Below are 144,179 nucleotides of genomic sequence, written 5' to 3'. Positions count from 1 at the left end.
CTCCGACCAGACAGCTGGAAATCTCAGGGAAAAATACCCTTGAAACAAAAGATAATTATCTGAGAATGGTTCTGGATAAACCCCTTACCTAAGGGGAACATGTAAAATATGTGATTCAGAGGGCAAAGGCTGCCAAGGCTTCCCTATACCCAGTGCTTAATCGAGTCAGTCTCATTCCGCTGGCGACTAAGATTCTCATACACAGACTCTACGTCTTGCCAATTCCGACATACCCGGTATTAGGGGATGGGGGTTGTTGTGCTCCAAATTTCAGAAATTCAGAAAAAACTGGAGGCCGCCCAAAACGTAGCACTGCGGACGGTTTTCGGAGCGCCGTGGTTTGTGAGAAACGTCACACTTCGCTACGACGCGGACATAAAAACCGTGTCGGAAGTGGGCGTAGCACAGGCGCGCGGACTGTTCAGGAGAGCGGCCGTGTTCGAGCACAGCCATCTCAGGAACATCTGCTGAGGGGACTCTACATCACAAGGTGTGAAGAAAAGATCTCACGCAATGTTAGATGAACCACCGTGTAAAGGCGGGACGAGGGTTTGTGTGAGATAAACCAGGCCAGGACCCTCTACATCGGGTGAACCAACAGGGAACTCCCAGAAATTATTGTGGGGCTTTAAAAAAAAAGTTTGTTAAAGTGAGATGTCCGTATAGTTTCATACTGCGCGTAATGTTGTTACAGTTCATAAATGTATGGATGTACATGTTTTTTTGCGTGCGCGCAAGCGTGAACGTTAAGAGTGATTTTACCGTGCTTATGAAAATTTATTATGTAGGTAGGCTGAAACATGATAGGTTTGTCATATTGTTCTTAACAAAGTTTGTTATATCTTTCTTGCAATATAGAACATGCCTTCTTTTTAAGTTTGTTTCAGCTCAGTTTCAGGTGAACCAGCACAATGACAGTGGCCATGCGATCCTCCCCAAACCCTTCCTGGACTTACTTGTATCTGGAAGCTTCCTCCAAACACTAGGGTCCCCACATAAGGCAAATTCCTGTTAGATCAAAAGTCTCTAGCACCAAAAGGACTTCATAGGACGGACTGAAGGGGAATATTACCGGGAGTGCAAAGCACATACACACTAGTCTCCCCTTATCAGCCCAGTCAATCATTTCTCATTGGTCTAAAGGACTGGAACTTAAATACCAAATCTGCCCATAAATAAAATAAAATCTATCTTACCGGCACTACACAAATAATAACCTGCCGGATAAAATAGAAAGATACAGCAGCAAGGGCCATTTGTCCGGGTTTTGCAATTAGTAGGGAGAAAACAAACTCCCATTATCCTTGTGTTCCGTTCCATCTAAATATAATCTGATAATTTCCAAAATTATTTGAAAAATTACTACTAACAAATAAGAGTAAAATTATTCTTAACATTGAAAGATTATATTAAAATAATTTAATATCTAATTCAAATAATAAATCTAAAACTATGGGGGGAGTTATCAAAAGTGAAAGCATATTTAAAAATAAATCAGATCAGATTACTTGACATAATTAGTATAAAAATTCAAATGGAATTCAAATTGTATTATTTCATCCCCCATTCAAAACAAAGTAATCGTGTCTTTTCAGTCATCAAATAACTGTACTACTGATTCATTTCAAACAAAACATATCACACCTTAAATGGTTTTATTGATTAATCAATGTTTCTTTTACTTTCTGTTAATATTCAAGTTAAAACTTAGTTTTAACCATAATTAAAATTTAAAATTATAAACATTCTGCAGGTTTAGAAAAATTGCTTCCAGTATTTTTAAAGATCTATTATTATCACTTTTAAAAATCTAATTAATGAATCTTTCAACAACTGCTTTAAAACTTTTATGTTATTTCCCTCCTTAAGAAAGGTTCTGTACTAAATTTATACAAGTAATAACAGTTTTGTTATTGTCCATATTTTCTAAAGTATTTGAAAAGCTATGAATGATAGTAGTTGTTTAAAAATTTATTGTAAAGCACTCTTTCAGTATGGTTTTATCTACTGTCACAACAATTTCCTAATTTTAAGAAATAATTTTAAATATCTGCGACATCAAAAAGATTCCATTATCAATTTTGCTAAAGCATTCAATTTAGATCCTCTTTTCTTACTAATGAAAAAACTGGTAGCTGTATTATCATAGAAGCTACTTACAGTTGGTTAAGTTATACCTAGCAACCTATTGTCAAAGTTTCTTTTTTGTTTTTATAAGAATACACATCCAAAATGTAAATCTTCATTGTAAGATCTAGAAGATGACATCTCAGAGGGAGGTGTAGTTGGTCCTTGCTTTTCATTCTACTTTGATCTACTTCAAAATCTTGAACTATTTGTTGTTACACTCTTCTAGATCACATAACTGTATCTTTATCTGAAAACAGTTATAAGGATCTCTTGATGCTGTTACTAGTTCAAATGTTTATTCATTGGATGAATAGCAACCATTGGATTTGAAATACAGATAAAACCATTGCATTGTGCTTCTCAGGTAAACATAACATTGCTAATAGTGTGGAGAGAGTTCTTGTTATATGATAATGATATTATCTCTGTTCATGGTGTCAAATTTCTGGGAATCTTATTAGGTGTTAAATTTTCTTGGGTTAATCATATTGATTTCATTTTCAATAAAATCAAATGATACTTTTAAATTTTAATAAAATGCTAATTTTACCATCATTATATAATATTTATTTTACCTACTATATTCCTATCAGAAGTATGTTGTTATCTCTTTGGACCAAAAAGTCAGAAGTTTCAAAACTTGAAAAATGGTTGTCAGATTACTGTTTGATGGCCATAGATATGAATTATTAACAGAAAAAGATATTATTGATTATGTTTCTGTTTTCATTAATAAATACTGAACCATTTAAAAACTCTTTCCTTACTAATCTATTTAAAATATAATTTAAACATTTTCTTATACAAAAAAAAAATATTATTTTAATGAATTTTTAATACTATTACTTTTAAACTGAATTTTTTGCATTGTCGTCAACATATTGTATACATAAATATGTACTCTTATTTCATTCGTGCCTTTTGAATTAATTACTTTTTATTTTTACTAACTCTGCATGTTTACCCTAAAATATTTTTTCATTTTAAAAAATATGGATTTTAGTCACATTCATTTTTTATTTAATTAATTGTGCATTTAATGATGTTGCTCTGATACAAGGTTTTACAACAGTTTCCCTTGATACAGACAAATGGACAGCTCTTTTATTCGTGGAGTAGCATACTTACATGTTCCTGGCATTGTTTATATAATGCTTATTATGTACCAATCGCATTAAGTATTTAGTTATTTAATTTATGTTGCCATGGGTGTTATGAAATAGTTCAGATAACTACCATGTACTTATTGTCTGAATTACACACAGACTTAAAAAATTACTTATTTTTAAGAAAGTAATGCCTGAATAATATCTGTGGCACTTTAGGAAAATGTTTTGAAGGACAAAAGAGATTTTTTTTTTAAATTATTTATATTTATCAAAACATCATGGTGAAATACACTGTTTCAAAGTGGATCTTGCTGCTTTTGAAATCAGAAACAAGTGATGAAAAGGTATAAGATGAAATCAGAATCCATTCATCCAATTAAACATTATGTTAGAAAAGACAGAACACCATTCAATTGAATAAAAACTGTCTTAACCGAATATTGAAAATATGAAGAAAAACATTTATGTTCCAAATATTAGTTTTGCAGCAAAAAAGACAAAAACTCTTGTTGGATGTTTCTTGATTTTTATTAAGTTATACAAATATATGTTTCTTTTTATAATTATTAATGCATATCAGAAGATGCTTCAGGGTGCGGTAATGGATTAAGTCGTAATGTTTTCCCTACCTCTAGAGGCATCAAATGTAAAGTAACATCACAATTTACTTACAAGGAATTTGAAAGTAAAATTTATAAATAATAGATGACTAACTGAATAGTTACTAAAATATTTAGAAGTCAATAAAATTTAGAGAATGGAGATGGACCATGGTTTCAATCAGTATGCACAATTTGACGCTTCTGCCAAAATTTCAAATAGAAAGAGATGCCAAAGCTATGTATACCAGAAATCATTAGAAAATAGTGCAACATGTTGATTTTTTCCATGATTTGGTTCGTGATGGCTGTCAATGAAAATTATTATCACATAAAATAAAGTATCACAAAAATAATCTTAGATTTGCGTAAGTAAAAATTTATCAGCGAGTTTTTAAAATACCATAATGCTATTTATTAACAACAGATATTCATAAATAACTTTTAAAGAACAGTTTATCCTTTAATGGAAAATCCAAATTAAAATATTAAACAAAACATTTTAAAAACTGAAGTCACTTTTGTGACCTTCTTCAATGAACTTGTTGCTGTCGCTCATTTCTATGCAGTCTGATACTATTGCTAGCAATGTTTTTGAACTGAAAAGACACTTATTTAGAATGTTATTCAAAACTGTATTGAACTTTAATTACACAATTATGCGTTAATACATTTTAAAATGATTAAACACGTGAAGTTTGTGTTAAGACAGTGTTTTTTTTTTTTTTTTGAGGGGCACAAGTAAAGTGTAGTTGCTGTACAATTTGTGTGATTTTGCAATTATAATATAGTTTGAAAATGTTGGCAATGTTACTATAGGTGGGAGATAGAGGAAAATTCCTTCATTATGCAATTTGCTCATTAATGAACTCTATAATCTTGAAATTTTTAATCATAACCTGTTAACTTCAATTTTTTTATAACAGTTATCAAGAAAGCTTTGTAATAATCTTCATACTTACACATTAAATTTCTGTAGCTTTTATTTACATATGAGACAGTTCCAACGTAATAATTTTTTTCTAATCTTCTATCTTTTTTATGATGCATGGAACTTTTTCTTTTGTCACATGAAAACCTTTGCCGTTTGGTTTTCTATTTCTAACCATTTTTCTATACATCTATTATCCTGTTTCTCATTACATTTTCTTTCAGAGTAAATTTCACAGATTAGCATCTAAGTAAATTTTTTTCAGTAAGGTTATCTTCCAATAATAGAAAATTTGTTTTTCGTTAGTTTAAACATACAAAATAAAAGCAATACAACTGTGATCATATCCAAATTGGTACAAATCCAAACTAGTTGTCCTCACTGAACATTTAAAAAAATTGTAAAAATAGCATGATATCTAAGCATTTCTGCAAAGGCCCAGCCTACTTTGATAAGGTCAGTTTAAAAATTCTCGATTATACAAGTCGATCATTTCTTGAAATAACAAACACGATGAAACCAACTTTCCATGAAATATCTTTTATGGTTCAGGTAGTAATATTTTGGATTCTTTACACAAACAGAAGCATCATATTGTGGATATTGATTGAAACCATGCTCTCCTTCCTTTCGTTAAATTTTATTGCTTTCTAAATAGTTTACTAACTATTCAGGTAATCTATTATTTACAAATTTTATTTTCAGATTCCTTGAATATAAGTTGTGATATTTTAAATTTGACATCTCTACAGGTTGGGAAAAAATTACTCCATCCATTACCCACACAATCTGAAGCATCTTCTGATACACAATAATTACAAAAGGGAGAAAAACTGTGTGTGTGTGTGTGTGTGTGTATGTATATATACTCTGCTTATAAATATTTATTTTTTCCTTTTATTTAATTTGTAACAGTCTTATTTTTCTCACTAGCAGTTCTGTTTTCTTTTTTAAATAGTTTATTGTAGGTTTATAGTCAGTGTCAAATTAAAAGTAGGCAAAAAGGTCTGTAGATGTTTGTATCCTCTACTACACATGAAGATGAAGCGCCTAAACCTCGAACTTACTTCTTGAAGTAGGAGGGAATAGGCCATAATTCTCTTGCACATGACAATAACATAATTTTTAATGTATTAAATAAAGCAGCATCAATTAATAGTGATTAAATAATTGTTGCTGATGATTTCTATCTACTGTACACAAATTTAAATTTATATAATTTCCCATTATTTATGTGTAACTAAATTTTTTCTATTAAATATAATTTCTAATATTTATTCTGATATTTATTTCTGATCGTAGCCATGCTATTGGGTGTAGGGAATGGGTATAGACTCTGTACCCATTTAACATGTTAATCTTCAATTTGCCATTTATCATGAAATATCCATACCATTACGTAAATTAAAAAGTGTGAAATTACTGAATTAGATATATTAAACAATTACAATTATTTTAAAAACGGAGATGAATGCTACTTAATAATAGAAGTTAAAAGTAAAATAAATAAATATAATTCATACATAAGTTTAGAATATTTATTTATACCGCTGTAAACTTCATATTTCAAAAGATTCTTTAAAATCAAAAGTAATTACTTTGGTTTTAAAGAATCTTTTTATTTATTTATCTTTTTATTTTTATTTATAATCTTTTTTTGTTTATTTTATATATTTACAAATATATTCAATAAACCGATACGCAATCAATGTTCATCATTAATTCATTACAATATACTGAATTATTTGTGTACTCAATTTCTTTACAATTTGTTGCGCCTACAATAAACAATTTACCTTATTTATGACACACCTATAAAACTAATCATAAATGTTTTATAACATATATTAACAAGGTTTTTAATTAGGATTGTATGCTTACCTGCATAAAACCAGTTTTATAAATAGAAAATAATTTTAGTGGATTAGTGACCATAAATTATAATTATAATAATAACATTAATAAAAAACTTGTAAACATTATATCAGATTTTTTTTTACAATCATATGGTTAATTAATGAATAACAATTTATCATTATAGTATATTCTTAATTATAGTTAATCATATATTTTTATATCATTATACTTAATTATTTTATTTTTGAAAAAGATAGATTTTTTCAAATTGATCCAAGTTTTGAAAATAAAGTAGTAAACAAAAATAATAGAGGAAAAAATATAAATCGATCTTTAAATTTTAAATAAAGTTGAAAAATATATAAATAAAACCTTCAAAAAATTTCTCTAAAATCTAAAAACTAATTATCTTTAAATTCCGAATTTTTCAAGTCGTGGGCAAATTGAGGTTTATTAAAATATTTGTATTCATTTGTTGTTTTTGATTTGGTATTGACTTCGTCGAAATTTAAAGAATTTAAAAAGGAAAAACTTTAATCAGGTTGTTTAAAAGTGTGTTTTTATAAAAAATGTTTTATTTAAATTTTTTTGTTCTTATTACTTCCTGCAGGAAGTAATAACATCGGCTTGTACAGGAGCACATCGGTTCTATCCGACTTCATTTACTTTTTATTTTAATTTAAATATATTGATTTATTAATAATTACACTGGGAAAAAATTTTTTCTGTCTCAGGAAAAAAATATGTGATTCTGATAGTATTTTTGCTCCAGAATTCAAATATGATATCGATTTTCCCCATCACACAAGGTTTCCGAGAGACAGGCAATTATAATTTCAAACATTTTAATACGTTCTTAACTACACAATATTCAAACATTTGACTCGCCTAGAAAGTAAGAAATGACGATTTTCTGCTATATTTCGCCTGTAGAGCCAAAAATAATCGGCCAGCATATTAGGATTCCATTTGCCTTGATACCTCTTTTCCATAGCTGAAATCTCCTCATGAAAGTGTTGCCCGTGCTCATCGCTCACTGCGCCAAGATTTTCCGGGAAATCTAGGTGCGAGTCCAGGAAGTGTACTTTTACGGACATATTACAACCCGAATTTTTAGAAGATGTTATAAGATCGTTGACAATATCCCGGTAATTTTCCGCCTTTTGATTTCCCAAAAAACTCTGAGTAACATTTTTGAATGATTGCCAAGCTGCTTTCTTCAGTGGATGCAATAGTTCCCCAAACGTTTCGTCATGCATTAGTGATCGTATTTGTGGACCCACAAATATTCCTTCTTTAATTTTTGCATCACTAATTTTAGGAAACTTCTGTGTTTTCAGTACATGAAATCAGGAGTATTGTTCATGGTCTTGACGAAATTCTTCATTAATCCCAGTTTGATATGTAACGAGGTAGACATTTCTAGGATTACACAACGGGTCATGTCTCATATTTTTCTGTTCAGGAATGAGTGATTCGCGTTTAGGCCGTTCTTTTCTAACGAAATGGTTTTTTCTCTCCCTACTATCCCATTCACACAAAAAACAACACTACCTTGTGTAACCAAGTTGTAGACCAAGAATAAGTACCTTCAAATCACCAAAAATATTCCATTCATTTCTTTTGAAGAAGATTCCATCCTTTTAGCCGGGAAGCAAGCATTTCAGACTGTTTTTTGGATAACTTTAAATCTCGTATTAGATTAAGATTTTCTTGAATCAGTAAATGAGACTCGCATGAACTGCTTTGTTCGGAAGTTGTTATCACCAGAATCTGTTTCCTTTTCTTCCTTACTTCCATCAGACTCTGAGCTCTTTTCGTCTAATGTCACATGTTCTGGAGGCTTTGGTTGGGCAATTCTTCGCAGTGTGGATCTGATCTCATTGCGGATTGTAAGTTAAGGTACTGCGGGTTTAAAATCATAAATATTAAACTTTTTAACTTCATTGAAAATTATAGTTATTTTTCCAATTTCAATTAAAATCTCTTTTTTCAAGTAACATCATATGATTTAAACGCTCGAGTATTTTAGGTAATTTTTTTTCTGAACATCAAAAAACTTGAATCGAGTTTAATTTAACGGGCTAAACTTTTATTTTCAATAAAGTTTACTTTTACTTATACGTTTAATTTATTTTTATGTCATGCAATTCACAATCATATGATCCTTTTTTACGGTAATTTAGTGATAAAATACAGTTTCTTGTTAGTATTCGAACTACATTAAGTAAACTTATTTATATCCAATTGTCTATTCGTTTCTGTTATTTTATAAAATATTTAGTGTTTAACGGTAAAAATAAATTATAATTTTACCTTATTTTCTATTCATTTTCATACTCGGTATATTATTTTTATTTATTTTAAATTAAAAAGTTCCGGATTACATCACTGTCGCATCGTTTTCAGATGACACGGCAATCCTAGCTGATGATGAAGATCCGAATCAAGCTTCTGCTGAACTACAAACAGATTTAGACGAGATCGGCGCGTGGAAATTGAAATTGAAAATGAGGGTCCACCTGAATGGCGTCTACATCTCTTGCACGGATCGCATACGTTACCTTGGCCTACACTTGGATCGTCGCTTGATGTGGAAGGGCCCGTTGTAGAAAAAAGGAAACAGCTTAACATCAAGTTACGGGAACTAAATTGGTTGCTGGGTAGAAACTCACAGTTATCGTTATCTAATAAACTGTTGATCTACAGAATTATCCTTAAATCTATCTAGACGTATGGGGTCCAGCTATGTAACAGCAGTATTGAAATAATTTAAAGGTCCCAAAATAAGTTGGTCAGAGGCATAACGGAGGCGCCGTGGTTTGTTAGAGTTAGGGAAATTCATGACTATCTAGGCTTACCTTCTGTTTACGAAGAGATCTAAAAATTTAGGTCATGATACGAACAGAGGTTAGATAAACATGTAAATTATCTGGCGGTAAATTTATTGGACATCAAAGTTCCTACTTTCCTTCTCACGCAGAATAAATGTGTTACTGTTTACGTGTCACTTTGATAGTCTACAAATTACAGTATTTCTATTACCGACGAATATTTGTTTTATTTATAATGTTGTTTTGATATATTGGTATTGATGATGTGTTTATTTCTATTTTTATTCTTTTACGTCTGTGATTTATTTCTAGTTCTGTGTTAAGTACTGAACTTTAATTGGACCACTTCGACCAGCACCTTTTCTATATATGATATGTTGAACCTTTGTATGCATTAAGGCATACAAAGGGGTTTCATCGAGCTCCTCTTCACTTGATCATCATTAATCGTATTTACTTATGGTTCCTCATGAGGTACCGATTGTAAATGCTAACAGATAGACAAAAGAAAATTAAAAGCTTACTTTTTAAATAACAGCTTTTTTCAAAATACCTAGTGGGTTGAAATATTTGTTTGGGTTTCATTTCTTATAATTAAGAAATGAAGTCGTTTATTATCTCAGTCAGTTATTTCAAATGACTTTATTCTTTTAAACAAAACATCAAAATAAATATAAAACGCTTTCCGAAGTCATTTAATAAAGAAAAAATCACTTTAGATTACCTACATCTGCTTAAGTTTTTATTTTTCATGAGATTTGGACTTATCGGATTTATAGATTCTAATTGTAATGATTAAATCTCATGTTATTACAATTTTTCATTAGATTTTTCTCAGGGTTTTGCTTAACTTGTATTCTTTTTAACTTTTAATTTATTCCAGTTCTTCTGTTTTGTAATTAATATCTTCCATTCTACTCTCTAATTCGATATGCACGTGCATTTATCTTCCCTCATTACATGAGCAAGTAGTTTATTCGTCCTCTTTTTTCGTAGATGACATTAGTATTTTTTTCTACGATAAAATAAACGAAACATAAATATAAATCTCATTACTAACTTTTTCATGATCTTATCTTATTTGGGGGATAATGTATAACTGTTTTTGAGTCTTCTATTTCAACCATACGCTATTCATTTTCTTTATTATAATTATTACTATTACACCCCTCACAACAAATTTAGTTACATTTCAATTAAACAGTTGTCTTTTGTTCTTCTTCATCCTTATACAAATATTGAACTAACCTTATACTCGTCAGTTCAATGAAATACGAATAATACGAGAATTAATAAAATTAATAACTTTCTTTTAATTTAAATTCTCTCAAACGGGCGTTCTTTTAATTCATTTATACGATTGTTTACTTCTTGTTTCTAACTTTTTTTTGTTCATTTTATTTCTCTCATTTTTGACCGATAGGAAATTTATTCTTACATCTTCCATCATTTTTGACATTTTTATCTCGCACAAGATAAAACAAAAATGTAAAAATCTTTTTTTATATACTATTGTTTATTTCTCTTTGTCAAATTAAAATATAAAAATAAATATAGTTATTGTTTGTTATCGCATTAGTTAACATGCTATCTCTTCAAAGGCATTAAGATGCAGAATAACAAATTTTTATGTAATTAAATTCGTTAATGATTATTCGCAAAACCCATACAAAATATTAGAATAGAGTATTAAGTTACATTTTTAAGATGTCAATAAATAAACTAATTGAAAATAATGGCGCATTTTGCATAAAAGTTTACATTGAATTTGACTAACCTAGTATGAAAAATGATGCTAAAGCTGACGACGTAATTAATCAAACTTTTTATCGTAAAAAATAAGGATATATAGTATAAATTTATTAGATTTGTTTAAAAATAAAATGAATGAGAAAAGAAGGTTATATCTTTTAAGTCTTACTAGGAAAAAACTTTTGTTCGAACAAGAGGATTTAAAGTAGGGGTACGAAAATTTAGGCAAGAAGAGCAATCCATCACGGAAGAGTTGTCACTCTCCCGATAATGAAAAGCGACCGCTCTACTGTAATGAATATTAATTTGTGATCTTTTCCAAGGCTGTCGCTTTTAGATTCCCGGAATTTCTCCTATTTCTAACGACTTCGCTTCATATAACTCCTCGTCTTCTATTTCACATACAACCTGTCTTTTGTAATATATACCCGCGGGTAGTGATGGATGGTCTTCCGATTAGGTACGTGTTACTGTTCAGAAATATTTAGGTGTCATGCTTGATGAGAGGCTTCAATTCAGGGAGCACCTTCAGTTTATCGCAAGGAAGGCTATAGATGCCTTCTTGATTGTTCGTAAAGTCATCCATCCCGATTGGGGGGTTGAACTTTCGTACCGTGCGTATTCTTTACAAAGATGTCTGCGAGGCTATAATGTTGAACGCTGCGCCCGTCTGGGCTCATCGTTTACAATTCCAATGTTATAGGGGCATTTTATTGGGAGCCCAGCGTCTTCGATTGATAGCTGTTGTCGGAGGCTATAGAACTGTCTCGAGAGAGGCAGTCTCTATGATCCCCGGCATAAAACCCGTGGATATTCTAGCTACGGAACGTAGCAAGCGGTATGTTTCTAAGAAAGTTGGCCTTCTTACTTCTGGGCGTATGCGAGAGATTGATGACCAAGGTTTTGACTCTTGGCAAAGTAGGTGGAACGGGGTTCTTCTACTGGTCGATACACGCACGGTATATTTCTAAATGTTAGGGAGCTGCGAACAATCAGGTGGGTTTCAATCGGTACAAAACTCAGTAGGGTCGATGACACTGCGGACCATGTCCTTTATGTTTGTCCCCGGTACGTGGTTGAACGTACCAGAGTTGTTAGGGAGCTCGAGAAAGTGAATTCCTTTCTTGATCTGCGAGTCAACTGGAAGACTCGCACAGAATGGACTATTGTAGCTGGCTTCTCCCGATTCCTCGGCCTGAGCAGAACGACGGAAGGGGTATAGTAGAGTAGCACCCCCTGGTGGCTAGGGTCCGCCTGGGCAGTTGATTGGCAGGAGGGTATAGGTAGCCATGCAGCCGTGAGGTGTAGCGCCATCTCGACAATTGTAGTAAGTAAAGTAAATGTCACGATGGAGCTGAGTGGGAGTAGAAGGTCTGTCCGTCTCTCCCTTATAGACGTGACCGGAATCCAATTGTAACGAAGTCAGGATATGAACTAAATTGAGTTCACTAACGGAAATAGGAATAAATTACGTTGTTGCGAACAACATTTTTGGTGGTATGTTATTTATTCATTTGCCTCGAATATTACGAGACATTTATATAATTGACTATAAAATGTAGAACTAGGCGCGGAGTTCGTGCTTTCGCGAACTCTGTTAACTAGTTAGAGGGCTACGAGGAAGGACAATCAAGATTGTCTGAAAGAAGCCTACACGACGAAGGCGAAGGCTGAGTCATTAACTCACTGATGCAAATGTCTACCGAGGCATTTACATCGGTAGCATCCCAACGAGGCTTGGTTTATTATTATTGAGATGTAAATAATTAGCGAAAGATGACTCCCGTCGTCTTTCGCTAAAGCATCATCATGGTTATGACCGGCGTGGGGGGGGGGGGGGGGGGTAGCGACCGCAATCGCCCAAGGCCGGTGTCTTCTCCTACGGAGGTCGGGATGTCCCCGCACGTTTGTAAGGTGTTTTTTCAACTATCTCTCCTTCATATACTTATAAATATGTGAATTGTATAGTGCTGCAAAAGTAAAGATTTAGTACTTGTTTCCTTATATTCGGTATTTTCCAGCTGGGTACCTGTTAAAGTGAATATTCGTTACTAAGATACTCGATACAGTATGGCAGTAGTAGTAGTATTATAGTAGTTGTTGCTGCCCGTATCATACGTACAAGTACTACGTTATACAAAGAACGTTCGCTATTACTAACTTACTACATCGTTACAGTATTTTAAAAAAAGGACTTGACAGTTTTTACACTTCAGAAATAATTAAATTAAAATGAAACAGTACTGGACTCATTCACCCCAACGATTTTTTTTTAATGTCTTTTTATTTATAATTTTTACTTAAATTTTATTCTGTACAAAAATATATATTTTTAAAAATATTAATTGACCTCGCTCACCTTTGTGTGTGTGTGTGTGTGCGCGCGCGCGTACGTGATTATTGATAATTTTTCAGTCATGAATCTAGTAAAATTTTCATAAAAAATTTGTTTATAATTACTGCAACAGATATTACGAAAAATTTTAAATACACAACTGAACTGCATACATTTCACGAGTGGAATGTACGCATGAAATAGGTGTATCAACGTTAAGTACACAAGTGAACTCGTACGATCGCAATACAAAAATAAAATTTTATTTAACAATCTTTTTTTAATTTTAGATATTATATTTTTATCTTCCGTTGACGTTTAAAAATAACATTTTTTCATTCTTTTCGGTTTTAATGATGCACATATTTCGGATAATATTTGTCTTGATTTGGAGAAAACTCTTTCCGTTGGCACTGATGTAGCCGTAACAGACAAATATTTTTTTGCTAATTAAAATTTCCGGGTATAAAATCGCCGGTGTACGCCACCAACGTGTAGTAGATCTTCTTTCCTATTGAGTAGCCTTTCTTTAATATATTGCCTCATCGATGTGTGATACTGGCAGCAACTGTGGATACAGAGGAATTTTTCGTTGTTCTACATGTCGAAGTGAATCCAGATGGAATCTTCATCTGTTCCAACTGAATGATTTGGCTTTTCTCTCTGATTTTCCAGCATCATTCGTGTCGGTGACATTTTTTCGAAGTCAGCTTTTTATAGAAACTTTGGCTTTTTCATATTGAAGGACACATCAGTAAACGCTTGCCTTTTAAATCTAAATTCCAAAAGAACCGCTTTCGATAAGATGTGCCGCGAACAATTTTTAAATCTGTTATTGAATTCTAAAATTAATTTTTCAAGTAATTTTTTAACAGTTCATTATTTAAAACATTACCCTACCAAAAATAATCATTTTTTTTAATACGCTGTCAATGGCTACCAAAACGTTTGATATTATGACTTCGTTTTCAGACAACATTTCTCTGTTAATAATATGAAAAATTTTTAAATCTTTACAATTGCTGGAATTATACGCCATTCATCCATCTTCTGAGTAAATTTCATAATGAAAAACTTAATTTTAGTGGTTTAAATGTCAAATTTCAATTATTAATATATTTTTTAATAATATTTTAAGTAATATTTTAGCTTAATATCTATTGATATTCTAATTTTTTTAAATTTTATATTATAACTTCTCGAACGTCAAGTAATGTAGTTTTCTGTAGGGTTGAATGAAATTAAACATTCTTATTAGACTCGCTCAATGGACACCGGGATCAAGAAGGCGGTGTCCTGTGACTACTTCATGAGAAATTCCAGGCGTTAAATTTTTAAGTGTGGGGACTACTGTGTCCGACCTGTCCCCGCACTTTAGTAAGATGTTGTTTGAACTTCCTCATAAATAAGTTATTTGTGTAGTGCTCTAACTAAAACTAACGATAAATTTAGTACTAGTATGTATACTTAAAAAAGTTTTTTTCTTTACTTATTCTAACAAAAATTAAATTACAATGAAACAGGATACTCGACTCCATTCACTACACAGATTTTTTATTTTTTATTTATAATTTTACTTAATTTATATTCTGCAGAAAAATATTAAAAAAAAGATATTGACCTCACTCCCACCTTTTGTGCGTGAATTAATTGTTACTTATTGAATCATGAATCCAGTAAAATTTTCATAAACAATTTCTTTATATCTACAAATATTACGAAAAATTTTAAATATACACAACTGAACTCGTACATCACCATCGTAATACAAAAATAAAATTTTCATTAATAAAAGTTTTATAACTTCTATTTATCTTTTTTTAATTTTAATTATGATATATTTATCTTTCGTTGTTAATTAATCTTCCGTTGACGTTTAAAAATAACATTTTATCAATTCTTTTCGGTTTATTTAATAAAGATGCCACGTCTGGATAATATTTGTCCTGATTAGGAGAAAATTATTTCCGTTGGCACTGATGTTATCCGTAACAGACAAATATGTTTTTGCTAATTTTAACAATTTCTGGGTGTAAAACCGCCCGTGTACGCCACCAACCAACTTAGTGGATCTTCCTTCCTATGTGTGACACTATACTGGCAGCAGCTGTTGGACGCAGGAATTTTTTGTTGTCTTCATATCGAAGTCTATCCATTCCAGCCCCATTTGTATCAGTGACACTTTCTAAATCGGCTTTTAATTGGGTCTTTGGCATACTCATATGAAGATGCATCACTAAACGCTTGTCTTTTAAATCTAGGATCCAAAAGAGGCCGCTTTCGACAAGATGATTTGCCGCGAACAATTTTTAAATCTTTTATTGAATTCTGAAAATTCATTTTTCATTTGCGTATTTTTAATACGCTATCAGTGGTTGCCAAAACTTTGATATTGTGACTTCATTTTCAGTCGACATTTCTTCTGTTAATAATTTGAAAGGCTTAAAATCTTTATAATTTCTGAAATTATACACCATTCATCCACCTTCTGACAGATTTTTTCGACGGGATTGTGTAATAAACCAAGTGCTGATGTAAAATCCTTTCTAGTATGTAGCGCTCATTAAATTCAAAACAGCCTAAAAGAGCTGACTAATTCCCCGTGTCTCCCTGTACTAGTAGACAACGCAACCAGTATAAAACGCAACCCATCAATCACTCATCCATGAAATTTCAAAAGTCAAGCTTACTCCCTTACTCGTTACTGAATTGGACTCGTCCAACATCTGAACATCGCGGCGACGCAGTAGAACACTACCGATAGTAACAGCAATGCAATCATAACGTTCAGTGTATTGCTAGAGACAAGATGGTGTTTTCGCTAGATGAACGTGTTTTCATTGTCGAGTCGTACTTCAGTACGAAATCAGCGGTTGCAGTGCAAGATTTGTTTCGCCATAAATACCCGGATAAACCAGCTCCTAACAAAACATCAGTATTAAGGTTAGTTGCAAAATTTAGAGAGACCGGTTCTGTTAATAACAAGGAACACAAAAGATCTGCGTCAGTGTTGAATACAGATATAGTCGCTGAAATCAAAGACCGATTACACGCCTCGCCAAATAAACCGATCAGACGTTTGTCCGCTGAAATTAATTTGTCTAAATCAACTATTCATCGGGCGACCAAACAATTAACAATTACGACCTTATCGCATTCAAACGGTTCATCGACTTCTTGAGCCCGACAAAGAAAAACGGCTACAATATTGTCATCGGTTCCGTCGATTTCTGCGCGAGGGAATTAATGTTACGGATTCGTTATGTTTCACAGATGAAGCACGATTTCATTTGGATGGCTACGTAAACAGCCAAAACAGTAGAATTTGGAGCGCTGAAAATCCCCACGTTTTTCACGAAAAACAATTACACCAGCAGAAGTTGGGCGTGTGGTGCGCGATATCGCGGAAGAAAATAATCGGTCCTACTTTTTTCGAGTGCACCATTAATGCAGAACGATATCAGGATATTTTATTTCAATTCATCGCACTCTTGGAAGAGGAAGACAGACACTGCTGGCTACAACATGACGGTGCGAAATCACACTACGCAGGTTCAACTTCTGATTTCGTTGAGGAATTCTTTGGTAATCGTGTTATCGGTCGAGGCTTGTGGCCACCAAGATCTCCAGATTTGACTGCGGCGGATTTTTTTCTACGGGGTTACCTCAAAGAAAAAGCCTACAGCAACAAACCACGAACACTTGAATAATTGAAAGTCAATATTGAACAAGCTGTATTAAATATCCAGCCACAAACTTTGGAAAAAAGTTGCAAGAAACGCTGTAAAAAGAATTGAAGCTTGTATTCAAGAAGATGGCGGCCACTTCCAACATTTACTCTAAATGTAAGGTAATGGATGGTAATAATAAAAATTACATTTACACATGCCTTTTTATTACTTCAATACCTACCAATATGAGGTTGGGTTGCGTTTTATATGGAACACCCTGTATATAGTGAGCCGACACTGCTTGGTATAAGAAGTTGTAGCAGAAGACATCCATCCATCAGTCTTTAATGATGTAGAGGATGCAATTTTCGACTCTTTCTTCAATTTTTCTGTGGCCACTACATATTGTGCATCAAGTAGAGTGTTGCTTAAAATAAATCGTGAAGGAATTTTGTAATTCGGTTCAAGATATTCTCATATCTCGTTAAAACCGGAATCTTCAACTATAGAAAACGTTACAGATCTTTAATTATCATCTTTAAAATCAAATCAATTTTTTCCCTCGGGAAACATTCATTCATTGACTTCCTAACAATAAGTTTGTTTTCTAATTAGGCTACTATTACAATCAGATTGAGAAGAGCGGTTGTTCCAGCTATCAGTATCGCTTACTTCGGTTCCATCTTGTTGTTTCCCTTGATCGCTATTACTATTGCTGCTAGACTGATGAAGATTTGACATTGACGATGTAGATGTTAGTGTAGTAGTTGATATTATTTCTGATGGGAATATGCTACTGCATGTAGAAGGATGTTTTTTTAATTTGTTTTTGAACCACCTCTTACAGAACATGAAGAGAAGCACAACGCACACGTCTTATTTTCCGATTTTTCACCAAAAGGTTCCAGAGTCAACTCCTTTTCTTTTCCATAATGACAGAATGAAAACGACGAAAATAAAATTTAATTTAATCAAATAAAACTGAATATAAATGAAACGGTAGACGTCAGAACAAATCAAATAAATAAAATAATGAATCTACTGTAATGTAATAAATAACATCTACGTAAAGCAACGTCTGTGGTACATTTAAAAAACGAATTACGAATTAGATAAACGAAAATGCAAACGCTTACATTTATTTACTTTAAAATAAAAATGGTATTTTTGAAAAGGTCTATAAAATTATCATTTATTAATAGAATATATTAAAATATCAATTATCATTATTCCAATTAGAATGTATTAATTTAAAACAGTTTTTTATTCCGAAAAAAAGGTTATGCAGATTTTTCAATACAATGTACTGTCGTTAAACCACGTACTGCCGTTTCTCTAGCGAAGAATATCACAACTAAATTTTACTTAAACAAGTAACTTAATTATTTGAACATATATGGTTTAAATGTCAAATTTCAATTATTAATATATTTTTTAATAGCGGTTTAAATAATATTTTAACTAAATATCTGTTGATATTCTAATTTTTTAAAATCATGTTTTACTCGAATGTCAAGTAATATAGTTTTCTGTAGCGTTGAATGAAATTAAACATTCTTACTAAACTTGCTAAATGGACACCGCGATCTAGAAGGCGGTGTCCTCGCACGCCTGTGACAATTCCGTGAGAAACTCCAAGCGTTCAATTTTCACAGTCCCCACAATTCAGTAAGGTGTTTGAGAACTACCTCCTAAACATATGAATTGTGTGTAGTGCTCTTTGTGATGCAGGTTCCAGCCGTGTTGTTTAAACATTATAATACAGCTGTAGAAATGATTATAATTTAAATGAAAAGTGATAAAAATCAAATGTAGTTTAGTTCTAATGCTAAAGTGAGAAATTTATTTATTACTTTAGCTATCTATATTTATTTATTTGCATATACTTATTAAATAAAGAATATTAATTTTTATCAATAATAAAATTAAACAGAAAAAGTCTTCTTCTTTTCTGTTTAGATAATGGTTTTTTTTTTTAATTTTAATAAAAAAAGCCTACATAAACATATTAAACTAATTTTAAATCAATACAATGTCTAAATAACAAGCTGACTAAGTTAAAGATTTTAGGTGTAGTTTAATAGATTGCAGTATATGTATATATATATATATATATATATATTTTTTTTTTTTTTAATAAGTCATTCACAAAAATTGCTTGGTAACTAATACGACTTATTTTTTGTATCCAGTATAATTTCTTTCATGAAGTTAGAGGTATAAACAAAATCAATAAATCTGATAAATTTTATTTATCAGTATAAATAAAATCAACAAAATGAAATTCTGTAACCGACAGAAAAGTTGACGATTTGACCTTTTACACTAAGCACAAATTATAACTATTATTTCTATATACAGATTTGTAATGAAATTCAAAAATAAAAATTAAATAATTAAGAATCAAGGTCTGTTTTCTTTATAAATAGTGATATAAAGTTGGGAGTAATGTTCAATCCTTATCACAGTATTAATCGATAATAAATATCCTATGCTTTAAACAAGAGATAATTTTGTTTATTGGTAAAGTAACGTACTAAAAATAAACAGTTACTTTTAGTTTTCGCTTTTAGTAATATAACAAACATAAATACAATAACTCCTTTATGAATGAAATATCCGTACATCCAATCTTTAATTATTAGATGGCGTGTTTTAGCAAACAATAATGTAAATAAATGACGTAGTGTTTTATGAATGCAATTAAATGAAGTAATTTTTTATGGTATGCTACAATGGGAAGATTTTGATAAAAAAGTAACGCCAATTTTAACTAATTCAAACCCAACAGTAGCTGGGATTTTAGAGCTAGATAAATATATAAATGAACCGCTCGTCTCAAGAACACATAATCCTCTCTCTTGGTGGAAAGCAAGGCGGTTAATTTATTCAAAATAATGTAAACTAGACTTTGCATTCCTGCAATCTCTGTTCCTTGCGAACGACGTTTTTCAAAAGCGGGACAGTTAATAACAGAAAGGCGAAATAGACTTACATCAAAGAATTTCGAAAAAATTATATTTCTACATGTAAATATGTAAAATACTGTAAAGTTTATTTGAAAGGTATTAACTAATTATTTATTTTGTTTAATTTTTTATTATTATTTTTTTGCGATAATAGAACCAAAACTTTTTAAAACGAAATGTTTGTGTGTGTCTGTGTAAGTAACTGTCCGCGTATTAGTAAAAACAACAAAGAAAATATGAAATTATAACATCTATGTGATAAAAAACAAAGATGGAATCAATGGCTCGCTCAAAAATAAGGTACGGTACAAGCTATATTATTTTAAATTATTCATTCTGTCATTTATAACTTTAGAGAAATTAGTTTAAGATAAATTTTCTAGTTATAAATTCTTTTACCCACCCTTTTACGCGTTTACCCCACGCGTTTACGCAAATCAGCTGATTTAGAAGTAGAGAGTTCTAGGGTTCAAGTGCTAGTAAAGACAGTTACTTTTTGAATACTAGAACGTGGATAACGGTATTCTTTGGTGGTTGGGTTTCAATTAACCACACATTACAGAACTGGTCGACCTAAGACTGTACAAGACAACACTTCATTTACACTCATACATATCACTCTCTGAAGTAATTCCTGACGGTGCTTCTGGAGGTTAAAAAGAAAAAAAGATATAAATACGTTTAATGAGTTGAAATTAAAAAAATAAAAATAAAATATTTGGCTCATTTCGCTGTAGTTGGTGACAAAACATAAAAAATGTGTTATGAGGGCTTACAGATAAAATTTAATTGTTTAAGATTAACTCGGTTAAATAGCACAGCTAATGAAAATATTTTATAATCGGAATAAATTTGCGAATGTTCAATAAACATTAGTGATAGTGGTGTAATAACTTATGCGTCATGTATGGATATAAAGACAACAAACGCAAGCTAGAATTTGGTATGGTAACCTCCACTAGAAGCTATGCATAAGAAAGACTGCTATGGATCGAATCAAATCGTAATTGAGACAGATTTGGTTTTGGATTTCGACTTCTGCAAACTGATTCTCGAATCTTTCGTTCAGTATAAAGAATCGAATTGAAGAAACGACTCGCTCACGATTCTTCTTATTACTATTGTGTATTACTGCAAAATTAAAGATAAGTTTAGTACTCGTACAGTATATTCGGTATTTTCCAGTTGGACTACATCGTTTACGCCATTTTACAAAAAAATTAAATTACAATGGTACAAATGATACTCGACTCATTATTCAGTCTGACGTTTAAAATAACATTTTTTTCCGTTTTAATTATGAACATTTTCGGACGATAATATTTGCCCTAACTTGGAGGAAATTCTTTTTTCCGAATCAGTACAGATTAGAATTTTTAATTTAAATTAATTTTTATGCTGAAAAGATCCTGTGTAGATTTTTCAATACAATATACTGTCAAACTGTGTACTGTCATTTCTCCAGCAAAGAATATCAATACTAAATTTTTATTTAAACCAGTAAATTACTTATTTTTACATATGTAAGTATATTTTGTAATGAAGAACTTAAGTGGTTTAAATGTCAAATTTCAATTAATATATTTTTACTAGCAATTTAAGTAATATTTTAGCTAAATATTTGTTGATATACTAATGGTTTTTAATTATTTTAATAATTGTTGATATGTTCAATTTACCTCGTAGAATTTCTGTATTTTACAAAATCGAAATTCGATATTGTAGTCTACCTAAAAATATAACTATGTAAATATTATAGCCAAGTTACAAAAAAATATAAAATAAATTTTATCTAGGCGAATAAAAAAATTAAAGTTTACATATTAGTTTTAAATATTAAAAGTATTTTGATCACTTTTTAATTTTTTTATCAGATCATTTCATTACCGCCAAATAACTTGGCAGTTTGAATTACACTGTAATGTAGCACAAAAAAAAGAGAAAAAACAAGTATAATAAATTTATAATATAACGATAAAACAAAATAATCTTAATTGTTTCCACGCGTATATATAATGGGCAGTGTCCATGATTTCTCCTTTTTACTGATAACCTGTAAAGTTTTAATCATAGGACTACAACCGTTAAACAAGTATACTACGAAAAACAAATTAAATTAGATTAAAAAGATTATAATTAAATTTAAAAAAAATCTATTGTTGTTATTTGTACTTTAAAATTAAGGAATTTTGCCGTTTCCGGGTCATTTTAATTATATTATTAAAGTCATTTTAAGGTCATTTTAATATTAATTATATAATTAAAGTAATATATCATAAAGTGCGTGAATTTTTCTCAAAATTACAGTGATTAGTTAATCAATAGTCTCGAATTTATTTAAAAAATACACTTAACACACAAGCGCACTACTGTGTATCTTAACCTCTACCCAAATCACAAACGTGAAGGATCACTATCGAGGCCACTTTTTTTTTGTAAATTTTAATTAAAATTTAGAAACTTCAAAGTGTGACGTAGCATGTGTACGTAGGTTTCAAGTATAAAAAATCTTTCCATTAGTTTCATTGTTTGCTAATAGAGTTAATTCTTTTTTCCAAAAATGTAATTGAAAAAGGTTTTTCATTTCGAATGCTGTAATTTTGTACTGATTTTCTTATTTCGTTGTCAATCGTTCACGTATTTTTATTGTACCAAAATTGTCCCGTAAACGTTTTATAGGTTAGCCTTTATTAATATTCTTTTAAAAATTAAGTTTCCGAAGTGTCTTAAAAACGGACACATTTACGGTTTCCATCGTTTATTTCGAGAAGAAATCTTAAAACTAAAAATACATTCACGAATATTATGGGCTTTTTTAAAAAATAGAATTAATAGTGTTCAAAAATATAAACCGTGTTAGAAACATGATTATTTAGCCAAAAAAACAAATCTCAATCAAATACCAATATGAATTAGCATTAGCATAGAATGTAATCAAACTGGAAGAATATTTATAGTTATTACAAATCATCTTTCCGATTACAAATTTGAATAATTCACGTTTAATAACACTCAGATACATGAAAGTAGCATCAATGGAAAGGAAAACTCAGAACGTTTTGTATTCATTTAGTAAATGTAATACACATCACATTAAATGGTAAATGGTATCACATTTGCTCAATGTGAGGGAGCTCACATTGAGCACGATGTCACGCGACAAACATCGAGTCCAATTCCTGCCATACATTGGACGACCCGCTAATGCAAAGACCTCTGTGAGCGAACACGAAGCTTCTGGATGTTGGTTTGGTGGTAAAGATTTCCGATATATATGCTTTGTGGACAAATCCGCAGAGAAAAAAGTCACAGGATGTAAGGTCATGGATACGTGGAGGCCAAAGCAAACGTTCATTACCGCCACGGCCGGTACGCTCAATCCATCTCTTTTGTAATTGCCTAATCAGTTCACCTCTGGTGCCCCATCCTAATAAAAAGTTAACCTTGGATATCTGTTCAGGTTCTGCGGACTCGTACGAAACTCTAGCTCACACGTTCCACAGTTATCTCGCTTACTGGTGAACGGCCGGTTGACTTTCGATTACAGATGCAACCCCTTTCTTTTAAAATCAAAATACCAGTTACGGATACTGGACCCACTGGGTGCATCTTCAACAAATTTCCTTCTAAAGTTACGTTGCACAGTAATAACAGAATCCTTTTTTTTTTACCTTCGGGACCACCGTTAGGTATTGCTTCAGAGGATGACAAGAATGATTTGTAGCGTGTGTGAAAAATGCTATGCCTGACCGGGATTCGAACCCAGGACCTCTTGTGAGGGTCTATTTTTCAGTTACTTTGCAGATGTAGATAAAATTAAACAGAAATTCCAGAATAATTAAATAAAATTTAGCAGAAATTAAACTTGAAAATCCAAAAATAATATGATTTTAAATTATAATTTTCTATTAATATTAATTAAATAATCAGATGTTTCACCAAATCTATTACATATACACATATGTAATAATGCCTATTAAATTCCATATAACATTTTTAAAAGTACATAAAACTTTATTTCACTAATAACTAATGATTTTTTTACACATATCTTTTTTATTGTTATTATTCAATAATTTTTATTGTAAAACTATTTTTACAATCACGGGTTAATAATTCTTAATAAATCAATATATTTAAATTAAAAAAAGAAAAGGAGATGAAGTCTGATTTGAACCGAAGTGCCTTCCTTAGTAAGATCCAAATATTTCATTAATTAAAATTTTATCTGGCTATAACTCTGGAACCGATTAAATAAGTACCACTTTTGGTATAGCGTTGAAGATCTCTCAATGAGGACTTATCACTGAAGTTAAGAAAAAGACCAAAATCGAAATTTTTCGCGATCACAATAATTCGTACAAGGAAGTAAAAATGGTGATCGATAACAGCTTGAACTTTCTTGATTACCGGCAATTAAACGGGTTAGATAATAAAGAAAAATATTTATTTTGGGTTGATAACATTTGTGAAAAGAAAATTCATAAATTGTATTATTGAAGAAGCGAATAGAATCGTTTAACATCACCATATGTACTGGGTTGTAAAATCTTCTAGATTGATATAAAATATAATTTTCTGATTACACACTAAAATTAAAATTTTTCTAATATATTTATACTTAGGTTAAAGCACCTGATGAATTGGGAATATATATAATGGTATCTTGGAAGGAATGCGACACAAAGTATAAGTGATTAGCCGATATTTAAGTAACAGGCTAGAAAATCGCAGATACAGAAAAATGATGATATAGCTCGGTAAAAATCTGTTATTGAAGAGAAACAAGATTTTGATTTTTCTAAGTTGATGATTTTAGACGTGGAAACTTATGTTAATAGAAAAATTGATTTGAAAGTTATTTACTTGTATATAAAACAGTACAAAAAGATTAATAATTAAATATATAATTTTATATCGCTCCTGCTTCACCCATCTTCACATATCTACTTCACAAATAACAAACTTCTTCTACCTCCATAGTCTTTTCTCTTCTGATTTTTATATTCAGTGGTCCATCTACTTTATTTCTACTACATTGCATTACTTTTATTTTGTTCTTGTTTATTATTATGTGGTAGTTCTTGCGTAGAACTTCATTCATATCATTCATTGTTTCTTCGAACTCCTTTTTATTCTTAGCTACAATTACTACATCGGCAAATCATAGCATCTTTATCTTTTCACTTTGCACTGTTACTCCAGATCTGAATTGTTCTTTAACATCATTAACTCCCAGTTCTATGTAAAAATTAAAAAGTAATGGGGATAGGGAACAAACCTTGTTGGACATCCTTTTTTATCACTGCTTCTTTATGTTCTTCAATTATTACTGTTGCAGTTTGGTTCCTGTAAATGCTTGCAATTCTTCTATCTCTATACTTGAACCCTAAACTTTTTAAAATGCTGAACATTTTATTCCAGTCTACATTATCAAATGCCTTTTTTAATTCTATAGATGCCAAGTATGTTGGTTTGTTTTGCTTTAATCTTCCTTCTATTGATAGTCTAAGCACTAAAATTGCTTCCCTTGTCTCTATACTTTTCCTGAAACTAGATTGGTCTTCTCCTAACACTTCTTCCACTCTCCTCTCAATTCTTCTGCACAGAATTCTAGTTAAGAATTTTGATGCATGAGTAGTTTTTGAAGCTAATTGTTCTGTATTCTTCACATTTTTCTGCCCTTGCTTTCTTTGGTATCATGACAATAACACTCTTTTTGAAGTCTGACAGAACTTTGCCTTTTTCATAAATATTTCACACCAGTTTCTATAATCTATCTATCACTTCCTCGCCGGCACTGCCCAGAAATTCTGCAGGTATCCCATCTATCCCAAGAGGCTTTCTGTCATTCAAATCCATTAATCTTCTACTAAATTCAGACCTCAGTATTGTATCTCCCTTTTCATCCTTTTCAACTTCCTCTTCCTCCTCTATAACACCAATTTCTAATTCATTTCCTCCGTATAACTCTTCAATATATTCCACCTACCTATCGACATTTTCTTTCATATTATAAATCAGTTTATCATCTTTATTTAACACATCTTTAGATTTTAACTTATGTACCACAAAATTCTCCTTAACTTTCCTATATGCTCTGTCATTTTACCAATGATCATTTCTCTTTCCACTTCTGAACACTTTTCATTAATCCACTGTTCTTTCACTACTTTGCACTTATTTATAATATTTATGAATTGTTGATAGTTCCTTTTACCATCTTCATCACTAGCATTCTTATACTTTCTCTTTTCATCCATCAGTTGCAATATATCCTCTGATATCCAAGATTTTCTACCAGCTCCCTTTGTTCCGCCTAAGTTCACTTCTGCTGATTTAAGAATCTCCTTTTTAATATTCTCCCATTCTTCTTCTATATTTTCTATCTTATCTTTTATGCTCAGATATCTTGGATGTCCTCTTCAAAAATCTTCTTTACCTCCTGTTCTTCAAACTTCTCTAAATTTCACCGATTCATCTGACACCTTTTCTTTAGATTTTTAAACCCCAATTAACATTATCACAAAATTATGGTCTCTATCAATGTCTGCACCAGCATATACTTTGCAGTCTACAAGTTGATTTCTAAATTTTTGCTCAACCATGATAATAATTTATCTGATACCTTGCAGTATCACGCGGCTTTTTCCATGTGTATATTCTTCTATTATGATTTTTAAACTGGATGTTGGCAATTACTAAATTATACTTCGTGCAAAATTCAATAAGTCGGTCCCCTCTTTCATTCCTTTTGCCCAGCCCGTATTCACCCACTATATTTCCTTCCTTGCCTTTTCCAATGCTTGCATTCCAATCTCCAACTATTATTAAATTTTCATCTCCTTTTACGTGTTTAATTGCTTCACCAATTTCTTCGCATACACACTCTACCTCATCATCATCATCATGGGCACTTGTAGGCATATAAATGTTAAAATTCATTGTCGGCTTAGGTTTTGATTTTATCCTTATTACAATGATTCTATCGGTAAGCTTTTTGAAATACTCTCTTCCCTACCTTCTTGTTCATTATGAAACCTACTCCTTTCTTTTTCCTGTTTAGCCTCTGGTAATTACCTTTCAAATAATACTTCAGAGGATGATATGTATGGGTGTAAATGAATTGTAGTCTTGTACAGTCTCAGTTCGACCATTTCTGAGATGTGTGGTTAATTGAAACCCAACCATCAAAGAACACCAGTATCCACTATCTAGTATTCAAATCCGTGAAAAATAACTGACTTTACTAGAACTTGAATGCTGGAACTCTCGACTTCCAAATCAGCTGATTTGGGAAGATGTGTTCACTACTAGACCAATCCAATGGGTTATGAAACCTACTCTTGCCTGCCCCTTATTTGATGCTGAGTTAATTATTCTAAAATCACCAGACCAAAAGTCGTTTTCCTCTTCCCACCGAACCTCGCTAATCCCTCTTTAAATTTTTTAACCTACCAACCATTTTTTAGACTTCTAACATTCCACACTCCAACTCATAGAATCTTATTTTTTAGTTTTCTGGTGACCCCTTCCTTAGTAGCCCTACCTGGAGATCCAAACAGGGGACTAGTTAACTCTGGAATATTTTACCAAGGAAGGCACCTCCATCTTTGTTACATGAAAATTCAGGGAGCTACATTTTCTTTGAAAAAAAAACTATCGTAGTTTTCAATTGCTTTCAGCTGCTCAGTACTCAGAGTGATGGTATGACTGTTTAAGACCTCCTGATATACACCCTTAACAACTACTGAAAGGGCTGTTGCCCTCTTTCAGGAATCATCCCTTGGTCTGGCTCTCAACAGACACCTCTCCGTATGGTTGCACCTTCAGTCCAGCTACTCTGTATCACTGAGGACTCAAGCCCCCTCACTATCAGCAAGGTCTCATGATTCATAGAGGGAGCGGAAAGTTATATAAATATACTTAGTTACACAACATAATTTTTTTGATTCAACTGATTTATATTGAATTAGTGCATTAATTGATCCCCAATAACCAAATTAAATCGATAACATTGATGTTCTAATCAGAGATCACACTCTGTGATTTACATTGTGGAAGTAGTATTTCTGTCTTTCATCCAAAAGTTGGGTTTCCATTCTGATCATGAATGACATTTTTCACATGCTACAAAATCCATTATCCATAATAGGAACTGTTATTGAGAGAGGGGACTTGTTACTATTTTATGAATAAAATAATACTATTAACTATACCTTTGCCGAGACTTAAATTTGACTCCAAAGCACTCTCGTATTTAAAATATTATTATCAAATAAAAAATACATAGACTGGTGGTCTTGGAATTATTGACCAACCTTGGAATTACTTGATTAATGACTGTTCATTTACCATACATCAAATGTTACTGAAATCCTTAAATAAATTGTTGTTAAAACTGATATTTTGATGTTTTAATCTCTGAAACAAATCCTTCCCTATCAAGTCCACCAACCCCAGGAAAATGGGATAAAAAAGTCATTAAAAATTTTATATAAAAAATTTTATACTACTGTATTAGTGGATAATTTTGTATTAACAGATAATTATGATGGCAACAGAATTCTTCTTTAGGTTATATTTTTAATTATCATACCAAGAGTATAGTTTCATGATTTGGTACAAATATAAATTTTATATTTATTTTCGTTTAATTCAGTGACTCACAATTATTGTGAAGACTTATTTCTTAATGAAAAGTTTTGTTAAAATATTATAGTCTCATGTCAAAACAGGCTGTGATTAAAAATATTTATCAGTATGTACACACAGCTATGAATGCTACATACAACTTATTACACTTACAAAAATCAAACTTAGCAAGATTTAAACTCAGAAATGTTTACTATTACCTTTAGAAAAAAAAAAATTAATGAAATGTATTACATTAATGTTTGCAAACATAACCCAGCAATTCTAAGGCAACACATAAAAAAATCATTCCTGAAATTAGTATAATCATTCTCAGGTATAAAAAACATCCCAAATCAGATTACTGGGAAAAAGAGATGTGAAGTGGTGGTGCCAAATCTCAAGAAAATAGAAATATTTTTTGATATGCTTTTTACATTGTAGCAAAAAAAAATTGTATTAAATATTTAAAAAAAATACAATTAAACGTCTACTGAGAATATTATTAAATTATTATATTATTAAATTGACCATTTAATTAAGTCACAGAAAGAAATAACAAAAAGTAAAATTTTTCATATACCAGTTTATTTATACCTAATATTTAATATATAACCTGATATACCTTCTCAGTTCAGCCAAGGAACATGGGTAAAAATTTGTTTGCCACTGATCAAGTAGTTTTTTACCTCCTTATACAAAGTAAAAGAAGTATTGTGATCGTGAAAAGTTTTGGTTTTCAGATTTCGACAGAAATATCTATTTTGACCAACTCAGAATCCATTTTGACTAATTTAAGCAAGACATCTCGCATAACTCAAAAATGATTAGCTGTAGGATGTTGAAATATTGAATTTAGGACTGTTATAACATCTTGTTGTGAACCTCCCCTTTTGATTGTAATGAACTGAACCAAAAGTGTTCTGAAAAGCCCAAAATCTAAAACATTTGGATTTTGGACTGCAGTAATAAGACCTCACTGAGAGCTTTTCAAAGAAATATCAAAAGTGGTATTTATTTTCCTATTGGTTCCAGAGTTATAGCCACATGAAATCTTAATTAATGAAATATTAGGATCTTAGAAGGGGAAGCTACATCAGTTCAAATCAGACTTATCTCCTTTTTTTAAACTTTTTTTTTTAATTTAAATATATTGATTTATTAACCTCTGACTGCAAAAAAATATTTACAATAAATAATAATAAAAAAACTAAGAAAAAATATCAGACATTATTAATGAAAAAAAGTTTTATGTACTTTTCATTTTAAAAAATTGTGTATATGTCATTTAATAGGCATACAAGGAAGTCATGTGGTGTCCACATCCAATTTTTTTAAAACCCTATTAATTAAATTTTCTATACAAAAACTTTAAAAATATGTTGAGCTAGAAATACAGCCATTATCAGATCAAATATATCTGATTCAGTCAAGATTCAAGAAGAGTATTTTAGTTCTACTCATCTTAATCTAAAAGGCATTCTTACTTACTTGTATTTATTTGATTGCATCAGCTCAGTTCTTCATTGTTTGTAAGATATATTACTCGATATAAAATATGTACCCAGATGAAAAGAAACTACATATTTATTTAGTAATGAAACGTCTCATGTTTAGGAAAAAATGCCTAATACAATCAAATGCTGAATATTTTTTTAAGGGTTTTCCCAAGATTTTCCACATAGTTTTTCATGTGGTTCCTGTATGTAGTGTATCCAGTTAGGAAATTTCTGCAGTCTTAATAAAGAGAACTAGTAAAAATCTTTATTGAATCATTCAATGAGAAATCTGGTAAAATTATTTGTTTGAGGGCTAAGTTCTTCAAGCCGCATTAAAATATGAATGGTGTAATAATTAATTTACGTCACAACAAAATGAAAGCAGATAAAAATTAGGGTTTTAAAAAACACAATAATGAAATCTTTAATAAAAAATGAATCAATTTATTCTTATTAAAATATAGGAAAAACATTTAACACCATTATCAATTGACTATATAAATTACACATATAATAACAATGTAGTAATTAAACAACTTGATATAATAAAGTATGAAGTAATAAATAATCTAATAGTAACAATAAATTTAAACTATGAAATAGTTTAAATAAATATGAATATAAAATGAAATAAATATTACATATAAAATATTTTATATAATATACTAAATATATTAACACTTACAAAATATGAAATAAATTGTGGCGAAAACCAGTAAAAAAGATATATCTTTACTAGATGTGATGCCAGACAGTAAAAAAGAAAAAAAAAACATTTAAGACCAATTTCAAAGAGCTTTTAAAAGCAGTAATCTTTTAAAAGGCCACAAATGCATCTGCCTAAAAAAATAAAAATACAAATAGAATCACTTTATGAAATCATTTATAGAATCAGTTCTAGAAATTAATTGTAGGAGATTCAAAACCGGCTAATAAAAAATATAAACAGAATAATTAATGAACATTTAAAATGTTAAATGGCTTAAAGAAATTAATCGATTAATTTAATATATTATTCAACCCTGCATACACTAAGACATAATTTACATAAATAATTTTTCATACATTAAACAATTTCATACATTTTACTTATCGCATAATAATTGGATAACTAAACAATAATGTTTTAATCAAGCGTATCTGAAAGAGGATATTTGTTCTCTCAGCTAATTTAAAATAAATTTTAAACTTTAAACATATTTTTTTAAATATTCTAAATTAATCTAACAATGTTCACTATGAAAAATTTACAAATTAAATAATACAAATTATCGTTTACCTTTAGTGACTAAAGGTACATCAAAAATACATCAAATACATTATTTGATGTATTTTGATTAATGAGGGTAATAAAATTAAACATATAAAAGTTTTTTTTTTAAATGTATCAATAAGCAATAAGTAATAAGTTTTAACAAGAAATATTACTAATAATTACTACCTCAACATTTAGAAATATTATTCATTTGTATTTGCAGCATACATAAGATATTTTTAAAAGCTCAATGCGAATTAATTTAATTTTGTTTCCATTTTTATTTTTGTAACATTTCTATAAAGTAATGTATAATTTTTATAATAAAATCCTATAATTTTATTCAGAAGGAGAAAAAAGGAAAATCAGAACAGACTGAATTGAAATAATATTTGCACGGTCCTCTACAGGCCCGTTCGGGGAAAAATCCTATATTATTTCAATTATTAAATCACTGTGTGTGATTTAATAGAATGTAATTTGACTAAAGTAGAATTATACGTTAATTATTTTAGTTATCAAATAACACCGTCTCCCTTTTCACAGGTCACTTATGACATGTTATTCATAATTTCATTTAAAATTGGATTGCGAGATGAAGATATTACAAAAAAAATTTTTAACTTCCATAGTCTAAAATATTTACATTACTGAAATTGGATGGGAATTAATTAATATAAAATTGTAATTGAAACTAAAAGAAACAAAAGTACATTTTATACAATCAAAAAAAAAAACGATAGAGCTTCCAACAAAGTTCTAAAGAAAGTTATTATATGTATATTCTATATTTATAACGAACAATTCTTTGCTAAAATTAAAGAAAGAATATCGAAATGAGATAAGGAAAACAGTTACGTACTATTATGCATGATCTGAATTAAATATTATTTTATTTATTGTTAATTTGACCACCCGGTGACAACAAGGAAATTGTTTGTTTATTTTCTGTACTTTAATTGTTGTAATTTACAAGAATAAGTAGATATTAAAAATTTTAATAGTTTTAATGAATGTTATCTAAAAAGTGCCGATGACATTCAGTCATCGGGTAATGAAGTAATCATTGGAATATTAAAAATTCACATAAATTTCTATTATCACAATATTTTTCTTATATATTTACTACAACATATATTAGTAAAATTAATATTTACAATCAATTAAAAAAATAATGAATAATACTTCATATATATATATATATATATATATATTATATATAAGTGGTCAATTTACAACAGTTCAATATAATTTGACAGCATTATCATACACGTACACAAATATATGTAATTTATTACGATTTACTATTTATAATACAATGAAGATAATGTTTTAATCCACGTCTATTGATTATTTATTTCACTAAATTAAGAATAGTTATCTAAATTTAAATCGTTCCAAAATAAATTATTACCAATATTATTATTTTCTAATACTTTAATATCGTCACTAGATTTAATAAATACATAATTAATATTATTTTTATGATTTTTATTAATCGGTTCCCATTTTATAGCCGGATTTATAATCGGTGTACTGTTATGAATGAAACCTGACCACACATTTACCATAGTATTTACCATGTTGCTATCATTTGTATTTTCTGTACACGAAAAATAACTATTTAATACATACGCCACATCGTCACCGTGACTGACACCGACATTTGTTTCTATATCGCTAAATAATACGGATAAACTATGTTTACCTCTATATCCAAAATTATATAAATATACGGGTGAGTTTGTTATTTTTGACTGCATTTTTGTCGCTTTGTCGATAGAATTTACAAATAATCTATCGCTGATCATTTCTATCAATTTATTGACTCCGCTCGATGTCGATATAGATGTATCGTTTAAATAAAACGTTCTAATTTTTTTACTTATTTCAGTTTTATTTTTATTATCGCTAATTAAATTGTAATTTAATAAATACGGCGCTTTATCCAACCATGTTTGATCGAGTTCATTCATTAAATTATTATTAAATATAAATTCGGATGCCGGATATAATCCTTCTTCGGTAGTAAATCCGACTAACCACGGTAAATCGTGGATTTTACGATCTTTCATCAAATTATAAGGATGATCTCCAAGAAAACGTTCAGGATTATCCGCTTCGATCGTCGGACCGAACGGTGATATCGGATAATACAACCAACCCATAAATAACGACTTAATTTTTGATAAAATTAAATGTCCTGGTCGATCGCGTAAACAATCGATTAAAATCTGTGTGTTATTTGCTGTACAATTTAACGATGACGCTAATTTTAAAGTTTTTTCTTTCGGATTGTCCATTTGAGCCCACGGACAAAACGCTGTACCGCTGATCGATATACCTCGTTTAAAAAGATTACGGGACATTTCTGAAAAATAATGGTAATGAACGCTAGCGCCTCCTGCTGACAAACCGCTGATAGTCACTTCAGACGGATCACCGCCGAACATTTTAATATTTTTTTGTATCCACTTTAATGCCATTACTTGGTCTTTTAATCCGTTATTACCTGGTACTATATTATCGCCTGTACTTAAAAATCCCAACGGACCGACTCTATACGATATAGTCACTAAAACGAAATTATTTTTATCTAATAAATATTTTGGGTTAAAATTGTCTTTTGTACCGAACATAAAAGCACCGCCGTGTATAAATACAATAACTTCCATTAAATTATTACCGTTTTCTGAAATATTCGGCGAATAAACATTAAGATGTAAGCAGTCTTCGTTACCGATTATTGGATAATTATTTTTTGCGAGTAAGTAGTGATTAAACTGAAGACAAGGTTCTTTAGTTTCATTAGCGTAGATAATACCAGACCTTGACGAATTAAATTCTAACGGCGGCTCAAATCGAAGATTTCCTACAGGCGGTCTCGCAAATGGAATACCGTAAAATGCATTTAATATTCGTCCGTTTAGCGTTTTAAAAAATGTACCTTGAATTAAACCGTTTTCAGTTTTTACAATCGGCGGAGATTGTTCGCCGAGTATATAAGAAAAATTGATAATAATATTTATAACAAATATGTTTTTAAAAATAAAAATCATTTTTGAACGGATAGTCTTTTTTTAACTCGCACACAGTTTTAAATTCAATGAAGACACAATAAACACAATTAAAACTGTTTCAATAACAAGAGAAGATAGTTTTAAACGATTTAACAAAACAAACAAAACACTATCCTTTGTATCTTGTAATAGTATTACGACTGCTAAGCCTAGAAAATACTTATCATTATATACCCAAATTTCTAAAGCAAAAAAATTATAATTTTGATTTTACTTTTCGTGTCCATATTATGTACAAAAAATTATCATTATTTTTTTTAATAATCAAATTTATTAAAAAATGCTGATTAAAAAACAATTAAATTTTTAATTGACTATTTTACAAAATTATTTTTAAAAAAAGTGCGTTTTATAAATTCCAATTAGTTTATACTGATAAATATTCAAAGATTATTTTTTTTAGATTTATAGGATGAAAGTTCATTACGGTCTACAGTAACCTTATTTAACACAAAAAATATTTCACGAATTAAAATTAATGATTTAATATTTTGTCATACAAAAAAAAATAAATGTGAAACCTTTTCTTTAGTTGCATCCATTATTTTTGTATCCACTATGCAAATTATAAAAATATTGTTCTGTAATGAAATACTGGGAAACGTTTCACAAAACACTTTTAAATGCATGTAGATATTACTATACAAACAAATTATTTAACCGTAAATTACTCTGAGAACATAAAAAAATCTTGCCAACCAGTGTAACCACAAAAAAAACTTCTCATGTTCAGATTAATTTGCATGCTGCTCTACACTACCATGTCTAATCAGTACCGTGGACGTTAGTAGTTACACACTTCCCACCTTTAAACCTGCTTTCTTCAATCTAGTACATTAAATAGTTTCTTTTTTATTTATTTATCAACATACACATCCCTTCAGTGAACCCACCCACAGAACCAGGCAGCAAGAAATCTTGTAAAACTTTAATTACAGAATAGTTTGAAAAAATAACCGTTGCATGTGTTGACTACATCAAGTACAAATTAATCAAAATCATTCCTTTATAAAAAATAAAAATAAAAACCGACTTCAACAAGTAATAGGACTAAAAAGTTAAAAATAAATATACTTATATTTATTAAATAAGGTAAAAGTATTTACATCAAATAACTAAGTCGGTGTCAGCTAACACACATTAAACACTATGTCAAGTATAATAAATAATTCTAATATGTAAGTGATAAAAATTCTGTTAGAATTAGTATGTAGTAATACATATCCATTAATATATTACTTTCTATTAGAATTAGTATACAGCAATACATATCCATAATATATTACGTAGTGCAAAGGTGATCATCTAACATATAAATCAATAATAAAGCTCATATGAAAATGCATCTAGCTGTCGTATTAAAAGAATAAAGCTTCTCACTTTAAATATCTATTCTGCTTTTATTATTAAAGATAAGGCTTTCAACACATCTAGCCACTGACAATAGTGTACCTCATTGACAACATTGACTCCTACTATTGAAGTAGGGAATTCTTACACCAATAGACTGTATTGGAATCTTTCATAAAGGATTTAGCATACTTTAAATAGATTTACAAGTTTTGTCTTAATTTCATTTTCAATTCTTCTGCTTCTCACCATACTATCTTTCTTCAGCAGATCTTTACTTTTTAATAAACCAACTCATTATAATTTACAGTTAGCTCGGTTCTCTTAAAGTTTCTATGTGCTATTTTTTTGTATTTAAGGCACCTTAAAAATCCAACTGGGAAAAGCATCTAATCTATTCCTCTTTACAGGTACAGTGTATACCTGTCGATAAAATATTCAAACAAGTACCAACAGCTAACAAATACATTAGGAAGTGTAAACTCCATTATAGTTTGTCTCTTTTACGGCATTATAAAGACTGAGGTACTAATCTCTAGAGTTTACTATCACTAGTTCTTATAGCCATCTCTATTCTAAAATGCACAACAAGCGCATTGTGAGAGGCAAACAGAAAAACCAGATGATCAATTTCTATTCTACTCTCACATTAACATTAGATAATACCAAATCAAGTATCGTATATTTCACTGATTATGGTGCAAATGCCAGAAGACAATCTGATATGATACTCGTGAGTAATACCTGAAAATGGCGTAATCTTTCTCAAAAGTAACAAGCATATTATGCAAGTCTTATAGGTGGAGCATGAGAAGTTATTTTGCATTGTCTTTTTCACTAAGTTGAATGTACTGCTACTTTGAAGCATTCCAAATCTACAAAAGTATAGTTACATTCAGCCATTCGGATGACATCTTCAGTCTCTTTAACACTGAGGCTGAAATAAAAGTATAGTTACATTCAGCCATTCGGATGACATCTACAGTCTCTTTAACACTGAGGCTGACTGCATAGTAAATGTTATTAGTTTCAGAGAAAACAACTCTGATAGATGACCTCTTGTACTTTACTTTCATGTACCACAGTCAGAAAAGGATTACAATGAACAATAAAGTTACAAATTTAACAAGTAAGCTATAAGAAAATTTACTTGGACAGCTACATATTAACATTCTTGTTTCTGTTGTGAAATATTGCATTACGTGCACACCTTCAAACTTAGTATGGTAAAGTCTGGAGACATACAAAAGAAAGATATTTCTTAAATAAATGAATATTTCCTAACTAGTATACAAATCAACATCATGTTACCTGTCTCAAGGCCTTCCTCTATGTCTATGTTCATCCTTTTGAACAGTGAAAGCTCCTTATTCATGGTGCAATAGTTTGCAATGTCTTTTACATATTCGCCACTAACATTTTCCGTATTCGCATTCATTACATTATGTAGTGACATTAAAAAATAAAAATATTATCACACACTAAATGAAATAATAATTTAATACAGTACAAATATATGCTGCGATAGTGTACGTATTGTACTGCACAGTACAGTATTTGCACTTTCCATTTTTGCTACCATTTTAGTACTGTCTATTGTATTTTGCAGTATTTGTATTATGCACAAGTGCATAAGTCCATAATATTATGCACACATTTTCCACTTAATAAGTGGGCCTGTTACTCATGAAAAAGCTGAGAGACTGTATGATCATTTTAATCAAAGGCCAAGCCAAAATGACGCTGTTACCCCATACCAAGCTTCAGAAGCCTGGTTAAATAAATATAAAGTCAGACAATCTTTACGCAACATAAAAATTGTAGGGGAAGCTGCATCAGCAGATAAAGTAGTTGTAGAAACTTTATCTGGCATCAAGTCTTCATCTAATGAAGACTACTGGCACTTTATGTCATTACTGACAAAGACCAATGAGACCAGAGTTGACTAAAATAGTCAACCTTGGTCTCTTCTGGAAAAAGCTGCTTCAAACAGATATGCTGGAAGGTACTGGTGACATCGAGACCCCAGTAAATATCGCCGAAAGTATGAAAGAAATAGCTCGTTCAATAGGGAAAATTGGGTTCAATGAAGTAGATGACACAGATATTGAAAATCTCATAAACACATGAGAAGAACATAATGAACAAGATCTGGAATATGGCGCAGGTAGAGTATGATGGTGAGCAGGTACAAGATACGATCTCTGGAAAACAGTTAAATGTCAAAATGTTTAAGGCATTAAACTATTCTATGATCTTACCCGGTTTTTTTAAGATGGTGATCCATCTTTGAATAGAAGCTTAATCTTTAAGCGTAAAATTGAAGATGCCACGCAAAAATACACAAAACTTCAAACGGATTTAAAAACATGAGCGAGACAAGGAAAACTTACCAATTTTTTAAATGCAATCCAAAATACTGTAGGTTAGTTTTGTAAGTTTCCTTTTCAGTAATTTTAGTTTTAGTGTACATAGTACTGTTTTCTTAACTTTATGGCGATTACAGAGTACAATTTGATCATGTAATACTGTTTTCTAATGCAGTACATACTGTAGTTTGTTTTTAAATTAAACAGTTCGGTAAGTGCTTACGAGTAAATTAGGAAATATTCTGTATTTTGTTAAATATTTTTTTGTAGGGTACCTATGTACTGTACTAAACCTGTGATTATAATTAAAGTTGCCGTATGTAATTCATCAATAACATCGTCCCTTGTAAGTACGTATGATTTTTTTTTCATTTTACATAGAACCTAACCATTCTTCTGTAATTGAGTATTACTTCCGTTCTATATTCATTGTTTTCTGTATTTGCGGAATTTTTACAGTCTCTAACCCCCGCAAATAAGGAGATTTACTCCATAAGGAGATTTCATTTAAGGGATTTAAGGAGATTTATTTCATTCTACAACCGACCTCTGGAGTTCCTGATAACTTCCATTTCCTTTAATATTATCTATAATTTTAGCTGTTATCCTTCCTCTCTTCTTTTGACTGATTTTTCTATATCTGTTTCTTCAACCCTTCCCTCCTCCCATGATATGCGTAAGTTGATCTAGAAAAGTAGAATGCCTAAATTGCTGGAACAGTACTGTCATCCCTCTCAGTTTATTATCCTATCTGTTCATTTAATTCCCTCCAATCTCTTAAGATTCGAGACACTTCAAATGTCTCCATATTTCTTGTCTCTTTTCCTTTGTCTATATTTCACATCTGCACAGAAGTACATCCAAACATAGTCTTTCATAAAACACTTTTGTAAGTTTAATTCCATCAATGAATAAATACCAGGACCGGATTTATCACAAGTGCCGCCCCTGGTTAATAGCAAAATACCGCCTTTTTCCAAATTTTTTTAAAACCATGTGCATTTTTTTGATAATTGGTATAAATGAAATATAAGCATTTACACCTTTATTGAAATGTTTTATTTAATATATAATAATATATTTACAAATTGAATCTGAAATATAATAATTTTCCACATGTATAGTAACTTGCTTAGAAACACTTACTTTTTTGTAGCAAAATCTGTTATAATCTGCTCACAGTCTAGTTTTAAAAGAATATCAGCTTCGATGGTCATTATAGCTAAGCTATTTAAGCGATCTTCAGTCATTGCGGAGCGTAGGTTGTCTTAATTCTTTTTAAGCAAGAAAAAGACCTTTCAGTACTGCAGTTTGTAACTGCAGTACAAATAAGCATGCGGTATGCAATTTTCACATTCGGAAACACGGTGCACATGTCATTTTCCGGAAGAAATTTGAGTAACTCAAGAACGGATTTGTTTTGCAAATTTCGAGAAAAGCAATGTGCGTGAAAATGTATAAACTCATCACCTAGAGATGGCTCAAGATCTGACGAATAACATTCTCTCAATATCTCGGACGTCTTGCGAATATTAGAGTTATCGCTAAAATGTTTGAAATTCGTAATAATGGCGAATTTGATGTTAATGACTTCGTAAGCTGACATCCTTTTGCACAATTCGTTGTATAAATTATCCAAGATGACATTGAAAATATTAACTCTAAAATGGTCCCTGGTAGTCAATTCCACTTCTCCATCATTCGTTTCGTCAGGACGTACAATTCTTCTTCTCCTTCTTCTCAACACAGTTTGGTACTCCTGGATTTCAGACATTTCTAAGGCTAGTTCTTCATAGTGATCAAATTCATTGCGACAATCTGTGAAAATTTTTATAAGCCCTTTGTGTAAATCAATAGCCTCAACCAGACTGATGTTTACTTGCAATTTTTGACTGTCACTATTAAACCTAGAGAGTAGGAAATACCACAAAATTTGCAAGAATGCTGTTTCGATATGTTCCATTTGGCTGCGGATTCCTTTTGCTTGCTGTCTAGTGATTGCGTTTTCAGTTTCATCCTCTTCGATACTCACTAGTATTTCGATAAAGTTATTTATCGAAAAGTTAATTTCAGAAGTTAATTTTTCGAAGTTTATTTCTGAAAAGTTATGTTGTAAAGCAGTGACAGCATCCTCACGAACATTTAACGCAAATCAAGTACTGTGCTTTTTTATTATTTAAAATAAATTGACAAATTTTAACTACAAACAAATTTAACTCGAATTACTGTTTGACGCGCGTCAAACGCGCGCTACGCGCTCGGTGCGTCTGTTTTTTGCACTAAAAAATAAAATTCATTACTAAATTTAAGAAATTAGAAAAACTAAAAATTACAAAAATTTTTGGTCCGCCGACCGATCCAAATGTTGTAAAGTTATTAAAACTAATATTTATTTTCAAGCTTGACCCTTCCTAATTAGGTTCAGGTATAAAAGATTCCGAGCTTTACCTTTTCGATACGCTAATTAATATCGTCCAATCACGAATTTTGAGTGAATCTTTTTATTATTAAATTAAATTATTTAATTTAATTTAAATATTATTATTTTATGAAATAATTATTTATTTCTATTATTTTATTAAATTTATTATCTTTTTTTTTTCTTTTTCCTGTTTAGCCTCCGGTAACTACCGTTTTAGATAATTCTTCAGAGGATGAATGAGGATGATATGTATGAGTGTAAATGAAGTGTAGTCTCGTACATTCTCAGTTCGACCATTCCTGAGATGTGTGGTTAATTGAAACCCAACCACCAAAGAACACCGGTATCCACGATCTAGTATTCAAATCCATGTAAAAATATCTGGCTTTACTAGGACTTGAACGCTGTAATTCTCGACTTCCAAATCAGCTGATTTGGGAAGACGCGTTAACCACTAGACCAACCCGGTGGGTTAAATTTATTATCTTTACATGTAATAAATCAAACGAATTACGTAAACAGTTTTGAAGGAAGTTTGTTTACTTATAGTATGTTAGGTATACTGGTAACACGCAACGTAAAATTAAAATTAACAGCATCTTAATAAATAATTAATATTAATGTTACGTAAGTTGAATCTGTTATTTTAATATTAGTTCTACTTATAGCATATACTTTGATAATAAAATAATAATTATATTAAAAAATAGTATTGAAAATGTTATTTGTGGTGCATTGGACTTTACTTTAATTAATTAAACATTTTTCCTAAAAAAAGCTTAAAAAACATTATCAAAAATAAAGCAGTCTTTAAGGGAATCTATTAAATAATCTGTAGTATAAAAAACAATAAAAAATCTTACAAGCATGACTTAAATACTAAATTTAAATTACTTGCTAAATTTTAGTAAAAAAAAATTAATTAAACCAAATTAAAAAAAGGCCGTACTAAAAATTAAAAAAAAGCTGAAAAACAAAATTACTTTTCTTGCATTGGTTATTTATTTGGTTATTTATTCGTATATGGTGAAAAAAAATAATACATGAAAATAAACATAAAAAACTTTACAAAATTCAAAAAAGCAATATTTTTAAACTTTAATTGGCCTCCCACCCCAATATTGCCCATAAAATTTTTTTTTTTGAATCACTTGGTGTATTACTATGCTCAGGTAGACATAGTTCTATAAAAATCGTTTTATCCACTCAAAAGTTATTAAGCTTCAAATACATCAACACACGTACATACGTACGTACCATTCGTACCTTATTCCTCACTTTTTTAGTTTTTATTTGGGGTCCCTGAATCATGAAACGTCGAGAAATGCAAAAAATCAATTCCTCATTTTTTTATTGATTACCATACTTTCCTTCTTGCAGCATAGCTTTAGAGCTATGACGCCAAGAAAGTAAAAGAAAACTTTTTCAGTTCTTTAAATTTAAACTTATTGATATCAGTGCCAGTTTAAAAACTTACACCGACCACATACGTTTTTCACTGAGAACAAGAAGTTAAAACTTAACGATTTAAACATATCTAATTTTTTATTTCTTTAAGAAGTTAATTTTATTTATTTATTTTTTAAATTATTTAAAATATGGTACACTTAGAAAAATACACTGCCCAAATAAAAACAAGCCGTTTATAAGAAATGTTAAGATGAAAAATTTGCTTTTGGATTATCTTCTGGAGTTGTCAAACATATCAATCAACTGACTAAGTTGACCTTTTTGTGGATGAATATCAATTTTTTAGTATTACACAGTGTATATACATTCTAGATCCTAAATTATGTTTTATATATATATATATAGTTAGTTAACTAGACATCAAAATTAAAAGTGGTTATTAACCATTAGCAAAAGCTGCATACAGTTTAAATCCACCCAACTTCTTTAAACCACTCACTATATTTGTCTATGGGAAGTGGTTTATTGATGGGAACCTTTAACCCCTGGAATTTATCTAATTTAATATTCTTCAATTCCTAAGATGCTACTCTATGTTATGTCCAAGTGTTGCAGAACTGTCAGGAGTTTGTAAGGATTATCAGCTTACTTAGAATCTATTATAGTGTTCTCAATATGCAGTAAATCATTGTTTTAAGTTTTTGAATATTTTTAATACTGTAGACACACAATACAAACACAGCAAAGTAGCACATGATTTATAATTAAACTGAAACTTTAAAATTATAATTATTTTGGTAGCTCAATGACAGAGCAGTTGCATAATATATATTAGAAGTTTACAGATCTGGTTCTTGGATCAGATTTCGCATTTTTTTCATTTCCCATTCATCTAATTACATCAAAATTAGTAAAGAAAATAAGTTAGAATAAAAAAAAACACAATTTCTTGAACCTCTCTTTATATTGTCAAACTAAATCTACTATAGATTAGAATTTTTTATAATAATTATAACATCTGAAAGTGTAGTTTCTGTCTTGGATTTCTTATGGCAGATGGTTGGTAATGATGCATCACTCCAGAAATCAGCAAACTGTACTGTTATGTGTAACTACTATATTATATTAAATGATATACACTAGCACATAATAATTATAATTATAATCATATTTATTATTATAACAATTATCATAGATCTATTGAGCCACGCAAGAGGGAATGTCATATAAGTAGTTATTAAGTTTCATTTACTGTGTTATTAATTATTAGTTATGTTTAAATTACTTGATAATTTAAAATTAATAAATTATATAACTTATAGGCCATATTGTTTTAAACATTCAGTTGCATCTCTAAACACGTTTTGAAGTATTTAATGAAATGAAAAATACTCAAAACAATGGATTAAATTTATTAAGTTGACTTTATCTATATATTATTAGTACATACTGTAGAGGAATGTTAATAAAAAAATCAGTAATTACTTTTACTAGCCTTTTTCTTAATAAATACTGAAGTATTTGTGAATGAAAAACAATGAATTACTGCTTCACTTAACTTCATTGGTATTTCCTGAAATTACACTCGCTTACTGATACTAATTAATAAATACTGAAATTTAGGGGAATAAAAAATTTCTTTTACTGAAATTTATCAGTTATTAATAGCTCATTATTCAGTAGAAACCATACTAAACATTTACTAATTATTAAATAACTGTATTTATGAGCATTTGTAATTTAAAAAACTATAGGGAGTGCAGAACAATCAGTGATGACTGGAACTAGAAACGTTTGCATTGCGAGAAAAAATCTATACTGATGAATTTCTTTTTACCTGAAATAGATGAGGCTAGAGGAAATGTCTGAATATTTTTCTTAGATATTTGTCAGATCCAAGTTTCTAAATGGTGAGGATTTTGGTGTATACAAAAGTAGAGTTATAGAAACGTTTGGTTATGTTCTTGAGAAGATCTTTTTTAAAGCTGAGAACAGATTAATTTTCTATGAAATGTAGCTGAAATTGCTAAAGCCAAAGAAAATGGAATAACTATTGTAAATTGATTCAAAACTCCAACTGTAACTGGTGGTCTTGATTGCACAAACTTGGAGGTAAAAAATCTAATTGGTGACAGTTACATAAACAATAATAGTTACACCAGGACTAATGTTCAGGCAACAAGTGATGTAAATGATAAAATAATAAGCATTGAAGCTGGTTGGTTTGGAAGCATTCATGACAGCTGGTTTTGGAAATGGAGCATAATTTATAATGAATTCCTAAATTTAATCCCTGTCTTTAGGCTGACAGTGGCTATGGTGTTGCTCCTTGGCTGGTAATGATGCCATTTCCACACGCAGCACAATCCAGAGAAGAGGCAATTTTCAATAAAATATACTCTTCAGAGAGAGTAATAATTGAAAGGGTGTTTGGCCATATTTTTTATTTATGTCATTCCGTGACTTTTTGTTTTCAACAGTATTACTTGATAAAGATTTGTTCAACAATTGTATTAACTTTCAATGCATGGATAAATGCCGCTCGCCTGCATTCTGTTTTTCCTACATCAAATTGTGTTTCATTAAAATGTTATCAGATAAAATTGTGTTTCACTATCACTAAACCCAATTTTGTCAGACGATTTTTAACAAGATATATGTGACTTGATATAAGTATACAAGTTATGAAATGTAAGACAACACACAATGATATTTGCAACAGTGCTAACACAACAGCTTATGTATAAATGTAAAATATTATTCAAAAATATATAAAAAATTATATAAAACTTTTAAATTATCAAAAAATTTGTTCCAGCTGTCTGCTACATATTAAAAAAAAATCAGTAACAAGCATTCGAAATGCAGCTTCACCTGCACTATGTGGTTACTTCATTGCCTGTTAAGGTCAGGAGATGTTAAGTCGATCAAAAAACTATCAGTGTACTGTAATTTCTTCAAAGCAATGGTTCAGTCAATGCAGGACCCACTAATTGACTTTTAGACTTAGCTCGTGTAATTCATAATCAGAATTACAGACATAAATTACAATGTTACCAGATCTCAAAACTCCAACAATGTTGAATCTCTGAAATGTTGTTCAATGTTCAATGTTGAATCTCTGATTCAATAGCGGTAGCATAAAACAGCAAAAATGTAAAAATCAGTGTGTTTTTAGCCTTTAAAATTCTAAAAACTTCAGAATGATTTTTAGATATTTATCTGAAGAGTATTTGAAAGCCCAAATTGAGTGAATATCTTGTTCGATATAGTCAGAAATGGGGAAAATGTGTATTGTTCAAAGTTTTTTTACCTTTCTTCACCCCTTTCTAGTTCGAATTAAAAAATCTAGAATCTGGTGTTTAGATATTCACATGAAGATTACACACCAAAACTCAAGTTGATATCTTCATTAGTTATTGAGAAATTAAAAAAATAGTAAATTCATTGTTACTCCATTTTAACCCCTTAAACTTGGAATTTAAAAAATCCTTTCTTAGCCCCTGTTTACACCATAAGAAGCATGTGTATAAAAATTTTCATCAATTATCAATTATCTTCAGTAGTTTTTGCTGGGCATTGATTATTAATTAGTCATGACATGTTCTTTTACATAAATAGATTATTAGAAAATTATCAGTTATTACTTAACAATTATATATGCAATTAGAGATAAATACTGAACTATTTTAATAATTACTGATCAGTAAATGCACAATTTTATTCAGAAAAATATAAATTATTACTGTTACTGTTCTTGTCACTTTACTGATCTTGTTATTATTTCAGTAATTACTGATTTTTATTCACTTCCTGCATACTGCACAATTTATTTTGTTATATAAATGTAATGATTTAAGATGGTTTTTTGATTTACTTGTGATAACAATAACATGGCACAGTAATAATATATGATAATTTACAACAGATAATAGTCACATACTTATAAGAAATCACTTTCATGTTGCTATTGGAGTGTTTACAAAATAATTAGTTTATTATCAACTGGCTTGCAGTCAACTAGTTTACTGATTAATAATCAATGTTTTAAAACGCTCACAGCTGTTCAAAAAATTCTCATTATTAAACAAATGAAAATGTCTTGAAACCGATTGAAATCTAATATGTCTTAAAATAATCAGACAAGATCCAGCCTTTTTTTGGTAAAAAATAGTTTATAAGCATTTATTTGATTCTATTGTGCGAAATAAATTTATAGAATAAAAATTTAGGTCCATAATATTTACAAAAATGGTTGATTGGTAATTCTTTTTTGATATTTTGTACTAGCATCTTCCTTTTCTTTTAGGAAAGACTTTTTTAACGTTCTCACTCTGGGTACATTTTAAGGAAAACTTTCAAGGAATAAAAAAAACATACTTTTTGTAAACAATTTATGAATAAGAAGTGAATATTTTTACCTTTATTAATTTCTTAACATAAAACTGAATACTTATTCAATAAAACATTCAAAGTATTTACATTGTAATACAATTCTAATTACTTTAGTTGATTGATGTTACTACTTTTCAATCTGGTATACATATTTATTGATTTAAATTGTTAAAGTATAAAAGTAATGAATAAAAACCAATCAAGATTAAAAAGGATACGACATAATCTTGCAGTCTTGTTGGCCGTCTATGTTCCCTTTCTGATCATCTCAAAATAGCTGTACTTTGGGTTGCTCTAGAGGTTTTTGCACATTCTTAGGTGGCTCTGGGTGGAGCTCCTCTGGGGGACCTCTTCTTGGTTTGTCATATGTGCTAAGTGATGGAGCAAATGTCACTGTTTTCTTTAGTTTTAAATCAATAAACACGAATAGTAATTGATCAGTGTGTCTCTTCAGGATATATCCATCCCGATTGAGCCTAACAATGTAGTGAAGTTTTCCAAGCCTCTGAACTATAGTTCCGAGTCTCCACATTGGTTTGCCAGTGGAGGGGTACCACCTTGCTTGTACTAGATCTTCTGCGCTTAGTTGATGTGCTCTGGGAGTGATGTTGGAAAGTGATGGTGTATGAGGTGGTGGTTTCAGAAGGTCTAATTTAAAATGTAATCTTCGTTTTAGGCATAATTCTGATTGAGATTTACCAGATGAGAGAGGTGTAGATCTATATTGCATTAAGATTTCTAGAATTTTTCTTTGAATGGGAAGTTGAGATGAAGTCATTGCCTGTAATTTTTGCTTGAAAGTTTGTACATTGCGTTAAGCGAGCCCGAATGCATTGTACAGGTTGGTAGTAGAATGACTCTAAACTTATAGTGTATGCCATGTTCGAAACAGAATTTTGTAAATGTTTCACTTTTGAAGATTGTTGCATTGTCGGAGACCAGTATCCTTGGTAAGCCATGAGTTGAGAATATATCTTGAAGGTACTGAATGGCTAAATCTGTTGTTGGTGCATTCTTGGAGTAATGGACTTTGCATCAACCAAGATAAAGAAGTGATGATCTTGAAACGGTCGAGCATAATGCACGTGAACCCATTATCGTTTTCAGAATTTTCACAGTTCACTGTCAGTGGAAGGTCTGGATTGAATGGGGTTAGTACCCAATAGCTTGCGATTTCGTTTTTCAGTTGTATAAATGCCGCTTCACATTTTGAGGACCAGTGAAATTTGTGATTCTGAAAAAGTAATCTCAATGGATAAGTAAGTGTCAAGGTGTTTGGTATAAACTTTGCATAATAGGTAACATCCATTCCTCTTGACTTGCTGGTCTAGGTACGTTTATAATGGCTGTGACCTTAGTTGGGTCTTTGTACATTTTGTCTTGTTCAGTTACATAGCTTAAGCATTGAACTTTAGTTTTGAAAAATTCACACTTTTCTTTGTCGAGGTGTAATCAAACTCTTGTAATATATCGAGGCAAGTCATCAAGTTTTTGTAGCATTCTTCTCTTGATTTTGTATGAACTATTATATAGTCAAAGTATGTTGTAACCCTTCTGAGTCCCCCAAGACTTTGTCTATGATGAGATGAAAGTCATTTGGTGCCGTTTTGATTCCAAATGAGAGGTGATTGAAGGCGTAACTTCCTTTGTGAGTAATAATCGTTTGAATTTTAGCACTCTCCTCATTGACTGGTATGTGAAGATATGTTTTAACTAGATCTGGGGAGCAATAATATAAAGAATTGTTGAGTGTTGTAAGAAGGTCGTTGATTTTTGGTGTAGGGTTGTGCACATTTTGTAGTTGGAGGTTCACCCCCTACTTTCTAATCAACACAGACGTATGGTATATCGTGCTTGGGGATCACGACTAGCAGAGATGCCCAGTCACTTTCTTGGACTTTTGAGATAATGCCTTGGTTTTTGATTGTTTCTTGTTCTACCTTTATTTTAAGAACACGAGGAACTTCCCTAGCTGTAAAAGCTATGGGTTTCATTTTTTCTTAGGGATAAATTGCTATGTTTTTATATCTGCCAACTTATTTTTCAAACAGATCGTTGTATTTATTAAAGATTTCATATTCTTTGATGGTTGGTAATACTGTGAATATATTGGACTGGTATTAACCTTTTTGGCGATGATATCTTGTAAATGAATGTCCATGTGCCTTATCCAGGAATAGCCCAAGAGTGGAGTAAAATTGTCTGGAACTACATACAGCCTTTCAGTTGATTTTCTATCCTTATATTGAACTTCTACCTCGCCTACTGACAGTGATGTAAATATGCCAGCACTATATGAGCAAAATCGTATGTTGGTTTTCTTAAGTTCAGTATTCAAGTTTAGTTTTGTCAAAATTCGATTTGTTTAACAGTGTTTGTCCAACTCCAGAATCACTTGCTGGATTTGTTGTTTATTTTTACTTGAATGCAGTATTTTTCTGTACTTAATCTCATATATTATGAAGTGATCTTGGAGGAAGGTATCTCCTTCTGCATCTACTGTTTCTATACCTTTTCTTTTCAAACATCAGTCTTTTTAGGTACACTTTTTCAACGTGACTGCCTTGCATTTTACAGTACTCACATTTTAATCTATGTGGGTCAACCCTACATTGGGACAAAGTATGATTATTCCTGTTACATTTTAAGCAGAGTTCTTCGATTCCTAAGTATTTTAAATTAAGTCGAGGCCTTGGTGTGAATTTTGGTGGAGGAGTTTGATGTTCCTTATAATGAAAACTTAAATTTGTAATGTCTCCAGGTTTTGAGGTAAAATTGCTTGTACTCCTACTTTGTGGTTTAGAAAATCTGTGTGCATTGGTTGAGGAATTTTCTACTGGGACATCAAATTGTTGATTAGCCAGCAATGATGCTTTCAAGGTTTGAGCATTTGAAACTACATTTTGAAAAGTTTTTGAGTTATCTAGCAACAATTGATGACATATGTCTTGGTTGGAACGTTCTCTGATAAATTGTGAATCCAAAAAAAAGTCTGCTACAGACTTTTAACATTCGCATTGGAATTCACATGCTGAAAAGTAATTTAATTTATGTAATCAGTAATACTTTTATCTATTTTTTTAAGTTGAGATTAAAAATATTATGTGTCGGAGTAAAGCAGAATCCAAATTTTTTTTAGCAATTATAATCTAAATACACTACCAAGAGAATCGACTGGGAACCAGATTTTTTATTAAGGATTTTGACTTTTTTCTTAATTATAATTTTAACATTGAATAATATTTAAGGTGAAAATGTAATTTTATCAAGGCAGTTAATCAAATACAATTTTTTTACCGAACATTTTGATCTTTTTCACTATTATACTCAAAATATTGGATAATTAAGTTATTAATATTTAAAAGCCACATAGCGTATTTAAAATAAAAATTTGTCAAAGGCAAAGCCGAGAAACTTATTCAACTCTTTGCTAACATAATAGCACACTGCAATGTAAAGTTGAGTGTAAGATAATAACATCATAGATTACAATAATTAACAATTTTTAAATTAATACAGACAAAAATTTAAGTTCACCATTTTAATTTTAAATCAAGAATACAATTGATTTTAAAATATTTAATTCTCACATATATAAATGTATTTCTTACGTATGTAATTCATTAAAAATATTGAAAATTAACAATTCAGCCAGAGGTCAAACATTAAACCCACCGGGTTGGTGTAGTGGTTAACGCGCCTTCCCAAATCAGCTGATTTGGAAGTCGAGAGTTACAGCGTTCAAGTCCTAGTAAAGCCAGATATTTTTACATGGATTTGAATACTAGCTCGTGGATACCGGTGTTCTTTGGTGGTTGGGTTTCAATTAACCACACATCTCAGGAATGGTCGAACTGAGAGTGTACAAGTCTACGCTTTATTTACACTCATAAATGTCATCCTCATTCAGCCAGTGAAATATTATCAGAAATGTAATTACCGAAGGCTAAACAGGAAAAAGAAAAAGTTCGTACTTTACAGACAGAACTTTTTCAGTTTAGGGAGACTTAAGAAAGTCTACAGCTGGTTTTCGTAATTTATGATTATAGAGGCGCTGTTCTCCGGCACGCATCACTGTTGCGTATTTTCTTCTGGCATCGATTTGAAACAGACAATACGTTTTTAAGAATGTTGACTTCTTTCTGTGTTGTTTGCACTGTTGGATCTGAAATTTACAGTTCCTGAAGTCTCTCTTCTTAATAATTTCTCAGGCTGATGATAAAAAATTCATTCAATATTTGTTTGTAGTCTTGCAAACTTTATTCAGAAACTTTTGAACTCAAGTACGGGTAATTTCAACCGCTAGTTAGTAAAGCTATTATAGTAGCCTATGAAAATTATTGTTATATCATTATTTTACTGAACAGATGCAAACAACATCAATATTATATCATTAATTTTAATTCCTGAAATATTTTTTGTGTTAAATAAGGTTAATGTAGAGCGTAATGAACTTTCATCCTATAAACCTAAATAAATAATCTTTGAATATTTATCAGTATAAACTAATTGGAATTTATAAAACGCAATTTTTTAAAACAATTTTGTGAAACAGTCAATTAAAAAAATTAACTGTTTTGTAATCAGATATTTTAATATATTTGATTATTTAAAAAAAAATGATAATTTTTATACGTAATATGAACACAAAAATAAAACCAAAATTATAATTTTTTTGCTTTAGAAATTTGGGTATATAATGATAAGTATTTTCTAGGCTTAGCAGTCGTAATACTATTACAAGATACAAAGGATAGTGTTTTGTTTGTTTTGTTAAATCGTTTAAAACTATCTTCTCTTGTTATTGAAACAATTTTAATTGTGTTTATTGTGTCTTCATTGAATTTAAAACTGTGTGCGAGTTAAAAAAAGACTATCCGTTCAAAAATGATTTTTATTTTTAAAAACATATTTATTATAAATATTATTATCAATTTTTCTTATATACTCGGCGAACAATCTCCGCCGATTGTAAAAACTGAAAGCGGTTTAATTCAAGGTACATTTTTTAAAACGCTAAACGGACGATTATTAAATGCATTTTACGGTATTCCATTTGCGAGACCGCCTGTAGGAAATCTTCGATTTGAGCCGCCGTTAGAATTTAATTCGTCACGGTCTGGTATTATCTACGCTAATGAAACTAAAGAACCTTGTCTTCAGTCGAATTACATATTCGCAAAAAAAAAATATTCTATAATAGGTAACGAAGACTGCTTGCATCTTAATGTTTATTCGCCGAATATTTCAGAAAACGGTAATAATTTAATGGAAGTTATCGTATTTATACATGGCGGTGCTTTTATGTTCGGTACAAAAGACAATTATAACCCAAAATATTTATTAGATAAAAATAATTTCGTTTTAGTGACTATATCGTATAGAGTCGGTCCGTTCGGATTTTTAAGTACAGGCGATAATATAGTTCCGGGTAATAACGGATTAAAAGACCAAGTAATGGCATTAAAGTGGATACAAAGAAATATTAAAATGTTCGGCGGTGATCCGTCTTTAGTGACTATCAGCGGTTTGTCAGCAGGAGGCGCTAGCGTTCATTACCATTATTTTTCAGAAATGTCCCGTAATCTTTTTAAACGAGGTATATCGATCAGCGGTACAGCGTTTTGTCCGTGGGCTCAAATGGACAATCCGAAAGAAAAAACTTTAAAATTAGCGTCATCGTTAAATTGTACAGCAAATAACACACAGATTTTAATCGATTGTTTACGCAATCGACCCGGACATTTAATTTTATCAAAAATTAAGTCGTTATTTGCGGGATGGTTGCATTATCCGTTATCACCGTTCGGTCCGACGATCGAAGCGGATAATCCTGAACGTTTTCTTGGAGATCATCCTTATAATTTGATGAAAGATCGTAAAATTCACGATTTACCGTGGTTAGTCGGATTTACTACCGAAGAAGGATTATATCCGGCATCCGAATTTATATTTAATAATAATTTAATGAATGAACTCGATCAAACATGGTTGGATAAAGCGCCGTATTTATTAAATTATAATTTAATTAGCGATAATAAAAATAAAACTGAAATAAGTAAAAAAATTAGAACGTTTTATTTAAACGATACATCTATATCGACGTCGAGCGGAGTCAATAAATTGATAGAAATGATCGGCGATAGATTATTTGTAAATCCTATAGACAAAGCGACAAAAATGCAGTCAAAAATAACAAACTCACCCGTATATTTATATAATTTTGGATATAGAGGTAAACATAGTGTATCTGAATTAATTAGTAATAAAAAAACAAATGTCGGTGTCAGTCACAGTGACGATGTGGCGTATGTATTAAATAGTTATTTTTCGTGTACAGAAAATACAAATGATAGCAACATGGTAAACACTATGGTAAATGTGTGGTCAGGTTTCATTCATAACAGTACGCCGATTATAAATCCGGCTATAAAATGGGAACCGATTAATAAAAATCATAAAAATAATATTAATTATGTATTTATTAAATCTAGTGACGATATTAAAGTATTAGAAAATAATAATATTGGTAATAATTTATTTTGGAACGATTTAAATTTAGATAACTATTCTTAATTTTAAAAAAATAAGTAATCAATAGACGTGGATTAAAACATTATCTTCATTGTATTATAAATAGTACATCGTAATAAATTATTTATATTTGTGTACGTGTATGATAACGCTGTCAAAGTATATTGAACTGTTGTAAATTGACCACTTATAATATATATATTATGTACGAAGTATTATTCATTATTTTTTTAATTGTTTTTGTAAATACTAATTTTACTAATATTTGTTGTAAATATATAAGAAAAATGTTGATAATAGAAATTTATGTGAATTTTTAATATTCCAATGATTATTTCATTACCCGATGACTTAATGTCATAGGTACTTTTTAGATAACATTCATTAAAACTATTAATTTTTTTAATTTCTATTTATTCTTGTAAATTACAACAATTAAAGTACAGAAAATAAACAAATAATTTCCTTGTTGTCACCGGGTGGTCAAATTAACAATAAATAAAATAATATTTAATTCAGATCGATTCATAATTATACGTAACTGTTTTCCTTATCTCATTTCGATATCCTTTCTTTAATTTTAGCAAAGAATTGTTCGTTATAAATATAGAATATACATATAATAACTTTCTTTAGAACTTTGTTGGAAGCTCTATCGTTTTTTTTGTTTGTATAAAATGTACTTTTGTTTCTTTTAGTTTCAATTACAATTTTATATTAATTAATTCCCATCCAATTTCAGTAATGTAAATATTTTAGACTATGGAAGTTAAAATTTTTTTTTGTAATATCTTCATCTCGCAATCCAATTTTAAATGAAATTATGAATAACATGTCATAAGTGACCTGTGAAAAGAGAGACGGTGTTATTTGATAACTAAAATAATTAACGTATAATTCTACTTTAGAATTTTAATAATTCTTTTTTAATAATTCTACTTTATTAAATCACACACAGTGATTTAATAATTGAAATAATATAGGATTTTTCCCCGAACGGGCCTGTAGAGGACCGTGCAAATATTATTTCAATTCAGTCTGTTCTGATTTTCCTTTTTTCTCCTCCTGAATAAAATTATAGGATTTTATTATAAAAATTATACATTACTGTATAGAAATGTTACAAAAATAAAAAATGGAAACAAAATTAAATTAATTCGCATTGAGCTTTTAAAAATATCTTATGTATGCTGCAAATACAAATGAATAATATTTATAAATGTTGAGGTAGTAATTATTAGTAATATTTCTTGTTAAAACTTATTACTTATTGCTTATTGATACATTTAAAAAAAAAACTTTTATATGTTTAATTTTATTACCCTCATTAATAAAAATACATCAAATAATGTATTTGATGTATTTTTGATGTACCTTTAGTCACTAAAGGTAAACGATAATTTGTATTTTTTAATTTGTAAATTTTTCATAGTGAACATTGTTAGATTAATTTAGAATATTTAAAAAAATATGTTTAAAGTTTAAAATTTATTTTAAATTAGCTGAGAGAACAAATATCCTCTTTCAGATACGCTTGATTAAAACATTATTGTTTAGTTATCCAATTATTATGCGATTAGTAAAATGTATGAAATTGTTTAATGTATGAAAAATTATTTATGTAAATTATGTCTTAGTGTATGCAGGGTTGAATAATATATTAAATTAATTGATTAATTTCTTTAAGCCATTTAACATTTTAAATGTTCATTAATTATTCTGTTTATATTTTTAGTAGCCGGATTTGAATCTCCAAAAATTAATTTCTAGAACTGATTTCACTCGTGAAACATAAATCAGAAAGTGATTCTATTTGTATTTTAATTTTTTTTTAGGCAGATGCATTTGTGGCCTTTTAAAAGGTTACTGCTTTTATAAGCTCTTTTAAATTGGTTTTAAATGTTTCTTTCTTTTTTACTGTCTGGCATCACATCTAGTTATCTTTTTTAGTGCTTTTCACCACTTATTTCATATTTTGAAAGTGTTAATCCCACGAGATTTATTTTTATTAAACATTTTATTTTATTTTTATTATTATTTTTTTCTTCTTCAATAGCTGTTGTTTATTTGAAGATTTTTAGCAGTATTTGTATTCTAAGTTAGAGGGACATATGAAAGAAGTATTTATCTTTCTTTTTTGTAGTTTTGTTACTGTGTTCATTTTATTTTCATATTTAAAAAAAAAACATATTTATTTAAAGTATTTCATAGTTTAAATTTATTATTACTATTTGTGATTATTTATTACTTCATAATTTATTATATCAAGTTGTTTAATTACTACATTGTTATTATATGTGTAATTTATATAGTCAGTTGATAATGGTGTTAAATGTTTTTCCTATATTTTGATTAGAATATATTGATTCATTTTTTATTAAAGATTTCATTATTGTGTTTTTAAAACCCTAATTTTCATCTGCTTTCATTTTTTTTTGACGCGAATTAATTATTACACCATTCATATTTTAATGCGGCTAGAAGAACATAGCCCTCACACAAATAATTTTCACAGATTTCTCATTGAACGATTAAATAAAGACTTTTACTAGTTCTTTATTAAGACTGCAGGAATTTCCTAACTCGATACACTACACACAGGAACCACATGAAAAACTATGTGGAAAATCTTGGGAAAACCCTTAATAAAATATTCAGCATTTGTTTGTATTAGGCAATTTTTTCCTAAACACGAGACGTTTCATTACTAAAGAAATGTGTATTTTCTTTTCTTCTGTGTACAACTATTCTCCTGTGAACTTTTCCCCTTCAAAGTTATGTGTTCAAGAACTGAAACTTTCAGATCAACCCAAAAATCTAAATTATTGTCAATGATTTAAACGTAAAGTATAGCATCTCGTAAGTATCCTCGACATTACGTTTTTTTTTACAAATGAGCGTGGTTTCATCTGGGATGGTATGTTAATTCACAAAATATACGACTGTGATCGACAAGTAACCCCCATGATTCATAGGAAAAATTGGAAAGCGAAAATTGGAGTCTGGATCGGTGTGAGTAGAATGTGTGCATTGTGGATATTTTTTTTGAAAATACAGTTAATAGTGATCATTATTGTGCCGTTTTAACAAACTTCATTAGTCAGTTAACAAAAGTAGAAATCAATCACGGTTGGTTCCAAAAAAATGGCGCATAAGCGCACACAGATAACAGGTTAATGAATTTTTTTTACGAAATATGTTTGGTAAATGAATCATTTCGAGGGGTTTGTGGCCTGCACGATCACCCGATCTGACTCCCCCAGATTACTTTTAATTGAGGGCAGCGAAACAAGCAGTGTACTGCAACAGAACAGTCACGATTGTCGAACTAAAGACCGCAATAGCGACATACGTACGAGACATTCCATTACATCATCAGGTTAAAGTGTTTGATAAATTGAAACGTACGCAGTGTTGAATTGATGTTAGAGGATGTTATTTTCAACACCTTTTATAAACTATTTTAGTTACTGTAATATCAGTTTTTATAAAATAACGAAACAAAAATACAAAGTAATAATTAAAAAGCTTCTTAACTACACTTTTTTTTTTATTATAACGTCACAGCAACTTTACAATCTGTTCAGTAAGAAAATTGAACAATAACTAAATAAGATCTACTTGAACCAACATTAAGTAGCCACAGAGCCAATGGTTTGTGACTTAATAATAATAATAATAACGAAACAAAAGATCCAAATCTAGTTTCTCTTCAAACAACCCGTTAGTATTCCAGATTGCTAGTCTGAAAGTTGTTCATGTTTTCTCAAGATGACTCAGGAAAAGTCCGAACATCCTGTCCCATCAGAATTCCCATCATTCTCTCAAATCTTTGAAACATATGGTTTACGATGCTCATGAGCCCATGAAAATTCTGGTTATCAGTAGTTTGCTGACCGTAGGAATCACTCATCTTAACTTCATTCATTCATCACTCTTTCACTCATCTTAACTTCAGAGTAGTAGATCCGAAAGTATTCAGCCTATTTTTACACTCATTATCATTGTTCTCAGAAGGTCCACACAGTGTAACTTTCTCAGCGTAGAAAATCAGTATTATTGTTATCATAAATATTACTACTATTACAAACATGAGAATCATTATCACTCGAGCCAGTTACCCGCAGATCTCCTCTGTGCACGCGGAGTGTTACTGACAGTAGTAATATTATTGCCAGTGAAATTGCTAGTAGTTTTATGACTCTTTTAACTCTGGAATATAGGGTGGGTTTGGATGGACAGACCTTAGTCTTGTATTGTTGATAAATTTTACACCCTTTGTAACTCGCTGGTTGTTGGTCGCCGCAGTTAACGCAGGAAGCTGGAATCTGTGGTGCCTTAGAACAGTTTATAAACGCATGATCTGCAACACATTTTACACAACGGTACGGGCGATTGCATTGATTTTTGGTATGTCCAAAGAGTTGGCAACGTTTGCATTGGACCACTTTCCTTTTCCAAATTATATCTTTTTAGGTCCACTTTTTATGCTTTTTAGGAGAAGCAGGTTTAAATAATAATACATATATTCTAAAATGTCAACCGTTTATAACAATAATACCACTTTATAATAATTTTATGATTACGCGATTAATAATTAGAAAACGCACTTACCAACCTTTTTTTTATGCTTTCAAGCGTTTTCGGAATAGAATTCCATCATCAGGAACTTAAAAATGTATATTATATTCTTAAGTAACTAAAACTTCGTGGTCGTCATGTGTTTAAAATTGCATCGACTTAACGTGCTGACATTATGAATGTTTCCACCGTTATAAATTGAAATGGGAACGGTATGGTCAACTCAATCTATAGTTATTATTTAGTACTTACTAATGCAGTATATCATTATCAAATCTTGTTTGTTCGTTTATTAATTTATCATTGTTAAAATATTTATGTACTTTTCTAAATTATTGGTAATGTGTTATCTCAAAAATCGTGTATATCAATAAAATTTTCTGGGTTATAATTATGGTTTTTATTTATAATATGTTTAACGAAATTAGATTTGTCTATTTGACCTTTTTTTGTACAATTTATAGTTCTCGATAATAGAGAGAGACCAATCGGTCTTTTTTTGACAACGACATTTTAGTTATATTAAGAATATAATATACATTTCTACGATTCTGAATATGGAATTCTATTCTGAAAACGCTTGAACGCATAAAAAAATTGTTAAGTGGGTTTTTTAAATTATTAATTAATAATACCACGTTCTTTGCTTGAATAATTCTTATGCCTAAAAATAGTTATTTTAATACCTATGATAACAGCTGTTATCTGAATCTTTTACTTAACTGCACTTTATATTTAACTGCAAATAAATAAAATTAAAACATAGAGTGAAGCATGTCAAACCTCCTAAATAAGTAATAAATCTGATATTGTAACTTTAAACTTCCAGCGGGTAAAATATATATGTACGTTTATATTTAAGAAGTTTAATAATGATAATTGTTTTTTCCTTTGTATTAAATTTAATATAAGTAACATTTTTTACTATTATTAGGAAAATGTATGTTAACGTTAAGATGTAGAAATTCGCGAATGCGATCTGGTAACACAGTAAGAAACTTTGTGGGGGAGGGAGAAAGTTAGTTTTTTCCTCCGGCTGACCAGTAAGTGTGTGAGAGACACTCTCCCTATGTAAGATACAGCATTAAAAAATTTAAGCTCTGTAACCATGTGTACCGTACCGTACGAGTGTCGGGAAGTGAAAAAAAGAAAAGAGTCAAATATATGTAAAAGTAATTTTCCTTATATAATGTTGTGATTATTCAGTTAACATCGAAAGGTGAATCCAGCAATAAAAGTATTAATATGATCGGAAAAACTACCAGCACCTAATTTATATAAAAATGGAAACATTAAAAGATGAGTTCAAAGGAAAGGAAACTACGCCCTTTGGTAATAAGTCAAAACATTAAAGCACCTAAAATCAGGTAACCACATCTTACATATTAAATATTGTGACATGGCTGCGTTTTGACTTCATTTTAACAACGGTTTTATTATCGATGTTTCGACCAACAAAATCTTGAATTGCAAAAGATCTGTTAACCTTTCCATTCCGTGGAGTTATATTTTTCTTCGCAATTTCGACTTCAGATTTCAAGATAGATTATTTTTTTTTATTTAAAATTTTAATCAACGCTTTTGTTAAAATTCGGACTTTTTGATTTAAATAGAAAACAAAGACTTTAAAATATTACGGAAATTTCTTTGTCATGTAAATAAAATTAATTTAATGTTCAATTCTCATATGCAAATTGCTGGCCAGTCAACCATATTGTAAATTACATTATTCAATGTACAGACCTGTTAAATTTTTATTATTATTTTAAGATATTTAATGTTAATAAAATTTTTTATTCCTACATTCAAATTTCTTAGCGTTTTATTGTATTTCATTTAAAAAATCTAATTCATTTACTTAATGTATGTTTTTTTATTATCTATTTACAGATATTAATTTCGCGTATATTTTCAGTATTTTAGTCGTTATTTTTGTTTAACCGTTGCAACTTAATTTAATATGTTTTTGTCTTAACGTAATTCAAAGTCATAATTTTGTATAACTATTTAATTTTTTTTTTGTGCCGTTCTTGGCTCATCATTGGTGAGCTATACCTTTTTAAAGAAAAATTATAGTTTTTCACACACAACAAAAAAGCTATTAAAATTATCTTATTTGTTAGAACGAGCCTATTTTATTATAGGATCGAACAAGAAAAAGGTCTTTAAAATTATATACGTTATTTAGAGACCGATGAAATTTTATTTTAATTTAAGTTTATTCAGAAAATAATTGAACTATTTCTCCAATAAATACTATACATACATAGTACCCGTCCATAGTGCTTATTCATGTTCTACTCAGTATTACACGCGTGAGTAAATAAATAATGATATAAAATTATTTTATAATAAACGCGTTTTTTTAAAAGACCATTAAACTTTTTATTTATGAACGATTCGAAGTGAAAATAGGTAACCGATAATTTAAATTGAAAATAGGGTAAATAGAAAACTTAATAAAATTTACACCCTGTTATAAATTACGATAATGAAACTTATTTTATAAGTGACAAAATTAAAAAAATAAGATATTTATTATATGTAGAAATAAGAGAAGGTATATTACATAATAAATTACAACACACTGAAAAAAGTTTAAAAAAAAATTTTCTCTCTTTTTATATGAAAAAAGGAATTAAAAATCGTTTTCTGCTTTATGTCTTTAATCTTGCAAAAAACATTCTATTACCAGCACCGATTTTTAGTATTTTTATTATTTAAAATTTGTAGTCCATGCACAAAACTGCAAACAAATTAATTTACATATTATCATGAACTGTAAAATACTGTGTATTAACTTTTGTCATTACGAAAATTGAAATGAAATATTTATATGCACGAGAATAAGAATAAAATCTATAAAAAAATAAGTTGTACAGCAGCTGCATACAATATGCGACTAATTCTTTAAATATTTTATACAGATATTGCAAAAAACAATTTCCATAATATGTATATAAGACATACTTTTTACGCCTTATTACGAATTTTTAAATAGTTTTCATTATACTCTTTTTTTAATTGTATAATTAAATGGGTAAAATTTTTAATTTATCAATTTAATACTTGAATCTCAGTTCAAAAGGATGGTTAAGAAATTATGACGTTTTGCCTGCGACATCTGTCGGTTATTTCTTTTTACTTAGGTACTTTTTTGTTTTCTAGATTTTCCGAACAAATTTAAAAAATGTAAAATTTTGTAATATGTATCTTGTCGGCACGGGTAATCTTGTATCTATATCTATATATATATATATACAAATGTCGGCCTCCGTGGCGCGAGTGGCAGCGACTCGGCCTTTCATCCGGAGGTCCCGGGTTCGAATCCCAGTCAGGTATGGCATTTTCACACACGCTACATCGTTCATCTCATCCTTTGAAGCAATACCTAACGGTGGACTCGAAGGTTAAACAAAAAAAAATTATATAAAAAATTATATATATATATATATATATATAATGAAAAAAGGGTGTTTGTATATTTGTTTGTTTTAAATACCTCGACACCGGCGCCACCTAGCAGGTATAGTTTTTGCAAAAACTTTTCTTTTTTACGTAAGTAATATGTATTCTTAATATGATCCAAATCTCACCATAAATGCAATTTTACCAAATATCTCAACCCCCAGCGCCATCTAACGGGTCCATTTTTGCAGAGGTATTTCATTCCATGAAAGTAACAGATATTCTGAATATGAGACAAATCGGACGATAAAAACAATATTTTCGAAATATGTCGACCCCAGCGCCACCTAGCGGGTCCAAACTAATTCAGAAACGTTTGCGGGCGTGCGCACAACTCACCAAAGTTTATTCGCAATCGGATGTATAGAATAGAAACGCATACGGGACAAACAAACATTCGTTTTTATATATACACGTATAGAAGATTAATAACACAATGGAACACAATTATTGAAGCTCAGGAACAGTTTTATTTCTCGTCTTTCCCACACCAAACTATTTATAAATATTCTTATTTATCTGAACTATTTTTATGATATTTTACACTGTTAGAGAAATAAAAGGCAAACAATAATCCCTCCTCAAAATAGGGTACTCTTTCGGAATTTTCCCCCAAAATTATTTTACTTAAAAGTTATTTATCAATGTAAAATAACATATACTTCAATAATTATGAATTAACTATGAAATTATTGTCGTATATGATTTGTATATTTCACGTCAATTAGACGAGATTAGCAAGCGAAGCGAGCGTAAGTTGTATTTGGTTAATAACCAAAAAATAAAATTTCAAAATCTGATGTGTACCCCACATGACATCCTTGTACGCCTATTAAATTACATATACACATTTTTTTTTTTTTTAATTAAAAGTGCATAAAATTTTATTTCATTAATAATTTCAGATATTTTCATTTATTTATTTTTTTTATTGTTTTGAACTATTATTATTCATCTTAAAACTTTTTTTACAATGAGAGGTTAATAATTACTGATAAATCAATATAATTAAATTAAAAAACAAAAAAGAGATGAAATGTGATAACGAACTCATATGCCTTCCCCCTAGAAGATCCAAATATTTCATTAATTAAAATTTTATTTGGTTATAACTCTGGAATCTATGAAAATAAGTACCACTTATGACATACTCTTGAAAAGCTCTCAATGAGGGCTTATTACTGCATTTAAGAAAAAGTCCAAAATCCATTTTTTTTTTTTATTGGGCTTTTTTGAACACTTTTGGTAAGTCGATTGTAATCAAAAGATGAGGTGCAAAACCAGATGTTACAACAGTCCTAAATTCAAAATTTCAACATTCTACGGCTAATCGTTTTTGATTTATGCGAGATATGTATATACATATACGTGCTACGTACAGACGTCACGCTAGTCAAAATGGATTCAGGGATGGTCAAAATAGATATTTCCGTTGAAATCTGAATACCGAAATTTTTCGCGATTACAATACTCCCATGTACGAGTATAAGAAAAAAAAAATAAACTTTGGGGGAACATTCTAAAAAAGTACCCTCAATACTAAACAATTGACTAAGTATTATTTTTCTTTTAAATATCATGTTGATAAAAATTTGAATAGTTAAATTTAAATTTTTTTTTTTAACTGTATTGAGAAATTGATGAAAATTTTAAATACCAAGCTATTTTTTATTATGCATTAAAAAACTCCGGCAAAGAGTTTTATAACTTTCTCTAATTATTAATTACTTAATTACGCTATATTTAAAATACAATTGCAAAAAGATCAAAATTTTCAATAAAAAATATTGAGTCTGATTTGGCTCCATTGATCAAATGATTTTTTTACCATAAAAATTAAGGAGAATTAAAAGTACATTTGAGAAAAACTCAAGGTGTTTGTAAAAAGTGTTGCACTCCAGTTGTCTCCCTTCAACAATAATATCAACGTTTCTATCATCAAAATTATACTGAATTTAGAATAAACTTGGTAAAAAAAAGAATCAAACTTTCTGTTACCCTTGTTCAACAGCTATCTCGTATATAGTTTTTGATACTAACCACAACATGAAAAACAAAAAAAAAACATCAAAAATAATAAAAAATTAGCAAAAAAAAAAAACGTTAAATAAATAAAGTTTCCTAAGTCGTCAACATTAGCAATAGGTGTATTTTCAATTGAAAATTAAAAAAAAAAAGATGTAATACATTTTCTATCCACAGATCATTGGAATGGGATGGAAAATAAGTTTTGTAGTGATTTGAAGGCCAATCGATATAAAATATATAAATGGAAAAAACGTCCATTTTCCTTTTCTGAAGCAAGATAGAGCTAAAAAAAAATACATACTTATTTTTTTATGGAGGGGGTAAATATTAAATAAAAATTTTTGTTAACTTGTAATCTTGATAAAAAAAACCTCTACTTTAGTCAGAAGATTTTTGTTCCGAGTCCTAGTAAAGATTTGACATTTTAACTCGCCCAAAACATACCAGCCTCTTTTTCAATTTTTTTTTTTAAATTGACATTAAATAATCGATAAACTTTTTACATAGTTATAAGACCAGACAAAGGCCAACATAGGGGTATTCAATTTTAATTCAACAAATTTTCAAAAATTTGATTGCATCACTTTTTATTTTGATAACATTTTGTATTTGATAACTACCCACGTAGTAGTGGCCAAAAAAAAAAAATATATATATAGATTAAATGAACACAATTGAAAGTTTCATAAAACATTTAACAAAATGAACATTACGGAATTAACAAAATTTAACCTTTCCCTTTTACCCTTTCTTCTATTTCTCCTTTCTCCCATTTCTCCCTTTCCCTTTCTCATTTCCCGTTTCTTTTTTCCTCCTTTCCCATTTTCCTTTTTCCCATTACAATTTTTACCCCTCTTCACTTTCCACCATTTTCTTCTTTTCTCCCCCTTCCCCTTTCATTCCCTCATTTTTCTTTCCCCCTTTCTTTTCTTCCCTTTCCCTTTTTTTCTCCTTTCCATTTCCATTTCCTTTTCCCGTTTTTACTTTTTTCCATTTTCATTTATATTATATTTCCTTTCTGTTTCCCCATTTCTTTTCTTCCCTTTCCATCATTTTCTACTTTTTATCCTTCTTTCCTTCCGTCATTTCTCTTTCCGTTATTTCCCTTTTCTCCTTTCTTTTTAACCCTTTCTCCTTTCATCTTTCAAATTAATCTTGCGACAACGAAAATTATGCTGGGAAATTACATGATAAAACTAAGAAAATCTTAGTTTTTATACCGCACGCTAGACGTCGAATTTCGAAGGTTATTTAAAAATTAAATATCTATCTTTATAGTTAAATAAATTATTTTCAATGGTTTAAAAAAGATTAAATACCTGTTTATATTAGTAGAATATGTTCTTTTCCAGGCTATTTAAAAATTAAATGTCTATATAGTTAAATTCTTTTCAATGGTTTTTAAAGATTAAATACCAATTTGTTTTAGTTGAATACGTTCTTTTCCAAGGTTATTTAAAAACACACTATTGTCGTATAATAAACATTTAATTTGCAATAACAAATATTGAGGTCAATAATTGAGATAAAAACTATCCTATCTTTTAAGTTGAACCAAATTACAGATACGTTACGAAATTTGATCAAAATCGGTTCAGTAGTTTCGGAGTTTATCCAGAACATACATCGTGACACGAGATTTTTTTATATATATATATACTAGCGGACCCGACAGACGTTGCCCTGACGCGGCATTATTCTGTAATAAATGCACACACATAAATATAAGTAACTTAATTAAGTTAAAATTAGCAGGAATGTGTTCTAAATTTCATTAAAATGACTATTAGTATGATATTATCAGTTTGTGATTGTTTTATTATTGTAATGGGTTTATTGATTAATTATGTGTAGTATGGTTAATATTTATTTTCACTAAATATTGAGATGTCCGATGAAAATTGAATTAAAAATTCGAAACGTCGTAAAATTAATAATTAGTGTAATTAATAAATTTTCATCCATATTACTACTAATTTTCACAACATCAATCTAAAAAACTACCTCCTACATATTTTTTTTTTTTATTTAATAATTTTGATGTTTCATAACCATGTAACAGCTTAATTAATCAATTAATAAAAAAAATTAAAGCAACATTTTAGTAGAAATTTTTCTCATTCTTTATTTTAACATCTATTTTACCAAATTTTAGATAATTGTAAATTAAAAATAATTTTAGAAAACTTTTTATAAAATTAATCAGCTAAAACATTATAAATTCAATTTTTTAAATATACTTTAAACTATATTTTTAGTAACTTATATTTTAATTCTATAAATGTTATAATTTATTTTACAAACTTAAATTTTTATTTTCAAAGAGCCGTTCAATACTTCATAAGTTGCATAGAATCAAATGAGAACTGACAATTTAAATTTGTAGGTTAAGTTAATTGTTATTGAATGCACGTGTATACATCATTAAAATTCCTGAAAAAGCATGTAAAATACTCACATCAGTACTGCCCCTTACAAATTTGCACAATGTACATTTTTTAATTAAACTTTAAAACGTTATTTCAATAAATAATAATATAATATAATATAATATTCTCCATAAGCGCACAATTCTAGCAGACTTGGCAATGCTTCGCTATTGCTAGATCTGAGTATACATACAGATTAAATGACAACAATTGAAAGTTTCATAAAACCTTAAAAAACTGAACATTAGCAATTTAACAAAATTTAACCTTATTAACCGCTTATTAACCTTATTAACCACTTATTAAAAGTCAGAAGGTAAATAAATCCAAATGGCAAAACAACAGCACTACCTATCGGATTTAATTCACACCACTCTCTAATCACAGTATTCGGTGAAAATAATTTTTTAACGAAAAATGTTGTGGCTGCAAAATCATTACAATTAATACTGAACATTAAGAAACTTACAAAACATTACGGAACCTTATAAAATTTCACCTTTAACTTTATAAAATTCAGAATGTAAATAAATTAAATTGTCAGAACAGCACTACCTATTGGATTTAATTCAAACTATTCTCTAAACACAGTAGTCCGTTAAAAATAATAATTTTAATGTAAGAACAACACTAAGCTACGACGCAAGTGACTGATATGCGAAAAAGCAGAAAAATAAAAAAAATTCCTAGAATCCGATCGCAGCACCAACTACCGGGTTTGACTGATAAATCAAAAATTAAAAAAAAAAACTTCTAAAACGCGATCGCAGCTCTGCCTACCAAACCCACACGCTGCCTACCGGACCCAATTGTGAACCTTACCATCCCAAGATCAACAACACATAAATAAATTAAAAAAACATTTTCACTTCAATACTGTACCTTATAAATTTGCACAATGTATATTTTTTAATTACACTTTAAAACGTTATTTCAATAAATAATAATATAATATAATATTTCTCAATATGCGAACAATTCTAAACGCGATCGCAGTGCTGCCTGCTTGTAACCTAATCAGTTGTGATTTTGTTTACATTGGCAACGGCCATATGGGCTCTTTGTGATTGGTCGTTGTGTTTGACAGCGGTCATCTTGCATTGATCTGATTGGTTTTCCTTTTTTTACATTTCCATCTGATTTATTAGCCTGTTATTTATTAAAAAACTGTTTTCTTGCGATTTTTTGTAACACAAAATTACGAAATATTTTTCTCAATTTGATCGCAGCACCAACTGTCGGGACAAACTAAAATTAAAATAGAATATTATTGAATATTCGATACTGCGATGGTAGTGCAGTCTGCCGGATCCAATGTAAAATATTCCAAAATCAATAACTACTTATAAATAAAAAATTAATTAAAAAAACATTTTCCAGTGGACCAAATTGTGAATCTAAATCAATCTCGAATCCCCTTGAACACACACAAAATTATCTACTTGTAACCTAAATATTTTTAATAGAACACAGTTTACCATACTTGCGAGTTGGCGTTTTAGTGACGCAAACAATAACTGGATGAAGAATTTTGTAATTAACATAAATTACAAACAAAAATTGAGGTAGTATAAAAAGGTTTTTTATTTCTTTTATTTCCGACAATATTTTTTCAGTGACATTTTATTGTATTAAATTTATTTGAAAAAAGTGAATAAATAGTCTGCTGCAGTTCTATCAGTTATTTCCTAAATTTTATTAGTCATTAAATCGAATCCAACGAGTTGATCTAGTGGTAAACTCGTATTTCGCAAATTAGTTGATTGCGAAGTCGAGAGTTCTAAGGTTCAAATTCTAGTAAAGGCAGTTACTTGCATACGGATTTTAGTAGATCATGGATACCGGTGTTCTTTGGTGGTAGGGTTTCAATTAACTACACATCTCAGGATTGGTCGAACTTGAGACTGTACAAGAATACATTTCATTTACATTCATACATATCATCCTCATTCATCCTCTGAGTAATACCTTACGGTGGTTCCAGAGGCTAAACAGAAAAATGTCATTAAATCGAACTGTGAACTGCAACACATCACAAAAACATCGTTAACTCACTTTAACTGCCCTATAGAATAATTGGATTTAATAACCGCCTTGATGAATAAATTGGAAGTGTGTTAGGAATTTTAACTAACAGATATTCAAAATAAATAACTCTTTGATAAATAACATTTACAAACTGTTACAAATTAAGAATTCCTACAGAATTTCAAATAATAATTATTATTAATACAATTTAAAATACAAATCTATGTTTGTCACATAATAAACAGGTTAAACAGCTAAAAGGAAGTTTTTATTTATCCTAAAATTAATTCAGTTCTTAATTATACTACTCATTTTACCATAAAATTAACGTACAATTTGTACTCTAAATTATTCAAATAATGTTTATTTATGCAGTGTTTCTAATCATTATTTAACAAATAAACTCAAACTTTTATATGTGGGATTATGATATGGAAAATTGAACCTTATGAAAAAATGTAATGAATAATCATGTCGCATCCACGATTTAAACACCCAGGTTTTAACACCCACAACATATTATGCGTTTCACGTATTATTTTAAACTGAATTTACGTGTCACAAGGTACATAACTATGAAATAACACTAGCGTAAAATTATTTCCTAAATTTTACTTACTTAATTTTACTTACAAGGCTGTATAATTTTTCATTAGACCATTGTGAACTCTTGTACCTATGAATCTTATTCAGTGTAAGTATGTTTATATACTTTATGTATGTACGTACTTTATGGATATACTTTATGGAACGGAACGGAACGCAAGAATGGCGGGAGTTTCAATATTTCTCCCTACAAATCGCAGAGTCTGGACAATGTCCCTTGCTGCTGTATCATTCTATAATCGGGCGTGTTTCATGGGTTATTTAGTGGCGGCTATAAATTTTAAGTTTTATTTATGGACGGATTTGTAATTTGCGTTCTATCCGTATGGACCATCGTGAAATTTATTTACTGGTTCTGACAGTGAGAGACCAAGCTTTTGAGCCTAGTAATCCCGGCGTGATTCCCCTTCAGTCCATCCGCTGAAGTCCTTTCGGTACCAGTACCTATTGGCTAGCAGGAGTGCGCCTACCGGAACCCTAGTTATTTGGAGGGAGAAATGTGCCCCGTTCTCCGGAAGGAGTCGCATATGCTGACTAAATGAAATTGTGGTCTCTTCGTGGGACGGTTTGGGGTGTTGTCTAGCTTTTTATAGTTTTAACAAAATTTAAATGCGAAACGGTCACTTTCGCGGCCGGATTTTTCGCGCGGTTTCCATTTATAGGTTACGCGATATAGAGGCTACTAAGTCTGGTTTGTCATTTTTTGACATATACTTTATGTATACGTAAGTTCTGGCAGCTGATGAGTTGTGCGTCTGCGGGGAGGTCCAGTCGAACGAACTCAGGCCACCCTGAAACTAAGAGAACAAGGGGAAAAATGGCCACTCATAAGCGGCGAATCAATGTGGTGTGAGCCGCATTGTCGGACCGTGTGAGAGTTCCTTGATGCCGTTGCTTTGTTCAACCGGCATCAGTAGTTTAAGGGCTATAAGACTGCTACAGCTTGGTGTAGGAAGCTACCCTCGAGAAATTGCTGGCCATCGGTCAAACATAGCTCCAAGCGCTATAATACGGTGGACAAGTACTTGCTGGCATTCAGCGACCTAGGCGTGGCAGCAAATGCTGTCCTTGACGGATTTTATTGACAAGTCTTATATTTTAGTATGTAGACGGGGTGCGCCTACCCATTTTAGGAATATATGACAAGTGAACGGTGGGACACGCAAACGAGTGGTGTAGGGCACCACGCTTATTCCGCTTACGTAGTTAGGTAAGATCTAGGAGGTAATTAGGATATTGGTCGCTAAACCGTTTTGAGGCGCAGTAGCCGTTTGTGGTACGGACATTCGGTCTTAGAAAAACCAAATATGTAACTTTTATTGAGAGTGTTCATTGGAAGCCCCTCATCATGTGCTTTTTGTTATACACGTTATAAAATTTACTTTCTTGGAACCGATTTTAAATAAATTGTAAGGTAAAAAAAGGTTGTATAATTACACATGTTAATCGGGTTAAATTTTTCTTGTCTGGGATTTCGGAGAGCATGTCAAGCTTTCCGAAATCCCCACTGCTTTCTGGGCCAACTGCTTTCTTGCTATGTACGACATCCTGTAGCGGTACGTTATTCTCTCCATTGAAATATCACCGGTGTCGAGACAGTTACTTCGGACACCCAAGATAGACTATATAAACTTTCATATAAGTTAAACTTTGACTATTAATACTTACTTGTACATAGATTTGTAGGGAAGCCCTTGTTAAATCATTAAGGGTTGTTCACAAAAATTTTATTTAAAAATTTTTTTCCTCTACCTTCATTCTAAGTATTGAAAAATAAGCAAATTCTAAAAGCATAAATACTTCTAACCACAGATTTTATTATTCAAAATACAACACCCACACCAAAACACCACGTGTTCCGGGGAGTCGACGACTGCACAATACCTACATAGGGGGGAAGCTCTTTTCCCAATCCTATGCAGGTAACCGCCAAAGCAACCGTGGCCGCTCAGAAACTGAGTGAGTTCGTAAGACAGGTTTCCGGACTTCCTCCCTATCCAGGTCTTGATATCTGGGATGAAGGATCTCGTGCATCCAACTGTCTGCGACGCCTGCCACTGCTCGATAAGCCAATCACGAGCGACACTTGGCAAAGCACCCCGTTGTCTCATCGCCCTATCCTCCGCCATAATCTCAGGGGCGGCACCCCGGCGATGACAAACACGGCTTCGCTGGAAACCGTTCTATAGGCACGTACGATCCGCAAAGCCAGCATCCGCTGTTTAAGAAGCCGAACTGTTAGTAAGTTCATTCCCTTTTTTTATTCGTGGTATATTGAGGTTTTTAACCATATACCTTAACTGATTCTTAAGTTTAAATGGAACCTCATGGAAGATTTTTATTTTCCAGAATAAGGAATTTGAATTATACAGTAAAAGTAAATAAGCGGTGTTTCACGTTTATATTACGTATGCAGAAAAGCTTGTGAACGTTCTTATAGGCTAAATATAGGTAGGAGCCGGCCTCCTTGGCGCGAGTGGTAGCGTCTCAGCCTTTCATCCGGAGGTCCCGGGTTCGAATCCCGATCAGGCATAGCTTTCCACACGCTACTTGTCATTCATCTCATCCCCTGAAGCAATGCATAACGGTGGTCCCGCAAGTTAAAAGAAAAAAAAATAGGTAGGAATATTTTCCGTCTGAAAAAAATAAACAGGAGTATAATAAAGTAATTTTCTTAATTTATCTTTTTTTTTATTTCATTATATAATAGAAAAGAATATTACAATAACTGGAAAAGTTTATAAAAGTTGTTGAAAATGACCTCCTCCAACATCAATACAACACTGCACATGTTTAAACTAACTGAGATAATGGAATGTCTCGTACGTATGAAGTTATTGCAGGTTTTAGTTCTTCAATCGTGCGTGGTCTGTTGCAATACACTGCTTTTTTTGCTGCTCTCCATTAAAAGTAATCTGGAAGTGTCAGACCGAGTGATCGTGCAGGCCACAAACTCCTCGAAATGATACGTTCACCAAATACTTCATTGACCTGTTAGCTATGTGCGCTGTGGTGCCATCTTGTTTAAACCGATCGTGATGGATTACCACTTCTGTTAACTGTCTAATGAAGTTTGTTAAAACGGCATAATAACGATCACTATTAACTGTATTCTCAAAAACATTGGACTCATAATGCGCGTTCTACTCACACTTAGTTGTCGACTACAGTCGTGTATTTTGTGAATTAATACACCCTTCCGCATGAAATCACGCTTCATCTGTAAAAAACGAAACTGTAACGTAACGTAACCTATGTAATTTTGGTCGATAAAACGTTTAAACCGTTTATAATAATTTAATCTTTTGGCATGATCTGTAGGTTTCAGTTCTTGAACACGCATTACTTTGTAATGGAAAAGTTTCAGTTCTTTTCTTACAGCTTTATATGTAGTAGCAAGTCCGATATCTTGCTGCTGTGCTAATTTACTGACTTTGATGGACTTTCGGCCATAGCATTCAAAACATCAAGCACCTACTGTTCGTTTAGTTTATGTGGCTTCCACTTCATCAGCGTCTTAAAAGACCCTGTTGGCCGAAACTTTTCGATAACAGTTCGAATTGCAGTGCGGTTAGGAACAGAAGTACTTGGAAACTTATCAGAAAACTTGTCACTTCACGAAAGACGTGTTCGACAAGAAAATATGCTCTTCTACCGAAAGAACAGTTACGTTTCTCGCAACTATTGATTCCGATAAACCAAAAAACGATACGAAATGAAACACGTTCAATTACAACTCAATAGCTGACGTCTTGATTTATTACTGAGCAACGCCCAACAAACGCACAGGGCAACCAACCTAACGCCGAAAGAACAGAATGTACCACATAATTGTAAAGCATACTGCACAGTGACTTTTTGAACGCAGTGTATTAAAATAAATAAATCAAATTTTTCTTTATTGGTTAAGCAATTAAGTTGATATCTTGACTACAGTAAAATTAATTATATAATTTTCTACAAAAAAAAAAATTAAAATAAAAATGTTTTTAATATTGTATTATTACAATTTGTTTTAAGATTATTTACTTTGTTCATTTTTCTTTTCATTTTGTACTAAATTAAATTATTTTTATCCGTTTTTTTTTTCTTTTAAATAAGTTATAACATACTTACGTTAGTTGTAGTTACAGTTGGTTGTTATAACAAGTAAAAAAAAATAGTTAATTATTTCTATTTACCCCTTAATACTAATAATTAAAATTCTTATGTTTTACCATTTAAAACTAGAGCTTATAGCTTATTCATAAATTTCTAAACAGACCGCAGTGAACAACTAACAATTAACTGAAAATGGGTCAGGGAAGTTTTAAGATAAAATATTCTGGAACACTGTGACATTATTTATAACTCTGATAATTTAGTTTCATAATTTCATCAATTTCATAATTTAGTTTCATCTCTTCCATTCATATTAGAAAATATGATACGATGAGTTTCATAATTTCATCAATTTCATAATTTAGTTTCATCTCTTCCATTCATATTAGAAAATATGATACGATGAAAATCTTAAAAAATAAAAAAAACATTATGAGGAAAGGGGCATGACAATAAACAGTGCGCGTTGCAGTGAGATGCTTACTGCCAAGCTGAAGCCTGCAAACGCTGAGGACTGCTGCTGCTGCTGTCGAAAGAGGTTGCACGACAATGCCCGTCCACATACTGCTGCCCACACTGCTAAAACGCTCCAGAAACTCAACTTTGAAGAACTGGCTCATCCTCCGTATAGTCCTGATCTTGCCCCTTCTGACTACCACTTGTTCGGTCCACTCAAAGAGGCATTAAGGAGCCGTCGGTTTACCTCGGACAAAACCGTGAAAGAAGCGGTGCATTCCTGGCTCGCAGCTCAACCGAAAACCTTCTTTTATGAGGGCATCAGGAAGCTTGTGCAACGATAGACCAAGTGTGTTAAAATGCAACGGGACAATGTTGAAAAATGATGTATATGTAAGTTTCCTATTTGTATTGTAATAAAATTTATAACTACATTGCGGATAATAATTGACTTACCCTCGTACATATGTGTAATAGATTTTGTTAATTATCTGATTATTTAATATTAATTGAAAATTATAATTTAGAATCGTATTATTTTTGGATATTCTAGTTTAATTTTATTTAATTATTCTGGAATTTCTGTTTAATTTTATCTACAATAAAGTTAACTAGATTAACTGAAAAATATGCCCTCACAAGAACAACAACATTGAGGCATTTATACCCGGTCTTTAATAAATTGCAAAACTTATCTTTTAGTTCATTACTATTCTGATATTGTCGATCAATATTCTCTAAGTCGGAGTTGATCATAATTTCGTTTATTTGCTTTTTGTTGCCAATAATTTAATCGCTCTTTGTTTAACATAATTCTTCTGATCTATTTGTGTACGTGTTCCCTAGTTTTCAAATTTCCTCTCTCTCTCTCTTTGTATCATCATCCTCTCTTCAGCTTTTTATTCTTTCTTTGGTTTTAACATTTTTCTCTTTATATTTATCACCTTCTCTTAATTTCTTTATTCTTTCCTTGTTCTTAACATCTTCTTTCTCTTTATTTCATCTTCTTGTCGCTTTTTTGAGATATATTTCTTCATGTTATCTTTCTTTTTCCTGTACGATTGTTTCTTTTTCATTTTTGATTATTCACCAAATAATCCAATATACACCAAATAATACAGGAGTTCACTAAGCGGAATAGTTTATTATTTTTATTAATACGAACACTCCAGAAATTTGAAACTTTTATCAGCAACTCATGAAGATGCTGATCTAGTAATACGAGTAATAAAGGGACTTTTACGCTATCCTAATACTTCATGTAAGATTGTTGAATTAATAATTGTATAAATATTTGACGTTAATAAAAACTATTTCACCAGTTGTGTAACTGTCCGCTTTGTTAAAAAATTGGAGGATCGTATTCTCTTTCTTTCAAACGAAATAAATTTAAATGAAGTGCAGCAAAAATTGGTGCTAAAATATGTAATTTAATAGGCGTCCAAGAAAATCATGAGATGGCCACATCAGATTTTTTTATGTACAGATATATTTTAAAAGGATCACTCCACAGTATTTTCTTCTATAGTCCCCATTTCTAAGGTAAATAAAGCCGTTTTAAATTTTCCAACATTACCAGTCGCCAATAGTACTAGACCGATTTTGACCAAACTATGACAGATTACTTCTATATATGGGGCATTGATGCCATTAAATTTTCAATTTAAAAGATCAAGGAGGTAAGGCTCTCAATATCTCGAGATTTCACCCAATTAAGATCTTATTTTTCTTAAGCACCTTTGTTAACCTACGTTACCTACGTTATAATTTACAATTACAAAAAATTACTTACGTTCATTTTTTACCGACAATAAAATATAATATTTACAATTTTACTTGTCAGCGCTATTTTTTAGGTCATTTATACTTATAAAAAATTATACAATGCAAGGAAGGGCAGAAATAATTACTCAAACCAATTATGCTAATCCTATCGGTAATATATGATATTGTGAAAAATAATTAAATTTTTTTTTCTATAATATTTTGTTTTCTTAAAATGTTTAAATGTGATTTTTCAAGCGATTGAACCAAATCATCTAATAACTATTACATAAAACTCGGAGTACACGGTTCTGGTGTTAGAGGAGCCCAAAGAAAAAACTGATAATCTCATTATCCTTTACTGGAAAAGTCAGATAAAACACTAGTTTAAATAGAAACCAGCTATTTATATATATACACGAATGTATATATATTGTTGCATATATTCTTAAAGAAACAGATTGAGCCTTAACTATTTTTTTAATCCATATCTACCTTCGGAATTTAAAAACTATACATATTAAGTAACTATTAATAAAAATTATAAATTTACGTATGCAGTAAATATGGAACATTATATTTCTGAAAGCTTAAATTATGTTTATTCCTTTCAGTAATTTTTTTTTTAACTTTTTCATTAAAAAAGAGAGGTAGTTTACAAAAAGTAAAGAAAAATGATTTTGGCATATTTTGCATAAACTTAACTCTTCTAAACTTACATAGAGAGCAGATAAATTTTTTCAAAAGGTAACCAACCTATTTTAATAATGGTTTTCTTACTGATAAAGTTATTTCTGTTAGGACGTATACCACAGCACTCTTGCTGGCCAAAATCATATGTTTTTTTCTTAAATATTTTAAACAATAAGTAAGAAGAAGCAACACCAACAAATAAGAGCAAAAAGAAAGAACATGCTTACATGATTGAACATACTGCCCATCAAAAAATCATAAGATTTTTTCTAATAATAATAATTATAAAATAAAATAAATTTTACTACCGTAATTCATTCATTCACTATCGTAGCAGATCTTAAAACAACTATTTTCGATACGCCAGCATCCGTGGCGCGAGTTGTGGTAGAGTCTCGGCCTTTCATTCGGAGGTCCCGGGTTCGCATCTCGGTCAGGCATGTTATTTTCACACGCTACTTCTCATTCATCTCTTCCCCTGAAGCAATACCTAACGATGGTCCCGATGGTAAAAAAAGGAAAAAAATATATTTTCGATACAAATAAATCGATATTGAAAATATTATCGATTAACTATTTAGATTAACTTATTTCTTAATGAGGAGGGAGCTTAACTGAACGATGACGAATCCTTTTTTCGCTATCAATTCTGGACACCTCATAATAACATTCCGAGACGCCGTCTGCCTGGGCAACCCGCCAGAAGGGCCTAATGGCGGAGGCGTGTCGTAGGCACGGCCTCCAGCTAGCATATTATATAAAGCCGAAAGTCTGTTTGTATCACGTGAGAACCAACCGACTGATCCCTTTCAAATTTTCAGGGTACATTCGTGTTATCCGATTTAAGCTATAGTCCCCTTGGGGGTGGAATTGTTAAAGATATACATTAAAGAAAAAATAATTAAAAATTATATCAAATAAGTTGAAAATTTTCTCGTCAAAGGTTTATGTACTTAAGTTATAATATTTACTACTATTCTATTCTGTTTATTGTAATTTAGTTTATTTTCCAGGTTTCTACAAAGCCTTTTTATTCATCAGTATTATTCTGACAACCAAAAAAGTAAGGAACACTGTGGGTGGGGGGTACCCATAATAAATAAAGACTGCCAAGGGAAAAGTGGTTAAATCGTCATCGCAAATCAGTTGATTTCGAAGTCAACCGTTCTAAGATTCAAATCGTAGTAAAGGCAATTACTTTGAAACGAATTTTAATACTAGATCATGGATACCGGTGTTATTTGGTGGTTGGGTTTCAGTCAACCACACCACTCAGAAATGGTTGACCTGAGACTTACAAGACTGCACTTCATTTACACTCATACGTATCATCCTGATTCATTCTCTGATGTAATGCCTTATGGTGGTTGCAGAGGCTAAACAGAAAAAAAAAAGATATTTATCCATAGAGTATTTGTAAGCCTAAATCGAATTAGAGTACCTAAGTTTGGTGTAGCCGGAGATGGGGAATATTTGCAATCGTTGTTCGAAATTTTTTTATCACTCTTCACCCCTTAAGGTTAAATTTTAAGAAATTTGTTTATAGACATTAACATGAAGATTACATACACCAAAAACCAACTCAATATCTTCATTTTTTACCGAGAAAATCAGCAAATATTAAAGTAGATTAAAGAAATAGTAAAATTTAATGTTACCCCATTTTAACTCTTTAAACTCAGAATTTCAAAACAATTTAGTACACAAAAAATCAAGTCGGTATCTTCATTTGTTACCGAGAAATTCTAAAAAAAAGCTAATAATAAACTTCATTGTTATTGTATTTAACCCTTTAAACTCGGAATTTCAAAAAAATATTTTTTAGGTTTACTTACCGTAAGAAGAACAGTATATAAATTTTCATCAATCATTCAGGTATTTTTCATTTATACATATATATATATATATATATATATATATATATATATATATTATTAAATTATAAGAACTCTCAATTAGCTTTTCAGTTGTAAACATAGAAAAATTAAATTTAGCAGATGCTTCTACCACGAAACGATTTATTATATGGTATTAGTTCATCACAACCCCTAACTACCATTGGAGAAACAAAAATTTTAAATGAAAAGAGGTAAGGTTGTGACGTATCATTTTAAATATTATTGAAAACCAAATATTTTAATGACAACCCCAACCAAAATGGCACCCATTTAATGTCTTTAAAACTAGTTTCAAAAGTAGCCAACAGTACACTTCCATTCAGGTAGTGGAATACCGTAAAATGGATTTTTTTTATGTAAAACTATTTACTAAATTTTACTTTTTTTGTGTTTCTATAATTTGCTGTATCTATGTTAAAAATTTCACATAAGCTTATTCTAAAATAATTCAGATTTACTCAATTTAAGTTATAAAATTCGATAAAAGTTTAATTTCACCCACCTATTTTGAAATCATAACATTTTATTCATTATAAACTATTTTTCTTTTAAATATTTCATTAAAGAAATTTCTAAAAACTACAAACTTCTTACTTCATTTTTTTAATAAATTAATTCCCCTCTAACTCGCGTAAGCTTGAAAAGAATTGCAAACCAATATTTTGGAATGGTTATTGCAAATATTACTTGAATGGCCGTTAAATGCATATCGCAAGCATTATATGACCCCATTTTGTTGTTACATAGAGTTATGAAACCAGGTTACTACAGCAAACATAACCAATCATTAACCGTCTATCAAGGTAGGAGGATAAGTATAAATTTCAAGATATCCACCTAATTTTATTCATCGTAAAATTACTTTATTCATTATTACTTATTATTACTTTATTCATCTCATTATTACTTTATTACTCATTATCTCATTATTTATTATCTCATTATTTATTATCTTTATTTATTATCTCATTATTACTCATTATTACTTTATTCATCGTAAAATTGGTTATGAAACCAGGTTACTACAGCAAACATAACCAATCATTAACCGTCTATCAAGGTAGGAGGATAAGTATAAATTTCAAGATATCCGCCTAATTTTATTCATCGTATGAACTCGATGCTATTATAATCAAAGAAAACTTCCCCGATCTACAAGTAGTTCGTTCTTCAGAAATGATGTTGGGCAAATAAAATCACCTTTCTTTCAATAATATAAGCGGATGACATATATAATCGTATTGTTTATCAAAGGAGTTTTCCAATACTATAAAATCAATCGGGTAATATTTTTATTCGCCTAGGCACAAACATAAAACCCACATAGTCCTGAAAAATCTAATGTGCGTATTTTTCACCCGGAATATGAAATTGAGGACTTTTTAGCAATATTTTAAGACTATAAAAATCCGATGTGGATACCACATGACTTCCTTGTACGCCTATTAAATTACGTATACCCATTTTGTTTTAAAAAAAGTACATAAAATTTTATCTCAATAGCTTTTGATTTTTTTTGTTACTATTAAATTATTCTTTTTTTTACACTTTTATGTAAAATAACAAATATAGAATAATTTTTTATGGTGAAATAGTAATTATGCTCCAATATTAGTTTATAGAGTAACACTGCGAATTATTTTATAAGCTAAGAAAAATCATCCTCCATGAATGTTTATGTACATAGGAGTTATTAAACGATTTACGATGTACGTTCAATTTTTAAACACAAAATTCAGCAAATATGAGTAAACAAAAAAAAGCAAATTTAAGATTAAAATTTTATTCCGGTTTCAATCCAGTCCGCTACAGAGAATCAAGTCACCGTGGTATATTTTTAACTCGGTTATCTAATTTTAAAAATTCTAATCGCTGAAGAAATTGCGCAGATTTCCCAGAAAATATATTAGTTAAAATAAAACTATAAAGCATTAAAAAAAAACCTGATGATATTTGCGTAGAGTATGTCACCGGCATTCCACAGATTACTTCAAAAGAAATTAAACTTCGATTTAACACTACGTATGTTTACTGTTAAATCTACACATATATAATATAATACACAAGACATATTTTACTTATAAACATAAACTTTATTCATTTCTTGGGTTAACCAATCAATTATATAGATTCACAACATTTCATTTAGCTTCCTCAACTAGCAATATATATTCATACATACATCATACAAAATTCTCTTACATACTAAGAAATTGACTGATCTACCCATCCTAGAAAACAATATTTGGTGCCCATTACACACGGAATGCTGTATACTACATTAGCTTGATTTTTTTCTATCGGTGATTTTAATTTAGAAAACATACTATTCAGATTGTTTTAATTTTGATGGGCTACTGCGAAATCCTTTTGTAGCAATTTTTTAATATTTTCTGACAGATCTGCGACATATTGTATTGCAACATATTTCTCACTATTATTATTTTTATTAGGATAGTTGACTGATTTATAATTATAGGGTTTATGAATTGTATTTTTAAATCTTTATGATATTTTCCGGATATTATTTATCAATACATCTTTTGCTTTTTTATATATTCTGGTCTATCTTCAGGGTTTGTCAATTTTATTACTCTGCAAGATTCTTCACTACTGATTTTTTATGTGATATTCGTTATGTTGATAGGAAAGTTAGATATCTGCCTGAAGATGTTGGTTTTATATTCGTATACCATTTTGTTGATATTTTCTTTTCTCAACTTCCTTTGTAAATTGTATATGTTCATTTTTTTTTTTTGTCTTCAGTCATTTGACTGGTTTGATGCAGCTCTCCGAGATTCCCTATCTAGTGCTAGTCGTTTCATTTCAGTATACCCTCTACATCCTACATCCCTAACAATTAATATGTTCATTAAATAGGTTAAATTCTTTTAATATTAAATCAATATCCTGTTCATGTATACATACTAACGGTATCTTTTATAGAATGAGACCTTAGTATTTTAATTTTTCTAATACTTTATTTTCTAAATATTCCATAGTTAGATTTGCTAAGCAAGCTGAGATTGGTGACGCCATCGCTAAACCATGGCACTGTTCATATAATTTATTTTTACATTTAAAATCCATATTATCTATGCATATATTAATACATTCTAAAAATTCTGTTTTTTTTTTTTTTTTTTTTTACTTATTCTTTCAATTTCACTCCATTTGCTTTCTATCTGCTTCAGTCACTAAATTCTTGGGAATGCTGGTTTATAATGAAATCACAGCCAACGAAATTAATTTTTGGTGCGTGGATATTATTTGCTTACTAATAAATATTTGCAATTCCCATGAATCTTTGAAGTTGTATTTATTTTTTTCCAATTATTTGTTGTAATATTTAACCAAAAATTTGGATAGCTTGAACATCAAACTTTGTATGCAATTTATACAGGTCTTTTAGGATAATCATTTTTCTGTAATTTTATTGGACCCTAAATTTTTGGCAGTATCACGTTGTTGGTACTTATTAACTTCGCTTCTTTTGTTTTATACCCGTGTACAGACAATAATGTATTGGTCGAATCCTTTTTTATTCTATATGTATGTGATTTATTATTCAATATATTTTACATTTTTGTTGATTTCGGTTTTATTATAATACGCCTTAGAATTGCTTTTATATATTTGTATTACCTTGCATACATTATTATATATTTTCTTTTTTTCTTCCTCACTATCAACATTTCTAATGGCGTTTTCTATATTTATAATAACATTTTTTGTTGGCAACAATTTGTGTGTAACTGTCTCGCTCGTGATTATTTAATGTTAGTGGTACCGCAAATTTAGGTCGTAACGATAAACTTTTAATTATATATTCAGGAACTGGTAATGTTGATAAATTTTTTTACCTTTTTTTCTATTAGCGAGTTAGGTTTGCTGTACATATTTCTTACACAGTTGAATTTAAAATTTTTTTTTTATAATTTTAAACTATTCTCGGCATTTGTGTTCTTCCCATCCCAAATTATAAAACTCTCAAATAATCGTGTAGGTAAATTACCCTTTAAGATATTTATCTCTTTAGAAATATCATCGTTATATTCTTTTCAATTTGTATTGCATCTTTTATTAGCAAATTTAGAACTTTTTTCTTAAAATTATATACGACATTTTTCTGCATTATCTTTGCTTTGGAATTTAATATGCTTGAAACTGAACTACATAAATTTTGGAAATATGATCTAGCTGTTAAGTAAAAATTTTTTTTCGATTTTTGTATTTTATCTGTTCGTTTTTTATTTTATTATTCTTCTTCATAAATTTTGTCGTATTGTATCTATAATTCATAGTGATATCTTCATAAAAACCCATTTTAACGAATAAATTCTTTCATACATTCACGTTAAATATTTATGTATATATAATAATAAAACAAAACATTGATGTATTTGGTCACCAAGGCTGTGACTAATTAAAATTGTTAATCTGATGTTAAAACAGATGTTAAAAATCAACTTACATAGATCGTCCTGTCCAAAAATTATTTGGTGGTTCACTAAATTTAAATTGTTATATTTATAAATGTAATATTTTTCCACATAATTCAGTTTGTTCTTAATGTTACAAATTTCCAATATTTCAAGATTATTCACTAAATCTGTAATTGCCTGTCCATTTGAAATCAAGTGATCCGCCATATTCGAAAAACATTTCTTATTCTTAATGCCCTCAGATGTTCCGAGAATCTGACTTTGAATGATCTATAGATTTTACTTACAAATATGGCATCACATATTTCACCCGGAGGTCCCGGGTTCGAATCCCGGTCAGGCATGGCATTTTTCACACACGCTACAAATCATTCATCTCATCCTGTGTACAGTAATGCTTAACTGCGGTCCCGGAGGTTAAAAAAAAATATATAGAAAAAAAATTAATATGGCATCACAGTCTGTGCATTTAATCTTATATATGATTTTTAAGTTGAATGTGTCAAAGATATAGGTTGTCATAACTAAAGAATTTTCTTGAAATGTTATTCAACGGTTTATATGCAATGTATATTTTTATTATAAACCTTCACTATCCTGTATGTGTTCGTTTATATAACTGTATAACATATATTTCTTATCGAATTTTTTAGACTGATTCATTCGAATAAGGTTAGTTTCCATAGTAAATTTGAATTTAATATCAATAAATTTAGCTTGTCCAATATTAATTGCGATCCTAACGTTTTGTTAGAGGTAAATATCACAAGTATGTCATCTACATACCTCACCCATAAAAGAACATTATGAGTATGTAATATATCGTGTAAATTGATCCTCTCAAGGTTCTGTAGATATATTTCTGACATATTGGTAAACAGTGGCATACATATAGGTAATCCACCTGTGAATAATATCTATTATCAAATTCAAAATTGTTTTGTTGGCATATATTCCTAATGATAATGAACGGATAAAGTCTGCTGTGGTATGTTAATCTGTTATAGTTGAATAAATTTCTAAATTTGTTTATCAGTGTTTTTACATTTTTAAATATTTATTCGTAGGGTCTTTTATCTTCCTGAATTCATTCTCTTCTATACAATTATTAATTTCTTATCGTGGAGTACTAGTTTTATCCGACCTTATAATCATGGTATTAAATTTTAGTTACTTCTGTTTCAAATCAATTATAACTTTCATACTGATAGAAGCGAGGTTTTTATATAATTTTTTATCCTTCATGTTTAACAGTTTATTAGTATTATGTTTTTTTATTGTTTCTAATCATGTTCTTCCATCATCATCATCAATATAATCCAAATTAATTTCTGTATTTCTTTAATAATTTAATTTCATCACATGAATATTACCTCATCATTTTTATGTTTAAATTGGATGTTAGTCATTTTGATAAATTTATCATCACTTTTTTTCTCTATTGTCACCCATTTCATTCGGTTTATCACAATTCATATTTCTTACCCAGAAAATTTATTTTTAAATAAATTATGGATTTTCTTATGGTGTCAACGTTGAATTCTTTGTTTTAAAATTCCTAATTTAACTTCATTCCGGATTTCATTAAAAATCATTAAAACAAAATAAATTAACAATACTAAGTGAACATTATAAAATTCATGTGAAAAATAATTCATTAAAAATTTCAATTAGAAATAATATATATTAAATATCAATTATTATTATTACTCCAATTAGAATTTATAAATTAAAAACCGTTCATATACTGAAAAACCTGTTGTAGGTTTTTCTATACAATGTACTGTCAAGAGCATGTACTGTCGTTACTCTAGCGAATAAAAACAATACTAAATTACTTCGTAAAAGAGTAAATTAATTATTTTAACATATATTAATAAAAAAAGGTAACTTTAATAGTTTACATGTCAAATTTCAGTTAAAAATTTTTTATTGGAAGGATAAGTAATATTTTAACTAAATATTTGACATACTAATGTTTCTTTGTTACAATCTTGAAACTTCTCAAAAGTAAAATCTTCGACATTTCTACATGGTGGGTGAATAAATGAGTTAAAATTATGAGTGCTAAACCGGTACCAACTCCGGAACGCGCGGTGCAACCGCACCGCGCTTTTATTCCAACACCTCCGTCGAGGTCACATGCAAACAAAAACAAATTTTTGGAAAGGGGAGCGGTACTCCGTTCCCCGTAATTTATAAGATGAATATTAATAAAATAATTACAAGGATGATAAACATATATCCTCATAAATATCAATTTTAGTACTGGAGAGGTGAAATTTATCCCCTTCAGTATCTTTTATCTTTTCAGGAAACGATTCTCAGGTAGGATTTGAAAGAAATAATCCAATAAAAAAAGATTCTTTACTTTCCCTACATAACCTACTTATAAATAAATTCTAATGATGCGCACGCTCTTCTCTCTTCATACTTCTGTTCGACTCAATTGATGTTATACCACACCACCTGCTAAGATGTCCTCGATTCCTTAACTAATAAATATATGATTATTTATCGGTTTGATACGATTTAGTACTAAGCCTCACTTCTTTTATGGTTCATCAATAAATAAAAATTCAGTCTCTTCTCCACCTGACCTTACACGTTATTGCGTTCCCGGGATTGAATAATGCGGCGATTCAGCTCCTGATGGTCCAAGCGTGAACAAAAAAAAAGTTAAGTGAGCCAGCCCGCCCAGCGCGCGAGTCACAAGCTTGTGATGTGTGCGTCGTTATCGCCATACAATTAGTAATAATTTTTGGTAAGGGGGAACGGCGTAGGCTGTTCCTCGTAATTTATAAATTTCGATTTTATACAAGTTGGAGATACAGGTTTCTTTTTCAGGAATCGATTCTTTCGATATGATTCTCAGAAAGGATTCGAAAGAAAGAATCGTTTGTTCGAATCAAGATTATTTTCCTTTCCATCATAACCAGAGGCTGTAAACCTCTGAATCTTGGGCGCAGTCTTAATTTTTGGAAAAGGGGAACAGTTGCCGCTGGTCCTCGGAATTTAAAGAATGTGGGAACTTCGTCTCACCGAATCTTAAATATATATGTAAAATAAAAAATGTCACTTACTTCACCGCGTCACAGATAAAGCTCTGGAGATATTTTTTCTAAACCAGAAACTTCTCGATGTCATGTTGTTATTTAGTTTTCGATAGGGTTGAATGAAATTATACATACTTACGACCTCTCCTGTTAACGGTGGATATCGCGATCATGATGTTGGTATCCACGATGGCCGCTTGTCATATTCCAGGCGTGGAAACTCCAAGCGTTTGATTTTTGAGTTTGCGACTGCGTTCGTTCTGTTTTCTGGGCACTTTTGAAAGATGTTTGCACTATCTCCTCTTCCCGTATCCTTATAAATATGCAAATTGTGTAGTGCTGCAAAAGTAAAGATAAATTTAGTTCACTCTTATGTACGTATATACGGTATTTTCCAGTGTGATATCTGTACTTGAAAAAATTCGTTAGTAAGATACTTGTATGGCAGTAGTAATAGTTTTAGGGCAAGTACTAGATCATCATTTGTGCAATTACTACATTATACAAGGAATGTTCGGTTTAACTTACCACTTCGTTACAGCATTTAAAAAAAAGAAGGACTTAACAGTTTTTACAGTCTAACAAAAGTTTAATTACAATTAAACATATTCGACTCTCATCCACCGATTTTTTTTAATAATCTTTATGTAATTTATATTCTGCAGAAAAATATTTAAAAAAAGATAGATATTGACCTCACTGTTTTTGTGCGAGGTTATCGTGAATTTTTGAATCGTGAATCATGTAAAATTTAAAAAAAAATTGTTTATAACAAAAAATATTACGAAAAATGTTAAATACCAGCTGAGCTCTTATATCACGATCGCAATACAAAAAAAAATTTCAATTAACTCCTGGAAAGAGGTACTCTGGTGTATAGGAGTTTCCCTGGTAGCTGATTAATTTCAGAAATCATCAGTAGATAACGCTAGTGATATAGTATTTTATGATATGTTTCCTAATTGGTCAACCAGTGTGCTGTATCTGTGTTCATTTTGTTTACAGATATTATTTGGTGTACGGCTGTACCCTGTGTGTTGTAACGTTTGCGAGTAAATAATTCTCCTTATTATGTATATTACTATAAATTATGATTATATATATTGACTATAGTGATTTCTTGATACTTTTCTCATAGTGTCCACCTAAAAAATAAGAAAATTGTTTTATTATTATCTTCAATGCACCCAATGGAGTAATCCAATTCAGTAAAGCTTACAGAAATTATTGAATTTTCTGGAATTATTGAATGTGGCACAACACGTGTGTGTTGTGCCACACACACACACACACACACGTGCGCAAGGAAAACAAACCGCTGGCCCTTCAGATTATTCTACAATATTTTAGACATTGCTGGAGTCAACTATTGATATTATAAGGGTCAAAACATCAAAGTAAAGAAAAAATTAAAAATAAAAGAAACTTTATAAAAAGCCTCGCTTGGGAACGTGTGTGACCACACGAGCTGGAAAGATTGAACAGTCTAATCTTACAATCTGAACTCCTCTCTCTGCTGATACAAATCTTAGAAATTCAAACACCAAGTGAAGTAACTACAACTAAGGAAGCAGGCTGGAAGATGTCTTTCCTGTAACCGAAAAAAATCGAAAAAGCCACACTCAATGTAACCCAACCAGCACTTATGCTCTCAACGAGGGCAGTTAAGAAAAAATCCAAATGTTTCTAAATTGAAACCCCGCTTTATTTAGAGGTCTGACTGTATGCACATTTTTGGTCCAGTCGATTGCAATCAAAAGAGTAGGTGCACAATTAGATGTTACAACAGTCTTAAATACAAAATTTTAATATTCTACGGCTAATCGTTTTTGAGTTATGCCGATACATACATACAGATGTCAAGCCTGAACTAGTCAATGTGGATTCAGGGATGGTGAAAGTGGATATTTCCGTTGAAATCTGAAAACCGAAATTTTTCGCGATCACAATACTTCCTTTACTTCGTACAAGAAAGTAAAAGAGGGTTTGTTTACAAAGAATTTTTAACGAATTTTACTTTAAAAATGTTCTATATTTTTTTCAATTTCCATACACTTTTCAACTTATAATAATAATTATAAGTTGTAATAGTTATAAGTTAAATTATTATTATTTTTAACCTTATAATAATTATATATATATATATATATATATATATATGTAGAAGTAGAACTTTCTACATTTTATTTTATACAAATTTCAACATTTTATTTTTTCGGTTGTAAATTTAGGATACAACGAACAAAGTGGCAAATATGTTTAATATTTTGCTAATACAAATATCTGACAAAAAAAAGTTTTAAATATTATTTTTAAAACTTTCTGCATTACAATAGTAAAACATAATCAAATGTTTTTTTCTAAAAATTATTCTGTCATTTAAAGTCTTATGTTTAGAAAGATTTTTTTAAGTAACCGTTTTAACAGAAAACAATAATAAGAATAAATCACAATTTCTACATAAAAATATGTGTGATTTTGCATGTAATTTATTCATATAAATGTATAAGTTGAAAACTCCTAAATTTGGTTTTTTGTCGCCCCAGATGTTTTAAATAGCGTAGTTAGAACTTTTTTTTTTCGTCGTCGGAGGGAAACCCTTGCGGGCCTACCCTAAAAACCCCCTCACACAACATAGATTGTAGGGCCCACCTTATGGTATTATCACAGCTCTCCATGTGTCTTTTCCTACGGTTTATTTATTTTTATTAACCTTGACCTTGTGGCCGGGGACCTGCTCCGAGGAAGACTCAGAGATAATTATTCACCCCTGGACATCTTCCACCATCTTTTTCGGATGATCTTAACCAACTTAGTAGACACCACGTGCCGCGATGGTTCGGTTTGTAGTATAGCCCCAATGATATTCTCTGACGAAATAAAAAATACTAAAAACACGCAGTAATCAGCCTATTTATCAACTTTTTTTTTTTCAAAAATATTCTGGACAATATATAATTATTGACAGATTAATAAGACAAAAACATTTGTAAAAAATAAAAATCATGTTTTTTTACTGCATGTAATGTGTTAAATTAAAAATCGGTAACTAACAAAGGCGAAAGGAAAACTTTACTAAAAACATAAAAAGACATTAGTGATATATACTTGTAAATCAATTACTTTTTGTTATGAAGAATGTAAAATTTATTATTATTATTTTTCTTTATAATTGTTGTGTGAAAAGCAAAAACACTTAATGAGTTTACTATGGTTATATATAATAACACTCAAATTTATTCAGAAACTATCGAACCGTAAAGAGCTAGCGGACTTTTGCAAGAAATTCATGCCCTTGCCAAAATAATTTTAAAGACAGGTCAAATTTTGAATTGTTAATTCTTTATTATACTACCCGTAATCCTTAAAACATGAACGTGTTGCATTCTTCCTCATCCCTATTTCATTTTTTCTTTCAGTAGCACCGTTAGACACTTAGGTAAATATCTTTACTTTTTGAATAAAAAAGAAATTAACGAGCTCGAATAAGGCAGAGGAAGAAAATTTCGCATAAACGCATTTATAATCCATCTTAATGATGGTATTATTTTAACAGAAAAAAATTAGAATGAGAGAAGATTAGAAGAAGGAATTTTATATGATTATTTGTTAATATAAGACTAGTGGTTAAAGAGGGTTAAAACTAGCGGTTTCTTTTGTTAATGGGTCTGAATACTAGTTTTTTCTGTTTATATACCTGTAATAAATTCCGAACGATTATTTATTTTAAACTCTCTCGTAAGTAATCTGTATTTACTTATTTACTAACGATATTTATCACTATTTGATGTGTAATATCTTGTTTTTCTTTGTTGATTACGCTATGTATTTTTCTCTGTTTTTATGTCATGGTTACTGTTTTGATTAAGTTGTGTTTTATGTCATGTAATTATCGTTTAATACTATCATCCTGACTATTGTTGTGGTTATAATTACTATATTAATATTTGCGTTCATTAACTGTTATTATTATTAATATTGTATTTATCACCATTATTATTATTAATTTGCCTGGTTGTAATTTTAACATTTTATGCTATTAAACTATAATTATATAAACATTATAAATTGTCAAAAACCTCTCAATATCATGATCGAGCCATGCGGAACCACACCACGCGACAACACTTTTATACGTCGAAGAAATTTTTATTAAGAGCTTTTATCTAATTCCTATTGTTTCTCATTTAAAGCACTATGTCTTATCGATTCAAATTGGACTAATTTGAACAAAAAAAGGATAGTATATGAAGCGTAAACGATTCGTTATGTGAATTACAGTTATCATAAAGTAATAATTCTTGCTCCACTGGATTACTGATCTCATCTGTTTTGTGAATTTTGTGCACGTAATACACAATATTTTCCAAATATCCAATCTAAAAATACATGAACATCAAAAAAAAAAATAAATAAATAAAAGAAATTAAAACTATTAATATATATAAGAAAATCGGTAGTGAAAGCATTGGCTTAAACGTATAAATGTCGCTGAAAGGACACTTTCAATTTAGATTTTGAGTTGTGTCAATATGCGAGAGATCTGTATTCTGTCTGTATTTGGAAATTCTTCATTGTCCCATTGACATTGTGTTCTCTGAACGGAGCTAGTGTGTTTATATTCATATATCTGATTGTTCTGCGGCGTAAAATTAACTTACTAAAACACATTCTATACATATTTTCTATTCAATAACAGTTTTTAACCCTTTTACGAAAGGTAGTTTTAAATAAATTATTTTTAAGTAATTTTTATTTCAACTATAAAACGTATTGCTGTTTGATCTGTTTTTAAGTGCATTTAGAGTACTTGAACGTAGAGATGAAATTTTTTCTGGTCTAATAATTTCGCGTGTATATATATATATATATATATATATATGTTTGAATAAGAAAATTATTAAAACATAATGTAAAAATATTTTTTTCTTTTTGCTTAAATTATTAATCACCACAGAAACTATTGAAGTTTGTACATTGGAATATGGAAATTGAATTTTATAGCGTATGAAAAATGCCATGCTTGACAAGATTCGAACTCGGGATCCCCGGATGAAAGGCGAAAATGTTACCGCTCCGCCATGGAGATATTTACCTTTTAATTATTTTCAAATCAACATATACAGAGTGTAACCATAGGATTGACACGAGAGTTTGATACATTCAAGGTATAAATTTTTTTAATACTTTTTTAAAGTCAATAAACACTCAAGTCATACTTTATTTATTTAATTTGCAAGCACAGTTAGTATCTTTTTTCTTCAAAGAGTCAATTTTCAATTGTTTTCAGCGATTTAATTTAAATTATTTCTTAGAGTAAATTATTCTACTTGTATGGAATCATTTTACTTAGTTCTTTGACTTGATTCCCCGCTTCATAAATTTTAAAGTAAATTTAGCTTGACATGGAGAAAATAAATGTAAATATGTTTACAAATTTATATTATTATATATAATATATAATAAAAATATATATTTATAAATATAAATAAATGCGTGATCTTACTCATTGTCTTATACATTCCTTTCTTATGACCTGCGTGACAATTTTTAAAGTCATCTAGTCTGAACAAAGTAATATCGACTTCCTTGCTGTAGGTGTCCATATGAAGATGCATTGTTTCCCGTTATCTCTAAGATTCTTAATCGCAGTAAAGACATCTGAAACAACAGCATCATGTGTAAAACTATTTCTTAATACAGTAATTGCACTTAATCATGTCATTTAAAATTTACCATGGAAACAGAAAATAACTATTGTTTAAATTTTTTAGACATAAAAATAAACATTAATAAAATAAAATTACAAATATTTCGTAAACCTTCTTCAAACTTTACAATAATTAACTACAATTCATTTCATCCATAGTCCCAAAAGATGGTTGTTTTTAATGCACTCTTATATAGAGCAATACATTATATAAAATATTATAAAGTTTCTCTAAATAAAGAAATTGAAATAATTAAAAATAAAGTAATGAAAAGTATGCTTTGAAATATATATTGTTGCATATCCCATATATATGAGAAATACATAATTGACTTACCTACACAGTGGCTGAATGACTCTTCAGTAATAATTTTCAGTATTAAAACAATGATACACCATACATATACACACTGAAAGATAGGTAAAGTAAGTTACACGAACATCGAACAACTATAAATGAATTTAATGTAAAACGAAACGGAGAAACCGCTCACTACTAACCGTTTCTATCTCGCTCGGACAAATTCGGCTTTGAATTTACCCGAATGAGAGTTTCACCTCGGAGTATGACAAACCGGATTTATTCACTACGCAGCAGACTCTCCTGCACTCGGATCTTTTCGTTTTACCCGAATTTATACGAATGAGCATTTCACTTCAAAACCTGACGGATTAGACATTCAATGCCCAACCAAAAGAGCGTGGCGCGCCTAAAGAGATTCTCATTTCAAAAATTCTGGTCAATTAATTGGATTAGTAAAATTAAAAGTTATTATGGAACTAGGAGTTTTAAGGGTGAAGGTATAAATTATATCCTAATCGTATTATAAAAATATATATATATATATATATTCTTTTTGAAACAAAGACTGTCTTTGTTACAGAAAAATAAGTTTTTTGAATTTCAAGTATATAAATTAAAAAGTAAAAACTTATTAAAACAATTTATGATTTTCAGAAGGTTGGAGATTTTGATAAAGTATTTTCAACATGATATTATGAATGATATATTTACAGTATTATAAGCTAAAATACATGCAAAATAAAGTTGTTTTTTTTAGTTGAATCCTCTTTCATTATATCTTTTTAAAGTTTTTATTTTCCCTACTTTAATTCCGTTGCTTTTGCAGCAGCATACTCGTGAATTATAAAGGAAAAACTAAAATTTTGGGTATCAGGGTTTTAGCAAATTTTCAGTTTCAAGACCCATTTACTCTAGAAAACACAAAAGAAGAGTTATAGAAATTTCCGTTCAAGACCCATTTACTCTAAATTCTTTAGATGTGCATTAATGGGAATAAAATGTTTAACAAAATTAAAAAAAAAGGAAGGATAGTTTTCGCCATTTTGAATCTTTGATTACCTCTCACATAATTGAGCTTTAGCACGATGAAAGTGCTTATTAAGTTATTTAAACTTCGTAAGTTTTAAGTAATTAGAATTGGGGTTGGCAGTGGAGGATATTTAACATTATCTCTAAGTAGTTCATGTTTATCTATAAATAGTCAACGGGTTTATCTTGGCCAAAATAACTGAAATTTAAAAGAAATATTTGGACAGAAAGAAAATATAACGGCCAAGGTATCTTTTTTTTATTATTATTATTTTTAAGCCTTGTTGAAAAATACTGGTCCGAATCGAGGCAGACTTATTGAACCAAATAATTACTCCAATAAATAGATTTTAACCCCAAAAAATAAGCAACTGAAGTTTTAGTTTTATTGAAATTTTTATTAATTTCTAATTCTTTATCCATTTTTCAACGGAAATATCCATTTTGCCATCCCTGAACCCATTTTGGCCATCCCTGAACCCATTTTGACTAGTTTCGGCGTGACGCCTGTACGTACGTTCTCACATAATTCGAAAACGATTAGCCGTAGGATGTTGAAATTTTGGATTTAGGACTGTTTTAACATCTAGTTGTGCACCTCCTCTCCTTCTGATTGCAATCGATTGAACCAAAAGTGTCAAAAAATGTCCAAAATTCAAAAACATCTGGATTTTGGAATTTTTATTAACTGCAATAATAAGCACTCATTGAGAGCTTTTCTACGATATATCATAAGTGGTACTTATTTTCATTGGTTCCAGTTATAGCCGAATAAAACTTTAATTAATGAAATATTTAGTTCATAAGGGAAGGCAATTCGGTTCGAATCAGACTTCATCTCCTTTTTTTTAATATAAATATATTGATTTATTAATAATTATTTACCTTACTTATATGGTAGTTTCCACTTACCAACAATCTTTAATAGTATTGTTCGAGTGCTTTCGGATTATTAATCCATCCTCAGGAACAATAATGTGTTATACATTATAATTATTTACTTCACATATCATTAATTATACTAAATTGAATTTTTAAAAAACGTATAAATATAACAATTGATCGTCAGAAGGTAAAATAATGTTAACGTTATTCCTCATGTCAGTATGAAGGTCTCAATTGATATTATGTTTATTAGTATGAAGTTTATTATTCGGGCTTATAAAATAAGCTATATTTTATAAAGATTAAAATAATTTATACGTATTGACGTATAAATTACACATCACGTATAGAGAATTTATACACATTAATATTAAATTAACAACTTCAATAAAATCCCTGATGATGGAGAAGTGATTCCGAAAGCGCTAAGACACATACATTGAAAATCGTTGGTAAGTGGAAACATTAATTTATACAAATTGCATTAATACCAACGATACCAAATGATTAGAAAATTAAATTTTAAATATGTTGTTTCCTCCAATCGGTTTTCCAACTACTGCTGGGTCTGCCTGTGTTATTTTCTATTGGCTAATTAATTACGAGTGAAACTTGGACGATCGGAGTACCTGAAGAAACGATTGGAAGCTTTTGAAATGCGGTGCTGTAGGAGAATGTTAAAAATCAGATGGGTGGATAAAGTGACAAAACGAAGAGATCTTGAGGTAGATCGATGAAGAAAGAAGCATTTGGAAAAATATAGTTAAAAGAGGAGACAGACTTATAGGCCACATATTAAGGTATCCTGGAATAGTCGCTTTTGTATTAGAGGGTCAGGTAAATTGGAAAAATTGTGCAGGCTGGCAACGTTTGGAATTTGTAAAACAAATTGTTAGGAGTGTAGAATGTAGGAGATATACCGAGATGAAACGATTGGCTCTAGATTGGGAATCTTGGAGAGCTGCATCAAACCAGTCAAATGACTGAAGATAAAAAAAAATAATTATAGAAATCTTTACTATATTTCATTTTTTTATTAAAAAAAAAATGAAAATAATTAAGGTCGTAAAGCTGAAAGCGGAATGTTTAGTATCTAGAATTTTTGTAAGTTTTTTTTTTTATAAATAACTACGTAACGTAAACATGTTTATTACTAAACACATTTGTAACTAAATAGATGAATACTTATAGTGTCTGGTAAAAAAAAAAATATCAAAAATAGGCTGATTTCAGATTGTCAAGAAAAACGCTGTAAAAGTGTAATCTAAAGGAAAGATATTTCAGACTAAAAAATATGAATTTTCATAATAAGGTTCTATAATAAGTTGTTAAATGAATATTTCTTGAGATATTATTTTGTGGTATCATTAGATGGTGTGGTAAACTGTGTAAAACCCAAAATGTTATTAAAATAAAACTTTATCATAAAACTTATATTCCTGCTTAAAATTACTTAAGGGAGGAATTTATAGCATAATAGCTATAATTTATAGCATCACGCTTTTGTAACGTATATTTAGGAAATTATAATTTTTCTTAAAATACACCATCTGATACCACCCGAATATTCTAATAAATACATAATGCTTCCTTAATTAAAATACTTAAACATACAATAAGCCAATAACAATAATAGCAATAATAATAATTTACTCTTTTTTATTCTTTATATAATATATTCTAAATATAATACTTCAATAATAAAGTACACTTAATCATTTTAAGTGATGAAGAAATTCTTAAAATGACAATCTTAAAAAAGCTTAAGGAAAATCAATATGAGAATATAAATTCCTTTTGTAATTAATCTATTGTTATGTGTTTTCCAATCATTTTCTCAGCTACTGCCGCGTCTGGATGTGTGTATATAGGCAAATTCAGTTACCGCTAACGACTTACCAGGACTGACGTAGCTGTAGAGGTGTGCGATATAAGTGTAAATGTACCGGTCATTTTGTAGTCTAGAACAGACTCAGGTCGACTGCTCCTGAAAAGTGTGGTTAAACGAAACCCAACCACAAAAGAACACTGGCATCCACAGTTCAAAATCCATATAAAAGCAATTTAAAATATAAACACATAAGGTAATACTAAGGTAAATTCGCAAAAGTAGTAAGTGTATAAAATAAATCGCATTTCAGATTTTAATGAAAATTGTTTGAGCACATATTTATATATGCGTTAAGAAGGTTCGATACTTAGGCATTCAAAAGCAGAAAACACTTTTCACACGGCTCCAAACATCTCCATCATTTTATAACTGATTTTTATAAAATAAAAACAGTATTTAAAAAATAAACCATTTTTTTGAATTAAGTTTGCTTTTTAAAAACTTTATTAATTGGATCTGGAAATAATTTATTGTTAAACTTGACAAAACACGTTAGACACAATTAATATATAGAAATTTTGAAAAGTAAACTATATATATATAGACCTTTTAAGATGAATTGGAAATAAAACCTCAGTGTTGTAAAATCTCTCCAAGCGCGTGGCATGGCACAGCGCCATGTCATTCACAGAAACGTTTACGGTAAACGTTTAATTTTTGCGGAAAATGGCTATAATTATATGGTAGTGGGATATTCTGTATCCATCACAATCAGCATTTTGCCATTGCGCTCGCAGAATTACGAAAATATTCTAGATTCCCAACCATCTTAAACGGAAATACAGATATTGTCACGTTTTTTAATTGGTATTATTTGAAAAATCATTGACATAGCAATATTCTATCTGTAAAAAATATTCTTTTAATTTCATCTATAAGATTTTTTAAACTTTTTAATAATTAAAACGGCAACGAAAGCATATTACGGTTCTTTTTTTGAATTGTGTTGAATTAAAAGAAAACAGTTCAGTTTTAATTTGATAAAGGTGGATGGATATTAACCCACCGGGTAGGTCTAGTGGTGAACGCGTCTTCGCAATCAGCTGATTTCGAAGTCGAGAGTTCAAGCGTTCAAATCCTAATAAAGACAGTTACTTTTATTTGAATTCTAGATCATAGATACCTGTGTTCTTTGGTAGTTGAGATTCAATTAACCACACAGCTCAGAAATGGTCGACCTGTTACTGTACAAGACTACACTTCACTTACACTCATACAAATCGTCCTCATTTGTCCTCTGAAGTAAATCCTGACGGTGATTCCCGGAGGCTAATCAGAAAAAGAGGTGGATATTGATTATTTCTTAAAAATAAATAATTGAATATCCTTTTTAGCAAATATTGCACATTGCAGTAAAAAAAAAAAACGTTTAAGTTTTTTTTTTTTTTTTTTTTTTTTTTTTTTTTTTTTTTTTTTTTTAATTGTCGCTCAGAGTAAGGGAGTTTCCAAAAATAAAAAAAATAAATTATTTGAAATTTTGACGGTTAAATCTTATTTTAGTAATCATTGCAATACCAATAAAAAAGCCCAACTGACACGGAGCTCCAAAATTTAAAAAAAATTCAGAAAATTTTTTTCCTTATATTTAAATTATGAAAATAAAAATAAGACTTTTAATGACAATTGCAAAAGCTTTCCGGTTTTGCTGGAAAGGTTTTGCAATGAAAAATCTGTGTAAAGTATTGTATGATTTGATTAGCGTAGCCGGGAAAGTCATGCAGATTCCTTTCTGCATGTAATTTTTTTTTTGTATTCAAATTTACTTATGGTTCCGATAAACTGAAAGTGATTCTAAATTACAACACTGCGAAAATAATTTAAAAAAAAATTATGTTTTACTTCTTAATATAGTAGTCTATATAAGTACTATTCTGAAAACGACTATAAAAAATTTATAAAAAGTAAATATCAAAATTGAGATTTTAAAAGTAAAATTTTAATTCAATTAAGCTTAATTGTGAAATACGAGTAAACGAACTTACTTTAATCGAAATTATACGATATTAAACACAAAAAATTAATCTAATTTAAAAAAAACAAGAATAACTTTCCAATTTAATGTTTCTTTTAAGAAAAATGAATTTCCAGATCTCACTACATTTCTGACAGAAATGTATTAATTTATCCTAAATTCATGAATATTGTGTAGAAGATTTTTTCTGAAATATTGGGATATTTATTCAAATTAACGAATTATCTTTTATTTTTTCTATTCATAGTACTGAATCTAATTTAAACGGAATTTGATGAAAATATAAGAGAGATAAAACCAATTTAAGAGCAAGATTACATTTTTTTCACATCACTTATAATACTGTGTTTTAATGTCTTAATAGTACTTTTGAATACCTTCGGTGAAAAAAAAAATAATAATATTACATCAATTACATTTAAAATAATTATTTACCAACGAGCCAGTCAGGGCTCGCTTCGCTCGCCCATTTCGTCTAGCCAAAGGGCTCCACCCCCTGAACCCCTGCTGTATTTGTTATCCTTATGATTGTAAGAATAATACTGATAAATAACAACTAAAGCCTGAAAAGCTCTCTTTTCTCAAATGTTTTCCTCGTTCTTGACATAGTAGCTCTGATAAGTTACTGCTGCAGACAAGCTACAGTTCGAGACGGCGCCGCGGCGTAGCGCTTTCGGTCAGCAGCTAACCGAGAATTTCACACTTCAGCTGTTTCAGAGGAACGAAATACTCTCATTATTTTAGAAGACTTTGAATAAAAAGAAAAGTTACTTCTGTTTCTTGAATTCATACTTTTCTAACTTTTGACGGTCCAATATCAACAGACAAAACAAACAATAAAGCCCATAAAAGTTCGCTAAATGTGCTTTAAGCTAATAATAATAAATAAATAAAACATTAGATATTTTACAGATATTCATTAAAGAAGAAAAGTTAACCATTTTAATCCATTATATTTCTATTACCGTGGTAAAATTATTTTACTTTTTATTTATTTTATCTTATGGTTGATGAATTAATGAACAAAAAGGGATTAGTTTTTTTTTTGTTTTAATGAATATATTTAATACCTTAACCCCATTATCGTGATATTTATCACGAAAATTATCGTGATAATTTTAGTTGAAGATAATGATTAAGTTTCTAATGTATAAAAAATTGTCCTGTACTTTATGCGTGATGCGCGCACGGGGACGACCCTAGTTATCATTTCATTATATGTATAGATTATTTTAATAAACAAATTACAAAATGCTTTCAATTAATAACATTTTTTTTATATTTGCTGAATAAAAAAAAATGACCACAAAATATACTTTCCTACATTCCTTTTGAAATAAACTGCCATATCTTATATATTGGATTAAACTGACCACTTCAGAGCCGGAATCATATGATCCTATAGAACGGCTCAATCTATTAATCAATATTGACGAAAAATGAGTATGTACACAATTAGAGTACAGTAAATATAAATTATTATTAAATATGATTAACGTTTTATTGTTCAGAATTTTATTTTTAATATTGTTCAATTTTTGGTCAAGGTCGCAGACACAACGTTGTTCGAGAGCCGACAGTTTTAGTCAATGTTCGCAATACCGGTCTTCTTTCTTTCTTTTTCCTGTTTAGCCTCCGGGAACTACCGATTAGGTATTACACCAGAGGATGAATGAGGATGATATATATGAGTGTAAATGAAATGTAGTCTTATACAGTCTAAGTTCGACCATTCCTGAGATGTGTGGTTAACTGAAACCCAACCACCAAAGAACACCGATATCCGCGATCTAGTATTCAAATCCGTATAAAAGTAACTGCCTTTACTCGGACTTGAACGCTGGACCTCTTGACTTCCAAATCAGCTGATTTGGGAAGACGCGTTCACCACTAGACCAACCCGGTGAGTTCGCAATACCGGGCTAGAATTTGTCAACAAACCAGTGAACGGTGTTATCAACAACCAGCGAAATTACATCATCAACGTAACAAATTATTTATTACTACTATAATTCTGTTGAGAGTGGGGAATAACAATGTCAGCTCTCAGTCTTAACCCACCGGGTTGGTCTAGTGGTGAACGCGTCTTCCAAAATCAGGTGATTTGGAAGTCGAAAGTTCCAGCGTTCAAGTCCTAGTAAACTCCGTTATCTTTATACGGATTTGAATACTACAAGATTTGAGACTGTACAAGACTACACTTCATTTACACTCATACATATCACCCTCATTCATCCTCTGAAGTATTATCTAAAAGTAATTACCGGAGGCTAAACAGGAAAAGATCTCAGTCTTGTTCAAGTTCTAATAAAGGCAGTTAGTTACTTTTATACGGATTTGAATACTAGATCGTGGATACCGGTGTTCTTTGGTGGTTGGGTTTCAGTTAACCACACATCTCAGAAATGGACGAACTGAGAATGTATAAGACTACACTTCATTTACACTCATACATATCATCCTCAGAAGTAATACCTGAACGATAATTCCCGGAGGCTTAACAGGAAAAATAAAGAACCACTCGGACTTACTATTCTCACTATTCTCTTCGTGCTATGAGTGTGTTAGATTCGGTTGTGCTCTTCATTAATTACGAGTATGAATTCCTGTACTTTTTATTTGTGAATTTTAGTATGGTTGATCCATAAACTATCTATTCATGCGATTTTGCTAAAATAATAAAATGAGGAAAGTGCATTGTGAAAACGTTATTTATTCAATATCCTCTGAATTCCTTTGTAATAGGATGTACTTTTATCGGTTGCTCTAATTTAAAACACAGGATCCGTATTATTTTAAATCATTGGTTTTATTAATCTTATTCTTAAATCACTAGTATCAGTTGATTCTCTTTTTTTTGGCAATGTACAATTAAGCTGGAATATATACTGTTTATTATTGGGTTGGCGTGGTTATATGGTGTGATTAAGTAATTTACTATATGTGTGTAATCTGGACTATAATTTGTTGATTACAAAGAATATATTTAAATCAAGACTTTAATTTTGTCTGTATTTTTAAATAACTTTGGCTATTTACAAGTATTCTGTAATTAATATCATATATGAATTTACAATGTTGTCTAACCTATATTTTGAATTATTTTCTATCTTGATGTTTGTAGTTGTATTACATAAACTAGTAACTGTTTTGATGTGATAATCTGTTTTCGAATCACTACCCAGTCCCAGACTCTCAGATATTCTCACACATATTATTACATAAACTTATAAACTATTAAATTGTTTTTCTAGTCCCATACCATTAATGCTTATGTATACGTACTAATGAGTTCGATATTTTACTTAATAAAAATGTTATAGCGATATTTTGTTTTTTCGAAAAAGCCCCCATGGCCCGATTTTTCCCATTAACAAACTCAACCGAGATTTATTAGTAGTTATATTTTATGTATCAGTTTGAAAGTGATTGGCGCAAAATTACGGCAGTTAGCGAATCCACAAGAAAGTGAAATATATATATATATAAATGTATATATAAACTTTTGAACTGACGGTAGTTTTGGTGTCTGGGGGATTTTAGACGCGAAGATATGTCGAAATTTTCCGAGAAAAGTCGAATCATGATACCCATTAAAATAAATAGCTTTTTCATGAAATCTACCTAACACCGAAACTCGGGCAGAAAGCAATGTGAAACATAGACTACAATACTGTAATTAAAAAGGTGAAATATTGCTATACTACCATACAAAACATTATAATGATTTTCAGTCGAAATCCAAAGCAGTTAATGATTGAACTTCCGAACTGGTTCCTATCTATAAATCTACGAATTAATCACGTGAGAGCTAGACTGATCTTACCCAGCGATTCCTTCACTCGGCGAGGACAGGACATCGAGCAACAAATTGAAAAATAATCTCTTGCGCTTCTACATTACATAAGGAACAGACATTAGTCAAACACGGACTATATGAAAAATGGATAGTAAAAAATAGTCCTTTGAAATGTGGTATTGCAAAAAACATTTTTAGAATAAGTCGGTCATTAAAATTCGAAATGAAAGCAGTTAAGTCGAACAACAGAAGCGAGAAATCTATAGGTAAAATATTTTACAGACGAACTAAATTGGAATATATATATATATATCACAGAGAGCTCTCTCTCTGTCTCTCTCTCTCTTTCTCTCCTCTATATATATATATATATATATATATATATATATACACACACATGAAATAAGAAATCAACGCTACTGACAACATCGTTTTGCATCAGACGACTCTCAATATGATCAGTTGAGCACAGAAGTTCATTTATGCCTAGGGTGGTCATTTTGAACATCTTTTGTAACAATAAGGTAAATAATTGCTACATTTAAATTAAGTTTTATGTTTTTCTTATTTAATTTATAGGCGCCATTCATAAAAATTCATTTCAACATAACCTATTGATTCTGCAGCGATTACATTATAAGTTCGGTTTTATGTTGCTCACTCTGTATAATTGTAAAACTGAGAAAAAACTATCAGCAATGAAATTAGCTAAAACCTAAGTGAAAAAATAGAGCTCAGTTCTGCTAATAAAACTGTTTTTATGTAAATTAAAAAACCCTTAGTTTCAAAAACATTGGTTCAATTTCTAATCAAAAATTAGTATTTAGTATGAATTTTTTTATATAAATTTAAAATTTTTATTATCTTCAAAATATAACTGTTCGAATGGTCATATAAACAAAGAACATATACAAGTATATAAATATTTACAACACAAAAAAATCTGATGTGGACACCTTGTATGGACTTCCTTATATGCCTATTAAATTACATATATACATTTTTTTAAAATGAAAAGTACATAAAATTTTATTTCATTAATAACTTCTGATATTTTTTCATATTTTTTTTTTTTTTTATTGTTATTATTGAATTACTATTTATCGTAATTTTTTTTTTGCAATCAGAGATTAATAAATCAATATATTCAAAGTATAAAAAAGTTAAAAAAAAAGGAGATGAAGTCTAATTCAAACCGATGTGCCTTCCCCTTGTAACATACAAATATTTCATTAATTATAATTTTATTTGGCTGTAACTCTGGAACCAATGAAAATAACTACCACTTGTATATCGTTGAAAAGCTCTCAATGAGGGTTTATTACTGCAGTTAAGGAAAAGTCCAAAATCCAATTTTTTTTAATTTTGGGCTTTTTTGGACATTTCTGGTCAAGTTGATTGCAATAAAAAGGGGAGGGGCACAACTAGAAGTTACAACAGTCCTATATCCAAAATTTCAACATCCTACAGCTAATTTTTTTTTTGAGTTATGTGAGATACATTCATACATACAGATTTCCTGCCAAAACTAGTCAAAATGGATTCAGGGATATCAAAATACAATGTCAAGATAAATGTAGATTTAATATCAAAGAAATGAGAGAGGCACTATCCAGGGTTAACTCCAGATACAGCCCTAGGCCAGATGGGGTGTTGGGTATAATCCTCAAAAAACATTGGTAAGGTCCATCCATGGATCATACTGGATGCTCTAAATAAGGCACTGGAGCAATGTAGATTCCTCGCACCTTCGAAGCAGGGGAGACCAGCCCTCATCTCCAAGTAATCACATGTGGGGAGGGATCCAGCTTATTGCCCAATTTGGTTCTCCTAACATTGGGTAAACTGTATGAAAGGGTCCTAGCTGAAAGGATTGAGAAAGAACTGAGAGCGGCGGGGGATCTCTTTCAGTCACAATTTGGCTTCATTAGAGGGAGGTCTACTGTCGATGTGCTCAGGAAAGTAGTTAAATTTGCTGACACATGCAGGAAGGGCACTTGGAGGACCAGGAAGATCCCACTTCTGATCCTCCTAGATGTAAAAGATGGTTTTGGTAGCGTACCATGGGCAGTAGTTATGGAAGAGTTGCAGAAAAAAGGAATTAGTGCCTACTTAAGAACAACAATTGCAGACTTTCTATATGGGAGAGAACTTTACCAACACTTAAGAAGTTGAGGTGAGATTTTTCATGCAGAGTGGTGTGTTCCGCAGGGGTCTGCATTAAGCCCCCTAGTGTGGAATATAACTTTTGATGGACTGCTGAGACTGAGGTTTCAAGAAGAAGTTTTATTAGGTGCATATGCTGATTTTTTAGCTATTAATAGCTGGATCCACAGAAGATGTTGAAGAGAAAGCTATACATCAATAAGATGGGTGAGCACCTGGCTAAAATCGTAAGGCCTAGAAGTAGCGTAAAAGACCCAGATAGTGGTGATCGTTGGAAGATGGAAGATAAGATGAATGAATATTAATGATGGAGATATGAGAATCAGTATGAAGCCCCATGTGAAATATCTGGATATTTAGATAGAGCAGTCTGAATTGTTTAATAAGTATTTACAAGAAGTTTCTGACAAGGCAAAAAACTATCAACTCCTTGAGTAGACTGATGACCGTGAACTGGGGTCCACAGGCAGCAAAACGGCAATTACTGATGTTGGCGGCAACGGCAATGCTGTGCCAGCTTGGTTTGCAAACAGAAAAATATCAGATGGCTTGGTGCACTTCAGCACTGCGCAGCGCTGAGGATATCCTCAGAATATAGAACAGTATCTACGGAGGCGGCGTGAGAGTTGACTGGGGTACCCTCAATCTACCTTCTGGCTGAACAATGTGAAGGAGTATACAAAGGGATGCCAAGGGGAGACGCAGCTAGGTATATAAATTTTTCACATAACAGAGAAAATTCATAACATTCATGTAAATTATAGAATTTACATACATATTAAATTTGACAAAAACAACATTTTGAACCAACTTTAATATAGATCAGTTGTCTATTTCCCTACAAACTAAAAGGGTTAATTAAAAGGGTTCCCTTGTTAATTCAAAGTACGAGCTATTAACAATAACACTGACTGTACACTACTGGCAAAGAAGCCACAAAATTGCCCCAAAAAGTCCTTGAAAAGATTAATTTCACATATTTACCAATAAATAACACTAGTCTACAAATTAAAGAAAAATTTTAGAATTGGAGCACAAGCAGGTGAACTTAAATTTATTTTTTATATTGAATCTTAAATTCAAAGTCTTATTTTTATTTATGATCCTTAAAAAATAGCAGGAAAATTTTAACTTTATTACCTCATTGTTATGTAAGTTGTGACATAACCTACATAATGAATTTTTAAATTTTTTTTTTAAATTATGAACTTTAATTGCAAAAAAATTATGTCTATTTAAACTGGGAAATCACTGTTTTCTTTAGTACCAAGAAGTTTTCTCTTCGTAAAAACAAAGAGAAAGCTTCATTCATCATAGACTCATCTCATCTTCCTTGATAATGCATTTCTGTTTGTAATATATCTTGAGAAGCTTTCTCTTTATTGCTCAAAATATAGGCACAGCAACTGAATTTAAAGGGAAGAATTGAAGATGTGAATGTGAGAAATGAATTTTCAGTGACATTCCTCAGCCTAAATTTTTATAATTCACAAAAGTTTATTAACAGATCACTGTTTTCACCTTTTTTGTTTCCGAACCTTCAACAACATCTTTAAGTTATTTCCATGCTGTTAGTTCCTCCTTTTTATTCTTATTTCTATCAAATATTTGGGCACATATGAAATATCTTATTTCAGGCTTAAAGAATATTACCTCTCTTAATTTATAATCACTAATCATGAAAATACCTGAGTTAAGTATTTAATGGCTTTGCAGTCTTCATATAATGCTTTCACAAAATTTTTCACTACCCCTAGTTTTATACATAAAGCTAGTATCGAAGAGGCTCAACAAGAAAAGTGTTCTTTACATTTTGCTCTCCTAGAGTGAATATATTTTTTTTTGGCTAGACTTTAAGTAAGTAATGTGTTCTACGAATAACTCTATGTCTTCCACAAAAACAAGAAGAAACAGAAACAGTATTTTATAAAGCCACCCTGTGAAATGAGAAGAACCCCAGTAACTTTCATACAAGTTATAACTTACATTGTACCAGTCTTGAAAACATTTTCAGTATGAAAAAATTTCAACTCTTAAAATTTATTTTCTCAATTATGAATAATTATAATTCTTTAACTAGGTATACAAAAATTACACACACAAATTATGCAGTTAAGAATTTAAGTCACACTGAGGAAAATTTGGTCTAGTGGAATAATTATTCCACTCATTACTAGACTCATTGTTTTTGTCTACCCATGTTTGAGTTGATATTGCAATTGTACTTTTACAGCAACATGTAGTTACACCTATAATGTTAGCCTTTTAAGAAATCAGACAGGAAAATGTATTTAATAAAGCAATACTAACAAGTTTGTATGTCTTTTATAGATAAAAATTATAATAATAAAACGCAAATTTAAGTGATATTAACTTGGAAATGTGATGTGACATTGCAGTTTGAAATATAAAATCTGATTTAACATGAAAAATATTATATAAAACACTCATCTACTCTCCAGTTATAAAAACAGTGTAAATTTTTAAATCATCCCTTATTTGTTTAAAATTATTATTAAAATTGGTCATAATATTTTAAATAATTTTTATAGTAAAGGTTTGAACTATAGAGACTTAGTCAAATTTCAAAAAGTGGGAAACCCATCTTTTTATTGATTTCATTCTACAAAGAAATAATCTGTTGATGAAATTTTAAATAATACTGTTTTAAAGAACTCTAAATTTTCTGCATCCTCATTTAATGAGTTTGTAAATAAAAGTAATTCTTTAATTTCATTCATCTTCCAAATTGACATTTTATTTTGTACTGTTTTTATTTACTTAGGATTTTTCCACAGTCCTAAGGAATCCATTAACCCTTCTGGGAATCCTTTTTTGTAGATGGAAACAGTATATCTACTCATTCCTGACATCATCTTTTTAATGAATACATTATTACATGCTGAGGTGAATAAAATATTTATTTATGTAACACTATTATCATTAGTAATCTGTTATTTGGAACTAATTACTTGATCAGTCTTTAAACTACTTGCTATTCTGCCAGTCTTTACTTCAAGGAAAGGTTTTGTCTAACACAATTTTTAAATACTGAATTCCTTTTTATTCACATTAATTGAAATTTCTTCCTCTACGTCTGAGTATTCCAACTTATATTTTTATTTAACAACCACTGTACGTAGAGCTTCAATTTCTTTAGAAATCACACACTTCTTTTACTGTAGCAAATCTTATTCTATCCACACTTTTTTTTTAAACCCTTTAATTCTAATCCCATTTCATTTTTTTACATTAACACAGATGACTACTACCTCAGTAGCATATACGAAACTTCTTTGCAACATCTATGTGCATGATCCATGGATTCTGCTGAATTTCTTTAACGTTTTGTAATAGTATATTAAACATGGATTCACCGTTTCATACCAGAGACCAAACACTGAGTGGGAGCACATGAAAGTATGCTAAAGAAAGGGAAAACAGTTCCATCTGCAGAAAAAGTCACAGCTACAGTTTTGTTGGGATTCTTGGGGTTTGGTGATCATAGACTGCCTGGAAAGAGGCAGTATCATTATCTAGGAGTATTACTCTTCACAAATGGACCAAATGAAGGGTGCTATTCAGGCTAAATGAAATTTAGAAAGTTGTTGGTCTAAATATATCGAATTGCAAGGTGACTTAAGTTGAAAACTAAAAACAAATTTCTGAAAAATCTTGTTGCTGTCAATCCGAGAACTTTCTGAATAGTCCTTTTATTATTTTATTATTGATTAATTTACAAAATATACTGAAATTATTATGTAAATAGATACTAGTATATTATTATTATTATTATTATTATTAATTGATATATTGAAATTAATAATAACTAGAAACCTGTTAACGATAATTATGTAATACACCTATAACATTATTATTATTATTAAAATTAAAACCTAATAAGTGTAAATAACCTATAGTTAATTAATAATAATGGTTGTAATTTTTTTTCTTAATTTTAGTTTGATTTTTGTCTGTTTCAGAATTTTACTGGGATTTGGATATCATGATTCCTGTCAAAAGACCTTTATACGAGGCCTGTAAATAAAGTAATGAGACTAGATTTTTTTGCCAGCCAAGTGGCAGCACTATAAAGTTGCTAGTAAATATATGGATTTGCATTAGGTATTAATATTTTTAGTCTGTTGTTGCTACATGAGACATAAACAAATTTTCGTGAATCAAGTTTTTGTTGTGCATAACAAAAATGAGTGATACTATTATGAGCAACATTGTGCAATCAAGTTTTGAGCTAAACTTGGACAGAACGCTACTGAAATTTTTTCAAAATTGAAAAGGGAATATGGAGATGACGCTCTATCACAAATCCAAGTTTTTAGGTGGTTTAAAGGATTTTCAAATAGCCAGGAATCAGTTGCAGATGATCCGCACTCTGGAAGACTGTTAACATCAAAAAGTAATGACAATATTGAATGAGTCAGAGACTTGATACAGTACAACCAGCGATTAACTGTCAAAATGATTGCAGAAAAATTGAATTTGAACCATACCACAGTCCATCAAATTTTGACAAACAAATTGGACATGAAAACAGTTTGTGCAAAATTGGTCCCAAAAAACCTTACTGTTGAACAGAAAAACTACAGGGTGAAAGTATGTTGCAATCTTCTAGAGCAAATTGAAACTGATCCTGATTTTCTAAAAAATGGTTATTACAGGTGGTGAATTTTGGATTTTTGAGTACAACTTAGAACCAAAATGCCAGAGCAAGGAGTGGTAACTTCAAACACACCACCTCCCAAAAAAGCCAAAATGAGCATATCAAAAATCAAAACCATGTTAATTTGTTTCTTTGAAAATGACATTTTCCATAAGGAGTTTTTGCCTACAGGACAGACTGTAAATCAATATTTTATGAGAAATTCTTGAAAGATTACTGAAAAGAGTTGCTTGTGTAAGACCAGCCATCAAAGACAACCGGATGTTGCATCATGACAATGCATCTTTTCACACTGCACTCTCAATTAATGAGTTTTTGGCAAAGAAAAAGATTCCTGTAGTTTCTCAACCACCTTATTCACCTGACATGAGTCCCAGCAACTTTTTCTTGTTACCGACTTTAAAAAAACAACTCAAAGGACACCACTTTGTACAACAGTAGAAAACATTAAAAAAAATGTAACCGACCATCTGAAGGATATTCCAGTTTCTGAGTTCCAACACTGCTATGAAAAGTGGGAAAACCATTTCAGGTGTTGCATGGCTTTCCAAGGGAACAATTTTGAACAGGGAACAGGGAAAAATTTCGAGTCCATGTATAACTGGATTGTAAATGAAAAGTTTGTCTGAACCAGTCTCAATATTTTATTTACAGACCTCGTATACTCCATGGATATAAAAAACCACTGTCCCAGAATTTGCTTGGATGCATCAAGGGAAACCATAAAATATATAATTAATTATAATGTTAAATATAATTTGACTTAAATCTATTTTTTTTAGCAATCTTTTTTACCGACCTGTATACTTTCTTGTCATTTCATATGTCACTATAGCCACGAAAGTAAAAATATATGTAAAGTTTAAATTTAAAAAATATTTAGAAGATAATTCACATTCAAGAGAAGTTAATGAAAATTATTTGAAGTCTGTTTTATCTGCACAATGAACATGATGATAAACTTAAGGGTTTTTCTAATTTTTTAGTTTGTTTTATTTAAAAATTCATCAACAGAGTAATTTTGTTTCTATAAAAAAACTTTTTAATTGTATTTTAAATAAACATGGGAACTTATTTTAAATGGCTTTATATATAATTTAATAATAAAGACAACGGAAACATATAAGACTTTCATATAGCTAAATTATTGTGTTTAGTTATATGAAAAACATTCTGTTGTCTGGTTTAATTGAGGTAGATATTTTTTCAGCAAAGATGCACATTTATCGTTTTCTTCTCTTTTTTTAGAAAAAATGTCCAGATTCCCCCTAAATAAAGATTTTCATGATTATTTCACAAGGAACTAACATAATACTTAAATGTCTTCAAGAAGAATCACCCTCAGTAGTGGGGGTGAACTTAATGCCATCATTAACAGTTACCATATTTTTCTTAAAACCACATAAGATTTGTATAATTCAAAAAGGAGGTAAAAAAAATTTCATGTTTAATGCTTTGAGTTGAGTGTATGAATTTAAAAAAAAAATTAATCAACCTATGTATAATTTATTGTTTTAACAATGAATTGAGTTACAGCTTTATTCCTATTACTTATATTATTATTTTATATTATAGCATTCCATGAAATAATTAGTTTTAATTGTACTTTAAATATTTTTATTGCTTAAGTAGAGTCATTTAAAATAGCAAACATTTAAAAACACTCAAAATACTTTTCTTTATATTACTATCTCATATGTCGCTAATATTATAGTATACAAATAATGTTTATGGTTATTAATTTATTATGTTAATAATAATATTATTTTTTAAATCATTCTTTATTACATCTAGTTTTATTAGTAAGATTAGATTATTTTTATTTCAAATTTGATGCAGAATGTTTTAAATTCTTTGAAATTATTGCCTAAATTTTAGTTTGTATATTTAATTATTATTTTGATATTTAACAAAATATTAATATTTTGTTATTTAATAATAACTTTTTAAAAATTTTTAAATAAATTTCTGAAATAAAATATATTTAATTTAATTAATTTTTTTTTAATTTTCAAATTTAGTGAAATTAAAAATTGTTTAATATTTCATTAATATATTACATGTAAATATTATTTATACATATATAATATATTAGATGTAAACATGTTATATTTATTCAGTCAATAAATTATTTGATTGTACTCTAGTCCATTTAACATATTTTAAATAAAGGTTTAACGATACATATTTAGGGTGTTTCAAATAAAATTACCCAATATTCAACTCTTACCCTCATAAGGTGAAATACTGATTTTTTGGTCTTGATTATACCGTTTACAACTACTATTAATATAGCCAAGATCTATTATAAAAATTATTTAGATGTGTTTATGAAAGCCTTTCATTTATTTTTAGTTCAAAGGAAACTTTTCAAATAAAATTATTCCATTTGTGGATTTCTTCCTATAGAACCCTTACTCTGTAAAAATCAACTTAAATCTTTTTAGCCAAAGGTGATACTTTTTGTAAGATACTGTTACGAAATTCAGTCATGAGTTCCCTAACAGAAAAGTAATACCTTTCACGTAGAAATTCTATTAAAGCTTTTTGCAAATTATGGGCAGTTTTAATATTTTTAACAAACTATGAAGCTTATTATTTAAAAACATATTATACTCATATAACAAGGTAGTTTCTCAAAAATAGTAGTTGTATACTCTGGGATGAACAATTCTTTTCTATAATGAGTGCTACATTTGTGAATTTCCAAAATAAGGAAATATTTAGATAGGTATTTCTCAAAAATACTATTATTGTCTAGTGTAATTAAATACAAGCCAGGATTAAATTATTTAAACAAACATTCACCTTTAAACAACATTCAGTATCTAATTAATCTGTAATTGATTTTTTTTTTTTTTTTTAATTTTAAATATGCTTAAGTGGTCATTAGTTGTATTTCGGAATATTAAATTATAAATTAATAAGAAATACATGTAACCATAATGGAAAATTAAAAATCTTTGTTCCAAGATAAGAGATAAGGATAGAACTCCAAAATAAGCTCCATTAAATTTAAATTTCTTTGAAGTTGTGCTATATGCTCCTTCTGAGTCAGTGATTGATAGACCATAATCTCAAGAAAAGTGGCAAAGATACAGTTCGGATGTGGCAAAACAATAACTTTTAAGCCTCTACTGCTGGTATGATGTAAGAAAAAATGATTTGTATTAGTTTTTTTAATATACAACTTCTGCATTAATAATTAAATCTTCATTCAGTTTTATATAGGTTCTAATTCTATTGAACCTCTCAATGATATTGAGTGTCATCAACAAAATTAGTGAGTTTTGTCTCTGATGTCAAACTTGAGAGGTCATTAAAGAAAGAGAAAGAGAGAAATAGATAAGAAAGAGAAAATCCTAAATTTAATTTGTGGTATTCCATTGAAAGTATTGTCAAAGTTACTTGAACAATCAAAAGAATAAATTACTTGTTTCATGCTCTCAGGGTAAACTTTTAGCTGTCTGAGCACAATTTAGTAATCGCTCAAGGATTCATTGCAATACTAAAGGTTAATAATCAAGCAAGAATGGTTAATAATCTTTGCTAAAAGTATCCACTACTGTTAAACCAGGCCATAGGGCTGTTTTTATGTAACTTAATGTAATACTTCTACTTTTGAGAACGGGTTTTATTATGTTTTTATTGCCATTTCTAATAAATTATCAAACCATTTAAAAAATCTTTCCAAGAATTTATTTATAATACAATCAATGGATTTTCTTTTAAAAAAACAAAAAATTATTCTTCAATGAATGTTGTTTAAATAATAATAATTAAAAAAGAAGTTTAGAAACCCTGAATTTTCTGTATCCCGGTCTACAGGTAAATAAATATCCATATGTGCTCCAATAATTTTCATAAACATCTGAATTGGGAATTATTTTTTATACTTAGTATCTTCATGTATTTACCTTAATTATTTTTGTGCTTATGTTTTAAGTATCTAATATGGATTTTAATCAGATTTATTTTACATGATTTTCTTTAACTTACAATGGTTCAACCAAATCTTGCAACCTTAATTAAACTCATTTCCTGACGTCATACAATGGTGAAATTTTACACTGTGACATCAGTCAGGTGACAATACAATACTCCATTGTTAATTTCATATATTTCTATATTTTATACGTTTAAGTTAAGTATGATACTCAATGAGTAACATTTGTAAAAAACAAACTTTATTTATTACAATTAATATACATTTAACTTAAAATAATTAATTGTTAGCATCATTATGAGTAATGAGTTATAAAATAGGACAATATAATATCAAATGAGTCTAAGACTTTATAAAAAGAAAAGTTGAATGATGTGCATTGTATAGGTCCAGACTTAAGACTGAATAATTCTTATTACATTAAGAATAAAGACACATAGGTTGCAGCTGCATTACATTCTTTCTTATGGTGGCTTTTCATGGAAACTAGGGATAGGCAACGCACATGGTTTGTGGAATGTAATACATCATCTATTCTCAATAATGTAACTTATATGTATGAATATGTTTATATATAATACAAGGGGAACATCTTGAGGAAGGGAGCTGAATCGATTAGATTTAGCTGATTGATTCTGATTGTGGATTCAGTGTGAATAGATCAGGTGGCTGTTGAATCAGATTTTAATATGGCTAATGTAAATTTACCTTCTAAAATTTATGTACACTTATCATCTAATTTTATTATAAATAACTGGTATCACTTATAATAATGAAAATTAATTTTCCAGATTATAATATAGAATAAAACTGCAAAAATATTTTTTTGTTTGCTAAAGAATTAAAACAACTAAAAGTAAAATTGTCAGTTTAAATATTTATACAATTTAAAAAAATATTAACAATTTACAAAGAGATTACATGCACTCAAGATTTTCTATGCAGAGCCAGCTGAATTGGAGCAAGAAGGTGAAGAAGTTGCAGAACAACAGTTGGACAATGGCAATCACATAATAGAGCCAAAAGCCATTCAGTCCTGCCATGTACAGGTATGGAACTGTTGAATGCTACGGTTGATTCTGTCATGGGCCTTAACAATGTACAAAATGTAAGGAAGTACCTTGAACTACACTTTTGTCCATCTAGGTTTAAAGCTCTTCATTGCAGGACAAACACACATTAGTCTTAACAGAGAGTTAGATCTCTTGATTGACTGGATTGAAGAATTGGATAATTCAAAATTAACTGGCAGGAAACCTTGTAACAATAATACCATAACAGAGATGGACTGTATGAAAAATAAAATGTAAATAGAAAATGTATTTAAGTATATAATAAATATGTGTTCAATGTTTTTTAAATACATACATGGATATGTATATAAAGCGTATAAACATACATTGGTTATACATATATAACTAACTGAAAATTTGATAACAATTCACTTAATTATGACTAAAAAGTAGAAAATAAAATAAATTTAAAACTTGCTTTTCTTCAAATATAAAAAATAATAAAACCAAACAAAACAATTCTTACTAAAAAGAAAAATAAATAAAAAATAAAAGAAAAAATTGTTTTGTTTTTAAAAAAATTACTTTTAAAAAAATCTTCTACTTATGAATGTCTAAAAAGAAAAGCATGGGTGCACTCTAATTATAAAGTATTTGTATATGCTAGGGCAGTAATTTTTATTTATCCTTGGAGTAGCATATTTTACTCATTACTAATGTGATCTATACACTCTGTTATTATGTTCCCAACAAAACAAAATATCTATTTATTTATAATACAGCCAAAGGCTTAGACAATTTTATAACCAGTTTTGGTTCAGAAGACTGTGAAAATAAAAAATGAGATTTTAGAGACTGTGGTATTTCCTTGATAGTCATCTGTTCTGTAACCTACAAGATTACAGAATAAGCCGAGGGTCTCAACAATCTAACCAAGATCTCCACAATATAAATTACAGAATGATACACATTATGAATCATAGTTATAAATTCATAAATGATTGCAACTGTACTTTTACTTTACCATCAAATTTTTTATTATCTTAAAAATAGTGGTAGGAGTCTACCACTCAATCCCTTTTTAATATTTTAGAGAAGGATAGTATTATAAATCTAATGCAGTAATTATTAGGTTCTCTAGCTGAAACTTTTTTCAATATTAGAATGATTTTATTATATCTGCAGAAGTCTGAAAACACATCCATCTTAAAGTATGCATTGAAAGGATTTAATGTACAGCCAAGACAGCATTTTAATATGAATGGTGACGACACATCATCATTGTCAAGAACTTAAAGAATTAATAGTTTTTAAAATTTTTAATACAGTGACTAATTCAAATATAATTAATTTATTAGGTTTGTATAATTTAGAGTGATATTGAACTTCAATCAGTGATTTTGAATTTTTTTTTCAAAAATTCTTTAAATTTTTTCCATGTAATAGTTATGAATAAGTCATTAAGCAACTAAGGTTCTCAACAAACAAAAGCAAACAAAATCAAAATAAAAACAATCAAGTAATTTCATCTTCCCGGCAAAACATGGAAGATAAGTGTTTTACCATGTTCCAGGCAGCCTCAGTTTTATTATTAGATTCAATAATCCAGCGACCATAATTCAACTGCTTTCTAACGGACTACAGTATTTATATAATTTCTGCAGTTGCAATTCTCTTTTACTGGTACAACCTAATCAAATTAGTTCAGTTTTATGGTCTTAAATACTGGTCTCTAAAACTTCATTTTTCATTTTCACAGCCTGCTGAGCCAAAGCTGGTTATAAAATTGTCTATTGTAGTGCCTGAGCTCTCTTTGCAATCCTCATTTAAACATTTATATTTCATTAGAGATAATAAGAATCAATTATGCCTATGAATTCAGTATAATAATTATTATCCAAAAAGATTAGTATTATATCCTATACCAAATATTACAGTACAAAAGAAAATTAAACAATATGTTATCTGATTTTCACAAAATTTTTTTTTTTAAATACAGTACATAGAAAACTTATTCCTGCAGTATTTAAGTATAGACTCATAACTACTCAAACTCATTTATTCTTATTACATGTTGAGAGTCTATATATCAATATTATTTTCATGTGATTTTTACGATAATATCACAATGTTCATAAGCCTGTTCAGTGTTGAATTTTTCAAGAGCTTGATTATATAAAGATTCAAGTCCTTCCTCCAAAAATTTGCAAGCTCCAACATGATTTCTTATTTTTTCAGAGTATTTAGCAATAAATTTAAAACCTTTAACTTTATGCAAGATAAATAAACTTCCTTCTTTAATGCAGCATTCTATAGTACTAATTATACTAATTATAATGACTAAGGCTAATAAAATTGAATGAACATTGAAATGAATGGTTTTCAGACCACTAGCAAAATATAAAAAAGTAGGCAGGAAATTTTGCTCAGATGTTGCAAACAACTAAACAAATCTGGCATAAAATTATTTCCACATTTACCTGTACCAGAGATTTATAGAAAAGGATATGTAATTGGAAGTAGAATCTAAAGCCTGCAGCAAAGAATTAACAATTGCAGGCCATGACAAAGAAGAAGTGCAGAAAGAATTCATAACTTATCCACAATAATACAGGAAGAATCAATTATCTAGTATAGAACACTAAGTGGAGTGTTTAATAAAACAATGAATAAAACCCTTAATAAAAAATGTACTGTTGACAAAATGCTAGACTTGTCATTATTAAATACTTATTATAATTAACTATTCATATATATATATTCCAGTCTGAAGTTATCATTTCTTAGAGCTTCCTTAAAGAATAACAAGTTTCCAAGACACAAAATGGCCCATTACACCATTATTTGACATCCATAAATATGAATCATGTAGACCAATAATTAGAAAATTATAAATATTAATTATCCTTATATTTATATTATTAAAGAATTTACAACGGTTGCTAAAAAGAATAGTCACTTACTCTATAAAAAATTAAAATACCCACTTCTCTTAAAGCAGACAGCAAAACTGTTTTCATGTAACTAAACACAATTGTTTGGGCATTTAAATAAAGTCTTATGCTATCATTGCAATTAATAAATTATGGAACAATTTAATTCATCTTCCCATCAATTTATTTAAAATACAATTAAACAATTTTATTTTATAAAAACAATATTACTCTCTTGATGAATTTTTAAATAATATTAATTAAGTAATATTTGTTTAAATCCCCTGAATCTTCTCCAACATGTAGTTAAATATATACTAAAATATCTTTCTAAACACCCTCTAAATTGTGAATTATTTTGTTATTATTTTTTATATTTAGTAATCTTCATGTATTTACCTTAACATTATTTCAAACTTTATATATTTTAAACTAGCAGACTGGTTGCGGCTTCGCCCATGCTGTATGGTTACTTGCATTTCTTGTTCCGATCAGGGGAAGTACAGTCACTCAGGGCTCGCTTCATTCACTCTTTCCATTTATCCAGAGGATCTGCCCCCTGGAGCCTCCTTTGTTCGTAAAACTCATGCTTGTGAATAATAATAAACAAAAATTAAAGCCTGTTCAATTTATAAAAACTAATAGTACATTGTAATTTCTTCGTAGCAACAGTTTGGTCAGTACAGGCCTTAACTTTATTGTAATCTAAGAATGTAGGCTTCACATTTGTGGGATCAGTCAGCCTTGACATCAAAAAATATTAGTTGTAATTGGTTATCCATACTTTGTATGGCCAAAAATGTATTTTTCCCAGTTCTTATTGTTACCTCTCAAACACCATTAGGATGTGGCCATACTTCATTTCTCATTTTTTTAAAATTATTTAATGTTTTTAGTCAAGTAATCAAAGTCTGATGAAGCCACTCGTGTTGTAAATACAGTGAATGTGTTGGTAGAGCTGCCATGTCATACACGACTGTCCCCTTAAAAATCAAAATATACAAGTAAATAAGTTTTACTTAATATATTTGAAAATGTTAAAATCAGTTAAATTTTTTCATTATTTTCAAGTAATTTCACGTAAAACAATGGAAGAACAATGTTCCATGGGAATTTATGTGAATGAAAAGTGTCATAAAACAATGCCAAAAACTCATTAAAATTTGTGAATTTAGTGATGAAAACCAACAACTTATTTTTTTATGTGTTAATTCAGATGTCACTAGTGTTTGTAAATATCATATGCCTCTGAATAGTATTTGGAAACCCCAATCTAGTGAATATCTCATTTAGTATAGGTGGAAATGTGGAAAATTTACAAGCATTGTTCATATTTCTTTTATCTTACTTCACCCCTTTCAAGACTGAATTTCAAAATGTAGAAATTGGTTTTTAGATTTTTAAATGAAAATTTCACACACCAGAAATCAAGTTGATATCTCCATTTGTTACTGAGAAATTAAAAAAACAGCTCAGGGTTTCAAAATAAAATTGAAAATCCATTTTAACCCTTTAAACTGGGAATTTAAAAAAATCTAGAAATTAGTTTTTAAATATTCACATGAAGATTACACACACAAAAATCAAGTTAATATCTTCATTTATTACCAAGAAACTTGAAAAATAGTAAATTTCATTGTTACGCCATTTTAATCCTTTAAACTCAGAATTTCAGAAATCCTTACTTAATGTGTACTTATATCATAAGAATATTTATACAAATTTTCCTCAATTTATCTTCAGTAGTTTTTGCTGGGCGGTGATGAATCAATCAGTCAGGACAAGTTGCTTTATAGGTACAGATAATTAATATTGGCTTTAACCATATTTATGTTTTTACTTTACAATTAATTTTGTATTTTGTGAACTGCTCTGATTAAAATTTTACCATGGTTTCCTCAGTCAAGAAATGAAGACAAGAAAAATGTCTTAAAATGCATTTTACTTGCGACAGGCCGTACATCAATGAATATCAAGATATTATATCATCAGTTAACAGAATTATTTTATTAACTATAGACACTTCATTAAGATCACATTTAAAAGGCGCAGTGCACACTGTAAATATGCATACTTATTTTTCATGACTCTTAATTGCAAATCTAATATGAAAGCCTTTACACCACTCGGTGGAGATCTTTCAAAAAAGTTGTTACTGTCTTCCAATATAATTGATAAATATTGTCACAGTTGACTTTCTGTAGACAGAATAAAATAAATATTCTAAATTAATTACAAAAAGAACAATTTAAAACTAGTAAAAATCCTCTAAATAATTCAATATGTCAATACTTTAGAATGATTTTACATATGAATACAGAGGACTGAAGTTGGAGAGTTGAGGACTGTAGAAGTTGGAGATGACAATTTATTGTTGCACAATTTTTTGTTAAATTATAATGTTTTATACTGATATAATCCATTAAAAAAAGTGACTATTCAAGCAAGCAAATAAAAGGTTTGCTTTTAGTTTACAGTAATAAACTTAAAATTATCATAGTCTTGGAATAATACTTTCTTATCAATTGGCTATTACTTTTTACTTTTCAGTGAATTAAACATTATACAAGGTAGGGTGCTGTTGAATGTGGTGGGTGATCTAAATGGTGTAGTACAAAATATAGGATGATTTACCCTGGCTTCTATTAATTAACCAAATCACAACCTAAATCAATAAATTAAGGATTTAATTGTAAAATAGAGATTTAATTAATGGGGAAAATGAGGAAAGGAAGTGTGTTCCATAGATAAACAGTTTTTAAATTCAATACAGTGCAGTTTTTACAGACAGTTATCTTTATAAGGTAAAAGTTATAAAAAATTTACCTTACATTACATTATTTTTCAAAATTTGCATCTAAAATTAAAATTCAATAAATTATAATTGACTCAAAACTGTTTATACATTTAAACATACTGTAATGAATTATAGAATTTAGAATATCATAACAAGCTAATGACCATAGCTGTTGATGCCCACTGTTTGATAACAAAAAATCATAAATCCCAGAAATTAATTAAATTTTTTAAATTTCCAGAAAAAATGATTAAATTGTAGTTTAAGAAATTAATTTCCTTATTATATCAGTGTTGGGCTCCAGAATATTAATAAATTATAAACTCAAAATTATTGTCAAAAATTCTCAAACTAACCAAGAACCTAACCTAAAAATTAGATGTTTTAACATGGGTACTGCAGTAACGCAAATGTAAAAAAACCTCTATGAATCTGGTGCTTTCAAACAACTTACAAAAAGGAAAGTAACACGTCTATTTAAGGATCTGAGTATATATATATATATAAATAAATAAGGGATATTTGTTGGCTATCTGGACACTACCTACTTTTTCTACCCTTTTTTTTTTTCAAAAACTGCCATTACAACACAATAAACTTCACTTACAATTAAAAATGTTTATTTCTAATGAAATAATGACTATCTAAGATAATATTATCAATAAAATTAAATAATAATGCAGATAAAACCACAATACATGACAGTATGGTGTCCAGATAACCAATAAGTTCCAAAAAAGGGTTAAAACTTTTTACAACATACGTCTGCATATCAGTAGTTCAATATAATTGGATTGAAAATACAAAAAAAAAATATAATTCTAAAAGTAAACAAAAAAAATAATATTAATATAATGATAAGCAAGTATTGTAGAATAGTCTCTTAACTAGTGAAGTTCTTAGGTGTAATGACTAATCATAATCTATCTTGGAACGACCTTGTAGATTACATTTAGGTGGAGAAATATTTTTTCTCCTTTAGATTAAGGAGGTGAAATATTTTTTCTAAAAAATTAATAGCTTGCTCAATCAAGAAAAATTCATAACAGCTGTTTATCATGGATCAATAATCTCTCATATAAAACACCCAGTACTGTTTTTTTGTGGATCACCATGTGAACAAAATAAAAAGTTTTTCACCTATAAAAGAAAGAAAAGATAAGCATAACAGAAATAAGGAAATATGAAATCTGTAGGGAACCTTTTAATGAGTTTCAATGAATGACATTTACTTCAGCAGTTATTTGTGGATTCATAACCAATTGTAAGTAGATAGATTTTGAAAGAAATATAGACTTTCAAAGTTATTTATTTATTTATTCTGAAAGTAACAACAAACTTACACCTGTTCACAATTACTTTATAGTAGATTGAATACCAGGATTCAAACCCAGAAGCAGAGATGCTACCACTCTACCAAAGAGTTGATAAAATAATTAAAAAATTAAAATTACTGTTGCTATAATTAATTCTACAAAATTAAAGCATGGTTATTCTACTTTAGTTTTGTTAGGTAACATAAGTAACTTTAAATGTTTATTTTTATTATCATTCTTAGACACACTGTAAATTCAGGCTTCTACGAACAATCTAAAAAAGAGTGTATAAATATAAAATTAATATTAATAATAAAATTTCATGATAATTTATTAACACATGACATCATGATTAGAAATAATCAAACTTACTTAAAAAAATATACAAAAATTATTCTTTTCCAATTGTTTATATTTTGATTATTTGAAGTCCGTGCCAAGTTAAAAATTATTAACTTATTGGTAGTTGGTTTTTAATCTGGTTTCAACTTCAAAAAGTCAAAATTAAATAATTATTCTCTTACTTTTTTTTGTTTTTAACTAATAACATTACTTAGTTTTTTGAATTTAAAATATGGCTATCTAACAAAAAGAAAAAACATGTCCATAGTATCATTTGCTAAAAATGCAAGGAAAGAAACCTATATTAAAAAAAGTAATGCTCAGAGATTATGTAGAAAGAATCTACTAAGTGTAAGCTTATTTCCTTTGGAATTTATGAATATCTTTTACTACAACCCTAATTTTTACTATCTTAACTTTTTTCAATTAATTTTTTTAAATATTTGCGTGAAAATACTTTGAGTATCAAAATGCCATTAGGCATTATTTGCATTATTACGGCATAAAAAATCAGTTTACTCCAATAATGCCGACAAAACCTTTTTAATACTTTAAAACGGATTTTATAGGTAATGTAATTTTTCATTTAATTGATCTTACACTAATCTGAAAAAAACTTACAACAGAGCTTACTTTAAAAAACAAACAAAAAATTATCAAAATCAGTTTATTTGGTAAAGGGTAAACCTTGAACAAACATTAAAAACCACTGATGGGTTGAATTGAAAACCTCCTCCATTTTTAAGTCGGTTATTATTTTGATTTAATTAGGAATGGGAGGGGGGGGGGTCATTAAGGATGGCTGTTAAGTTGTAGAGCAAGTATGGACTGTATTTGAAATGATGGTTGAGATGATGAAATAAGCTAGAACATATTCTTCTTGAATAATTAAATTCAATCTGTCACATTAGACATTTTTTGAATATCACGAATACAAGTCACATTAGACTGATGAAAAAATGACACATTAGTCAGAATAATACCATTGAACGTTATCAATAAAAAATGTAAGCCACATTAGAATTTAAACTACCAAATAAAACTAGTCATAATAGACTATGAATGAAACGTTAATTAAACAAATCATGACTGCACTGAGCGGGTTCCGACACTTGAATAGTTGTACGAGACTAACTCGCCGGCCAGCACTAGTAGATGCTAGAGGCTAGAGTGCAGCACCAACTGGCTCAACATGGAACGGAACAATGGCCTACTACATTATGTTCTAAAAAGTACATCATTTTGTAATTCACATAATATCAAGTAAAAAGTGTTCATGTTATGCTTAATATTATTTTATGAGTGTCCCATTTTTATGAATTGATTTGTGTGGATTAATTCTGATATTATACGTTGTTTTTTTATATTCTCTTTTATCTATGAATGAATGAGTATACAGTTTTGAATCCATTAACTATAATTTAGTTTGTATACTCTTAAGTGGTTCTGTTAATTCATGTGTGTTTCTTTTAAATATACTTTACATTTTGGGTATTTTTTTATCGTTTTGAGAAAAAACAAGAATCTTCTTTCATAAAACTTCAACACATAGCACATAGCAGTCACATACTTAGCACATATGAACAATAAAAAATGTACATAGGACATCTGATGATTAAAACATATCATGGTAAAAACAATATAATTAATGACTGAATGCAATACAGATCAAATTTTATTAATATATATTTTATTGAGATCATAAGGTACATTACTTAATCACATTAGTCATGGTAGGTTTACTACTGTATTCTATGGTATTCTATGTACTACAAATTTGAACTGCTCCAGCATTTGCTAGAAGGGTCAAGGGAAACTATGAAAAAACCTTGATCAGAGAACCATTACAAAGTGGAATATTAATGAATAATAAAGAGATGTGATTATGGACTTCATTAAAACATAAAAATAATTACTTTATGAAATAATAGTGATGTAATTATGCAAAGATAATAAATTAAATTGATAAAAAATGAAATAAAATTTTAAATAATTTAATTTCTGAATATTCAAGTACTGGAAAAAAGTACAAAGATTCATGTTTATCTAATTAAAAACTATTGTTAAAAACTCATCGACAGAGTAATATTGTTTCTGTAAAATGAATTTTTTAGATTTAGTTTTACATAAACTGGTCAGAAGATCTGAGATCAGTAGATGATTTATTAAAAATAGAAACTAAAGCAAAATTAGGTACTTTCTTGTAGGTTGAAAATATTATCATATTTAATACGAATTATAGTTTTATTGCCTGGCCACAGTATTTGTATTATACTCTCTGATCACATTTTAAACATCCTTTCAAACTGCTTCCTAATGCTTTAATATTAACAGCAGTAACAATGCTGTTAATGCGATATCACTGAGAAACGAATAAAATTCTAGTTTTGGAAGTATTTTGATTTTCTGCAAATACTGTCCTATGTATCTGGATATTGAATAATAAATATTTTATTAAAGTATACATTTTGTCTCGTAGATCTATGAATACTATTCATATTTCACTTTTGATGTGATATCATATTACGAGGTGTGTGAGAAAAGAAATGAGACTGACTTTTTACTTACCAAAGTTTTTATTTTTTTCAAACAACAATATTATCTCCTTCAAAGTAGTTCTCTTGGGCAGCTATACACTGGCAGAGTCATTGTTCCCACTCCTGGTAGCAGCGCTGGAAGGCTACAACTGATAGGGCTTTTAACTGGTCAGTCACAGTCTTTTGATTGTTCTCCAGAGTTCCAAAATGACGTCCTTTTAAGATATATTTCAATTTTGGGAAAAGGAAAAAGTCAGAAGGTCTCAAATCAGGTGAATAGGAGGGTTGAGGAACCGTAGGAATGCGTTTTGAGGTCAAAAATTCCCTGATGGAAATAGCCGTGTGACATGGGGCATTGTCATGATGAAGCATCCACTTGTCTGCAATGTCTGTCTCATGTGAATTACTCTTTTCCTGAGCCTTTCAAGGACACCTTTGTAAAACACTTGGTTGACAGTTTGTCCTGGAGGAACAAATTCTTTATGCATGATATCCCTACTGTCAAAAAAGCAAATCAGCATGGTTTTAATATTTGATTTTCTCATTCGACATTTTTTCAGTCGAGGAGATCATGGAGTGTGCCACTCTTCACTTTGCCGCTTTGTTTCAGGATAGTACTCAAATATCCAGGATTCATCAACTGTGATCACACGATTGAAGAATTCTTGGTCATTATCAATCCTCTCAAGAAAATCAACGCACATGTTTCTTCAATTGTCCTTTTGTTCCGTTGTGAAGTTTTTCGGCACCAATTTCACACAAAACTTTCACATGCCCAAATTGTCTGTCAAAATTTTATGAACGGTGAAAGTGTTTAAATTTAATTGTTCACTCATCATCCTTATTGTTAAACAACAGTCTGATCTCACAAGAACCCTCACATGCTCAACATTTTCATCAGATTTTGAAGTTGAAGGTCTCCCTGAGCGAGGTTGATCTTCAACATGTTCTCGGCCTTCCAAAAATGATTTGTGCCAGCGGAAAACTTGTGCTCTTGATAAGCAATGTTCCCCATATGTCTGTTTCAACTTCTCAAAGGTCACACTCGCAGATTCCCCAAGTTTAACACAAAACTTGATTGCACAACGTTGCTCTAAATTCTGATGCTCCATTTTCATAACACACAACAAAAACACAACTTCACTGATGGCGCTGTCAAAAATAATGTGTTGGCTGAACGGAGTTGAAACTTGTACTGAGCATGTGGAAGGGATGAACAAACCGGTCTAACACAGACCGGTAGACACAGCATTTCCAGATCACTCGCAGTGTTACCAATCTCATTACTTTTCTCACACACCTTGTATATGTTTTATTCAGTAAATAATAATTGTGCAGTTATCAAATCAAAATTATTAACTTATGGTAAAAATAATATTTAGAAATTTTGTGAAAATAGTAACATTATGAGATTATAATTCTAACATGATTTAAGAATGGTTTATTTATTATTTAAGAATGGTTTACTGTATTGATAATTGACAAAACATAATCTTTATTACCATAGTTTCATAAACAAGGTTATGTTGAAGTAAGATACTGGTTCTATTTGAGGTTTGTATTAAAATGAAGTTAGCCTCCTGTGAAGAAGAAAATGTAAAAATATTAATAATCAGAGGTAGAAAAATGATTTGCTTTATTTGTCAAGAGAATATGATTTAGCTAAAGATGCTTGACCAAATAATTTATTTTATTAGATAGATTTACGGTTCATTCTTATGTTATTCAAAGGATGATCATAGTTAATACAGACCATAAATTACATTAAGGGAGTGGATGCAATTTTACTGACAGATTCAAACTATCTCAGGAATATAAATATGATCAAAAAAATTAATCTTTACATAAAGATGTGTACTGAACAAAATAAAGATATGATTCAATCTGCATGCTTAAAAAATTATCACTGCATTGCAAAATAAAATCAGTAACATTAATTTTTTTTTGCCACTGATTTTAGCTTTCAAACCAGGTCTTTGAGTGAATTATGCATAAAAGAGAAGAAAAACCCACTAAAAGTAAAAATTAATCTTATTTAATTTTTATTTAAATTTTTTAAGTCTTGTTTCAAAGTAAAGTTAGGTTGATATTTATTTTTAATTAGGTATTGAGTTCAGAATTGAATATTATTACTTATTGTGTGTTAAGTTTTTATTTTTTTCAAAAAGGTTGACTTAGTTTAACATTTTTTTTAAATTTTAAGTATAGGTATTGATTATTTTTTTTATACGAGTATTTTAGGTATTGATTATTTTATTCTATGAAGATACTCTGAATATGAGAGTTTTATCAAAATCATTAAGATTAATGGAAACTGTAGAGGACATACCCGTGGGATGGCATGGAGATAGATGGAAAGGTAAATTTAGTGTTATTCTAAATAAAATAAACAAGAAATATAAAGAAGTGTGGTTTGAGAGGGCTAGCTGTACCCAATACCATAATATATATATATCATAAATTAGATTTAAATTTGGGTGAAAGGGACTTCATGAATCATTTAAATAACAGAAGTTTTATTAATATGATATTCAGAACAAGAGGTAAGCTTCCTCTTGTAAAAGGTTGAAAGACAAATGTGCTCCCTACATAATGTTCTAGAGGAGAAAAACCATTGTATTTTTTCTAGGTTCATATCAGATTCTCAGGAATATTAGGTTGTAATGTTTTGAAAGAAATGGATTAGGAGAGCCTGTATCATTTTATATTGAAGTAGACTGGTTAATTATAGCTAGGTACACTAAAATTTAGAGGACAGTGGGTCGACAAGTTTAATTTTTAATTAGGAAATGTCAATAGTTTTTGCATAGCCTGCCTGTCTTTGTTTTTGAGCTTTGGCAAAAGTAAGATTGTGGATGACAAAACCAGAAAAAACATTAAAAATGAATTGCTTTAATTTTTTCCTTGAGTTTTTGAAGCCAACCTTGTAGATGGCTTTGTAGTAATACCAAAGGTGTGGTAGTATTATTTGTATGTGAACTTGTAAATTTATATTGTTTTGTTTTTAATTTACTTTTAGACTGATTCATTTAGTTGCAATTCTATTTTACATTAGTAAACATACAATTATTTTTTATTATTATTTTAAAGCAATAGAATACTCAACATGATGACAAAAAATCATTCTATATACTTTCAAATTAAATATGTGAAAATGTAATTTTTTATTTAAAAGATCTTGTACTTTATCTACTTATAAGAAAATTACATTGAGGCCACACCAGTAAAAATGTCCCACACAAAAAATTAAAAATACATTCAGGTCAATTGAAAGCAGTTTTATTTCTCAATAAACCACAGTTTAACAAGAATTTATCAATGTATTTTCAGCTTGTAAATGTATGATAAATTGAAAGAACTTTTCCATTCTATAATTGAATACCAACAATTTCAGAGTTCATTAAAACATGTGTACAGTATTATTTCAAATTCAGCTTATTACAGCTCAGCCTTTCATCTGGAGGTTTCAGGTTTGAATCCCAGTCATGTAAAGTATTTTTTCATTCACTACAATAATTCATTAACATCCATTACCAGTTTTTACAGGTATTAGCCTGCTGTTGTAAAAAAAATAAATAAATTATTAGTAATATGTTTAACAAAATCCAAATCAACCAATAAGATTTTAGTAAAAAAATAGGGGAATTAAAAATTAGATTTAGATACACTAAAATTTATTGTAAAATGAAATATATGTCTACTAAGAACACTCCAACCAATTCTACAAAAAAGGGATATAAAAAAAATGGTTTAGTAAGTTATTAAAAAGGCATGTTTTAAACATTGAACAATGAGTAATCTTACCTAGAATTAAAATAATTTTAATGTCGACAATAAACAAAGAAGGCAATGTGAAATGAGTTAATGGGAGTTCACAATATCACCGATTGTGAAGTTATGAGATTTTTCATATTAAAAACGTATTACTATGTGCATAATTCAATTGACGGTTCTGGATCTAGTTTAACAATGTTTCTTATTCATTTACTTTAAAGTTATCATTCATATACGATGTCTGTTCAGAAAATAACCGAATATTTTTCATTACGGAGATATTTAGAGGTTGGCAGCATTGTGTTCCGTATAACCTCCACTGTAACCACTAGTTTTTGGATTGTTGGTACATCGTTTAGATTTCGTGTTATTGTTATTTGAGTGTAACGTGTTTTAAGTGTTAGTAGTGATTTTCTGGAGCAACGATGCAACGTAAAATTTTGCGTGAAACTGGGTAACACTTTCATGGAAACGTTTCAACTTTTGAAACAAACTTACGGAGATGATGCTCTGGGTCGTACGCAGGTTACGAATGGTTTTCACGATTTAAAAGTGGTCGTCAGTCAGTTGAAGATGATCCTCGACCATGAAGGCCTTCGACTTTCTGATTACGTTAATCCAAGTTTAGAAAATCAACGATCTGCTGCGTGCAAATCTCCGATTGACTGTCAAAGAACTTGCAGAAGAGATTAGCATCTCAACTGGATCATGTCACGACATTTTGACTGAAAAATTGAACATACATCGAGTTACAGTAAAGTCTGTTCCTCGTTTGACGACCTATCAGCAGAAAGAACTCCGAGTGGAAGTCGGCAACTTCTCGAACATGCCGATGACGATGAAACATTCATGCAAAGGATCATAACGGCGGACGAAAGCCCTGTTTACGACTACGACATCGAGACAAAAGGTCAATCATCATAATGGATTGGCAAAGGATCTCCACGCCCCAAGAAAGCACGTCAATCTCGATCTAACGTCAAAGTAATGCTCTCTGTTTTTTCAATTTTAATGGAATTGTATATTTTGTATTCTTGCCTCAAGGTAAAACAGTGAACAGTGTCTTCTATCGAGGCGTTCGGTTACGTGAAAAAATCCGCAAAGAGACCACAGTTGTGGTGAGACAACTCATGGTTCCTTCACCACGACAATGCGTCCGCACACTCAGCTTTGTCAATTCGTCAGTTTTGTGCTAAAAATCAGATGACTATTCTCCTTCAACCTCTCTACGCACCAGACCCGGTTCCTTGCGATTTTATCTTATTTTCGAATTTAAAATCAGTGATTAAAGGATGCCGTTTTGAGACTATTGATGACATTAAAGCAAATTCGTCATGAACCTTAAAGTTTCAATTGAAGCTATTCAGGACTGCTTCATGAAATGGAAAAACTACTGCAAAAAGTGTGTGAATAGGGGAGAAGAGTACTTTGAAGGGGATAAAGACCAATAATCTGTAAAACTAAAAATAAAAATTTAAAAATAAAGTTCAGTTATTTTCTGAGCAGACCTCATACATTATGTATATATATATATATATATGTAATATTTCTTAAAAATATCTTTTTTTATTGCGTTTCCTGGCTCTTCTGATATTTTTTAGAAATAAATACATTATCAGGTTGTCTGAATTAATTTTTCCATGGATTGTATAAAAAATGATTAGATTTAATTAAAACAAGAACTTCTTTTTCAAAACCACAACCATTTACAGACTGGACCTTTTTCTAATATGTACTTTAGGTTTCATGTACAGCAATTGGACAGAAGTCTCTGAGTTAATCTATTGACAGCTCGTTCTTCCGAATGCAGGCAGCCAACATACTAAGACTGTACTGGCTTTTAAGCCTGCATCCTTAGCATGTAGATTTTAGTAGGATCAAAGCTGCTCCCACAGAATTGATCATGGGGAAGAAAGGTAAAGATTAATGAAAAGAGATGGGCAGAGGAAATCTTATCAGGGTAGTTCAGATCAGTTTATTGTTTTGCTTAGAACCAAATTTAATAATTTTATTAGATGTAATTTCAAATTATTGTAATCATAAGAACACAAACATTTTACAAAGTGTAACAGTCTACTAAAAGAAAATGTAGATAGTTTATCAGCAAATGAATAAAATTCGTTGTTGGATCACTTGCAAATTGTTGCTGCTTAAATTTATTTATTACCCAACAATGAAAGACATTGATATTACATTATCACTTTCTGTTAACAAATACCATTTTAATGCATTCTGTCACTTTAAAATTAAAAACATGATCAATAAACATAAATCAAATAATGTATTATACTTTGGAGGTACACCATTCAATTTTGTTCCAAAGATGATTTTATTCAGTGCATGTAGTTCAAAAACAGATCACATTGGTATTTTAGTTCTGAAATATAATATTGCATAATTCTTATATCTATAATCCTTATTTTTAAAAAAAATTAACTTCACCCCATGATATATTTAAAAAAAAAAAATGACAAGCATGAATTTAATATAAAAATCATGATATATTTTATCCTAATTCATTCTAACCTTATTTTGCTAATAACATTAAGACTAACTTTGGAACACATGCTGAGGCATCTAATTTATCAAAATCCCTTATTCTGTACAGGTCTTTAATGAAATGTTTTGTCTTTTTCTCATTTGTCTTTCAAAATTACAAAATTATTATTCTGATTTACGAATTGAAAGTATATTGCATGCTATCTCTTAATTTCCTGTTTAGCCTCTGGAACCACCATAAGGTATTAACTTAAGAGGATGATATTTATGAATGTAAATGAAGTGTAGTATTGTACAGTTGACCATTCCTGAGATGTGTGATTAATTGAAACTCAACCACCAAAGAATACCAGTAACCACAATCTAATATTCAAATATGTATATACATAACCTTTAGCCTTACTACATAGCCTTTACTACGATTTGAACCTTAGAACTCTCAACTTTGAAATCAGCTGATTTGGGATGACATGTTCACCACTAGACCAACCCAGTGGTATAGTGGTATAGAAGTATATTTCAGAAACATTTATTGCAAAAATATTTACAAGCTGTGTAATGACTAAATTATGAAATAATATGCGGTTGTTAACTGAATTTGTTGATTTGGCTGCTTCAGCCAGTATTAGATAGATCATCAGTTATTATACAAAGCCTAGGCATTACTAGGTGGGTGTAATAGGATAAATTATATATTTAGCTGTCAGTTCCTTTATTCACTGAACGTGTACTCCACCAGTTAATGATTATTTAAATAATTAAAAAAAGCGATACATAATTTTCAAATATATGCAATTTATCTGAAAAGAAGCAGGTTTATTTTAAATGTTATAGGAATGAAACAAGACTTAAAAATGATATGGATATTGTGAATATAAATCTGAACTCGAAGTATTTACTCAGAATATTATACTCATTTATAAGCCGCCAAACTCTCTTGAAAGGCGGTTGATTATACTTTGAATTACGCGGTTTTTTAATACTTGAAATACTGAACTCAAGCATTGTGTAATATTGGCATTTTACAATAGCCCTACAATACCATAATTTAATTTATTGATAACTTTAATATCTTTAATATTTTTTTTAAATCATTTTTTTCTTTTTAATTCGTTATTATACGTATTACATTTTTAAATTAACACTAAATTGATGAATTTTATTGCGTCATTTATTCCCATCGTTCATTGAATCTGCCGCATATGATATTCACAATCAGTGTTACCACCAACGTGAGCAAAGCTGAGTTATAATTTTAAACGGTGCTGTTAGTTCGTGTTGTTTCTAATAACAATTACTTTCTGGTTACATGGATTTTGTGTTTGTTATTATCCAGTTGATTTACATGACCGTCGATATATCAGGTCCATTGTGATTTTTAACTTGTTCTGAAATAAATTTTGCGTGTGTAAACTGGCCCGGTGTTCTGACAGTTCGTTATAACCTGCATCTCTGTTGTTTTACGAACAATGATAACTTTTTAAATAGATTAATTAAATATTTTTATTTGTGATTTTTCTTTTCTGTGATTTATTTCGGTGATATTTGTGAATAATGCAGTGATATATATTTCAGTATGAGACTTTTTCAGTTTAAAACTAGTTAATGCAAATAATGGTTAGCCAAGTTTTCAAGGTAAGCATGTGAGATGTTATTTTAGTAGTAACTTTAGATTTCATGAGTCGCTGTTAATGATAAACTGACGATTTTTTAATCCTTCTATTCTTGGAATTTATGCCATTACTTTGACCAACTGATAAAATATCATTCTAATTATGTTTGTGTTATTGTAGATGCATAATAAATTTAATGACCACGCTTTTGTCGTTCAGATTTCGCAGTTTTAATATTATGTTTGAAACCTTAAATTACTTTTGTTAGTATTAAATCGATATTTCAAACAGTTGTCAAGCAGTCTTTAATTACTGTCGTTTGAAAAAAAATTAAAATAGTTTGATGCACATTGTTGTGTAATTCTACTTATCACATATTCAGCGTGGTGTGGTAGAATTTAACTTTAGTAAGCATTCGCTATTGTTCATTTACAAAAATTCCTTAACTCTGATAATTATATGGTATTTACTGATTATGTAATTTTATGATAAAAAAACAACTGAAAGAACAACTTGTTTTTTTTCTCAAAAGGTTATGTTAGTATTAATGATAATAGGTTGTCTTATGATTAAGTATAATTATTTTGGTTTAATTCATGAAAGTTTATCATCAAGAATATTGTGATTTTTGATGAAGATCAACTATTTTGTTAATTTTGTAATAACATATTGCTTTTTGAATGATTGTTTGTATTCTGGAAGTTAAGATTTTTATTTAAACATTTGCCTTATGAGCTAATTTTATTCACAGATTATTTTAAAAACATTATGTGTATTAATATTAATGAATGTTAACGGTGTTTTAAGTTTTTTTATTTATTATTTTCTGATTAATTGTTTGAGTCTTCTTTAAGTTTTGGGTTTTATCATATTGCTGTTTATAGTATTGCCTCACATTTTTTAAATGGTAGGCATATAATTCTGTGAAGGCTGTTTCAACAGTTTAGATTCTGTGTGTATTCTTCCATAAAATGTAATTATAAAAATGTGTAAAAAAGGGACTTAGGTTGAATGATATCACCCACCGGGTTGGTGTAGTGGTGAACGCGTCTTCCCAAATCAGCAGATTTGAAAGTCGAGAGTTCCAGCGTTCAAGTCATAGTAAAGACAGCTATTTTTACACGGACTTGAATACTAGGTCGTGGATACCGGTGTTCTTTGGTGGTTGGGTTTCAATTAACCACACATCTCAGGTATGGTCGAACTGAGAATGTACAAGACTACACTTCATTCACACTCATACATATCATCCTCATTCATCCTCTGAAGAATTATCTAAACGGTAGTTACCGGAGGCTAAACAGGAAAAAGAAAGAAAAGGTTGAATGATATCAATCTTCTTTTATAGCTCTAGAATTTGTAATACCAACTCAAATTAATCAATAAATGTATTTCATTTTTTTTGTTAGATATAAGGCTGGGTTAGTGCCCTTCAGATTGTGTTAGTTAATAAGAGTTTGGATTCTTCTTATATTAAGGTTGTTCTTTAATAATTTTACAGTGCTTATTATCAGTTTAATTTATTTAAAATATTCAATGTTCATGATTTATATTGATATATACAGGATAGCATGAACATTGGCAGGATAGCATATGCACGTCATTGGCATGGAAAACTGACTTTATTATATTTTTGTGATTTCATATTATTTTTAGTTTCATTGTTCAGAAAGGGTTTTCCTTTCTCAAGAATGCATCATTTAAGTCAATCTTGAATCCCTGTTAGATGTAGGTTTCTATCACAATCTGAAAATTAAAAATCCATTTCTGATGTCTACACAACTTTTCTTTATTTTTTGTGGCTTTGTTAATTAATTGTAAAAAAATGGTAGTTTTAAATCTTTAATTTCATTAAGAGGCTTGATGTCTCAAAAATGAAGAGAAACACCATTAAAGGTAAGCTTACCATATACCCTGAGTGTTTCATTATTATACAATTTTTTGTTTGGACTATTGTTACATTGTAACCTTGCTTATTCATAATATTATTGGTTAGGTTATGTAATTAGTTAATTGTTTATAATTCTTGTCTATGAATGTTATAAATTGTGTAAGATTAACTCCCATTGTAATATTTTGGTGGTAGTATATGATAGGCAATCAAATGTCTTTCTTAATACCTTTTTTTGGTATGTAGGTAAAAATAGTTTGTGTAAGGCCAATTTGTTAATGTACATTTACTTAAAAAATCTGTTATGGGCTGCATTTGTTTTTTTCAGAAATTATGGAATAAATAAAGTAACCCAATATCATTTACTTTTCTTGTTAATATATATTTACAAAAATTGAAATTCTTTAGAATTTTTAAACCAAACATTATTTTTTTATTTTTTTTTTTTGTCTTCAGTCATTTGACTGGTTTGATGCAGCTCTCCAAGATTCCATATCTAGTGCTAGTAGTTTCATTTCAGTATACCCTCTACATCCTACATCCCTAACAATTTGTTTTACATATTCCAAACGTGGCCTGCCTACACAATTTTTTCCTTCTACCTGTCCTTCCAATATTAAAGCTACTATTCCAGGGTGCCTTAGTATGCGGCCTATAAGAATGTCTCTTCTTTTAACTATATTTTTCCAAATGCTTCTTTCTTCATCTATTTGCCGCAATACCTCTTCATTTGTCACTTTATCCACCCATCTGATTTTTAACATTCTCCTATAGCACCACATTTCAAAAGCCTCTAATCTTTTCTTCTCAGATACTCCGATTGTCCAAGTTTCACTTCCATATAAAGCGACACTCCAAACATACACTTTCAAAAATCTTTTCTTGACATTTAAATTAATTTTTGATGTAAACAAATTATATTTCTTACTGAAGGCTCGTTTAGCTTGTGCTATTCGGCATTTTATATCGCTCCTGCTTCGTCCATCTTTAGTAATTCTACCTCCCAAATAACAAAATTCTTCTACCTCCATAATCTTTTCTCCTCCTATTTTCACATTCAGTGGTCCATCTTTGTTATTTCTACTACATCAAACATTATTAATCTGTAAAATATTAGTGATTAATCAGACCACTTTTCTTGTTCAGTTTTTGGTTGTGATCATACCTTTGCTTGGATCTGAAACTTGGTTTAACTGCTGATTTTCAATATTGTTTCCATAGTGGGTTTTTAACTATTATCTCTATAATCCAATTAATTTTAATTTAATGATTTTGAGTGACCCACAGTGAGTTTGATTTACATTTACTCATTGAAACTGTCCAGCTTTAACTTTTGAAACCTGTGAATAATGGTGAACAGGGTAACCTTGAGTTAAACACAGGTCTTTGTTGTAAGACCTGCAGTAGGTTCTTTTTAGTAGATTGCTAGTTCACTTTCTCCATGCATGCAGGATTATTTTTTGAGTTTACTTCCTTAGATTTTTCCACTTTCTTTGCTACTGCAAGTAACCTTACTACTGCTAAGTCAAGATCCCTATTCATTTGTAAAACTAGTGTAGGTATGGTGGGTCTGGAGTGTTTTTATGGCATTGTTACTCCTCTCCTTGCATTCTTGCTTATCTTTTTAAGTAATGAATCCAGGCTTGGAGCAATTTTTGAGTAGATTAAGGAATTTTGAAGTAAGAAGTGATCTAAATGTATCTTCTATTAATGACCAAATTGATGTATCAAAACATAAAAATGGTTTTTACTTTTAAAGATTACATAGAAATATCTGGCTTCCATGATTAGGTGGGGTATTAACTTCTGAGATGGTTAAGATAAAGAAATTATTTCTTGAGGTCAGGGGCAGAATAAGATTTATCATTTAATTTTTATTTTTTACTGAAGCAATTTTTTATTGCAATTAAATTTAAATAATAAAAATATGTTTTTCAGACTAAATATTAATGCATTTTTATTTATTTATTTTTAATAGTGGAGAGAAAAAGCTTGCCCTCAATCATTTTTGTTAAAAATTAACTTTATTTTTTTGTATACAAATTAATTGTAATGTATTTGAAGAACTAAAAGACTTTTGGCTTTGACTTATATTATATTTATTATAATAATTTAATATATTTATTATTCTATTGACCAGAGGCAATTTGTGTGATGCATTGTTTCTCTATGGAATTAGGCTTCATTAATTTTTTTCTTTACATTGTCTGCCCTGGTGTTGTTATGATTGACATATTTGAAGCAACTAAAGTGCAAGAGACAGTCAGAAATTATTTCAACAGAGAGTTACAGTTGGTAACAGCAATGAGCGGTATGTTCAGTTCACAGCAGTACGTGAAAAAGCCAATTTGAAACCATGTAAATTATCACTTCTTTTCTTAGTAAGCTTGGCAAGGGGTGTTTTTTATTCTTAAGAATGTTTATGGCACTTTTGGAAATGACTTATGACTTATCAGATTGTTTATAATCTGTACAGTTATGGTGACTTGGTGAGAAAAATTTTTTTATTATATTTTCTAATCTTTGTCTCCCATAATGTTGTTTAACTTCTACACCTCCTCCATTATTAAATTGACAAACCATGTGTACCTTCATATCATATGAATTAATAGTTCTGCCATTAAAAATTGCTACAGATTTCTCAATTCTAGTTATTTTAAAATCTCTTTATGTAAAATTTAATCAGAGTACATAAATGTTTTATATATAAAATCACATTTTTGTTCATTAAGATTTTTATGGATCATCAACAGCATTGGTGCAAGTCTTTAACGTATACCAAACCTGCATGCATTGGTACCACCCACAATTTTATTGAACTTTGCTGTTGTATGGAAAATATTAATTGTTGTTGCCGTTTTATCAATACTTAGTACTTCAATCTCTGGAATGCAGTTTACTGTTCAACCTTCTGATTTTCCTTTTTCTATGTACTGCATTCAAATATTTAAAAAATTTTAAATATTATTTATAGACTTTCATACCTCAAGCTGATATTTTTCTTTCAACGTGTATAATTTTACTGCTTAAAAGTAGCTTTCAACTTCCGGCATATAATTTTTCTAAATATTTTTTTTACATTTATTTATTTACTGTGTTTAAATTAAATTTCTCTCCTGTCATTTAATTCACAGCATTCATCATTTCCTGTAAATCACTTTTAATTTTAGTTAAAATAGTAGTATTGTAAGTTAATCTTTAATACTTTCTCCACTATTGATTATTTAGGATTGCCCCTAATTTTTTATTTTTATTTATCCCTTTTTTTGCACTTAAATTAAAACATAATGGTGGTAGATTATACTCAAATCTATAATATACATTCTTGTTTGTTCAGATTACATGAGTAATCTGAACACATAATCTTACAGGCGATTAATGACATTACTCCAGATACCCTGTTGTCTGTGAGATTCAGTATGTTATTTCATTAATGAATCACTGTAATACAACAGTGAGCTTCTGCTGGATTTAAGTAATGAGCACACTGATAGTGTGGCAAAGGAGGCTTGTTTCCAGGCTTTCACTAATCGTGTCACTTGGAACGATCTTGTCTGTTTCCTGAAGAGGGTGGTTCATGATGAGTGGCGAAGTGAACGGGATGCTGTTATTCTTCACCCAATTAAGAACACTGTGTCACCATGGAGCTCCTCAACCATTGAGAGGATGTTATTATCTGTTGTTTGTGAATAGGGCCCACTAGGCTCACTCATGGGTATCTGATGACTCAAACAGATGCACCGGTTTGTGCTCGCTGTGACTTAAAACTGACAGTGCACCACATCCTTGTGGATCTATCTGTTATGCAGCATTGCACCACAAGTTTAAACTAGGGGCTGACATGCAAACTATTCTAGGGGGCAATGAAATGTTGTACCTTATGTTTTACAGTTTCTTAGGGCCGATGTTTATACTCGGATATTTAAATTACTGTATTGTGGTAGTGTGTTTCACGTATTTGTGGATTTTCCATATAGCAGTTGGAAATAATTATTTTAATTGAGGTGTAAAATGTGGTATATTTTTGTTTATTACAACTATATTGTGTCCAGGCGATGATAATGTGTGGAAGTGTTTTTTGCCCCTTCCCCTCCAAAAAAAAAAAAACAAATTATATATCTGTGTGTGTACTGGAGTTGAACTTCTCTTGTCTTATTCTTATCCCACCTCCATAAGGAAACAAATTTCTCTTGATGTATATTGTTAATTTTTTCATCCAACTGAAGCATTGTTGTGAAAGGATAGTATGATAAAAAATGCTTCCCATTTATTTTTGGTTTTGTTATGTAAATTTTTAAAAAGTTTTCTTTCTTGAAATTAATTTTTAGTCTCATCTTATTGATTTGTATCATTTTTTTTCTTTTTAAATTTGCATCTCAGATGTTTCTTATCTTTTGTTCTGTTGTCTGTAGCCTGTTACAAGTTTTTATTAATTCATAATATTAAAATACTGAATAGTCAGTCTCCATGGCAAAGTAGTAGCAACTATACCTTTCATCCAGAGTTTCTGGGTTCAAGTGACCCTGTCAGGTGTAACTTTTATCACACACGAAAATATTCATTATCCCTCATCAATGACTGTTATAGCGTGTTGGGTTGATTTTGGTGTACAGGTAAATAAATTTTTAAGTAAAATAACATGTGATTTACATAAGGGAGTTAATTAATTATTGCAATTCAGTTTTCAAAAATTATGACCATTAGAACTTTTACTGTGGTTACATTCTTTTAATAAAAAATTACGAAGAAACTCGATGGTTTATAATAGCGATTTTGCATAAGATTGTTAACTGCATCGGATTATAACCTAGCAGCTCCACGCTGTCTGGAATATCCCAGGATTTAACATCCTAGAGTCTGGAGAGCGCCAAGTAAATATAAATGCTAGCAGTGTATAAAGTATTTGTAGACAGGTACTTATGTACTAGTATCTTGTAAATGAGGAGTGTTCAGTTCCTTAATTTTCATTTTGAAATCTTAGAAGTTATTTTAAAAGTCTGTTTTCATTAGTAGATTTTACACTGTACTTAGATGCTTTTTAAATCCCCCTTAATCAATGTAGTTATTGGATCTTTCAAAAAAGTGATTAGAGAGAAATAGGATAAAAAATAAATAAATATTTTCTTATAATTAATTAAATAACTTCACAAATAAAACATTTTAGAAGTTAAAATACTTGAATAATATAAATAAATAGTATAGAGATTCTCAGGATAAAGTTTTTATCCGACATATAAAAGAGGCAAGTACCAAATCATGACTGGTAGTCCGAATTGTAGGTTTAAATGATATATATTTTTCAAATTAAAGTTACTGTTTCTGTAGGGATTGCTTAGAATGCCGACTTTCTGTTGTCATAAAATAAAATTACGGAAAAATAAAAAAAATTTTTATTCTTATTCTAAAATCTCCGAGAAAAGTACTTATAACATATTCTTTTGGGACCCTTTCCACAATACGACTATTTTTTATTTATTTAGCCTCCTGGAATTACCGTCAGGTATTACTTCGGAGGATGAATGACATGCATGTGTGTAAGTGAAGTGTAGTCTTGTACAGTGTCAGGTCGACCATTTCTGAGACATGTGGTTAATTGAAATCCAACCACCAAAGAACACCGATATCCAAGATCTAGTATTCAAATCCGTATATAAAGTAACTGCCTGTACTACGATTTGAATGTTATAACTCTCGACTTCGAAATCAGCTGATTGGGAAAACGCGTTTACCACTAGACCGACCTGGTGGGTTGCCACAATAGGACTTAAACTTTTCCCGGTACTTACGTATTAACGCCACCGCAGCTACAGCTTTGTTTAAAAACAAAGTAGTCAATAGGATTTCGGTGGAAAATGAACAGACTCTTCATTAAATTTAATAAATGGTTATTTATATTTATTTATTTTATAAAAATAATTTAACCGAACTTAACCTACGCTCACTTCGCTCGCTAACCTTGAATAATTAACACCGTAATTTTTTGAGTATTTATTTAATAAATTCAGTAATTATTGCAATTATTTATTATTTAAATAATCAAAACACTCCTGTTTATTAGTCAAGGTTAGCGAGCGTAGGTTAAGTTTGGTTAAATTATATTTATAAAATAAATAAATATAAATAACCATTTATTAAAATTAATAAAGAGACTGTTCATTTTCCACCGAAATCCGATTGACTACTTTGTTTTTAAATAAAGCTGTAGCTGCGGTGTCGTTAATACGTAAGTACCGAACTTTGTAAAATGAGTAGTAAACATATGTAAAGGTTTTCGACAAAACTTGTGGAGAATTTGATTCCGAGTTTAATGGTATTAATAAAGTCCATAGAAACTAAATACAAATGTATGAATTTTGAAGTTTATTAAAAACGAAACATCAAAATATGGTAGATTTTAACTAGGATTAAACGAAACGAAATTTTTAATATTACAGAACAAAGGGATTAGTTATTTTAGAAAAAACACAATCAAACTAAAGAAAATGAAAAATCAAATAAAGTACAACCCATAGTTTAAACATCTTTAAAGCTAATTGAAGATTAATTTTATCTAAATTTGTCTGAAATAATTTATTTCATAACCTTGCAGTACTAACAGCCAATTCCAATAATTAAGTTTTTGTGTTGCATTTGAATAGAAATAAGCATTTAAATAAGTGAATGGATTAGTGCCCTTATTAACAATGCCTTATAAATTTTCCAATGAAGAATCAGTAGACATCTTTTTTACTTACGGGTTTTGTAAGGAAATGCATGAGCTGTACAGGTAAAAGAATATAATCAGGATCTCTGAATATTTCCAGGCCGCAGAACCTTTGCTTCAGTATTTCAGTGATAAATTAGTAATTCAGCACATTGAATGTAGCCCGGGCATCAGTAGGCTACCAGAAGAATTTCGTACCGCATTGATTTAACACAATTAAATTGTTAATACTTAGAAAAGATTAACTCCAACATTCTTTAGGTACAAAATTTAGTCGCTACAGATCTTCCTCTATGTTTACATTTTTGTCACTGGATTCTGGACAATACTAATAATGTAGTAGATCATATTTTGTTTACCGATGAACCTACATTTACTGTAAGTGGAATTTTTAATTAAAAAGATTCACATATGAAATCATGAAACTCCACATGGCACCGTTGAAACTGGATACCAACACAGATTCCACATAACGTTTGGTGCAGTATTACAGGCAACAAAATATTGGGACCATTTATTTTCAGTGACAATGTGTCATATTCAAAATATCTGAATGCTTAATACTTAAAAATTTTGTGGAATCAATTGTCAGATCTATAGAAAGGTAGATAATTTTTCAGCACAACGTGACTACTCCACACTTTTTTCTAGCAACTGGACAGCACTTAAATGCGACTTTTATAAACAAGTGGATTGGATGTAGCAGACCTATTGACTGGCCAAGGTAGCCTGACTTGGACTTCTTGGCTACTGCCTAATACTAAATCATTAGTATTTGAACAAAATGGTAATATAAGAGAAGCATTAGTTACTAGAATTCACAGTGCGATACAACTTATACAAAACAACCCTGTTGAAATATGGTAAAAAGTATTAAACCAAGTTATTTTACGCCAGACATGAAATAGTGTGTTTTCGACCCCAATCTTTTGTCTTTTATCCCAGATTTCTTGATAAGTACTAAAAATACAGATCTCGGACCTATTTTCTTTTTTTAAATTCGGTAATGAAGCATTTTCAAATCTTTATATAAACTTTCTTCTTCATTTTCACCACTAGTACGTGTGTTTTGTTTTCTTCCTTAATCACCCGCATATATTTTTTCCATAGCATCTGTTGATGATGATTTAACAATCGAGAGACGACCGACCATCTTGGTTTTAAGTAACATTTTTTGTAAACAGTTGTTGGAGTGTAATCTTGGTTTTATAATTTACTTGAATAATATATTATTGTCATTTACAGTACTGAATTATTAACTAATTATTTTAGTTATAAATATTGTCGATGTATTCATTTGTATTTAATCTGTTAAGATAATATTACTGTATACTGATTCTAATAACTGCATTATTCAGTTGTATGCAGTTCATTAATAGCTTTATCTCTTATTGTTAATGATTTAAAAGTGATCTGTTTTTATGTACAAATATAAGTATGTTAATAGTCATTTGAACATTGAATTTTAATTGGCTTATACACTGTACACTGATTGATACACGTAAAGTTGTCATGTATTTCATTTAACCATTTTTTCAAACATGCTGGTATTTTTTGATTAAATAAGTTAGACAGAAGTTAATATTTTTATTTTATTATGTTTTATAGTTTTGTTGATTGAGAGATCGATTTATATTCTGGTCCTGTGTTTGAATCCCAGCTTCGGCATTTTGTGATTATTCATAAATCATTACATTTGCCCGAAAAATGTTTGCGGGTCTGTACATAACACATTAAAAAATAAGTTTTTCTTTTTGGACTCTTTACTTAAATTTTTTCCTGGTTTTTCTTTATTTTCTTATTATTCTAATGAGTAAAAGTTCATTATTACAACTGGGTTAATCCATTTGAAATGTCCCAAAAAAACATAAGCTGGTTGCTTGACCAATTCAAAAATACTTACCCACTTGTTTCCTACTTGTCCCAGGACCTTAAAACAATTTTTTTAAAAATTTTTTTATTTAAGGAGTTTACCTATGGCGACCATTTTTATTATGGTGCGCACACCTATTTTGTGATTGTTAGGTTTATGGAAAAAATCTTAACTAAAAAAACTATTGGTCCTGGAAAGATGAAATAAAAAGAAATTTAATCATATTTTCTCAAGGGAAAAGATTGGTTCAGTGGTTTATTTACCTACCTCTCTTCTTTCTATGAGAAAATTACTAATAAATTTGAATATGAAAAACTGTGAAATTTCACTATTGACTATTTTTTTCAAGAGGCAGGGATCACATACACAGTTGGAATTATTCTTTTATATGTAGATATATGTTAGTAGTTTTACCGTAAATAATGTTAGTGGTGTTATACTTACCCCTAAATTTTTATGAATTTTTGAAAATAATTTTTTTTTGAAAATTCAAATTTTGGCTTCAAATAACTCTGATGGGACTGGTGATAAAAATCTCAAATTTGCACAAGTTACAGTATTTTGTTAGATGTTTATGGCAAATAAAAACGTTTCTTGGGTATTGTATTAATAATAAAGTTATAACCTCTCAAAAATCATGAAAAACCTGTTAAAAGCGATACCATTTTGATGACTCACTAAATAAGTTCACCTATCTTCTTTGTACTTTACATTTTTTATATTTAGCCCCTATGTTGTTGAGAAAGTTGAGGTTTTCAATATTTTTAAAGTAGTTTTTAAATTATTAATGATAGGTTGTAATTTAATTATAACTTAACCAATACCATTAACGTAATACAACTTTGATTCAAAAATGCTTGTAAATCTTACCCAAACTGAGATTTCAGTGAGTACCCCCATCTTTTTTCTAGAATTCATTTTTATTTTTATATTGGGTTTATCTTTGTACACACTATCGAAGAAAAAATAAATTGTAGCAAAATTTTAATTATTCTTTAATGAAATAGCCCACTTTTGTAGCAGTGAAAGTTTATTTATTGTGGTTAATCAACAGCTATGATATCTCTTCTGATGATTCTCTTGAAATTGTGTGAGAATGACCCATCACTTTGTCTTGTTGAGACATTTGAAATGATGTACGTGGTCCAGCAGGAAGGAAAAAATCAGCCTGCACATCGTCATTTTTGAGGCTAATATCTACCACTTCTCCCGTCCACCACTGATCGTCATACACACAAGCAATGGATTCATTTTCCTTACGTGAAAGTGGTACAATACTTAACGCAGGATAGTCTTCATAGTCATTGGAGTCTGAAGTAAAGTAACATCTTACAGTACGTTCTGACACAGGAACATACTTGTGGTAGCTTCTAGTACCAACTATTTCACAGCAGTCAGAACGGTTTTTTAGGTTTTCCAAAGTTTCTGAAATCTTAGCTATCTCATCTGATTTAATCAAAAAATACTTAGATGTTTTTCAGCTTGTGATTACAAAATGAATACATTTCATCACATTTAGTATCTGACTGTTTAATGGCCTTTGCAGGTTAGCCACCTCTTGTTTTGTTGTTCCTCCCACACCATCACAGGTGTTTTTCCCATGGGATGAAATGCCATTCGGCTTCAAGGTTGAAGTCTTTTTTGTGACTGCACAAATTACCAAAATTATTTTTATTTTTATACTGATTTGAAGCACCATCAGTAAAATAGATGAGTTTTTCAATGTTCTGATGTACTTCCTTGATGTGGTCTGATAAAAGTTTTTGAAAGCAATAAAATGTTGCTGTTCATACTTCAAGTGATCGCTTAAAATACAGACACTTTTGTATTGTAATACATCATTTTCCTTGAAATAAAACACAAAAGGGTGAACTGTGGCTTGGCTGTTGACCCAATGGACGCTTTGTAACTTATTTTGAACAAGAAATGAAAAGTTTTCTGCATAGTTTGCCAACACCAATCATTCTTCATCGCTTAATTCTGATTTTTTCTTCTTGAAAGACTGAGCTTGGGATTTTGACACAAATGGTGAGTTTTCAGCTTTTCCAATTTTTTCACTAATGATTCGAAAAACTCATCTTTGGTCTGAAGAACAGAAGCTGTTAGTGAAATAAAATTTTATGTACTTTTAAAAATGTGTATATGTAATTTAATAGGCATTATTACACGTGAATATGTAATAGATTTGGTTACACATCTGATTATTTAACATTAATTGAATGTTATAATTTAGAATCTTATTATTTTTTGATCTTCTAGTTTAATTTTATGTAATTATTCTGAAATTTCTGTTTAGTTTTATCTACATTAAAGTTAACTACAGAATGACTGAAAAATAGACCCTCACAAGAACAACATATACATGGAAGGATACATGCTCGATCTTTAATAAGTTGCAAAATATTCTTATCTTTTAGTTCATTACTCTAATATTGTCGGACAATATTCTCCCTAAGTTGGAGTCGATCATCATTTTGTTTATTTATTTTTTTCTAATCATTTAATTGCTCTTTGGTTTGATGTAATTCTTGTAATTTTAATTTGTGTTTACATTCTCTAGTTTCAGCAATTGTGTAACTGTCCACTTTATTGAAGAATTGGTGGTTCATATCTCACTTTCAAATGAAATAAGTTAAATGAAGTGCAGCAAAAAATGTGTGTATGTAATTCAATAGGCGTACAAGGAAGTCATGTGATGTCCACATCAGATTTTTTAATTTTTCAGATACCTTATTTATTTTAAATTTAATGCTGATGGCCTTTGATCCATGCTTATTTTTTTCAATTTTGATGGAGGTGATACGCCCAAAATGCTACAAGCAGCATCCAGTTGTTGAATATTGTGATATGGGGCAATGTGTTGCTGTTGGTCTTTGTATTCATATAGTTCTCTGTTCTGCTGTGAAAACACTTTTGAAACGGTTAACACAAGAGAATTTCTAGGAATAAATCTAAATTTTGAAAAATGTGTTCTTTAAGAGCTTGCTCTAATGTTATCTGCCTTAAGTTTTTCTTAACTGCTTTTTTATGAGTTCTCAAAGGGTTACAACAGAACGCCCATACAGGGGACCGAATATTGACAAAAACGTTTTTTATGATATTTACAAACACTAGTGACTGAATTAACACAAAAAAATAAGTTGCTGGTTTTCATCACTAAATTCTCAAATTTTAATGAGTTCTTTTGGCATTGTTTTATGACACTCTTAATTCACATAAATTCCAATGGAGCATTGTTCTTCCATTGTTTTATGTGAAATTACTTGAAAATAATGTAAAAATTTTACTGATTTAAAAATTTTCAAATATAATATTAAGTAAAACTTGTTTATTTATTAAATACTTCCAAACACAGGATGAAATTTGAAATACTCAGTAAAGATGTGAACAGGTCACTGACTAATGTCAGACTGACCAATCTGTAACTGCAAAGCTAAATAATGCAACAAGTATAAATGAGCATGTTGCAACATGAATTTTTCTGACAACTGTAAATGACTTCAAGTGCCTGTTATAACGTGAACCCTGCAGTTGAGTGGTTCAAACAAGTCTGTTTCAACTATAATAATAAGTATAAAAATATTAAAGTGCCAAGAAGATAAGAAACCCTCTTGGAACACTTATTTAGTGAGTTGTCAAAATGGTATCGGTTTTAACAGATTTTTCATGATTTTTGAGTGGTTATAACTTTTTTATTATTAAATATACAAGAGACCTTTTTTATTTGCCATAAACATGTACAAAAACACTGTAAGTTGTACAAATTTGAGATTTTTATCACCAGTCCCAACAGAGTTATTTGAAGCCAAAATTTGAG

General features: G+C 29.9%; 3 protein-coding genes across 5 annotated transcripts in view; 2 read left to right on the top strand and 1 right to left on the bottom strand.

The window, feature by feature from the left end:
* Positions 1 to 31,108: 31,108 nt before the first annotated feature.
* LOC142325755 (venom carboxylesterase-6-like) lies at positions 31,109 to 35,197 on the bottom strand. The gene is made up of 3 exons (XM_075367786.1): positions 35,162 to 35,197; positions 33,133 to 34,553; positions 31,109 to 31,160 (listed from the first exon to the last, which is right to left on the bottom strand). The coding sequence occupies exons 1-3, from the start codon at positions 35,195 to 35,197 to the stop codon at positions 31,109 to 31,111; spliced, it is 1,509 nt and encodes a 502-aa protein (XP_075223901.1).
* Positions 35,198 to 47,429: 12,232 nt separating this feature from the next.
* LOC142325754 (venom carboxylesterase-6-like) lies at positions 47,430 to 113,380 on the top strand. The gene is made up of 5 exons (XM_075367785.1): positions 47,430 to 47,442; positions 50,253 to 50,276; positions 51,562 to 52,976; positions 111,986 to 112,120; positions 113,270 to 113,380. Exons 1-5 carry the CDS (start codon positions 47,430 to 47,432, stop codon positions 113,378 to 113,380), a joined length of 1,698 nt encoding a protein of 565 aa, XP_075223900.1.
* Positions 113,381 to 129,513: 16,133 nt separating this feature from the next.
* The window catches only part of cnc (NFE2 like bZIP transcription factor cap-n-collar), a 667,227-nt gene continuing 652,561 nt past the window's right edge, over positions 129,514 to 144,179 (top strand). For all 3 annotated transcript variants that reach the window (XM_075367220.1, XM_075367219.1, XM_075367218.1), the window contains exon 1: positions 129,514 to 129,917. The gene's annotated coding sequence lies outside the window, so the exon portion shown is untranslated. The remainder of the gene's footprint in view (positions 129,918 to 144,179) is intronic.

The sequence above is a fragment of the Lycorma delicatula genome, chromosome 5 (assembly GCF_047948215.1).
Source record: "Lycorma delicatula isolate Av1 chromosome 5, ASM4794821v1, whole genome shotgun sequence".
Taxonomy (NCBI): domain Eukaryota; kingdom Metazoa; phylum Arthropoda; class Insecta; order Hemiptera; family Fulgoridae; genus Lycorma; species Lycorma delicatula.
The sequence above is the reverse complement of the archived record's forward strand: the minus strand, read 5'-3'. Positions and strand labels throughout refer to the sequence as shown.

Excerpts from the sequence above, each read along its gene's own strand:
- LOC142325755 (XM_075367786.1), bottom strand. The coding sequence starts at position 35,197 with ATGGATGCAACTAAAGAAAAGGTTTCACATTTATTT. Across the intron at positions 34,554-35,161 it reads AAAAGGTTTCACATTTATTT|ATTGTAAAAACTGAAAACGG; the intron begins TTTTTTGTATGA and ends CAATCTCCGCCG. Across the intron at positions 31,161-33,132 it reads AATACTATGGTAAATGTGTG|GCAGATGCATTTGTGGCCTT; the intron begins GTCAGGTTTCAT and ends TTATTTTTTTAG.
- LOC142325754 (XM_075367785.1), top strand. Across the intron at positions 50,277-51,561 it reads AGGTCAAACATTAAACCCAC|CTCCGCCGATTGTAAAAACT; the intron begins CGGGTTGGTGTA and ends TCGGCGAACAAT. Across the intron at positions 112,121-113,269 it reads TTCAGTCCTGCCATGTACAG|AAGTCTGAAAACACATCCAT; the intron begins GTATGGAACTGT and ends TTATATCTGCAG.